Raw genomic sequence first — 144,179 nt, forward strand, 5'->3', positions numbered from 1 at the left:
AAGTAGGTCCCGCCCCGCCAATTTGTGAGAAGAATTAAAAGGAGCTCCCTATATTTTCTTCTTTTAGTTTGTCCTTATAAATAACATATGAAAAAAATCTTCCTCAAAGAACAATTTTCTATAAAACCAATATTTTTCTTCATCTTGCCAATAATCTTCACTTAAATAGTTGACAAATAAGCTCAGATAAGCTAATCCTTTAAGTGCACGTTCACACGGCTTTCAATGCCAATGTTTAGATATTACCAAATAGTTTTTCTAAATTACTTTTGCGTTTTCTGTTGTTGTACACTAAACCGGCAAGTAAGAGTCGTTGAAGACGGTGACTTCTGTGCAAAGCTGGCGAAGCACTATCGAAAATGGTGGAAAGAAAATAAACGTAAGTGAATGGAAAGTTGCACAAAGCAAGGACCTTAGCGTGCTTAGAAGTCACGGTTTTCAGTTCAACCAGCAAAGCAACTGCGTGCGCAGCCAATAAGTGAGCAAATAAATACCTCAATTTCATTTTCCGAACTTATCGCTTCACTGATATCTAACGACGTTACGTGCTATAGAATCAATTTCAGTATAAAAACAGCTTGCAAACCAAGCCAACCAAGGAAATAAGGGGAAACGAATGAAAACCATAAAGAGTGCCAAAAACGTAAAAATATTGGAAAAACAACTAAAGAGCTTTAAATTTTGGTTGGAAACGGATATTGTATACCTTGTTGTAAACCACAGAGCTTTTAATGAAAATTACCCAATATGGTCTTTTTTTACTAAAGCAATGAAAATAAATACCCAATTAGACTTGAAATCAATTTATTTTGCTTTGCCTTGGTGAAGAAGGTTGGGATTAAATTCCACACCTAAGCTTTTTTCCATCAATAGAGAACCTTCAATGTCAAATGTTTTGTACTTCCGATTTTTCCACTCTAATAAAAAATTGCCTTTTAAAGCCATCGATTAGAGATCTAATATAATCCAATTTTCATTCGTGCATTATTTGGCGCTTAGCCGCCTGAGCGAATTTGGCCGTTTCGTAGCAAGTGAAGCCAGTTATCCTTACTTCGCGATAACTGACGCCAATTGGAAGCACCGAGGGAGGTCAAGTATTCCTCTATCTTCCTCTCCCAACTCAGTGAAGGTCTCTCCCTTCCTATGGTTCCAAACTGTTGTATCAACTGAAGTACTTTCTTGGCCGGAGAGTCTTCATTTATGCGCATAACATGACATAGCCAGCGAAGACTTTGGGTTTTTATTCGCTGCACTATCTTCATATTTGCATAAAGCTCATAATTATATCTCCTTCGATAATCGCCGTCAGCATCACGGATAGGACTATAAATCTCATAGAGAACTTTTTTCTCGAACACTCTAAGAGTTATCCCATCTACTCCGTTCAAAGTAGCAGTAGTTGATGAGAGTCCGTTTCCGTTAGATAATTTAATTATGGTTATGGTTTCCGAACAGACAAATTCCTTCACAGGATTCGAATTCACATCCGTCGACAGTGACGTGGCTGCAACGGCGCGAATACGGAAATTCTTTCTTGTATGACAGCAAGTAATTTTTCTTCTCCTTTATTTATCTAGTCCAGAGAAGGAAGAACTCCCAACCCATTTCTAAAGGCCTATTATATCAATGTCATCAGCATACGCTACGGTAACTGTTCCAGTATTACAGTTAGTTAGTCTTTTAGGCACGGCGCAGGCAGAACGCATTTTATAGAAAACCAGATTTCTGGAAAATGGGATATACAAACGCTTTAATGGATGAATGTCTGCGTATTGAACCCATAGTTCGACGTACTGCCGGTAAGTTACGTGAAAGAGAGATGTATGCAGAATTGAATGAATATCGTTCAGTTGATATGATCTCAATTTTGATCAAAACTTTTCCATTGAAGCATGTACAGCTTTTGGCAACCTGATTTGGAGCACAGAAGGCTATATATGTTATGCGTGGACATTTAAGAGACTACTGGCGCTCTTTCCCATTTGAAAAATGCTAAAGTAAACAGAAAGAAAATAGAAAATGGGCACGAAGAAAAGTAAACACGGCAAATTCGTAGCAATAAAATAAATAAAATGCAACACGTTGAGCGAATCAGATAAGAGCGAAGCGACAAAGACACAGAAAAAGTACAACACATTATGCTGCTAGGCAACAAAAGCAACTACAAATAAAGGCGACAAGTCAGTGCAGATGTTACAACTTGAAGTCATGGGTCACATTGGCTGGGACACCTACACTTTGCAAATAAACAAACAAAAATCTTGCGGCAACTTCGTTTGGCGGCCACAAACCGACAACTCTGAGCAATGCTGCCAGTACTTGGTCCGCGTTTTTGTTTTTGTTTGCCAAGTGAATGGCAAGAAGACAGTAACGATGGGGATAGCGAAGCACTTCAATTGTGAAACAAATACAAGACTCAAGACTCTGTTCGGGTAGCCAGCATTTTAGTGTTTACTGCTTTGGCTGACTTTGGCTTTACGCCAGAGGGGCGCGCTATAACAGCTGAGGTCGACTAGCAAAGTTCCTATGGAATTTATTACGTGTGTAAATAGCGGCACGTTCTGCATCGAAGATAAATGTGCAGCTGTCAAGCGAACAATAATGCCAACATAACGGTAGTAGTAGTGAAAACAATCGGGTGGTACACAATAATATAAAACAATATTATGTATATTTTATATATTTAACACTAACAATACAGAGGAATTTAACTAAAAGACAAGGAACAAAACAAAAAAGTCATGAAAGGATACTACTCGTAAAACACGAAAGGTGGCAGCACTAAAACTGGCGCACAGATAGTCAATAAAAGAAAAAATTCAGTCGCGTAGGTATTTCCTTACTCTTTGAATATTCCAACGCGACATCTGCTCATTTGTTTAATGTAAAAAGTGCACTCGACTATCTTATATATAACATGTAACATACCCACTTCATTGCTTCTACGATTACTTTACCATGGTTATACCGTTATTGTTTCCGAAAATAACTATCGCATTGTTTACATTTGTCGGTATTGTCGTTTTAATCCCTTTTGTTGTGATTGTTATTTTAAATGGTAGAGCATTGGAGAAGTTAGAGAGAAAATATTCAATGTATGAACTGCAGCTTCAGCCGGTGCTAATAGAACTTCCTTGCAACTTCCGATTTTTTCAGAACTTCCACAGAGTTCATTTGCAGGCATCTGCTTGTGAAACTTTAGTGTCGAGCGCTTGCGGCAGGTGATTTTAAATGGAGATATACATTCAGTTATCGTATTATGTAAAAGACTGAAGCTTAAGAGTGGCGGCACATTCGTTCAACCAGACTACTTCACACTAGTCCTCAACGAACCGTTTACTTTCTCTGATGAACTTAAGTAGGAGCGAAAGATTCGCGCTCCGAATCATGCACCTATCAATAAAACTCGTCTTACTTTAAGACCTGGTCATCAGCGGAAATAATGATGAATCTAATCTTCTTCCTTCTCATGCCCAAAACTTCTGCAGAGGGAGCTTGTTGGTATCCGGAGCGTCGGCACAAAAGCGCAATAATCTATGATAACACCCATAAGTACTCTAAGAGCATATATTGTACGCTTGAGAAGGAAGCTAGTTCCTCTCTTTTCCAAAAATTGTTATAAAAACCTTGATACGAATAAATCGTTTCGATTAGACTCAGTTGCTTTAATCACATATTCCTCGATTTTTCGACTCACTTGTGTCCACTTCAGGACGAAGAAGAGATATTCAGATGTATTATGGACACCAGCGAGGCTCGACACAAAATTCGTATGCCTTTAAGGCGGAATTGCTGTCGACGAAAATCTTCACATTGGTGTCTGAGACCGTACTGTCCTGGAGCAGTCTAGCTAACTCTCTTGGCATAGACCTCATCCTGGAATACACTGCATATGTCAGGAATTCAGATCGACTCTTTTACCTGCAGATACTTTGGAAGACTCCACCTCCAGTTTTTTGACATTTTCAAGCCGTCTGCGTATATCTTATTGTCCCTACTACGGTGGAAGCCGTCATCTTACTCCTCCCTCGAATAATATCTTATGTTCTGCATCCGGGACCCAACAACAGTCGTGATGTGGTCGAGTTTTGAGGTTAAATCAGTAAAGATCCCCTTGCAATGTCATCTTAGAATATCGCATGCCCTTATTTTCTTGATGCCACTCTGGCGCATTGGCATCCGCGCTAGTGCAGATGGCGTACAGGACCTCTGAGAACCATGATAACTCTCACCTTTAGAACTGCAAAGCAGGGCAAGTTGGGAAGTCTTAATATCGCAAAATGATGAAACTCAAAAGCTGCAATACAGAAACACATTTGCAAAGCAATCCCTGACTATAGTAATAAATTTGCAGCAATTCCAATTAGAAAATGCCTACCGAAAGATGGATATGCATAGAAAGGAAGCTGATTGGTAGCGTGATTACAATGATCCAAAATATACCATATAAACCGCTATCGGCTTTTGAAACAGTGGGATGGTACGATTTAGTGAAATTGATGAACGAATCACGCTTAAGAAAGAGTTGCTCCAGACCATCAAGGGAAAGAATTCGCGCGACTCAAGTTGTTGGATTGAGCGCAGACCTTCATTACCAAAGGAGATGGTTTGTACACAACGGGTGGCGACGCCGAAGGAAGCAAACGAACCGCTGCACTAAACTTAATAGCAAGAAAATTTCCCAGCTGATACAAAAAGGTGCCTGAAAACAGAAAAATGTTAATTCAATTATGGCGCATCAAATGAAATCGAAATTACCACACCAACACGACGCCAAGCTTTCACTCTATTGAAAAAATTCATGCGCTCCAGCAAAGATGAAAGCATATTTCGCAATTTAATAATTAAATTCTCATACTCCAATGATGTACATCCACATGCATAACATAAGTACAAACATGAATGGGGGAGGGAATCAGAAAATGACTTATGTACAAGTGCAATGTATTAGACGTGAAACCACGTTACCAGAAGCAAAGGTGAAGGAACGAACAAATGCAAAATTATAACGAAAGAACACACGTTGGATTCTAAACAGACTTACGTAGATTCAAAAGATCAACTGGTTTGCGGACGTAAAATAATATATATGAATGCGACAGGTGCTAGCTAAACCATACAAAACTCGCTGTGCAACAACAACCAACTGAATGGCATGCTGCACTTCGCAGAATTTAGTCGATGCTGACAGGTCTCGTGCGTGTCTTGCAAAGTAAGGGAGCAAGAGGAAGTGCATGAATAGTTTGGGACTTCGTACATAAATGGTTTCCAAAAGTGAATATTCATGCATAAAATTATTAACCCTTGCGGCACTTAAGGGATTTACGTACTTAAAAATTGATATCGACATATTTAAAGCGTACAACGAAATATTCACGCTAAGATGAGGTATGCAAGCCGAAAAGCGCGAAGTGACTCTTTTTTCTTCTAAAATCTAACATCGGAATACAGTAGCTATCAAGATCTAATTTGCTAAGGATGAGTATTACTATTATTATTATTAGGCCTGGAAGCACTGCAATCTTTGTTTGGCCTGGGCAGTGAATCCAGTGACGTCTGAATTGTTTTGTTTCCCAGTTGCTTATGGTTTCCATGGTGTGTGCTTTTCTGAGTCCACAAAAGGGCTCTGGACCATAGAATGCTGCTGTAGCACCCTGCTTTGCTGGGTAATCTGCATGTTCATTACGTTCATGTCTCTGATGTCCGGGAACCCATTCTAAGAAAACCTTGTTTTTGGCTCCAAGGTCATTCAGGATTTCAATACAGTCATCCACTTGCTTAGCTGTAACTGTGTAGGATTGCAAGGCACGAAGGGCTGATAAGGAGCCAAGTTTTTTGTAAAATCCATGTTGTTGTTGTTGTTGTTGTAGCGATAAGGTTGTTCCGGGAAGGTTTTGGCGAGTGTTATCGATGTGATGGTCCTTTTCCGGTTACAGATCCGGTACGCTAAGGTAACACAGCCCGACCATCTCGGGAACGATTTATATGGCCACATTAAACATTCAGGCCATCCCTCCCTCCCCACCCCCAAGTTCCATGAGGAGCTTACTAGGAGGAATAAGGTCCCAAATTGCTCTAAGCTTAAGCGAAGTACGACCCTTCAGGAGAAACTTTGTTCCAAATATCTAAGAATGGTTCTAGATACTTAGTTGTCGTGGAAGCTCAACGCAGAAGAGAGAGTGAAGAAGTCTGGGGTACTAATAAACGTACCTCAAAAAATTTGAGTGGATATGGAGGCAATCAATGCTAAGCATAACGTGAGCCCTTAACATAGCACTAACGGCTGCAACGAGACTAAATGCCTCCGAGCAGCTTGAGCGTAGACCATACGGTCAAAGTAGTATAACATTATCAAATATTGGACGGGTAGATTACTTTGTTCCCTACCTACCTATAATCTGTCATAGCGCAACATAAAAAAGTGTGTTAAAGTGTAGCCAAGCCTTGGAAAGAAGCGGGATAGGGAGAAATATACATGTATATTGGGTCCCTCGGCAGATTGGGTGAGACTTGAAGAAGGAGAGAGAGACGTGATGGACCAAGCAGGAAAGACGTGAAGCCAAGCGGGTGGCCCCAAAGTATCGAAGATCATTTGCAGATCTTACAACCTTAGACTAACAAAGTGACCATAATAACTAAAAAGAGGAGACTGTAGGCTCATGATATGACCTCACATGCTTTTAAATTAGGCCTTGGCAGTGAAAGCAGATGTAGAAAGTGCGGGTTGAAGGAGAAAATGATGGAGGACATTTCATGCTCGTGCCTGAGCTCGCAAGACTAAGACTCCAGTTGTTAGTGATGGCACAGCTGTCAGATCAAGAAGCATTAAGGCCCTAAAAAGCTTCTAGTAATTGCCAGGTTATTTTATAATCTAGTTGCTGGTTTCTGAAACGGTTTTTCCAGCTTGGTCGTTGAGCAAACTTCTGTTCTATGTGAGATCGTTATGGAACGGCCAGTTCAAACTGTCATAGTAAAGACCAATTTCAATTTAACAAAACAAGTTTTGATGTTCAATATTGCGAAAGAAATATATCCATGTAATACAAATATAAAAAACTGTTCGGTGGTACTTACCCTTTTAACAGCATTGTTTTAATGATGAAATCTTCTGATGATGCGACCCAAGTAAAACTGGTAGCGTTTTTGGGCGGCGATGTATGGCAATAGCAGTGATATAAAACAATGCCTATATGCACAACGAAGTGCATGTACAGCAGGGTTCCAGCAAACCTGAAGGAAATCTAAAAATAAAAAAAAATTGATTTGTGAAAAGTTTTGTAACAGATATGTGATAGCTTAGTTGGTAGTGGAAGCTACTGCAAATCAGGTGCATGTTGGGTCGAAACCAGGCTAACGCCGACTGGATTTTTTTTCTTACATCTAGTTTCAGATTTAGGCTCAAACTTTTAACTGTGTGTATTTATACCAAGCTGTACTTGTACACAAGGTATTATAACTTTGATTGGATAAGTGGTTGGTTGTACAGGTATAAAGGAATCGAGATAGATATTAGACTGGGTCGATTTATTAACCTATATCGCGCCATCGACGGACGGACATGGCTCAATAAAATTTTTTTCTCTACTGATGATTTTAATATGTGAAAGTCTATATCTATTAACCTGGGTCGATTTGTATGGACGAAATTTAACCTATATCGCGCCATCGATTTTTCGATAGGATTTGGGCTCAGGAAAAAAAGTTCCACTACAGATACCCATAAAATAATTTTTGAGCCTGCAAAATTTCAACGATTTTTTCTATTTTTTATGCATTTTTTCATTTTCAAGGCTCCAAATCATTTTTTATGTATTTTTTTTTTCGTTTCAATTGGAATATGCAAAATTGGTAAATGCAGTTTTTTGAAAAAAAAAAAAAATTTCGTTTATGGAGATTTAGAAGAATTTTGGTCGAAAAATCGATTTTTTTTGCAGGCTCAAAAAAAAATTTTTTTGGCTATGCGTAGTGGAACTTTTTTTCCTGAGCCCAAATCCTATCGAAAAATCGATGGCGCGATATAGGTTAACTTTCGTCCATACAAATCGACCCAGGTTAATAGATATAGACTTCCATATATCAAAATCATCAGTAGCGAAAAAAATTTTTTTGAGCCATGTCCGTCCGTCTGTCCACGATAATTTAACAAATACTGAAATATAAATATTGAGATATCGTCACCGAATTTGGTACACGAGCTTATCTGGACCCAGAATAGATTGGTAATGAAAATGAGCCAAATCGGATGATAAGCGCGCCCATTTTTTATTTATATAAAATTTTGGAAAACACCAAAACCAGATTATTTAGTAAATAATACACTTAGAATGTTGAAATTTGACGTGTGGACTGACATTGAGACTCTTGATAAAAATTTTAAATTTTTTTTAAATGGGCGTAGCACTGCCCGCTTGTGATAAAATCAATTTTACAAATATTATTAATCATAAATAAAAAATCGTTAAACCTATCGTAAGAAACTTCGGCAGAGAGGTTGCCTTTACTATAAGGGTTGCTTTGAAGAAAAATTACCGAAATCAGGACCATTAAGGACCTCGCCCACTTTTATAAAAAATATTTTTAAAAGGGTATTGGACGAATAAAATAACCTATATCTTTGCAAAAAAAATTGCTTTATATAAATGGTATTTCATTTCCCAAGTGGATTTATAACAATAAATAGGAAAAAATTCAAATTAAAAAAAATGGTCGTGGCACCGGCCCATTTATGACTAAGAAATTTTTTATGTTTCGGTAGCCATAACTCGAAGAAAAGTTAGTTCAGAATAGAACCATATGTATATGTATTATTGCGCAGCCTTGTAACACTATGAAGCACACAAAACAAACAACAACAGCATTTCACGTGTACAACTGGGTATGTAATGTTCGGTTTCACCCGAACTTAGACTTCCTTACTTGTTTATTATATACATGGTTGCAGTGCAATCCTTAGTAAATTATCTTTTTATTTCAAGCTGCACTAGCACCGCCCTATGAAAATTGTTAATGGAGTTCAGAATGGTGGTAGTGAAATGCACTTTATGGAAGTCATGCTGATGGCTGGATAACCGAAGAAACTCCATATAATTGAGGGAATCATAACGGCTTCAAAAATTTTCGTTACTGATTAAACAGGTAATATGGGTAGATGCTGGCTGTGTTTCCGGTCATTGGTAGTGGGTTTATCCTTGCCATTCTCCCTTATTCTGGAATGGCAAAGACTTTTAACGACAAGTAGAAAACATGTGCTAGGCTGCTGATACCGTCATAGCCAAGGTGTTCCGTCCAAAATATCTTAGTTTTAATTTTAATCCAGACATTTGAAGAATATAATTTAAAATGTTAAACCAAAATGTTCCTATTCAAAATAAGATATATAACTTCGTTTCGTTTTAGATTAACCAGGTCGGCATTTAAAAACAAAAAAAAAAAATGTTGTCATATACATAGTATGTAAATATGTGTACCAAAAAGTTTAAGATTTAAACCAAAATCTTCAATCGTATATAAACTAGATTACAATCTCTTAGCTTTCATTTTCCTAACAAATATGTTCGCTATATATTCTATAATTTTCTTACATACTTAGGCCTGCCTAGCATCAAAATCGAATTCGCAGCATTATCGTTAGCCTCAAAGTGAAGTAGCATACATGAATTTGTACGACACAATTAAAACGAAACGACCAAGCATTGAAATTAGTATCAGACTGCTCAAAATGACGACAACCGCAAGTTAAACCACATTTGTCACTCGCCAGGTGGCGTCTACATCAATCGCATTAACAAAAAAGTCAACCAAATCAAAAGCAAACCGAGAAAACCCACCAGCGACACAACCACCAACAACAACACAAGCAACGCCGACATTAACAGAAACACCGGAAAGACCACAAGACCAATGCTCAAGGAGGACCGCATTAACATCAGCAAATACAACAACAAAATCTTCTGTACATATCAACCCAACCCCATCCATAGCAATAAACAAGACTGGACGCCGCATGTGGCAACTATTAAATGCACATTTGGTAATTACAGCGACAGGATTACAACAATGCGCCGCAGTGCGATGGCAAATGTTGGTGATATTTCTTATATGTACTGTATTGGTGAGTAGGTTTATAACAATCCTCATATATATGTGTGCATTACTATATGTATTTGGTCATGTATGTGGTTTCGAGTACGATTGTAAGTGTGTACGTGATTTGCTTTTGAAAAGTTTTGCAGGACGAAAGTCGTTTAAGTCCAATTAAAGAAAAACCATTTACGTTGTATACAAAAACTTATGTCTTAAAACCAATTCAGAAGCTTTACTAAATAATCAAACTTCTTGTAAATTAGTTCCACTAAAAATTTAAGTTTGAAGTTGAGTATGGCCATTCAGACTAGTTGAGTTTAAAGCATAGCAAGTTCACCGACTGTAACATCGAATCCAAATTCGAAGTTTTTGGAGCATAGTTTGTCGTTTCAAGAACAATTACCTGGCAATATATGTTAACACTCTACTTATAGCAATGATTCACTGTAGTTTTTACACTCTGGGGGAGTCCAGCTGTCTGGCAATAACCAACAGTCTAGTTTCATAGTAGCTCGACGAAGACGTTATGTGTAACAACGCTTTTTTCGAGGGTATCCTCCAATGTTTGGCGAATAGTGAACATCTGGTCGATGGACGAGATCTGAAGCCGCACTTGTAAAGAAGGCTGATTCCGCGATAGCTTGATCAGTTTCTAGGATCCCCTTACTTCTAGTATGTACAAATAAAATTTAGATTCCAAACGTTAGCATGCACCAAACATATTTTGCGCAAAAGCTGATGAATGCGACCTACCAACTCCTTACCGCCGTATTTGAATAGTTTGGCAGGCAATCTATCCGCACCCGCGGACTTCTTGTTTTTTAATCTGATTATTACCATCTGAATTCGTCATACTCGTGTGGGGGAACATCAATTCCATTATCATAGATTACGCGCTTAGGTACATCATCAATTCTGGGCTTTTAATCGCTTTCTCTATGCAATATCACAGAGAAGTGTACCCTCCATAATCTTAGCACTATCTGGAAATCGGTTGTCGGGTCGCCGTTTTCGTTTTTTTTTTTTTTAATTTTTTAGTAAAACTTGGGGGCGTTATTCCTGGTGGCTAGCAGCTCTAGCGCCTCGCATCTAAGTCTTTCTGCCTTTGCTTTTCTCTTTCTGTTAACACGACTAGCTTCCCATTTTAAGTCGCGGTAGCGCTCGCACACTCTTCTTGTTGCGGTCATTTTCAACGTGACAGTGTCGTTTGTTTCAGCTGCAACGCGGCATTCTTCATCGTACCAGCTGTTTTTTCGTGGTTCCCGAAACACAAATTTTTTTCTCGGCGGCGGTATGAAGTGCAAGGCATGCTTCCACTGCTCTTACATTTCATCCGATTGACTACCATACAGCAGGTGTTGGAGTGGAGTTGTGGAATCATCAACAGTCTGCAACTTTCCGACGTATATCTTTCTTTTTGTTTTTTGCTTCTTATGATTCAAGTCGATGTCAGTTCCTCGAATCATTCGTACACACACATAAGTCATGCTGTTCATTTGTTATCAACTTGGTCGATTCTTTTTAATGTCTTCGATCGGTTTGCAGTTATGAAACTTAGCGAATATTTTTATGTATATACCTAGTGCTGGATATGACCATGTTTCGAGCACCAGCGAAGTCGATTACTTACTTACTTACTTAATTGGCGCTTAACCGTCTAAACGGTTATGGCCGTCCAACAAGGCGTGCCAGTCGCTCCTTCGCTCCGTCATCCGGCGCCAATTGGTAACACCAAGGTAGTTTAAATCGTTTTCCACCTGGTCCTTCCAACGGAGTGGGGGCCGCCCTCTACCTCTGCTTCCATAGGCGGGTTCCGATAGAAACACTTTTTTGGCCGGAGCATCATCTTTCATTCGCATAACATGGCCTAGCCAGCGCAGCCGCTGCGTTTTAATTCGCTGAACTATGTTGACGTCTGCGTATAGCTCGTACAGTTCATCATTAAATCTTCTTCGGTACTCGCCATCGCCAACGCGTAAAGGTCCACAAATCTTTCGAAATCTTTCAAATCTTTCCCAAAGCCGCTTCATCTGCTGTTGTCATGGTCCATGCTTCTGCCCCATATAGCAGGACGGGTACGATAAGTGACTTGTAGAGTATGATTTTCGTTCGCCGAGAGAGGACTTTAGTGCTGTTGTTGTTGCTAGTGTTGATGCTGGTTCCCAAATAAACGAAGTCTTTTACTATTTCGAAATTATTCGGGTTCTTCATCTCTGCGTGGTGAATTGCTGCCTCCATTTAGGAGAGCAGAGAAGTATTCCCTCCATAATCTAAGCACTCTCTGGACATCAGTTACAAGGTCGCCGTTTTCATTCCTACAGGAGTTTGCCCCGGTCTTAAAACCTTCCGTCTGTCGCCGTATTTTTTGGTAGAATTTTCGGGCGTTATTCCTGGTGGCTAGCAGCTCAAGCTCCTCGCACTCACGCCTTTCTGCTTCTGCTTTTTTCTTCCTGAAAAGGCGTCTCGCTTCCCTTTTCAACCCACGATAGCGTTCACACACTCCTCTTGTCGCGCTCGCTTTTAACGTATTTTGGCTGCAACGAGATAATGGTCCGAGTCGATGTTAGGTCCTCGGATCGTGCGCACATCTAAAACACTGGAGGCATGCCGTCCGACTATCACATCGTGTTCGATCTGATTGCGAGTATTTCGATCTGGAGACAGCCATGTAGCTCGATGTATCTTCTTATGCATGAACCGCGTGCTGGATATGATCATGTTTCGAGCACCGGCAAAGTCAATCAGCCTCAGTCCGTTAGGAGAAGTTTCATTGTGTAGGCTGAACTTTCCGACTATAGGGCCAAAAACACTTTCTTTGCCCACCCTGGCGTTAAAGTCGCCAAGCACGACTCTTATGTTGCTTCATTTGATTTGCAACAATTTGTTAAATTGTATATGTATTATATAATCTTAATTATGTATAAACGATTCTGTAAAATATTTAAATAAAAAATTATTAATTATTTTGTAAAATTTTTTTTTATTTCTTTTCTACGCGATTTTTTCTATGCTGCTTAATTGAGTTGCCACATCATTTTGGTTCACAAAACGAATGTCAATATTTATGAAAATAATTGAATATTTTTAATAAAATCAAATAATTTTTTTATTAAATGAATATTAATACTTTCATTTATTTCAACATTTAGTTTAATTACAATTTCTATAATTCACCCACAATTCTACTAATATTTTTGAAGGTTTTAAGTTAAAAAAACTAATAGCCTTCAAAGCTATAAATATTAGTAGAACCTTTTAAGCCTTAGTAATTTAATTACACTTTTAGATTTGCAATCTAATGTCATTATTGACTACAAAACTTTAATTAAAAAGAAATATTTTTCTATTACTAAAATAAAAATAAATTAGTATTATAAAATCACAAAAATGCACTCTCATCATTTCATCCATTTAAAACATTTCCTGCTCAATCCATCATTGCATCTATTATGCACATACAAAAATAAAATACAAAAAAAAATTGTAATAATAATATGGATTTATGATTTAAAATCGAAATTAACTGCAACAAACAAAAACAATTGAAATGCGGATATTTCCATTTCCAACCAAATCTCGACAGTGGGCGCCTTCGAGCCGGGTTTCGTATTTCCATTGGAGAATGTCACCGTGAATGTCACAAGGACGCGACGCGACTTTTACGTGCGTCGTCAATAATCTTGGCGGTCACAGGGTGAGTGGTGACTCCACAACGGCTAGGGTATGTATCGGTTTTGAAGTGGCGTAAGAATTAAAATTTTTGTCTTCTTCACTTCTTTTATTTTCACTTTTAATTTTTTTGTTTTTATTTCCGTTTCTATTCAATTTCGTTTGTAATGCACCATTTGCGTTTTAAATTTTTTTCTGTTATTTTTTCAACAGCATTTATGAATTAATTGAAATTGCACACACAGATTTGCACTGCACCAGCGCACAATTTTCTTGTTAGTGGAAATAAAAAACTAAATAAAAACACAAATCACTTTGACTTTATAAAATTTAGGAAAAGACAAATAATTAGAAAATAGCACGAACAATTTTAATAAAAACCATTTTATTTACATTTATGCAAATAAAATTACAACAAATGCACAAATGCACTTAATTACGTTTAATAACGCACAAATACTAAGTAAAGTGTTTGTTTATAACTTTTTAGATTTGTTATCTATCAAAAGTCAAAAATTCGCATCAATGCACAAAAAATGTTAATATAGGTCAAACAACCACTCATACAGCTGCGAGTACGAAAATAGCACCCTCAAGTTTTATTAAAATTCATCAATTAAGGACTGTTAACAAATTTTTCAAATTAGGAATTCGGCATAAGTAGTAGGCTTTAAGTTATTTATTTCTATATTGTTGTTTCAAAGTATTTTTAAAAATATATTAGCTTCTGAACTTGAGCCTTTAGTAACGAGGAAAATAAGTAAGAAGGGAGAGCTACGCACAAAAATTTTGTACATCAAATAGTCTTAAAGTTAGTTACAAAAACTTGAACCTATGACACGGCCAAAAGAACGGTTTTGCACTTCAAGGAAGACTAGTGAAGGACAAGCCAAGAAGTGACCGCCCAAAACGACAAGCAGATTCATATGTGGAGAATGATGCTATAGCCAGAATTAGGGAAAACCGATGTCATTATTGTTAAAGGTAAAGAAGGAGTAAGGTTTTTGGTAGTGTAATCAATGGTCCTTTGCAGGATACATACTAGACAGTTGCACAAAACTAGATGTCGTGTCTCTCCACAAAAGTTCGGTCATATGGACAGCAACAAATAAAATGATAGAATTTCTTGAGTTGTCATTGATATACATAGATATACATATATTTCCATGCCGCTAAACAAAAATGAACCTTTCTCGTTGTATCACTCCTTATATTCTTCCTTTTGTTGTTTTAAATAATTAAAGAGCCAAATCTTATTAATTGTGTAACAGAAGCTACGCAAACCAATCTCAAAAAGATTCTCGAAAAAATTCGAGAAGTCTACATGAGAATTTTCATTTTTATCTAAAGTTTCCGGAATCTTTTTGAGAACTAATTTCATATCCCCATTCATTTTAGTATTACAAAATAAAAGTTGTAAGTCCCTCAAAATTCACATTGATTTTTAACAGCGTTTTCCCAAAGGTTGGTATTAGATTTTCTTTCCCACGAACGGCCCATAGTTTTTTTTAATATGAAATAAAACCTAAAACAACCTTAAAAAAATTTCAAACATTTTATTAGCATTGAGAGACGTATAATTGTACGTTATTGCTTGGCAACAAAATTGCACGCTTTAAGAAATTTTGAATATTTTAAATAAAAAACTCGAAATTTGAATGCAGACTTCGAATTTCCTAACACTTTTAAATTTGGTTTGCAGAGTTTCAGTAACACAGTTCATTAAATTTGTTTCTTGAACTAAAATTTGTCCTAACTTGCCACTGCTATTTTCGTGGTCGCAACTGTGTAAAAAAAATATGTAAATTAATGTGCACATTTTTGTTATTAACGCACTATTTATATCTTTACTAGCAGACCCGCAGACGTTGTTCTGCCCTAAATTTGGTATATCTGCATACATTTTAATAAGCTTTTTCCGTCTAAATCTGCCCTCGCCCCTCTACGCTTTTTCCTAATCTTTGTATTCACTTCTCCCTCCATATTTTTCGCTTCATCTATCTCCATCTTCGTCTCATTCTATCTCTTTCTCAGTCTTCTTCTCTCTTTTCTCTTCTCTCAAGTTTTTCTCATTCTTCTTCATATCTTATTGCCAGCCCCAGAGGGTGGTATGTATTTTGTTCCAGTATCAGTCCCAGTCCCACTCCGAGTCTCAGTCTCAGTCCCAGTCCTAATCCCAGTCCCAGTCCGTCTCTGGTGTACTTCCCGGAAAAAAAGCATCGTAAATATTAATATAGGCAAATTTATATACCAAATTTCAGGCAAATCGAATAGGACGTATGTAAATAGGTATGTGGGTATTATTAATTCATGACTTTATTTCGGATTCGCATGCATATTTATCAGTTTTGCCAGGTTGATGCGACTAAATCGAATATCACAATGATAATTACTTAAAAGCTCTCAGCAACAGCTTTCTTTTGATATCCAAAATACACACACATTCTAGGGATATCCGTGTCCATGTTTTGGCCTATATCTCGAGACCCTAGTCACCCGGAATCAAAGTACTCATTATATAAACCTTCCCCGTGGAAAAATACATATATATAACAATTTTCATAATAATCGGTCCAGTAGTTTTTGAGTTAATCGATGACATACATACAAACATTCATTTTTATATATATAGATATATGGCTAAACCGATTTGGGATTTCAAAACGAACTAACCATCATCTCTCCTTCCTGTATCTTTCCTAAAAATTTCATGGCAATCTTTCTATCCGTTCTCGAGTTATGGAGTGACAATCAAAATGTACACTTCTTTTTATACTCAGTGGAGCAGAGCTCACAGAGTATATTAAGTTTGATTGGATAACGGTTGGTTGTACATATATAAAGGAATCGAGATAGATATAGACTTCCATATATCAAAATAATCAGGATCGGAAAAAAATTTGATTGAGCCATGTCCGTCCGTCCGTCCGTCCGTTAACACGATAACTTGAGTAAATTTTGAGGTATCTTGATGAAATTTGGTATGTAGGTTCCTGAGCACTCATCTCAGATCGCTATTTAAAATGAACGATATCGGACTATAACCACGCCCACTTTTTCGATATCGAAAATTTCGAAAAACCGAAAAAGTGCGATAATTCATTACAAAAGACCGATTAAGCGACGAAACTTGGTAGATGAGTTGAACTTATGACGCAAAATAGAATACTAGTAAAATTTTGGACAATGGACGTGGCACCGCCCACTTTTAAAAGAAGGTAATTTAAAAATTTGCAAGCTGTAATTTGGCAGTCGTTGAAGATATCATGATGAAATTTGGCAGGAACGTTACTCTTATTAATATATGTACGCTTAATAAAAATTAGCAAAATCGGAGAAGGACCACGCCCACTTTTAAAACAAAATTTTTTTTAAAGTAAAATTTTAACAAAAAATTTAATATCTTTACAGTATATAAGTAAATTATGTCAAGATCCAACTCCAGTAATGATATGGTGCAAGAAAATACAAAAATAAAAGAAAATTTAAAAATGGGCGTGGCTCCGCCCTTTTTCATTTAATTTGTCTAGGATACTTTTAACGCCATAAGTCGAACAAAAATTAACCAATCCTTTTGATTTTGGTAGGGGCATAGATTTTATGGCGATAACTGTTTTCTGTGAAAATGGGCGAAATCGGTTGATGTCACGCCCAGTTTTTATACAAAGTCGCCCGTCTGTCCTTCCGCATGGCCGTTAACACGATAACTTGAGCAAAAATCGATATATCTTTACTAAACTCAGTTCACGTACTTATCTGAACTCACTTTATCTTGGTATGAAAAACGAACGAAATCCGACTAAGACCACGCCCACTTTTTCGATATCGAAAATTACGAAAAATGAAAAAAAATGCCATAATTCTATACCAAATACGAAAAAAAGGATGAAACATGGTAAGGTAATTGGATTGTTTTATTTACGCGAAATATAACTTTAGAAAAAACTTTATAAAATGGTTGTAACACCTACCATATTAAGTAGAAGAAAATGAAAAAGTTCTGCAGGGCGAAATAAAAAACTCTTAAAATCTTGACAGATATTACATATATAAATAAATTAGCAGTATGCAACAGATGATGTTCTGGGTCACCCTGGTCCACATTTTGGTCGATATCTGGAAAACGCCTTCACATATACAACTACCACCACTCCCTTTTAAAACTCTCATTAATACCTTTAATTTGACACCCATATCGTACAAACGAATTCTAGAGTCACACCTGGTCCATCTTTATGGCGATATCTCGAAAAGGCGTCCACCTATAGAACTAAGGCCCACTCCCTCTTAAAATACTCATTAACTCCTTTCGTTTGATACCCATATTGCACAAACGAATTCTAGAGTCACCCCTGGTCCACCTTTATGGCGATATCTCGAAAAGGGGTCCACCTATAGAACTAAGCCCCAAGCCCTTTTAAAATAATCATTAACACCTTTCATTTGATACCCATATCATACAAACAAATTCTAAAGTCATCCCTGGTCCACCTTTATGGCGCTATCTCGAAAAGGCGAACACCTATAAAACGAAGGCCCACTCCCTTTTAAAAACACTCATTAACACCTTTCATTTGATACCCATATCGTACAAACAAAGTCTAGAGTCACCTGGTCCACCTTTATTGCGATACCTCGAAAATGCGTCCACCTATAGAACTAAGGCCCACTCCCTCTTAAAATACTCATTAACTCCTTTCGTTTGATACCCATATTGCACAAACGAATTCTAGAGTCACCCCTGGCCCACCTTTATGGCGATATCTCGAAACGGCGTCCACCTATAGAACTAAGGCCCACTCCCTTTTAAAATACTCATTAACACCTTTCGTTTGATGCCCATATTGTGCAAACAAATTCTAGGGTCACCCCTGGTCCACCTTTATGGCGATATCTCGAAACGGCGTCCACCTATGGAACTAAGGATTACTCCCTTTTAAAATGCTCATTAACACCTTTCATTTGATACCCATACCGTACAAACGCATTCTAGAGTCAACCCTGATCCACCTTTATGGCTATATCCCTAAATGGCGTCCACCTATAGAACTATGGCCCACTCCCTCATAAAATACTCTTTAATGCCTTTCATTTGATACACATGTCATACAAACACATTCCAGGGTTTCCCTCGGTTCATTTTCCTACATGGTTATTTTCCCTTATTTTGTCTCCATAGCTCTCAACTGAGTATGTAATGTTCGGTTACACCCGAACTTAACCTTCCTTACTTGTTATATACATAGATTTTTTTATTTTAAATTTTATACATTTCATATTTCATTCATTTTCGCATTACACAAATAACAAAAAACTCACAATTTACATGAAGCATTTTGAAGGCACGGTGGGTGTGGTGGGTGAAATTAATTACACAACACAAAAAAAAAATTAGGGGCGCGTGGTGTACATCATCACTTCACCTAAGGCTATAAGCAGATGCAAGAGGTCGCTTCGCAAATATACTCCTCATATGGGTTCCTGATCAAAAATGAGAAGGCAGAGGAACCTGCAAGGGCAGGGGCACTTTTGAAGGCTGCGAAGTCGGTCTAGATGCATATTTCACTTACATGAATCAAAAGTAGCATACATAGCAAATTTGAGGAGTTAGCAATCTCTAACTGGTACTCCTCGGACATCTACAAGATAACCAAGCAAACAAAATTACGACAGTAAGAGAACAGAAGACCAACTAGATAGTACAAGTAAACAAATTTTTAGGATCACTGCCACAATCACCGGCCACTGGCCGCTTGGCCTGCATGCTGGGATCTCTTTTAATAGCATTTTGCAGTGGCGAGGAGGGCCGCAAGGAAACAGTCACGCACTATCTGTGTGCAGGCCCAGCTCAAGCACACACTGGGTTTATAACTATGGGTGGTTATATACTGCCAGAACTCAAGGATGTAGCTCAATACTCTGTAAAATTGGTTCGAAGTACCTACCAGCCATAGGATATCAACAGCATTTGGTTTCAGAAGGAATATGCATAAAAACTGCGTCCCATGTGAAACTTGGACTCGGATCTTGATATCCGCGTGGCAAAGCAACCAACCAACCACGCCACAGTTTTTATGATACTTTTCAAATCTCATAGCACTGGATCTGCTATACCCTCATATATGCCAATTCCAACCATCCTGTGAACTTACACTGCACTTATAGGAATCGCGTCGATTCCAGCAACATCTAAAATACTTCCAATATTGGCGTCTCGAATTATTTAATCAAACCCAACTTAAACTAACCAGCGACTTATTAAGTCTTTTAAAATTTGCTTTGAAGATAGGCGATTTCGCAACCGTTCAAGTTGCACAAAGGCATCGACTATATTGAAAGTATTTCTTTTTCTTTGTACAATACTTGAGCTTTTTTACTAAATTCGATTCTTATTTAACCTGAATTTGAAGCAACACAATTTAAGAGCTACTTCAATTGCTTTTTACATCACATACAATTTCATGTATGTAGAACCAGTAGCTCAGACACCACAAAAAAAAAATCGGTTGACGAGCACGCATATAACTTACGCCCTCTTGCTTAGTTAAATATAGTAGTTGAAAGCTTGCACGGAATGTGGTTAGTTTTATGTGGCATCTAGTCACGTACAACACATTTGTTACACTTTTCATTTACGGTCGCTATATTTTCAGCCAACACCTGTAGTCTACGTTGAATGTATTTATGCAGCGATGTGCATTAGCAGCATATTTGTAAGCGCAGCCGTATAAAGACACATACATGTATGGGCATTTCACATACATTTTTCATGTTATCAACTTGCTATGTATGTTATTTTATACATACATATATCTTTACACCTTTGGCTGGGTATGGGAGAGTGACAGAAACGTCAATGTCATTGAACTCTGATAAAAATGCAACATTTTAGATTGAACTATTTTTGGTAACATATGCAAATTACTTATACACATACATTGCAGCTATGCAGCTTTGTATGATATCTGCGTAGACGGTATTAAAAAATTTGCTGTTCCAATAGCTGCCCCCTATGGGTTATGGGAGCTTAGAATATAGCCGCAGCAGGTATGACTGTCGTAAAGGAGACTTTAATCCAAGTCCCGTTTCTGGGCTGTGCGCTAGACATGGGACCTGCCACGTTAAAACGCTTTCCAATGAAACTATATAACAAGCCTCGGATGAAACCTTTGTTTCTGAACCATTTGTTTCAGATCGACGGAAACGGCTCTCCATTCGATTGTAAAGCAAATAGAGGGGTCCCTAGAACACAAAGAGTATGCTCTGGGTGCCTTTCTAGACATCGAGGGAGCTTTTAACAATGTCTTACCGGGGTCAATCGAAAGAGCTCTGGTGGGTTTAGGAGTCGAGGCGGCTCTGGTTGAATTTATTAGCAAACTTCTATGCGGCAGAATTGTCGCAGCGCAGTGGGGAGGGGCCATAATTAAGAGGAAGGTGTGCAGGGGCACGCCACAGGGGGGTGTCCTATCTCCTCTCCTCTGGGTTGTGGTAGTCAACGAGCTTCTTGTGGAGCTGGAAGCCAATGGTTGTCGGGTGGTTGCCTATGCAGATGACCTCGCTATCCTAGTCAGAGGCAAATTTCTGGGCGCCCTGCGCGATGTTCTTCAGGGCTACCTGGATACTGTGGATAGGTGGGCTGATTCATGTGGGTTGGCGGTCAACCCGGGAAAAACGGAATTGGTCCTTTTCACAAGAAGATATAAGGTGCCCGATTTCAGAACTCCCTCGATTGGAGGGGTACCGTTGGTACTTTCTGATAGGGTTAAATATTTGGGGATTGTTTTGGACAAGAAACTGTCCTGGAGACCCAATGTGGAAGATCGGGCCAGGAAGGCCGCCATTGCCTTGTACTGCTGCAGAGGAGCTATCGGAAAGAGATGGGGACTCTCGCCAAGAATAGTACACTGGCTTTATGAGATGGTGGTCAAACCGATTCTGCTATATGGGGTGCTGGTCTGGTGGAAAGCACTGGACACGGCGAGCACCTCCAAAATGTTAGTGTCAGTGCAACGGACGGCGCTGATCGGTATCAGTGGCGCTCTCAGAACAACGCCTACCTTGGCACTGAACGTCATGCTGAACATATACCCAGTAGATATTGCGGGAAAGGCGGCCGCGGCAAGGTCGTTGGTCAGGCTTCGTGATATGGGATATAGACTTTCTGACCGCGGACACTCTAGCCTTCTTACCAGTTTCGACTTCATCCCGTACAGAACGGACTACTGTATGCCGATAACAGCTCCCTATACAACCTTCACCCCAGTTATTCCAGAGAGAGAGGATTGGGGAAGAGGAATTATCTGGGGCATGGGACCGGCTAACTTGTTCACGGATGGGTCAAAGCTGGATGGAAAGGTTGGTGGGGGGGTCTTTTGTCAAGAGCTAAATTTAAGCCGCAAGTTTAAGTTGGCTGATCACTGCAGTGTATTCCAAGTGGAAATTGCTGCGATTAAGGATGCGGTGGATGGAATGCTATCCAGTGCTACCACGGTTAGGGAATTTAACATCTACTCTGATAGCCAATCGGCTATCAACGCCTTGAGCTCAACTACAGTGCGATCGATGGTGGTCTGGGAGTGCCTGACCTCGCTTGCGATTGCATCGAATTATTTTACAATTAAGATTATCTGGGTCCCGGGCCATAGTGATATCCCGGGTAACTGTCAAGCGGATCTCTTAGCCCGCATCGGTACAACTGAACCGGATGAAGATGGCTGTAGGGACTTCGGGATCCCGCTGGCCACCTGTGGATTGCTCCTCCATAGCTGGGCCTCGAATTAGCTCAGCAAACGTTGGGCGGATACCACGTCTTGCAGGGTAGCAAGATCTTTCTGGCCGAAAGTGGATGGCATGAGGTCTGCTGAAATAATTGGGTTCACTAAGGCTCACCTATCAATGGTCATTGGGGTTTTGACAGGGCACTGTCCCATGGGTATCCATGCGGTACGTCTCAATATACTGGAAACTCCATCCTGCTGCAGCTGTATGGAGGATGATGAGGTGGAATCACCAAATCACTTTATGCTTGATTGTCCAGCTTTTGCCAGAATTAGGCGAAAGTACTTCGGTCGCGACTCACTTGGATCTCCCGAGGATATATCCAAAGTTGAGATCGGTATCATTCGGAGCTTTATCGTTGCTACCCAACGATTCTCTAAGTAGCTGGATCTAGGGCACCGTTATTTTTGGTGTATGTGGTATCACAACGGACCTTCGTGTTGTCCAAGTGAGCTATCCTTATCAGGGCAGCTACCACCTAACCTATCCTATCCTATTACGACCACGTGAAACGTTCAATGGACTACGATTTTGAAGAACATGATTTGAGGGCATGTAATTGGATAGTCCGAACTCTTTTAGGAGAATGTACCAATGCCTGGTTGTTTCGGTTGGTTGATGTCCTTGTCAAGGCAAACGCGAACATCACTCCTATACAGTAAGTTCGATGGACGGGAAAAGCCATACGAGCAATATAATCTTGGGACGTGTACTATAGTGGACACATGAACAAACGTGAAGCTCAGCGCCAAGGTGTTGGGTTTGTTTGGGAAAGAAACTTCGCCGCCAAGTACTTTTGTTTAGGGATGTGTACCAGCACCTAGCCGCAATCTATATTGAGGCGAAGTTTTTATTATTTATTTTCTATGTGCTTACGCATTTATAGACGATGCGGATGAAAAGGACTCCTAGAAAAGACATACGAAGACTGCTCTCGCCATCATATTAAAATTATGTTTGGCGACTTTAACTACAGGGTGCGTAAGGAAGGGGTATTTGGTGCTACAGTCAGAAGACTTAGCCTTTACTATGTAACATCTCACAAAGTGTTGCGGCGGATCGCCTTCGCCGCGGCGCGATTTACGGTCATTTGCATTACCAGACTGCAGCATAAAAATATACACCAAGCTATTTGATCGTAATGATCGACGGCTGACATAGTTCCAATGTCCTGGATGTGCGTACTCTACGAGGTCCACATTTTGACTCGAGCCACTACAATAGGGCAGCGAAAGTGAGAGACGAGGCCCAGCAGGTTAGGGGGCTTAGGATATACCCGTGCTAGGTATGGCTGTGGCGGCCGCCGTGGTGTGTGGTAGCGTGCTTCGCCAGCCACACCGAAGATCCTGGGTTCACGCCCCGGGTAAAGCAACATCAGAATTTTATAAACAAGTTTTTTCAATTAGAAGAAAATTTGTCTAAGCGGGGTCGCCGCTGGGCAGTGTTTGGCAAGCACTCCGAGCGTACTTCTTTCATGAAAAGCTCTCAGGGAAAACTCATCTGCCTAGCAGATGCCGTTCGGACTAGGTATAAAACATGTAGGTCCTGTCCGGCCAAATTGTAGGAAAAATCAAGAGGAGCACGACACAAGTTGGAGGAGAAGCTCGGCCTAAGATCTCTGCGGAGGTTATCGCGCCTTACATTTATTTTTTTTAGGTATTCCTGTCGTAAGAGGCGACTAAAATAACAAATTGATTCAAGGGGTTGCCAGCGCAATATATAGCTTCTCCAACCCATTTTTCAACATCACTAACCCGTGGCGAATCCTGTTTCATTAACAGCCGGGACTCGGGCGACCCTGAACTCCTGATGGATCTAGGGGGTGGGTATGTGGGATGGCCTAGAAGGTTTCATGTGGTCATACCAAATCGTTCCCGAGATGGTCGCGCTAGTACCTTTAGGATGCTTGTTACCGGCACGTACCGGATCTGCATCCGGCAAAGGACTATCAAGATCGATAACACTCCCCAAGGCCTTCGGGGATTGTCCTTATTGCTACAACACCAACAACAGCAGACGAACTCGATACCCCGATCTCCGATTAAGGAAAACATGCTTCGGCACCCTACTACGATGAAGTGAGAATATCGCAGCTAAAAATCACAAGGTGCCAGGTAATGACGGAATACCCACCGAGTTGTTCGAACACGGGGGCGAAGTGTTGGTAAAGAGCATGCATCAGCTTCTATGTAAAAAAGATCGGTTGAGCGCATGACTCCAAATTGGAACTAGGGTATACTCTGGACAATCCACAAGTAAGACCACTCCGCAAACCGCGCCATTTACCGCGGATTCAGCTTGCTTACTATGGCGTATAAGGTTCTACCTAGCGTACTTTCCAAAAAACTGAAGCCTATAGTCACGAAAATGAGTGGACCTTATCAGTGCGACTTGAGACATAGTAAATCTACTATCGACCAGATTTTTACGATGCGCCAAATCCTGGAGAAGACTTACGATAAGAAGATCGACATACACCATATCTTTGCCGACTTCAATGCAGGCTTTGGAGAGAGAAAAGTTCTCTGGAAGATCTATGATCATCATGAAGAGCTGTATAAGGTTTACACAGAAACAACAATAGTGCAGCGAATAAAAACTCAAAGGCTTCGCTTGCAAGGTCATGTAATGCGTATATTTCAGTCGACACCGCAGTTTGGAAATACAAGAAGAAGATCTCCACTGAGTACGAAAAGGACAGATGGGGAAAGACTTGTCCTCGCTCCATGATTCCAATTTGGATCAGTTATCGCGAAACATGGATAGCTGGCGTGACTTGCTACCAAACGGCCAAAATCACAAAGGCGGTTAAGCGTAATTTATAATAGTGTTGTTCCTATGATAAAATCAAGTATTTCGCTAACCAGCATTAGGTATTTGCTTTAGTTTATCAGTCTTTCACAAGCTGATTTTATTTCAGAACCCATTTTGAAAACATTACGTAAATTTTAAAAAAGTCCTTTGTAGCGACTTAATAAATTTAAGTTCTTTTGTTATACTCAGCTGAGCAGAGCTCACAGAGTATATTAATTTTTTCGCATAACGGTAATCCGTAACGGCATAAACTAATCGAGATAGATATAGACTTCTATATATCAAAATGATCTGGGCGTAAAAAGAAATTCATTTAGCCATGCCCGCCCGTCCGTCCGTCCGTCTGTCCGCCCGCCCGTAAACACGATAGCTTGAGTAAACTTTGAGGTATCTTAATGAAATTTGGTATGTAAGTTCCTGGGCACTCATCTCAGATCGCTATTTAAAACGAACGAAATCGGACGATAACCACGCCTACTTTTTCGATATCGAAAATTTCGAAAAACCGAAAAAGTGCGATAATACACTACCCAAGACGGTTAAAGCGATGAAACTTGGTAGTTACTTGGAACGTTACTCCTACTACTGTATCTGCGCTAAATAAGAATTAGCAAAATCGGATGACGAACACGCCCACTTAAAAAAAAATGTTTTAAGTCAAATTTTAACAAAAAATTTAATATCTTTACAGTATATATGTAAATTATGTCAACATTCAACTTCAGTAATGATATGGTGCAACAAAATACAAAAATAAAAGAAAATTTCGTCCTCCCGCTCGGCCGTTAACACGATAACTTGAGCAAAAATCGATATATCTTTACTAAACTTAGTTCACGTACTTATATGAGCTCACATTACCTTGGTATTAAAAATGGGCGAAATCCGACTATGATTAGGCCCACTTTTTCGATATCGAAAATTTCGAAAAATGAAAAAAATGCCATAATTCTACACCAAATACGAAACAAGGGTTGAAACATGGTGATAGGATTGGTTTTTTGAAGCAAGATATAACTTTAGAATAAAACTTTGTAAAATGGGTGGGACACCTACACTATTAAAAAGAAGAAAATGAAAAAGCTCTGCAGGGCGAAATCAAAAGCCATTGGAATCTTTGCAGGAATACTGTTCATGGTATTACATATATAAAAAAATTAGTGGTACCCGACAGATGGTGTTCTGGGTCACCCTGGCCCACGTTTTGGTCAATATCTCGAAAATGCCTTCACATATACAACAAAGGCCCACTCCCTTTTGAAAACCTTCACTAATGACTTTAATTTGATACCCATATCGTACACACATTCTAGAGTCACTCCTGGGCCACCTTTATGGCGATATCTCGAAAAGGCGTCCACCTATATAACTATGGCCCACTCCCTTCTAAAATACTCTTTAATACCTTCCATTTGATACCCATGTCATACAAACACATTCCAGGGTTACCCTAGGTTCATTTTCCTACATGGTTGTTTTCCATTATTTTGTCTCCAAAGCTCTCAGCTGAGTATGTAATATTCGGTTACACCCGAACTTAGCCTTCCCTACTTGGTTTTATTGTTCTTATGATTTTGGATTTTGTAATACGGTCCAATATCTACCACTACAACGGTATAGCATTATATGTATATGGAATATATTTTTGGATACAGATGAAAATATTCATGTAACCAATTATAAAGGCTGGGGGTCAAGCGCTCAATATTGTATTTTCAATATTCATTGCAATAAAATGACCCAGAAAGCAAACTAATACAACAATCTTGATTACAAAAAACTATGTTTTTACTAGATTCCAGTAACTAGAATAACATTAAATGTATCGTTGGGTACGTAGGTAGAAATCCTGAAATAAATGGTGAACTGAAGCAAATATAGCTCTTGGCATCTCCATGTCAATTGTTAGCACTTTTTCAATGCAAATGTAAATAAATCAAATGAAGGGATCATTCGAGCATATTAAATTTCAGTACAATAAAGTCTTAATTATGGTAAATCCTGGCTTTTGTAACTTTGGATCATTTTTCTCCAAAACAAACATTTATAATTATGACCTTTAGATTCACGATAATTTTGAGAAATCCTGAAAAGATCCAATCTATGTACACCGTTTACCGTTGTAAATGAGAGAGCGTCAAATGAAAATACGAAATCATTATTTGTATTTGAGAATAGTCTCTTATAAATGAGAAAACGCCAGATGTAATTGGAAGAGGCGCGCACATTGATTTATTCGGCGAGATATGAGTGTCTTAAGTGTCGACGACGTTTAGCATGAGTGCAAAACTGTCTCAGTTATTTCAGCTTGTCAACGATCGGAGGAATAGGCGACCGATTTAAACGAATAAGTTTTGGTAGGCCATGCCATCCGAGAATCGAAGCAGCATTAGCTTGTACTTAAATCGCCAAGTGCTGAATTTAGCACTGCAATCGCTAATACTGATCCTCATCGAGACTCTTTAGGGAAAAGTAAAAAACACAGTTGCAGGAAATACAGGGAAGTTGGATAAGTAAAGGAAATAAGATGAAGAGGGAGAGTAAAAGAACAAGGGTAATGGTTTGAGAAAAAGGATGAATATGAGATTAAGAGGGAGAAGTAAGAAAACATTCAGACAAGAAAAAAAGTAATAGTGATATTTAGACTTAGACAAGAGCAAGAGAAGGAAGAGGGTGACGAAAAGAGGAAAGATTTACTTAAGGATGAAAGGATAGGGAAATCGAATGATCGATTAACGTAAACAGAAAGAACGCAGAGTAGTCGCACTGTAGGGCCAATATAAATTTCACATAGACAGAATGTGCCTATAGTGTGAGCGCAGAGGGGAGAAGAAAGAGGATAGGAAGAAGAGATTGTGATTAAAGAGAGGTAGGTGAATAGATAGAGAAAGTCAGAACAATCTCTGTTGGGTTTGGTCAAATTAAAATCTGACAGGAAACAGACTTCTTTTTTGCCAACATGTAATCTATAAGCTTTGATTTCTTGAAACATTCTTGCTGCGAAAACCTCTTTCGTTATACATTTTAACACCTCTTTCTGCTCAATGAGCTTATCTCTTAACGCTTGGTTTACATAAGTAAAGTTTGGGTCTTGGGACAGTATATCCTCAATCACGAGTTTTTGCATTACGAGCCTAATATACACTCATTCTCAACTTCATGATATTTCAGATCTTCAGTCATCTCAATGAAGTCAATGGTGTGTTTACACATTGCTTAGTTGTGAACAATGTGATAATCGGAAGATCCAGCCATTTCGTTTCGTCGACCAACACGTTGTTGCATACTTTTTTAAGAAACCAAAAGTTCATAATTATGAGCTTCAAAATCACGATAATTCATTGACGCTTCGTCATAGTTGTATGGCGGGAAGTTTACTCCATCGTTAGGGAGTCGGTTATCAGATTTGTCATCCCCATCGCTTCCTAGAAACCAGCAGAAGCGATCCCTTCACAGCTTACGCTCAGGTCGGCTTAATCGCCGGGTAACATTTAAATACTTCTAAAAAAACATTTAAATTTTATTAGAAGTCCTTTGAAAAAAACAAACCAAAATACAAATAATTAGTAAATGCACTTCCATTTATTAAACAATTAAAGCATTAATTTCCATCAGTTTAATTGCTTTGGAAATCTGTCGATATTAAATACATTGCAAAATTCCTTTGCATATCAATTTCACTATAATTAGTTTAACCTTTAGCAAATTTAACATTTCAACGCTCACTGCGGCCGGTCATAAAACAAATGTAAATAAATGTATACAGATGTCAAATGTACGTACAACAAAAATAACTCTTACTTGCTGGCATTATATTGCGGAAATAATTCATTGTAAAAAATATATATGTATGTAGTGATTGACAAATATAAAATGAGTTTATTTAAAAGTTATTAAAAGTTAATTGCTAGATACATTAAATGAATTTAAGGACCACGGCACAAACTTCTCGGCACAATGTCAAATGTTCAACTGCCGTTCTTGGTGTATTTCAAAGTCAGCGTTTCGTTAAAAATGTTTTACTATGCAGGGTTGTATTTAATTAGTTGTAGCATTTAGGATTGTGTTGGGTTGGTTCTATGATGGTTTAGTACGTTTGACCACTTCTGGTATATAACGCTAATCCCACAATCGGCCGTCTTGACGACCGTTCGTCCCCGAACGACGGGTTCCATTTTTTCATATACTCCGCTACCGTTATTGTCCGGTTTGGTCCCTCATGCTCACCTATCTTTTCGACTTCATATCTTCCATAATTTTGTATGCGGATAACCTTATACGCGCCAAGATATTTTCCCTTTAATTTAAGCATGGGGCCATATTGAGTTCGCTTTATGGCTATCATGTCGTTTTCTTTATAAAGCTGCTCAGCTTTTCTTTTCGCGTTGAAACTTTTCCGATTTTCTTCCTGAATTTGTCTGATACTATCACTAGCCGTTAGCCTAACTGTCTCACGCTCTTTGTTCGGCTCTTGCAATGCTTCATCCTCAGTTAAATCTATCATTGAGTCTAGTCGCATATTTAATCATGTTAAAATTTTGAAAGGAGATGCCTTTGTGCTTCTACTGGATGAATTATTTAAAAATTGTTGAACTTCTGCTACATGTAGGAACCATTTATCAGAATTGTGTAGAGTTAACTTTGTCAGCATAGGCACTACTACCCTATGGATGCGCTCCACTTGACCATTACCTCTGGGAACTCCTGTTGCTATTAAAAGATGTTGAATACCGTGATTACTACAACAATCGCTGAATGCTTGTGAGGTAAAAGCACTACCTCTGTCTGTTATTACACTCTTCGTATGTCCAAAAATGGCGGCTTGTTTCTCTAACCTATCGATTACAGTAGCAGCGCTTGTATCCTATGTCGGATACAGCCAAACAAATTTGGAAAATGCATCCGCTACTGCTAAAATATGATTGTATTGCTTTGACGTAGCCGTCAATGGCCCTAAGTGATCGATATGGTACGTAGTGAGTGGTTGATCGTCTTTTGGGATAGGATTAAGGAAACACTCTTTTTTCCCTGCTTTGGCATTTGCAATTATGCACGGAACGCAGCTATTCACTACTTTTGCAACCTTCTGACTAACTTGCGGTATAAAATACGCTTTCTCTACACATTCTTGAGTTTTACGTGCTGCAAAATGACCCTGCTGATGTACATGTCTAATTATATCTTCTTCTATTTGCATAGGAACAACCACAAGTTCCTTAGCAGGATCCTTACATAGGACTCCATGAACTATGTAAAAGTCTTCATATGGTTCCTTTTCTACAATCGTTCTAACTGCTTTCGTCCATCCGTCTTCTAATTGTGCCGTCATTAACTTATGTCGTATCGAATCATCCATCTGCAGGCAGTACATTCTGCTTAGTGCATCCACATGACGCATTTGAGTTCCTGATCTGTTATGAATTTGATAGTCAAATTCTTGCAACAAAAGGGCCCATCTAGCTAGTCTAGGTGGCACATCGTCTTTTTTTATAGTTAACGCAAACGCGTTACAATCTGTAATTATACTAAATTTTATACCCTTCAAATATATTCGCCATTTTTTTTTAATGCTGCTATAATAGCGAGTACTTCAAGCTCATACGAAATGTACTTTTCTTCTGCCTTGGTTGTTTTCCTACTAAGAAATTGAACCGGATGGAATTTTTATCCTCACCCCACTTTTGCATAAAGATAGCACCGTATCCAAACTTGGATGCATCTGTATGGATTTCTGTTTCAGCATTGACGTTGTATAATCGTAAAACTGGTGCAGTTACAAGCGCTGTTTTCAGCTGCTTAAAAGCATTTAGCTGTTCTTTACCTATTTTGAATTCACTATCCTTTTTCAAGAGATCCAACAAGGGTTTCGCTATCAACGCATAATTATTTATAAAACGCCTAAAATACGACGTTAAACCCAAAAATCGCTCTAGCCATTTCTTATCTCTTGGTAATGGATAATTCTGAATTGCGTCGATCTTTTCAGTCGATGGCCTAATTGTTCCATTTTCTATTTCGTAGCCTAGAAAATAAATATTCGTTTCTAAGAATCGGCACTTTTTCCACTTAATCCGTAGCCCATAGCTCGATCCTACCTCTAAAACTCGTTTCAGCTTGCTTATGTTTTCATCCTCGTTTAATGCTGGTATAATTATATCGTCCATGTATATGTCGATTGTTCCATCTTTAATAAGGTCTCTGAATATGAAATTAACAAAGCGACAAAACACAGCTGGTGAGTCGCATATACCAAAAAAACGTACGTAAACTCGTACTACCCATCTGGCTTTACGAATGAGGTATACTTCCTAGACTCAACTTATACAGACACATGGAAAAAACCGTCTGCCAAATCATTTACTTAATAATTATGTAGAATTAAATTTAAGTAAGAATATTTTGAATATTTAATTGTTTTAGGCCTAATTGTTTTATTGGAAATATCTAATAAAACATAAAAACATAATCCAATAGGGGTTTCTCTCTGTCTAGAATCCATAGGAAACGTAGCAAGTTTTTCATTTTACCGTCAAAAGTTGCCCATACTTAACAACAAAGAACATTTGCGTAAATTTTTCTACGGTTTCTACATTTTCTATATTCATACCCGCGTAAATGGTGGAATCACCAGTTGAAGTAAATAGAAAAAGACAGCCTTGAAAAAATAGGAGAAAGTCATTACAGACACTATTTTTTTTAAGCAACCCTGATGCCAATGAAAAAGGATATTCTAAGGACCAATGCGAGTTTACATTACTGTTAGCATTGAATCGAAATTAAAAAAATTAATTTGGCCAATAAAACTGTGATGAGCATTAAAACTCAAAGCATGAAATGTAAAGAAAGCTCAACTTCAGCCGCAGTTGAAACTTTCACAGATAAACCGGATATGATAGCAAGATGTGTTCCCCATATATCTAGTACCTATGTACGTCAGTTATTTTGCTGAATTTTACTGCCTTTTGCGGCACTTTCATGGGTTTCGTGTACGACTACTGGCCCCGTTATGATTAATTCCATTATTTACAGATCACTTGATCGTAATAGTCTAAATTGAGTTTCCATCCCTAAAACAAACCTAACAAATTTTCATCTGATTTGTCGTTGGAAGCCGGAAGTAAAACATGTATCCTTCAAATATGTTATACAACCTTGATTAGAAGATCACACAGAAACCTTTTACAATTTATGTTAATGTTATTATTTACCAAAATATATCAGAGGATAGAAGTTCCCGCGGCAGTCGGCCTAGTCCCAGTAGATGCTGATACGAAACGTTTCGGTTTCATATATATTTCAAAAGACAACACATAACTGTAACATTTCTCAAATCTTAGGGAGCTGACTTTTAGGGCTTTCTTTTTAAAGGAATGACAAAAACACACCTCGGAAGTCTTGGATAGCGCTGGCCAAGGGAGAAACCTTTGTTGGATATGCCATGAAAACAAATAATTTCAGGTCTCTGTAAATTTCAAATTTAAAATTTTTAGGGAAAAAATTAAACATATAGAACGTAAACGACAACAATATGAACGTAATTAATTATTTAATTCAAGAGTTGAAAACTAGCAACTGAAGACACCACGCGAGTGTTGAAACATTTGTCTTGTTAAAATAAAAACAAAAAACCTAAACGACTAAAAGGTGTTGTTTCACTTTCTTTACAATATGAACGTAATATTTTAGCTCGCCTTTACTTGTTGACACCGAAACACGAATAATGAATCTCTGTATTTAAATCCAGTAAGGGTCCATCGATATTTACCTAATACGTTTATGTGAAAAAAATACTAACAGTAGCATATTTTACTCCTAAAAAATTAAAAAAAAAACAACACTTTTTCGGGGACAACATTCAGATAGGCGAATAACAGAAGAAAGAAGAATTAAGAGCAAGACAACTGACATCTTAATTCACCTGGTTATTTCGCCATGATCCAAGTATATTTGAATAGAAAATTTATAAATGTGAAAACATAGTTGGGGTAGTGCTTTTAATTTTTTAGTCCAAAATAAATTATTAAATCCGAAATTTTATTTTATAAGTTCGAAAGTAAAAGTTAAATTCAAAATTTTATTTTCCAAGGACAGCGTAAAAGTTCAGTCCTATCCAAATAAAACAGTATCCTCTGGGTTCAACAGAAAGCGATGTATCAAATTTCAAGGCAAAATCTCATTTGGATCAAACTTTATGGCAAAAAAAAACAGGCACAAGTTTACTATGGAAAATAATAAGTATAGAACTGTTAGAGTTTTCGTTTTTCTATGACAAATTTCTGGTGTTACTAAAGAAAACTTATAAGTGGTCATAGAGACACTTAAAAGAACCTATTGGTAAACAATTTGTTGCACTCGGGTGAGCCGTTCGATAGTAATAGGGCCGAAATTTTATTTTGTCCTTAAAGAAGTTAGAAAAATAAAAAAGATGCACGATTCGCTAATGAAATGCTATAGGTTTCTTCGGGATCCCATAAACTTTTGAATAGGATAATTTTTTCAGCCGGACTTTTTCGACTCAAGAAAAGAAAATAACTATTAAAGTCGGTCCCTGGTTTCCTCACTTCAATACAAGACAACTTCCATGTGCAATCACTCATAAAGAGGGTGACGTTCTGCTCCGTCACTCTGAAAAAAATGGCTGGGTGGTAATGTTATTTAAAATTTAGAATTTAAAAATTGCTTTAAAAAATTCTTTCATATATTAAAAACAATAAGAGTACTCACCGCTTAACTACCACTGCATATTTTTGGGTACTTATTTGTACTTTTATAAATAACGCAATGCAAAACCTGTTCATGAAATGAACCTGCCAATAACAAGCGTAGCTTTGATACAAACAAACATATAAAGCATATCTATACCCAAAGAATAAATCTATACAATGAAGATAATAGGAAGAATTTGTACAAGAACAAAAGCATGACTTTGGCTGTATGTGCTTGCCAAATCTTCAATCATCGTAGGAGTGCAGATTCGAGTCAAATTAACGGGAGAATACGCTTTGAAGAGATTAAGAAGGTATACAGCTGTCCCCTTAACCATTCTGAAGGCGCGTGGTTTAAATGTTTCCCAAATTATGAAATAAACTAAAATTAAATAAATTGAAAATATAAAATTGTTTAAAAAATTTTTTCATACATTGGAAGCACTCCACGCTTAACAACGTACAAAACTTGTTATCTCGAAAGAATAAAAAATGCATAAAACATTTAGCAAATACGGTGTTAAGGCTTGATTTTCTCCAAAAGCGGTGCCGCTATCTTACGATAGCTAAAAAGCGGCCGGTATACTCACCGTTTTCAGCGACACCGCTTGTTGGAAACTGCGAACAGTTATGGCAGACGATTCGCAAAACTCCACTTTGCATTTACGTGTTTTTAGGTACTTTATTAGTTTTTAAATAAACGTGCAAAAAAAATTGTTTATTCAAAAATATTGTTTATTTTATAAATATTTTCAATCATTTGACAAAATGTTTACCGCTTTGACAATAACGGTGGGAAAAACGGTGATGAACGAGTTCTATATTACGTTACGGTCACTATATTACGTTACGGTGAACTTCACCGTCTTCTTAGTTTCCACATAATTACTTTCACATTGCAATATTTTTGACAACGTAAGTACTTCGCTATATAGCGGCCGCCGTATATCGGTGCCGCTTTCGAGGAAACCAAGCCTTTAGATTTCGGTGGTGTAAAGAACAAAAGCGCGCAGGACAAAACATCTCGAAATATCTTTCCTTCAAAAAGTCAACGAAAATCCGAACAGTCCTCGAATTTGAAAAAAAAAAATCTATATCTACCACTGGTTGCATGCCATTTTTAGCTAATGTTTTTTATAAGTATTAAAATAAAGCGCCTCATATTTTAAAAAGTTAATCATTTTTGTAAAAATATTCCTAAAAATATAATATACGAATGTATCAAAAAAGTTACTTATTATCCGCATGTTAAAAAAAATATATTAGTAATAATAATCTATTTCATGCACCAACTGCACCATATGAGTTTTCTTTAAATTATTTTCTTTTTTCTTCAATTTTATATAACTATTGTGTAATCTAAAAACATTTTTTGCAAAGAATATAACTAAATTTAAGTGTAATTTTTATTTTTTCTCAAACCCACGTTGGCAACGCTGGAAAAAATCGACGATGGAATTAAAAATGTTTAACTAAGAAATACTTTTGGTTTTTTTTTGTTTTTTTTTTTTTTTTTTGAATATTTTTCACATCAAAAATGCGATATTTTTCAAAAATCATTCAACTCAAATATTATTAAAAATTTCGTATTGCACTAATTGATAATCTGTCTAAAGCAAAAACATAATGCACCAAAAACTTAAATCAACAACAAAACTACAAAACCAATTATCGCTTCGACTTCATAAACTGAAAATAAAAATACTAAATAAACGAAAATAACTACGATAACACCGTGCGGCCACCGTGGTGTGATGGTAGCGTGCTCCGCCTATCACACCATATGCCCTGGGTTCAACTCCCGGGCAAAGCAACATCGAAATTTTTGAAATACGGTTTTTCAATTAGAAGAAAATTGTTCTAAGCGGGTCGCCCCTCGGCAGTGACTGGCAAGCGCTCCGAGTGTATTTCTGTCAAGAAAAGCTCTCAGTGAAAACTCATCTGCCTTGCAGATGCCGTTCGGAGTCGGCATAAAACATGTAGGTCCCGTCCGGCCAATTTGTAGGTAAAATCAGGAGGAGCACGACGCAAATTGGAAGAGAAGCTTGGCCTTAGATCTTTTCGGAGGTTATCTCGCCTTACATTTATTTTTTTTTAACTATGATAACAATACATCGATGTGCACTAATTGCGTACAAAATATCTGCTTTCACTTCACACAAAAACTTGTTGAAATACTAATCTGAAACAAAAATGGTTACCCCCCAACAAAATTATAAAACAAAACTTGATAAAATCTAAATCGGTAACGACATCAAATTCCACTGGCATCTGCCAACTTTGGCATGACAATGTCATCACCACCAACAACAATGATAACAAACTAAACAATATGAAAAACAAATTTAACAAAAAAATAAAATAAATAAAAAAAAATCCCAAATGATAACTGACTGACTATGGGCAACTGCGTCATACTGCGTGACTCACTGACTCGCTAAATGACATCATTGTAATGGCTTGACTTTTACTTAATGGCTTTTCGAAACCGCAAAAAATTTACTTTTGATCTGCATTACCTATATATATTTTTTATGCTGGAAAATCGCAACGCCTTTATTAATTAAATAATATTAAATTTAATTAAAATAAATTAAACTATTATTAAATCAAATTGAACTAAATAAAATGAAATTAATTTAAACTAAATTAAATTAAATTAAATTGAACTAAATTAAATTAAATTAAGTTAAATTAAATCAAATGAAACTAATTAAATTAAATTAAATAAAAACAAATTGAATTAAATTGAATTGAACTAAATTAAATGAAATTGAATTAAATAAAATGAAATTAGTTTAAATTAAATGAAATTAATTTAAATTAAATTAAATTAAATTAAACTAAATTAAATTAAATTTAATTAAACTTAATTAAATTACAATGGTCTAATTAAATTAAATAAAAACAAATTAAATTAAATTGAATTAAATTAAATTAAATTAAATTAAAATAAACTAAATTAAATTAAATTAAATTGAACTAAATTAAATTATATAAAATTGCATATTACACAATTTTATAATCATAATTCAAACTTAATCTCCTGAAATCTGCACAAAAACTCATTGTGTTAATTCCAAAAAAATATCTACACATACTTTAAAATACTGAACTACAACGAAAATCACTTCGTTCGAAAATAATTACTAAATAAACGCAATTCCCTTAATGTCTGTGCCACACATAAATGAAAATCAAATTGTACAAAATTCACGCATAAAAACTTAATATTAAAATTCCGGAAATTGTTGAATAAACGTTAGTGATGATGATGGCGATGGACAATGATGTTGCACAATAATAAAAACAACAAACGCCACAAAAAATCTAATAACGTCTGCTGCTACTGCCTTCTAGCCACTAACTTTTTACACTCAATCGATACAATCTGCTCCGCGGGCGCTGGTTGACTTTGTGTATGTTGTGCTCGTGCGACTAAATTCGTTGGTATGTAAATGTATACATATTTTTTACTGTACCACCAAATGAAAAAAAAAAAAATATTGTGACTAAACTCGCGAAACTAATGAAACACATCAAATAACGACCGGTATTGATAACCAAATCTAAAAATCAAAATAAAACTAAACTAATTTGAATCGAATATACGAAAATAAAATCGAACGAAAAACCATTCACACACACATTTACGCATATCAAAATGCAATTTTCAACGCAACGGTTGTGCTTTGAACGCGAACACAAAAAATGAAATACCGTTTAACCCCACAACATAACCGCATTGTACACTCAAACGCATGTATGCACACACGCACACAACTAAATAAACTACCAATTACCAAAACATAATTAAACCACACGCACACTCAACAAAACGATCTACGGTCTACTTCAATGCTCTCGTGGCACTTGTCATCTATTCAACTAATGGCTCTCACTCATCTCCTTGATATCCAAATACTTCATTCCCATCGGTTGGCCACCAAATACCTTCGAACTCTTCATATTCTTTATAACTGCATGAATATAGAAACGCGCTGAAAAAATGAATCACAACAACAACTTAACTACTAAAACTATAAAAAAAACAATAGGTCGCTTGGATTAAAGCCGATGCAAAAGCGATTTTGGCCATACACGAACATGTGATAACAAACAATGATCGATTGTCAGTCACACATAATGACTTCAATACATGGACGTTAGTAATACGAAATGTGAAAATGGAGGATTGCGGCAAGTACATGTGCCAAGTGAATACGGATCCAATGAAAATGCAAGTAAGTACCATTTAACAATTGTTAGAAAATGGAAAATAAACCTAAGTCACATATGTTCACTAAAAGAGGCTTTGTTATTTTTCCACTCAAGTGTACTATGAGCGCATTTAACATTTCTACGACATTTGTGTACGTAATTCTTGTTGACCTCAACCCAAGAGCTGTGCTATGATTAATTGCTTATAAGTGTCAACAGGCAAATGGTAGTAAAGGCAATGAAATCCTTTTGCTTCGAAAAAAAAGTAATCCAAAGTTATTCTCATACACTAAAAGCATATGCAAGATTTATGTGTGTGGATTTGGACTAACCTGAATTTATAATTTGACTCTTACGACTACTCGTCCCAGCAGGTGAGAGAACTTAGAATATAAATGCGGCTGGTATACCTGTCGTAAGATACGACTAAAATAAGCAAATGATTAAAGGGTTGTGTACTGCAATCATTTCAAGGGGCTGCCAACAGAACTGATAACCACCAGTGGAGCATCCTGTTCCTTTAACAGATGAGGCCCTGGCGATCTCAAGTTTCTGATGGAGTTCTGGGATGGGTGGCGGGATGGCCTAGAATGACCAATGTGTTATCGGAACGTGCGGGATTTGTATCGGGCAAAAGACCATCAACATCGATAACAATCCCCAAAACCTTCGAGGAGTGACTGGCAGTATCGCCAGAAATTATTCATACGAATGTGGCTATGTAGACGTTAGTTAAACATTACAATTAACAGATGATTGATGTGATTGCGAATAACGAACGGCTTGTCCCGCCACAGTGTCCAGTTCGAAGTGGAGGCAGAGTAACGCGCGACTACCTGAGTAGTCTGATGTTCTCTTCTGTGTGTTTTTAAGATTAAATCACTGTCATTTGTAATTCTGCATATCAGCGGAGTGCTAACGAATATATCCTCCTTCTCGTGACGTGTAGCTCATCGGATCGTTGGCTGATCAGTTGCTTTATAAGTCGTTTGAAAATTTTGGTAGTGATTATTTTTTAGATTTTAAGTTGAGACTACGGTCGAACTACGCGTTTAATATTTTTAAGTATCTGGATGTCGGTAGCGTTATTCTACCGACATTTATATACTATCGTTCCGTCATCTACTCGTACCGCGACGTGGGTTGGTCGAATAGCGGGCTCTAGTGATTTGTAAACTTTGGCTTTCCGATGGCTCCTTCAACCAATGCGCCCCAAATAGATTACGGTTTCACACTGCTTTCAGTTCATTGATGATTCCGGTTTCCTTACTCGTTCTAGACTCGGATTAGAATCGAGTTTCATTTAGATTCTGATTTTAGTTTGTCTTAGGTTTCGGTTCTGATTTCGGTACCCGACTCAGATCAAGATAGGGTTTCAATTTTGGTTGTGGTTTCGTTTTCTGTTCCGATCTCGGTTCAAGATTCGGATCCGGATAGGCTTTCAGTTTTGGTTCTGGTTTCGGCCTGAGTGTTTTCGATTTTGGTTTCAGCTCCAGACTTTGTTTTTGGTGTGATTTCGGTTTCAGTTAAGCCTTGGATTGATTTTGGTTATGAATCCGGTGTAGCTCTGTTTTTCGTCAGAGTTCGCCAATTTTTCTGTTTGTATTAAGTTTCAGTATATTTTCGGCTCTTGTTTTGGTAATGACTTCAGTCAAATTTTGGATCCAGTTTCGCGTATAGCCTACACAATGTGTTTATCTGCTCATCGTCCCGGCCATTTTAAGTAAAATATCAAACTCAAATATCCTGATCACCCGAAAAAGAGTTTCACTTTGCAGCCTAGTTTTTTAAATATTTACTCAAAAATTCAGTAAATGAAAAAAGTCACTGACCAACCCAACCGCTACGACACGGTATTCTTTTATTTTACAACCTTGTTTACTTTGAGTAATGAACTTAAAATCTAAGAGATGCTTTATGAAAAAAAATTTTGGTAAATAACGGGCACTCTAATGTAGATATATGTGTATACGAATGTGCTGCTATTGTCAAATTAAAACCGTTTATCTATCTTGCACAATCTTAATTGAGTGTCTCACCTTGTACCCATACAAAAATAAATAAAAGAAAACAAGAAAGAGGTATTTACCATACATATAAAGACACTAAGCCAATTTGTTCACTTTGAAGGCACTTGAACACGCATGGCGTATACGTGACATTCGAATATTAAGTGAGCAACTGATACGTAATTTGTAGACGTTGTGAAGTGATCATTCACGACGAAATTTGTAATCTGATTAAATATACTGGTATTGAAGGTATATGTATGTATGTACATATGTATGACTTTCTCGTTTCTTTGAAAATTTCCATACGGGTGAAAGAGAAAAATAATATATAGCGTCCGATAAGTGCATACATCTTTTATACTTAGTGATAGGTAAAAAGACGTAGCGCTGACATGTAAGGGACATGAAGAAGAGGAGTCTAAGGGAAGGAATAAAGGAGTAGGAGCGTGTTTTAAAAGGCAGAGGATAAAGTAATGAGAAAGAAACCAAATGAAAGAGAAAAATGAGAAAGGAAATGAGCGGTACTGGAAGTCGAAATTTGAGAGGAAGGATATGGGGACAATAAAGTGAAGAACGAAATGGAGGGATGGAAACGGATAGGCAAAATTTATCAGAAGCAAGATAGATTTAACGTAAAGAAAATGAGAAATAACAATAAAAGGGAAGAGGAAAAATTAAATAATTTTATAGAAATCCACAAAATCACGAGGGGGAAGAAGTGATCGAGTGATGGGAAAAAACATAAGAAATGGCAGAAACATAGTAAGAGCAGGAGCAATGGTAAAAGTGCAATGAAAAAGGAAAAGTCAGATTGAGAGGGATTGGAAACAGGAAATACAAGTAGCAAATAGTTTCCCTTACTATTAAATTATTTTTAGACAAAACTGACCGGCAGGGAAGTTGGCAATGCTGTTTAAGTATACAAACGGTATGTATACATACATATGCGCTTATATACTTATTGACTTCATAGCAATGTTTACAAAAGCATTGATACTCCTTTCGTGATTTTGCATTAATTGTACAAAAATAAATTCCTACTTACTGGCCAATGATATCAAGTTATTTTATTAATGTTAGTTTTTTAATAAGCTGATGCGGTCTGATGTGCGCTAGTGCAAGAAAAAAAGATACACTTTTTCTCCACTTAACTCCCTACGTTTCGCCAATCTTCTTGGCATCCTCAGGGGCAGGATCTTTATTTTATAAGACACAAACAAAGATAATACATAAGAGACAATATCATAAAAAACATGTATAAGTGTCACTTACGGCTTACCGAAAACTCATAAGCCGGATCTACCTCTACGTCCAATGGCATCCTCGGTCAATGTTCCCTGCTATGGTTTGTCCAAGTTCGTTGGAAAATTGCTGAGCGACTTAATTTCGGACGAGTACAATATAAAAAACTCTTTTAGACTCAAAGATAGGTTGGAGAAGGTTGAAATATGCGAAGACGACTTATTGGTATCCTTCGATGTGGTGTCATTATTCACTAACATACCCGCATATCTTGCTATCAAAATCATAATGAGTAAGTTTCATCAGATCCAAACAAACATACCGAGAAATAAGTTTCTGGAAATACTGAACTTCTGTCTGAAGGACAATAACTATTTCATGTACGATAACAAAATTTATACGCAAAGCTTTGGAATGCCCATGGGCAACGCCCTATCTCCGACAATATCGTACGTAATCATGGACGACTTACTCGATGCCACCATTTTACAATTAAAGTGAAGTTTCTTTAATACAAAGTTTATAGTAAAATATGTAGACGACATTTTTGCTATTGTAAAACAAAGCGACGTTGAGGTTATTCTGAACACTCTCAACCAGTATCATAACAAATTACAGTTTACTATGGAAAAAGAATAAAACCAAAAGATCCCGTTTTTAAATGTCCTTATACACAGAAACAACAATGCAATTTTTCTCAACTGGTACTCGAAACCTATAGAGTCAGGCAGAATAATCAATTTTTTCTCAGCCCAGCCAAAAAAATACAAAATCAATACAGCTAAAAATATGATAAATAAAGTTTTAACTCTTAGCCATGAACAATTTACGGAATCTAACAAGGAAAAAATTTGCAAAGTGCTTATAAATAACAACTACCCGCGTCATTTAGTAAATACCCTCATTGAACAAAAACCCAAAGAAATTAATAATAAGTCCAAACAATTAACCCTTTCACAAACAACAAATGAGACAAAACGATACCACAGCATCACATACATTCCAAAATTCTCAGAAGAGCTAAACAAAAACTTAAAAGAACACAACCAAGACATATCTCTGGCGTACAAATCAAATTGCACACTCTCAACTGTATACACCAAAACCAAAAGCAAAATAGAATCACAACATAGAAACAATGTCACATACGAAATTAAATGCAACGGAGGAGAGAACAACGACTGCAACAAAATATACATTGGAACGGCAAAAAGACCACTAGGAGTGCGATTACAAGAACACGAATCGGATATAAGAAGAAACAAAAGCGGTACAGATCTTGCGCAACATATACTGACACATGCGCATACAGCTGATATACAAAACGCCAGAATTTTAGAAACAGAGAAAAGAGAGAGAACAAGATATACACTGGAGAGCCTACATATTTTGAAAAACGGAGAAAAAACTATAAACAAAAAGGAAGATAGCGACGAAATCGGGGCAGAATATTTGTTATGTTTATGATAACAAATCAGTCTGACAAATGTACCTGACATTTATGGCACAGATAAATTATATTATGTGACTCAAATTTAAAAAAATTTGTTGTTATTGTTTAGTGTTTTTATACTCAGTTGAGCAGAGCTCACAGAGTATATTAAGTTTGATTGGATAACGGTTGGTTGTACATATATAAGGGAATCGAGATAGATATAGACTTCCATATATCAAAATAATCAGGATCGAAAAAAAATTTGATTGAGCCATGTCCGTCCGTCCGTCCGTCCGTTAACACGATAAGTTGAGTAAATTTTGAGGTATCTTGATGAAATTTGGTACGTAGGTTCCTGAGCACTCATCTCAGATCGCTATTTAAAATGAACGATATCGGACAATAACCACGCCCACTTTTTCGATATCGAAAATTTCGAAAAACCGAAAAAGTGCGATAATTCATTACAAAAGGCAGATAAAGCGACGAAAATTGGTAGATGAGTTGAACTTATGACGCAGAATAGAAAATTAGTAAAATTTGGGACAATGGGCGTGGCACCGCCCACTTTTAAAAGAAGGTAATTTAAAACTTTTGCAAGCTGTAATTTGGCAGTCGTTGAAGATATCATGATGAAATTTGGCAGGAACGTTACCCCTATTACTATAAGTAGGCTTAATAAAAATTAGCAAAATCGCAGAAGGACCACGCCCACTTTAAAAAAAAAAATTTTTTTAAGTAAAATTTTAACAAAAAATTTAACATCTTTACAGTATATAAGTAAATTATGTCAACATTCAACTCCAGTAATGATGTGGTGCAACAAAATACAAAAATAAAAGAAAATTTCAAAATGGGAGTGGCTCCGCCCTTTTTCATTTAATTTGTCTAGGATAGGATTAACCAATCCTTTTGAAATTTGGTACGTGCATAGATTTTGTGACGTTAACTGTTTTCTGTGAAAATGGGAGGAATCGGTTGATGCCACGCCCATTTTTTATACACAGTCGTCCGTCTGTCCTTCCGCATGGCCGTTAACACGATAACTTGAGCAAAAATCGACATATCTTTAATGAACTTAGTTACGTGCTTACTTGAACTCACTTTATCTTGGTATGAAAAATGAACGAAATCCGACTATGACCACGCCCACTTTTTCGATATCGAAAATTACGATAAATGAAAAAATGCGATAATTCTATACCAAATACGAAAAAAGGGATGAAACATGGTAAGGTAATTGGATTGTTTTATTGACGCGAAATATAACTTTAGAAAAAACTTTATAAAATGGTTGTGACACCTACCATATTATGTAGAAGAAAATGAAAAAGTTCCGCAGGGCGAAATAAAAAAACCCTTAAAATCTTGGCAGGTATTACATATATAAATAAATTAGCGGTATCCAACAGATAATGTTCTGGGTCACCCTGGTCCACATTTTGTTCGATATCTGGAAAACGCCTTCACATATACAACTACCACCACTCCCTTTTAAAACTCTCATTAATGCCTTTAATTTGATACCCATATCGTACAAACTCATTCTAGAGTCACCCCTGGTCCACCTTTATGGCGATATCTCGAAAAGGCGTCCACCTATACAACTGAGCCCCACGCCCTTTTAAAATACTCATTAACACCTTTCATTTGATACCCATATCGTACAAACATATTCTAAAGTCACCCCTGGTCCCCCTTTATGGCGATATCTCGAAAAGGCGAACACCTATAGAACGAAGGCCCACTCCCTATTAAAAATACTCATTAACACCTTTCATTTCATACCCATATCGCACAAACAAAGTCTAGAGTCACCCCTGGTCCACCTTTATTGCGATACCTCGAAAAGGCGTCCACCTATAGAACTAAGGCCCACTCCCTTTTAATATACTCATTAACTCCTTTCGTTTGATACCCATATTGCACAAACGAATTCTAGAGTCACCCCTGGCCCACCTTTATGGCGATATCTCAAAACGGCGTCCACCTATGGAACTAAGGATTACTCCCTTTTAAAATACTCATTAACACCTTTCTTTTGATACCCATATTGTACAAACAAATTCTAGGGTCACCCCTGGTCCACCTTTATGGCGATATCTCGAAAATGCGACCACCTATACAACAACCACCACTCCCTTTTAAAACCCTCATTAATACCTTTAATTTGATACCCATATCGTACAAACACATTCTAGAGTCACCCCTGGTCCACCTTTGTGGCGATATTTCGAAACGGCGTCCACCTATAGAACTAAGGCCCACTCCCTTTTCAAATACTCGTTAACATCTTTCGTTTGATGCCCATATTGTACAAACATATTCTAGGGTCACCCCTGGTCCACCTTTATGGCGATATCTCCAAACGGCGTCCACATATGGAACTAAGGATTACTCCCTTTTAAAATACTCATTAACACCTTTCTTTTGATACCCATATTGTACAAACAAATTCTAGGGTCACCCCTGGTCCACCTTTATGGCGATATCTCGAAACGGCGTCCACCTATGGAACTAAGGATTACTCCCTTTTAAAATACTCATTAACACCTTTCATTTGATACCCATATCGTACAAACGCATTCTAGAGTCACCACTGGTCCACCTTTACGGCGATATCTCGAAAAGGCGACCACCTATACAAAACCACCACTCGCTTTTAAAACCCTCATTAATACCTTTAATTTGATGCCCATATTGTACAAACACATTCTAGAGTCACCCCTGGTCCACCTTTATGGCGATATCTCGAAACGGCAATCACCTATAGAACTAAGGCCCACTCCCTTTTAAAATACTCATTAACACCTTTCTTTTGATACCCATATTGTACAAACAAATTCTAGGGTCACCCCTGGTCCACCTTTATGGCGATATCTCGAAACGGCGTCCACCTATGGAACTAAGGATTACTCCCTTTTAAAATACTCATTAACACCTTTCATTTGATACCCATATCGTACAAACGCATTCTAGAGTCACCCCTGGTCCACCTTTATGGCGATATCTCGAAAAGGCGACCACCTATACAAAACCACCACTCGCTTTTAAAACCCTCATTAATACCTTTAATTTGATACCCATATCGTACAAACACATTCTAGAGTCACCCCTGGTCCACTTTTATGGCGATATTTCGAAACGGCATCCACCTATAGAACTAAGGCCCACTCCCTTTTAAAATACTCATTAACACCTTTCTTTTGATACCCATATTGTACAAACAAATTCTAGGGTCACCCCTGGTCCACCTTTATGGCGATATCTCGAAACGGCGTCCACCTATGGAACTAAGGATTACTCCCTTTTAAAATACTCATTAACGCCTTTCATTTGATACCCATATCGTACAAACGCATTCTAGAGTCACCCCTGGTCCACCTTTATGGCGATATCTCGAAAAGGCGACCACCTATACAAAACCACCACTCGCTTTTAAAACCCTCATTAATACATTTAATTTGATACCCATATCGTACAAACACATTCTAGAGTCACCCCTGGTCCACTTTTATGGCGATATTTCGAAACGGCATACACCTATAGAACTAAGGCCCACTCCCTTTTAAAATACTCATTAACACCTTTCTTTTGATACCCATATTGTACAAACAAATTCTAGGGTCACCCCTGGTCCACCTTTATGGCGATATCTCGAAACGGCGTCCACCTATGGAACTAATGATTACTCCCTTTTAAAATAATCATTAACACCTTTCATTTGATACCCATATCGTACAAACGCATTCTAGAGTCACCCCTGGTCCACCTTTATGGCGATATCTCGAAAAGGCGACCACCTATACAAAACCACCACTCGCTTTTAAAACCCTCATTAATACTTTTAATTTGATGCCCATATTGTACAAACACATTCTAGAGTCACCCCTGGTCCACCTTTATGGCGATATCTCGAAAAGGCGACCACCTATACAACAACCACCACTCGCTTTTAAAACCCTCATTAATACCTTTAATTTGATACCCATATCGTACAAACGCATTCTAGAGTCACCCCTGGTCCACCTTTATGGCGATATCTCGAAACGGCGTCCACCTATGGAACTAAGGATTACTCCCTTTTAAAATACTCATTAACACCTTTCTTTTGATACCCATATTGTACAAACAAATTCTAGGGTCACCCCTGGTCCACCTTTATGGCGATATCTCGAAACGGCGTCCACCTACGGAACTAAGGCCCACTCCCTTTTAAAATACTCATTAACACCTTTCTTTTGGTACCCATATTGTACAAACAAATTCTAGGGTCACCCCTGGTCCACCTTTATGGCGATATCTCGAAAAGGCGACCACCTATACAAAACCACCACTCGCTTTTAAAACCCTTATTAATACCTTTAATTTGATACCCATATCGTACAAACACATTCTAGAGTCACCCCTGGTCCACCTTTATGGCGATATCTCGAAAAGGCGACCACTTATACAAAACCACCGCTCGCTTTTAAAACCCTCATTAACACCTTTCATTTGATACCCATATCGTACAAACGCATTCTAGAGTCACCCCTGGTCCACCTTTATGGCGATATCTCGAAAAGGCGACCACCTATACAAAACCACCACTCGCTTTTAAAACCCTCATTAATACCTTTAATTTGATACCCATATCGTACAAACACATTCTAGAGTCACCCCTGGTCCACCTTTATGGCGATATCTCGAAAAGGCGACCACCTATACAAAACCACCACTCGCTTTTAAAACCCTTATTAATACCTTTAATTTGATACCCATATCGTACAAACACATTCTAGAGTCACCCCTGGTCCACCTTTATGGCGATATCTCGAAAAGGCGACCACTTATACAAAACCACCGCTCGCTTTTAAAACCCTCATTAACACCTTTCATTTGATACCCATATCGTACAAACGCATTCTAGAGTCACCCCTGGTCCACCTTTATGGCGATATCTCGAAAAGGCGACCACCTATACAAAACCACCACTCGCTTTTAAAACCCTCATTAATACCTTTAATTTGATACCCATATCGTACAAACACATTCTAGAGTCACCCCTGGTCCACCTTTGTGGCGATATTTCGAAACGGCGTCCACCTATAGAACTAAGGCCCACTCCTTTTTCAAATACTCGTTAACATCTTTCGTTTGATGCCCATATTGTACAAACATATTCTAGGGTCACCCCTGGTCCACCTTTATGGCGATATCTCCAAACGGCGTCCACATATGGAACTAAGGATTACTCCCTTTTAAAATACTCATTAACACCTTTCTTTTGATACCCATATTGTACAAACAAATTCTAGGGTCACCCCTGGTCCACCTTTATGGCGATATCTCGAAACGGCGTCCACCTATGGAACTAAGGATTACTCCCTTTTAAAATACTCATTAACACCTTTCATTTGATACCCATATCGTACAAACGCATTCTAGAGTCACCCCTGGTCCACCTTTATGGCGATATCTCGAAAAGGCGACCACCTATACAAAACCACCACTCGCTTTTAAAACCCTCATTAATACATTTAATTTGATACCCATATCGTACAAACACATTCTAGAGTCACCCCTGGTCCACTTTTATGGCGATATCTCGAAACGGCGTCCACCTATGGAACTAAGGATTACTCCCTTTTAAAATACTCATTAACACCTTTCATTTGATACCCATATCGTACAAACGCATTCTAGAGTCACCCCTGGTCCACCTTTATGGCGATATCTCGAAAAGGCGACCACCTATACAAAACCACCACTCGCTTTTAAAACCCTCATTAATACATTTAATTTGATACCCATATCGTACAAACACATTCTAGAGTCAACCCTGGTCCACTTTTATGGCGATATCTCGAAACGGCGTCCACCTATGGAACTAAGGATTACTCCCTTTTAAAATACTCATTAACACCTTTCATTTGATACCCATATCGTACAAACGCATTCTAGAGTCACCCCTGGTCCACCTTTACGGCGATATCTCGAAAAGGCGACCACCTATACAAAACCACCACTCGCTTTTAAAACCCTCATTAATACCTTTAATTTGATGCCCATATTGTACAAACACATTCTAGAGTCACCCCTGGTCCACCTTTATGGCGATATCTCGAAACGGCGTCCACCTATGGAACTAAGGATTACTCCCTTTTAAAATACTCATTAACACCTTTCATTTGATACCCATATCGTACAAACGCATTCTAGAGTCACCCCTGGTCCACCTTTATGGCGATATCTCGAAAAGGCGACCACCTATACAAAACCACCACTCGCTTTTAAAACCCTCATTAATACATTTAATTTGATACCCATATCGTACAAACACATTCTAGAGTCACCCCTGGTCCACTTTTATGGCGATATTTCGAAACGGCATACACCTATAGAACTAAGGCCCACTCCCTTTTAAAATACTCATTAACACCTTTCTTTTGATACCCATATTGTACAAACAAATCCTAGGGTCACCCCTGGTCCACCTTTATGGCGATATCTCGAAACGGCGTCCACCTATGGAACTAAGGATTACTCCCTTTTAAAATAATCATTAACACCTTTCATTTGATACCCATATCGTACAAACGCATTCTAGAGTCACCCCTGGTCCACCTTTATGGCGATATCTCGAAAAGGCGACCACCTATACAAAACCACCACTCGCTTTTAAAACCCTCATTAATACCTTTAATTTGATGCCCATATTGTACAAACACATTCTAGAGTCACCCCTGGTCCACCTTTATGGCGATATCTCGAAAAGGCGACCACCTATACAACAACCACCACTCGCTTTTAAAACCCTCATTAATACCTTTAATTTGATACCCATATCGTACAAACGCATTCTAGAGTCACCCCTGGTCCACCTTTATGGCGATATCTCGAAACGGCGTCCACCTATGGAACTAAGGATTACTCCCTTTTAAAATACTCATTAACACCTTTCTTTTGATACCCATATTGTACAAACAAATTCTAGGGTCACCCCTGGTCCACCTTTATGGCGATATCTCGAAACGGCGTCCACCTACGGAACTAAGGCCCACTCCCTTTCAAAATACTCATTAACACCTTTCTTTTGGTACCCATATTGTACAAACAAATTCTAGGGTCACCCCTGGTCCACCTTTATGGCGATATCTCGAAAAGGCGACCACATATACAAAACCACCACTCGCTTTTAAAACACTCATTAATACCTTTAATTTGATACCCATATCGTACAAACACATTCTAGAGTCACCCCTGGTCCACCTTTATGGCGATATCTCGAAAAGGCGACCACCTATACAAAACCACCACTCGCTTTTAAAACCCTCATTAATACCTTTAATTTGATACCCATATCGTACAAACACATTCTAGAGTCACCCCTGGTCCACCTTTATGGCGATATCTCGAAAAGGCGACCACCTATACAAAACCACCACTCGCTTTTAAAACCCTCATTAACACCTTTCATTTGATACCCATATCGTACAAACGCATTCTAGAGTCACCCCTGGTCCACCTTTATGGCGATATCTCGAAAAGGCGACCACCTATACAAAACCACCACTCGCTTTTAAAACCCTCATTAATACCTTTAATTTGATACCCATATCGTACAAACACATTCTAGAGTCACCCCTGGTCCACCTTTGTGGCGATATTTCGAAACGGCGTCCACCTATAGAACTAAGGCCCACTCCCTTTTCAAATACTCGTTAACATCTTTCGTTTGATGCCCATATTGTACAAACATATTCTAGGGTCACCCCTGGTCCACCTTTATGGCGATATCTCCAAACGGCGTCCACATATGGAACTAAGGATTACTCCCTTTTAAAATACTCATTAACACCTTTCTTTTGATACCCATATTGTACAAACAAATTCTAGGGTCACCCCTGGTCCACCTTTATGGCGATATCTCGAAACGGCGTCCACCTATGGAACTAAGGATTACTCCCTTTTAAAATACTCATTAACACCTTTCTTTTGATACCCATATTGTACAAACAAATTCTAGGGTCACCCCTGGTCCACCTTTATGGCGATATCTCGAAACGGCTCCACCTATGGAACTAAGGATTACTCCCTTTTAAAATACTCATTAACACCTTTCATTTGATACCCATATCGTACAAACACATTCTAGAGTTACCCCTGGTCCACCTTTATGGCGATATCTCGAAACGGCATCCACCTATAGAACTAAGGCCCACTCCCTTTTAAAATACTCATTAACACCTTTCTTTTGATACCCATATTGTACAAACAAATTCTAGGGTCACCCCTGGTCCACCTTTATGGCGATATCTCGAAACGGCGTCCACCTATGGAACTAAGGATTACTCCCTTTTAAAATACTCATTAACACCTTTCATTTGATACCCATATCGTACAAACGCATTCTAGAGTCACCCCTGGTCCACCTTTATGGCGATATCTCGAAAAGGCGACCACCTATACAAAACCACCACTCGCTTTTAAAACCCTCATTAATACATTTAATTTGATACCCATATCGTACAAACACATTCTAGAGTCACCCCTGGTCCACTTTTATGGCGATATTTCGAAACGGCATACACCTATAGAACTAAGGCCCACTCCCTTTTAAAATACTCATTAACACCTTTCTTTTGATACCCATATTGTACAAACAAATTCTAGGGTCACCCCTGGTCCACCTTTATGGCGATATCTCGAAACGGCGTCCACCTATGGAACTAAGGATTACTCCCTTTTAAAATAATCATTAACACCTTTCATTTGATACCCATATCGTACAAACGCATTCTAGAGTCACCCCTGGTCCACCTTTATGGCGATATCTCGAAAAGGCGCCCACCTATACAAAACCACCACTCGCTTTTAAAACCCTCATTAATACCTTTAATTTGATGCCCATATTGTACAAACACATTCTAGAGTCACCCCTGGTCCACCTTTATGGCGATATCTCGAAAAGGCGACCACCTATACAACAACCACCACTCGCTTTTAAAACCCTCATTAATACCTTTAATTTGATACCCATATCGTACAAACGCATTCTAGAGTCACCCCTGGTCCACCTTTATGGCGATATCTCGAAACGGCGTCCACCTATGGAACTAAGGATTACTCCCTTTTAAAATACTCATTAACACCTTTCTTTTGATACCCATATTGTACAAACAAATTCTAGGGTCACCCCTGGTCCACCTTTATGGCGATATCTCGAAACGGCGTCCACCTACGGAACTAGGCCCACTCCCTTTTAAAATACTCATTAACACCTTTCTTTTGGTACCCATATTGTACAAACAAATTCTAGGGTCACCCCTGGTCCACCTTTATGGCGATATCTCGAAACGGCGTCCACCTATGGAACTAAGGATTACTCCCTTTTAAAATACTCATTAACACCTTTCATTTGATACCCATATCGTACAAACGCATTCTAGAGTCAACCCTGATCCACCTTTATGGCTATATCCCTTAATGGCGTCCACCTATAGAACTATGGCCCACTCCCTCATAAAATACTCTTTAATGCCTTTCATTTGATACACATGTCATACAAACAAATTCCAGGGTTTCCCTCGGTTCATTTTCCTACATGGTTATTTTCCCTTATGTTGTCACCATAGCTCTCAACTGAGTATGTAATGTTTGGTTACACCCGAACTTAACCTTCCTTACTTGTTATATTATATATATTTTCCAACTTTTCAATGTAAGTGACACTTGTCATGTATTTTAGGATATTGTCTCTTATGTATTATCTTTGTTTGTGTCTTATAAAATAAAGATCCTGCCCTTGAAGATGCCAAGGAGATTGGCGAAACGTAGGGAGTTAAGTGGAGAAGAAGCGTATCTTTTTTTCTTGCACTAGCGCACATCAGACCGCATCAGCTTATTAAAAAACTAACATTAATAAAAAAATCCATGAAGCGGTCAGCAAATAAATATCATAATAGATATCAAATTATTTTGTAAACACAAAACGAAAAGACGAAAAACATTTTATGTAGTTTGTCCATTTGTATGTAGGTGCATATGTATGTATATATTAAGGGATGTTGTCACATACGTATTTCATATGCACTTTCAACCATTTTACAATTGCATAAAATTGAGAGGCATAGGAAGCGGAAAAAATATGCATAAACCAAGAAAAATAGTAGTAGCAACGAATTTTCGGAAAGCAAATTTTGACAAAAATCCTTAAAAGTAGAAAAAATACAATTCTATGGATACATTTTTCTTGTATGTACATTCTATTGTTGAGTCTGCTCAAAACCTTTGAGAGGCTGATAGATGTATACATAAAGTCCAAAATGGATTAAAAACCGTTCTCTAAAATACACCATGAGTACAACAAAGGCAATTCGCTAGAAAAAGCATAGCACAGGGTGGTTATAAAAATAGAGCAAGGCCTGGAATATAAGGAGTAATACAAGGAGCCTTAGGAGCCTTCTTAGACATTGCCGAAGCCTGCAACAAATTCTGTCTTCCAGTGAGTTTTGCAGCTCCGGCTCACGCTCATTTCCCACGGGAATGCTCTGGATTATTGAGAGACTTGAAAAGCAGATGTCGGGAAATTTTCGCACACGTGAAATGTGATAGGCAGATGTCGCCGCTGTTTTTCATTTAACTCATACGGCGAAAGGCTAAGCAGCGACAACTATTTTTGAAAAAGTAGGTTTATTAAAGGCCGCGTTGCCAACCTGAAAAAAAGTAATTAACAAATTATCTGGCTCACAAATTGAACCAGACTTCTATCTGGATTTATCTGGCTCAAATCATTGTTGTTGCATTTACATGCAAAATTATTTATCTGGCTCAGGATTTTGCCACCGGATGACGGCAATAGTCTATAAACGGGCGATCATGGAAGGTCTTAACTTTATTGAGGGAAATCCTGTCATAAGCAGACGGATCGGCTGCATGTTAAATTAATTAACATCAATGGATAGGGTCATGCCACAGAACGGATTTTCCCCTCTGCCGTGGACGCTAGTCATCAGCAGGCTATCCTGGAGGTTCGAGAAGGGAGCCATCAAACTTACGGCGTACGCTGATGACGTTGAAAATGTCATAAGTTGAAGGCGCCTTCCAACAATACACTCTTTGATGGATTAGGCGCTGCGTGGTATACATACCTGGGTATCTAATGTCGGGTTGCCCGCCAAAGCGGAGAAGACGCATATGGCCTCTTTTACTAAGAGGAACAAGGTCCATAATTGGACCAGGCCTAAGCTAAGGGTAGAAACCTTGCACAAAATATCTAGGAAACTTTCTAGAGAGTAAGTTGTCGTGGAAGATCTACGTGGAAGAGAGATTGCAGAAGACCTCGATGGCACTTTATCGTGTTCTCTCTTATTGGGTATTTACAGAGATTGTAAAGCTTATCCTGTACTATGGCGTCCTTGTTTGGTAGACATTCAAACAAAAAAGATCCTACCTCAAAAACTTCGAAGGGGTATGCAGGCTTTCAATGCTTAGCATTACGGGAGCCCTGAAAACAACCTCGATGGCTGCCCTGTATGCCATTCTGCACATTCCACTTATAGACGAGGCTAAGTGCCTCGAGACAGCGCCATCAATTACTGGACGAAGATGCTACCTAATTTCGTACCTGTGCTTTCATGAGTCTCATAGAGCTACACCAAAGGTGGACATTTGGTGCAAGGGCGCTCAAATGGGAGACGAGGCGCTACACCTGTATATCGATGGTCCTAAAGTAATGGAAGAAGTATGGTCTGCTGTATAATATGCTGATCCGGAAATAAAGAAGTGTAGTGTTTTTTCAATTGTAGTGTTTTTCAATTTGGTAGATGTTTTACAATTTTGATAGGTGCTTAACGTAAGTACCTGTCAGTGGAAGACTCAATCCCACGGTGTCAGACATGGATCTAATTGCCTGATCAATGGCTAAATTATCGGCTCCATGTGTTGCCTTCCCTCAACACTTCTAAGCGGAGTTCTTGGTACCAATTAGCTTGTAATCGGGCGTTTCAAATACAATTTCTTACCTTGGTCTGATAGGGGAGGACAATGGCATCCGATTGCAAGGCAACTCCACCTTGAATTCCACTATGATTGTAATTCCATGTGCGAGTATTTCGCAGTAATACATACAAGTGTCACAATGAAAAGTATGATGACAGTTCGTTGCTGGCCCTCAGGTCGCTTGCACCCAGTCTGCTTTTGGTAAGCACCCGGCACAAGAGACAGACAGTAAATTTATCATACCACTTTGATTCCCGTTAAAACAGGAAAGTGCTGACATATGAGCGCACTTCAACTTTTATTTACTTGTTTTCTTTTTTTTCATATTTTGGTTAAGTTGTGCATGTGACATGGCCAATATTATTGAGGCAGTAGAGAGTGCAAGTGTATATAATATTTGCCAGTATATGTAAATATATACACATATATCACTGTAGGATGAGTTGATGAGTATGCAGACTCCTACACCACCTCCCTCTTTACGCTAGCAATGAAATCATGTACTGTTGCCAATCAAAATATTTATAATATAATCCATGCGCAGCAGCCTGGCAATTGAGGAAGAGGTTTCGATGAATACAGAGTAACCATATATAAATATAAGCTTGTACTCATGTTTAAATAATAATTCAATCAGATATTGTACCAGTTCTGATCACTTTAATAGTATTGCATTATATATTGAAAAGCTTTTTAGTTAAGGAAAAAAGTTGCTGTAGTCGGTGTAGTCTGTCGAAAAATGTACCAAATACAAGTTATCTTATAGGTAGGGCGAAAAGTTCCTTCACGTCTGAAAAGATTACACATGGTTTTATGCTAAACGCGGCATACTTTAGTGGGTAGAAATCTTCTATTCAGTCATCTTCCTAGCAGGCACAACATTGAAAACGGTGGCGTCTAGCAACAGAGCTTGCATTGCAACCAGAGTATCTGGGCTTTCAGACGGCTCTCATTTTGGAATGCACACCTTTTCACTAACTAAATCCGCTATAGAAGGTTCGTTCTTTTTAGCACCCCAATAGCCCAACCTTCTTTACAGCACGGGAATATTCGGTGTTTGAAGACTCCACGGATACTCTTCATAGCGAGTTTGACTAAGTGCGGCAAAACAAACCTCATGGAAGTATACAAGTTTATTGCCTTCATATAAGGAAATATTGTAACGAATTTACTTGCAATCCTTTTATTTGCAACCCTCTGCTAAGTTCGAATCACTAAACTGTTGAATAAATAACTCCAATATGTAATAATGCAAAATGGCCTTTATTAAAGTACTTCACAATAACACTCAAACTGTGCAACGAATAGCTTGCTTAATAACCAAACTGATTGATAGCACAAATGAAACTCTACTATTCAAAATAATACTGCTCTTGCTCGCTAGATAGCGTCTTAGTCGAAACTGCTTGACAACACAAATCAAACTGAATTCCAGCGCCTCTACAATTGCCGTCTTTTATACTCTTTGATTTCAACCTTCGCATCTTCTAGGCGCTTCCAGAATCTACTAGTCCAGCAGCTCTCAAACTTCTCAGCTGTAACTACAATTGCACAATTTTATAGTGTTTATCAGTGCATACTTATAGGAGTATCACAGATATATGCATGTGTTTGTGCATCGACTCTCCGCTGCTCGTATACGTACATGGTACATATGTGTAGACGCAATTATTGTTTCGTTTATGTAGTAGATACATGATGATTGATATATGGTTGTGCATGATATCACTGTTTAGCATCGGCTTAGAGTTGGCAGCACCCCTTAGTTTTGCAAATATTCGTAACAATATGATATTCAGCTATTCTCTGAGATAAACAGTGATCTTTCTTGGAATATTTTTACTTAAAGCCCCTCAGAGGAAATAGTGGGTTGGAATTCCATCAAATCAACCAGGGCTCCAGACATATCGACCAATATATTATTTACATGTATGTGTCTATAACAATTTTGTTGTTGTATGTGTATGTGTATGTATGTATCTATATTGATGAACATTATCGGTGTGGATCTTGGCCGAGAGATAACCATTGCTCTCACTTTGTGCTATTGACACACGTCTTCAACTCAGCAGGAGTGGAGTTAAAATAGTGCCTCAATGCGATCAAAGAACAGATATCTCGACATGGATATAAAAATAAGAGAGAGAGGGGAAGAAGGAAACGGGAACACCGCTAAAAAATTTAGTCCTGGATTTTAGTAAGTCGTAAAATAATAGCATTTTAGTAAATAAGCGTACTCGGGAGATGGGCCTTAGAACGTTTTAAGGAAATAACACGTCAAGAAATTAACGTCCGTTTCCTCCTAACTCTAAGTCCGAACGTGAATCAAATTCGAAAGCAAGTTGCTACCGCTCCGGTTAGTCTGTCTTCAGCTTCTGCTGTTACTGCCTAACTCTAGATAGCTGTTTCTCAACATATGTCGATAAATAGTCGCTCCGAATCTACCTCTCCGTACTCCACTTCATCTGTTATATAAAAATAAATAAATGTAAGGCGCGATAACCTCCGAAGAGATCTAAGGCCGAGCTTCTCTTCCAATTTGCGTCGTGCTCCTCTTGATTCTTCCCTACAAATTGGCCGGACGGGACCTACATGTTTTATGCCGACTCCGAACGGCATCTGCAAGGCAGATGAGTTTTCACTGAGAGCTTTTCATTTTCATGGCAGAAATATAATCGGAGCGCTTGCCAGACACTGCCGAAGGGCGACCCCGCTTAGAAAAATTTTCTTCTAATTGAAAAATCTTATTTCTAAAATTTTGATGTTGCATTGCCCGGGAGTTGAACCCAGGGCATACGGTGTGATAGGCGGAGCACGCTACCATCACACCACGGTGGCCGCTGTTATATAACTGATGCATTTATGGCTGACGACGGCCGTAGAGGAATTCATAGGTACGAGCCGTTTACTTTTAAGTCTGGCTTTCTCTCATGTTCCCTTGCCACCATTTGGGGCCACCATTTTGGGGAAACTGTTGCTCTCCCTATACCTATGGTTTACGTCTCCATGTGTATTTATTTTTAGCGCATAAGTTCTACTCATTCAGTGATCGAGTCCTACCTAACCCTGAAGAATAAATCACTCTGCAATTGTCTTATTCCAACGTCTTTCAAAACTAAGGGATAAAAATTGAGGATTTCTTAAATATTTGAGCACGCATCAAGCTTTTTAGCGATCAAACCGCTGAGCTTTCAACAAGCGATCGTTATTAATAACATTTATTGGTGATGAGCTATGCTTATTACTTTATAGCTTCCCTCCATGAGTATAGACAATGTCCTTGACATCTTACCTTGCCATCAACACCCATCGGTGCCAAAAGGTAAAGAATAAGTCTCTACTGCGTGAGAAATATGCGATTGATATGACCTAACCTAACCTTCTACTTGATGTGTGTTATGGTAGCGAAAGAATGACTCGCCTAAAAGTGTAAAGCTGAAAAGGTCTCAGCTATAAAAAGCTCAATTCTCCCTTTAGTACTAATTAGCATTCGATATTATATATTCATTTCCACAGACAGAAACATTGGAAGTAGTGATACCAATATCATATCAATGAGGAAATATCTGGCGATATGATGGTGCCCGAAGGAGGCTCGGCAAAGTTGGTATGCAGAGCGCGAGCACATCCGAAGCCAAAAATAACATGGCGACGAGAGGATGGACGCGAGATTATTGCGCGTAATGGTGCCCACCAAAAGACTATAGGCATTTAGAGAAGAAATTGACATATTCATACATATACATACACGTTTTAGATATTATAAAGAATGTAAAATTCTTTGCTTTTTCTTCTCTTGCATTTTGCAGCTCTATCAGTTGAGGGCGAAATGCTTACATTGACCAAAGTAACACGCAGCGAAATGGGCGCCTACATGTGCATCGCCTCTAATGGTGTGCCGCCGTCAGTCAGCAAACGAATGAAATTACAAGTGCATTGTGAGTATGAAAAATTTTGAGCTTACACATAAGGGTGGTCCTTATTTTTGAACTTTAAAAAAATGGTCGGGGCACCCTGTCATATGATTCTCCTCAGAAAAAAAATTAATACGTATTTTTTTATTTTAGTTTTAGAAGCATTTTAGAGGTCGCTACCATGCATCAAAGTTTTGCAAAACGACTTTTGAATCCGTAATATTATCTAATGGCATGCTTTTATTAGTATATGTATTAGAGTGATTCAAAAAAATTGCCATCCCTTAGGGTTAAGTTAGAGCACTAAATTTTTCCAAGGCTAATATTTTCCAAGGCCTAAAGTTTCAGGGGGTAAGACCGAAAAAACACATTTTTTTTAATTTGAATCACCCTAATGTATATATTCAGTTGATATTGAAATCAAAAAGTAAGAACTCATGTTATTATTGAAAACATCGAATCTGAACTTCTTAATAGTAGCTTGCTTTGATTTGTTTATAAGTGAAAATAAGTTTTTAAATTCAAAAACTAGGTGGCGTTGCATGGCCGTGAACTACATTTTTTTTTTTTAATTGTAACCCGAGTTGGCTTTGCACACACCTTTCTATACATTGGTTTGTGTTTTATAAGTGAAGTCAGCTGTTGAAACATTTTTCAAATTGAGAATCCAGTAGGTGCTGCATGGCCGTAAGCTAAAATTTTTTTTAAATAGTAATACGAGTTGGCCTTGAATCTTTGCATTTATTTGTAACTTTTCTGTATTTTAAAGTGTACGGGTTGCCTGTTATAAGTTATCATGGCGTCTACAAGTAAAAAAGCTAGTCTATCAACTAGAAACAAAACCAATATTTGGCTTCTCGGACAATCAATACCAAATCTCAATCAGTCAAAGTTGCCTTCTTTTGGCGAAGTGTTACATTTATTCTTTTGTTACAAAAATGAAGAAAAAAAAATGTTCGGGATTCTGCGAATCTTGCCGCATGTGAAGTCATAAAGTTATGGGAAAAGGCCAGTATACCAACAAGATTGAAAAAGCATGTGATCAATAAAATAGAAAAACTCTTCAATGAATGGCGTAATCTAAAAAAAAATAAAGAAAAAAAAAAAAACGTTCGAAGAAGTTACAACAAAAGGAACAATCCTGGCATCGTAACTTAGAAGATCTGTTTGATATCGCGCATTCTGAAGCTTTAATTATTATGACAATAGAAGAGGATAAACAGTTCTTACTAGCATAGCGACAGCTGTTTAGGCAGGATGCCTAACTTTTTCCGAATCTGTCTGCGATCCCCCCAATGCAACCTGCGAATCGATACTCGATACTCGAATTAATTTGTAACCACCCACACCATCACCGCCACATGCATGTGCATGCATGTACATGTACGTGTATGTGTGTTTTTTGTCAGCACTCATGCATATGCATGTCGGGGTTGATGTGTGGGTGCCCTTCCCCTCCAAAACGGAGGATTTTGCGGGTCAACGGTTGTAGCTTGCTATACAACCGGCCTCTTGGATTCTAACAGCCAACCTGTTCACATCTGCCGCCAGCGATCTCTGCCGTAATTGTTTGCGTTTATTCAGGTAATATTTTAACCTTTGCTATTTTCACATTTACCCAATAAATCATATCTATTATAACGAGAAATCTCGTATTCTCTTATTTTACTCCAACCCGCTTATTCCCACTGAGATCGACCCCGGTGCGCCCACCTACCTCCAGGAGCACACGCACGCCGGCCGAACATTTGGTCCTTCTTCACCAGGAATTTGGAATACAGTACCTATATACAGTCCACATCACAAGATACCATAGCTGACCGCACACACTTCAGAATTCCTAACATAAAAAGTTATACGGAAAAATATTTGCCCATCAACAGCTATACCACAAAATTTGGAAAGTCTATTATTTAATACCAGCGTGCAAAACACTGAGCAAGCGACAGCCAGATTAAGCCATCAGCAACACCACAAGTCATCTTGCCACATCATCACCAGAACATACAAATCACCAAAAAGTTCACAGTAAGTGCAATATTTCTTGCCACATTTTTTTTGGTTAAAATAATAAATAAAAGTGCGAAAAATCGATCTAAAGTGCCATACGTGATTGTAGTTAACCGCGAAAAGTGTGAAAAAACTGTGTAGTGCCAAACAGGAAAATAAGTGCAAACGCGTTGCATTAACGTTGTTAAGATTCCTTGTGACTATCTGGCCTGTCCCCCCACCAGCGGTAAGGCTCTCCGGACACAGCACAAGGAAGAGGTGCACATAACCTCACTTTCACATAAAATTTCACACCATTCGATATAAATTTTCTTTTTGCATCACATTATTTTCACTAATTTCTCTAATTAATCTTGTTACACAGTTTTGATCCTTGTTGCATAAGATTTATTTCACGGTTTCACACTTTTCGTGGAGTTTATATCAACTCGCACTTATTTCATAATAAAATTGAAGGTTGAAGTGGCGAGTGGCCCCTCCTTTACTTTACACAGTACACATCGGTGTTGCTACCCCCTGCGCTCTGTTTTAAGGCACAAATAATCTGCAAAGTCAGACAAAAATAAACAAATTAAAAGTAGTAACTAAAATTTTGCGTAATTTTAATAGTTGTTGGTTGGGTGATTCGCTCTCCACTTTTCAACCATGAACATGGACTCCTACATTAGATTGGCCGATCGAATAATCGAATTCGAGGCAGATTTTAATGACATAAATGCGGCTCTGCACACTATACACACTCTTGCAATACAGCAAAAAGAGTTGCAAGCTAAGTGGGAAAAAGCCGAGAACGCCCTCGAGGAATTGCTTGACTCTGACACGCTCGACGCTAAGAAAATTGCAGCGGTCAAGATCAAGCATAAAGCGGCATATGCCGTATTCCTGAGATGCATGTCGAACATGGCTGAACTTCAAGCCAAATTGAAGGAGGAACAAGATAGAGCAGTCAAACCTGGGGGAGAACGCGCGCGCGAACACAGTATCCGCCTGCCAGCTTTTGATACTGAGGTGTTCAAGGGCGACTAACTATCTTGGCCAACGTTTCGTGACCTGTTCACGGCCATCTATAAAAATAACAGTCGCTTAAGCCCGGTAGAAAAGTTGTTCCACCTTAACCAAAAAACTCAAGGTGAGGCAAAGGACATTGTCAAGAAATGTCCTTTGACAAATGAAGGCTTCGAAACAGCCTGGAAAAACCTATGTGAGAGATACGAGAATAAGCGGATTCTCGTAAACTCACAACTACAAATTTTGTTTAATCTAAAAAAGATAGATAGCGAGTGCGGCAGCTCTATCAAAACCTTACAGCGCGACATAAATAATTGCTTGGCATCTTTAAAAACACATCAGATCGATGTTTCAAATTGGGATGCGATTATTACCTATTTATGTTCGACAAAATTACCTGAAAATACGTTGGCTCTATGGGAGCAGAGCATTGACCACAAGACGGACATATCCAAGTGGGAGGATATGGACAAATTCTTGTCAAATCGTTTCCAGACACTTGAAACCGTGTCTGGTTTTACAGGGAATGCCACTTCTAAAGTGCAAAAATCAAACACGTCGCGCCAGTCGACGGAAAACCCTACAAAAAGACTTGGTGCTTTTCAAACCAAAGTAACCAAGCAAACAACAAAATCAATGTGTAAAATGTGCAAATCTACGGAGCACAGATTACGCAACTGTTCACGTTTTTGCGATTTAAACCCGGTAGAAAGGATTAAATTCGTCAAATCCACAAATGGCTGCCTGAATTGTTTATCCCCAGGACACACAGTGACGAGGTGCACCAGTTCATACAACTGTTCCAAATGCCACTCTCGTCACCACACGCTCCTGCATGCGGACACACTTCAGCAACCGGCGGTACGAAATCCCTTCAAAGATGCGGATAATGCCCCGTCAACTTCGGCACAGGCAAGGAAAAGACAGGAATCGGGACAACCACCTTCCTCTGCGAATCAGAATGTCAAATCCTGCCATGCCAATTCCAGCACAGGCGTGCTATTAGGAACTGCTCGCGTACACATTCACCATAATGGTACCGACTTCTCCGCGCGGGCATTAATTGATTCTGGGTCTGAATGTTCCTTTATAACTGAAAGACTGAAACGCAGAATCAATTTGCCAGCGAGGAAAATGCATGCCCATGCTTCAGGCATCACAAATGCGGTGTCAGCTCAGGTGAAAGAAGCATCCAACATCGAACTACGTTCACCAGTGGATCCCTGCTTCAGCCTGAATACACCCGTACTAGTTCTAGCGAAACTCACTGGGAATCTTCCATCCTGCCATATCAACGCAATGACTATGCAGGCATTCCCAGACTTGGTTTTGGCAGACAAGAGGTTCTACGTCAACGAAGACGTAGACCTCATACTTGGCGGAGACATATATCCCCAAATTATAATGAACGGTATAAAAAAGAATGTGCTAAACACACTCTTAGCCCAAGAGACAGTGTTCGGTTGGATACTGACCGGCCGTATCGAATCACCGAATCCAACGAAGAGCATTATGTCTTTCTACAACGAGGTTGCGATAGACAACCAACTCAAAGCTTTCTGGGAGGTAGAAAATGTACCCAAAAATAAAATATTAAATGAAGATGAAAGGTACTGCGAACAACTATTTAAAGAAACAACGCAGCGAAGTGAGAATGGAAGATACACCGTGTCACTACCAGTCCGGCAGGATTACCCTAACAATATTAACTTAGGACCATCCCTGAAGCGTGCATGCTCTCAATTCTTCCGGAATGAGGGGCGGCTAATAAAAAACCCAGATTTAGGTAAGGAATATGTTCGAGTGTTGTCAGAATATGAAACGCTCGGACATGTGAGAAAATTGAAAGGAAATATCCCATCCGACGATTCGGATCATTACTTCCTGCCCCACCACGCCGTTATTAAAGCGGAAAGTACCACCACAAAGGTACGCGTAGTATTCAATGCCTCGAGGCCTACGGCCAACGGTAATAGCCTAAACGATATTCTCCTCCCAGGCCCAGTTCTACAAGCCGATCTACCCATCCTTATTTTACGATGGAGACTATACCGTTTCGTCTTCAATAGCGACATCGAAAAGATGTATTGACAAATTTGGGTGAACGAAAATCACACCAAATTTCAACGTATTGTGCATCGCACTTCCCCGAATGACCCTATTAGTCTTTACAAATTAAAGACGGTTACCTTCGGAGTGAATTGCGCTCCATATCTCGCGATAAGAACGCTCCTACAACTGGCTGACGACGTCGCAAATTCAAACCCTACAGCGACTAGCATACTAAGAGAGAGTATGTACGTAGATGATGTTTTATCTGGAGGACACACAATAGCGTCAACCATCAAAGCAAGAAACGAGATTCACGAAACCTTACACTCAGCTGGCTTTCCATTACGCAAGTGGATTTCAAACTGTAAGGAAATTCTAAAGGACATCCCCAAAACGGATTTGCTCAGCGAGGATTTCTTAGCGTTCGAAGAGCCTAGTTCTGTAAAAGCCCTGGGAATACGATGGAACGCTCACTCAGACGTCTTTTATTTCAAGGCAGGAACCCTGGAAAATGGCGAAAACATCACCAAACGAGCAGTCCTATCCGCTATAGCCAAACTTTTCGACCCTTTAGGCTGGCTTGCGCCAATGGTCATTGTGGCCAAAATACTCATGCAGAGTATTTGGTTAGAAGGCACCGCTTGGGACGACCCAGTATCGAGCAGTACGCTAGAACGATGGAAAACCTTCACCGACCAATACCATGAAATCGATAAAATCAGGATACCTAGATGGGTCAACTCTTCTCCAGGAACCGACATCGAGATCCATGGATTTTGTGACGCATCCGAGAAGGCTTATGCAGCAGTCATTTACATGCGTGTCAAAACGGATGATAATGTCTGCACAAACCTACTTCTAGCCAAAACCCGAGTAGCCCCAGTGAAAACTCTTTCTCTTCCACGATTGGAACTGTGCGGAGCCGTGCTGTTAGCGGAAATCACCGAATCCATTTTCAGAAACCTTAAATTGGGACCAGTGAGAGTTCACCTTTGGACGGATTCAACGATCGTTCTCGCATGGATAAGGAAACCGCCTTGTTCCTGGTCAACTTTCGTCGCACATCGGATCACCAAGATCATCGACATGGTCGGAAATAAGGACTGGTTGCATGTAAACTCAGAATCTAACCCAGCAGATTTAGGTAGCAGAGGATTACCTGCGTCTGAATTGGTCAACAATTCATTGTGGTGGCAGGGACCTTCTTGGCTGCAAGAAGACACTTCCCAATGGCCAGCACAAGAAAGTGACTACATCACCTCCGTAGAAGAAAAGAGGGCGAAGACCTGCGCAACAACAACAGTGAATACTACCGATGTTCTCCAACGCTTTTCAGACCTACCTAAGGCTTTACGGGTGCTCTCATACGTTATGAGGTTCTACCGAAGAACTCACCCCAAAACAAAAAAAATCCTTTCAAGTCGGGTCACCCTTAATCTCTCCGGATGAGATCAAATCAGTAACCAAATTCTTAATTAAAATCTATCAGAAACAACATTATAGTTCCGAATATAATGATCTAAAGGCCGGAAAACCAATTGGAGGGAAAAGTGCAATACTCTCACTTACTCACTCACTCACTCTCACTTAGACCAAGATGGCATCATTCGGGTAGGAGGGCGACTCGGGGCGTCAAAGGACTTAGCTTTTAATGAACGCCACCCAATCCTCCTCCCATACAACTGCAGGTTATCCCGTCTTATAGTCCTAATGTTTCATCAACAAAGTCTGCATGGAGAAAACCAACTCATGTTACGTCTGATACGCACCCAATATTGGATACCTAACATCAAAACCATGATTAGGGCAACAACTCACAATTGCAAAGTTTGCACGATACACCGAAAGCGTGCTCAGACCCAACTTATGGGTATTCTCCCTCGTGAACGCACGACATTCAGCCGTGCATTCACGAATACTGGAGTCGACTTCGCCGGACCCTTCGACATCAAAAGTTACGGCGGTAGAGGGTGTCGACTATCCAAAGGCAATGTCTGCCTTTTCGTGTGTTTTTCCACACGAGCAATTCATCTGAAGGCCACTACTGACCTCAGCACACCATCATTTCTAGCGGCATTTGCCCGTTTCATATCTAGGCGCGGATGGCCAAAAAATATGTACTCCGACAATGGTACGAACTTTGTCGGAGCGTCACGATCCTTACGATCAGAATTCAAGACCTTTATCTCACAAGCGCAAGAGAACGCTGTCTCAAAGTACAGCCACCAGTCACTCACGTGGCATTTCATCCCTGCGGGCGCTCCTCATATGGGAGGGCTGTGGGAGGCTGGAGTGAAAAGCTTCAAAAGCTACTTCAAAAAGATAGCCTCACCACACAAGTTCACATTCGAGGAATTCCATACACTCTTGTGCCGCATCGAGGCATGCCTAAACTCGCGGCCGCTCAGCCCGGCATCCAATGACCCAACGGATCTTGAGCCGCTTACCCCAGGTCATTTCCTCACTGGCAGTCATCTACTGGCTCCGCCAGAGCCGGATGCTAGTGAGAGCCCTGCCTCGATGATCAATCGGTGGCAGAAACTCAGAGCCCTCCATCACACTTTCTGCAAGCGATGGAAAACCGAATATCTCACCGAGATCCAGAAACGATACAAGTGGAAACATCCACAACCTAATCTGAAACCCGGAGACCTAGTTGTTATCAAAGAGGACAACCTCCAACCCAACGAATGGAGAATGGGGAGAATCGTCAACACACACCCAGGCTCTGATAACCGTGTACGTGTTGTTGACGTTCATACAACCAGGGGACAGACCACTAGACCAATTACGAAATTGGTACTCCTTCCGTCCCACGACAAGGAGGATTAAATGTAAGGGGCCAAAGCCCGCATTACAAAACCCAAAAACCAAAACTCTATTTCCACCAGCTACCTAAAATCAGAGGCCCACGGTTGGTGGTAGCATAGAAGGCAAATTAAGGAACCCGCGTCTTCGTGTCTCTCTATCCCTAAGCCTGTGGTTCTCCCGAGCCATATATTATAATCAACCCCCCGGTCTCGTGAGGGTGCGAGTCTACCGGAGGGGAAACCTAAGGCGTACTACGCGATGGCAATGGGGAAAGGGAGCGCGGGACATAAAGACGCGTTCAACCACGCGCCTTGATGCCCCGCTATCCCTAAGCTTGTGTCTCTCCCGAGGCCCGAATTATAATCAACCCCCCGGTCTCGTGATGGTGCGAGTCTACCGGAGGGCGATCCTACATCTTCTCTTTTTTTTTGTTCTCTACCCCCGGTCTCGTGTCGAGTCTACCGGAGGGAATCCTACACCTGACTACTGGTGGGCAATGGGAAAAGGGAGCGAGACGCACGAAGACACGGGAGAGCTTACCAAAAGCTCGCAAACAAAAAAAAAAAACATTTTTTCTAGGTGCTTTAACAATACTAACCGAGGGCCCCCCGAACAGAAAACCCCACCAGTCCCGCGCACACCCAGAGCGAGGACACGAGAAAATCTCCGAATTCACTCGCTCGCCCCGAGCGAGGACACCAGAAACCATCCCATTCACTCGTTATCCCATAACGAGGACATCATAAAAATCTACAGCAGAAGGGCGAACCGATCTGCCACGGAACCTAAAGGCGTTCAGCCCATTATCTTTCTTAATGCCCAGCTCTCGTTCACCCCGAACGAGGCCAACAACCCGCTTAACCCAGCTCTCGTTCACCCCGAGCGAGGCCAACAACCCGTATAACCCTGCTCTCGTTCCCCCGAACGAGGCCAACATAACCTAACGCAGATTCGTTATCTGCCACAGTATCTGCAATTAAGTTTGCATTTTACGCCCCCAAAGAAATTTATTCATATCGTCACCAGAATATCCAGCGATTCCAAAAATATTCAAATAGAAATAAAGTCGAAAATTGAGATACTGAAGATGTGCCATAACATCTCTTATTGGATTTCTAATAAATAATTTAAAATGGCTCCAAACTTAATTTGGAAATAGTTGGACAATATATACTGCAATGCATATACACAAAATAGGCGTCCTCAACGTTGGTGATATTTCGTAAGCCGATTCAAAAGTTTGCTAAAAGTTGTATTTGTGACTACGTCAATTAAAGTATCATAGTGAAATCCATTAAAATCACAAGAAGTTTGCTCGGCTGACAAAGTTCTCAAGTCAAATAGCATTGAACTTATGCTCACATAGGGAGTTTTTGAAAAAAAAAATAATAAGTTTTTTTGAAATACATAGTATGTCTCTGAATAAAATTCTGACGTACGGCATTCTTCAAACATATTCTTAAGGGTTAAAAATCCAACATAACCCGTTCTCAATTCACGAAATATTAAGTAAAAAAAATGAGTTATATTCATCCTCAAGTTCATGACACACAACTTCTTTATTATTCTACATTTAAATTTGTAACAATTGCGTATCCTTGAAATCAAAAATGAAGTAATAGAAGAATCCCTGTTTGCAATACGTGAAGTTGCCAGAAAAGGGGGTTGGCTTGCACCTTCTTGCAGGGATACCAGGTACCTTAACAAATAAATCAGTTCCCAGGTTACCCCCTTGCGATCGATAGGCGACATTTTATTACACATATCCTACTTGTAAACCTGTACTATGTGCGCGACTATTAGTAACTATGCAACTTGCCAATTATGTAAACACCATTCTTATCTAAATTTGGTTTGTGCACAGAAAGAACTTCAACGACATTAGCAACGAAAAACATATTACGTAGGCCTCCATCGCACAACACAGCATAGCAAGGCAGCGACGCAATGCTGGCGCAGCGACTGGTGCCACCGAGGCACACAACAAACAATGCCACGTTAGTTGAAAGAAGAGGCTCAATAGAAGGTTGTAGTAACTTGAGCGCCTACACGCGCACCTTAGTTGGCAAATCTTTAGTAAGCTACAATTGCATTGCACAACTAACCAAGCATACCGTCTCTATAGAATCGTGCCAAGTGATTTTGAATCGTTCAAATAATGTTTTCATTGAAACTAAATGGGCATGTACAGTATTGGCATATTCGGCTACAATTGAAAATGAAGTCCCTGTCTGACTTAAATTTAGGCAACGTCATTACTGTTCTATAATTTCAGTATTAGTTCCTTCAGCGCCTATACAAGCTTGCCACACGATTATAGTAAACATACCGGCCCCCTTGCCTATATTGTAGCTATATTCTGCAATTCAGACCGTTGTATATGACTGGCTTCTACTCCATGGACTGCTTTGTAAAAGGAATCTTCGAATTGCATATCATACACATGCTTAACCCTACGTAGTCCGCAATGTTTCAAATCAAGCCAGTGCGTTACGATAACGCGCTGAGCAGCTGCCCGGAATGAGTGTACTTTCAGGGATTCATAATCACCTTCAACAAGCCGATCGGCATACATTTCTATGACATGACATGAAATTTCACGGGCCTCATAACTCAAATGTGCAAGCTTCGGAAATTGCAGTAAGTGGCTGCTAAATGGATATCTCTGTAATACAACGTTGTATTGCGTTTCAATTGCACTTTAATTTTTTCCTGTTTCATTACTAAACGTCAGGTCAAGTGTATTTTCGTTTCAATAGGTGCATGTCAAAAATGCAAAAAAGGCGCAGTATTCTGCAAATCAGTCGGTGCCTATTCTACTTAACGATCTATTTTGACAAAATAAAATTTTTTCTTACATACTTGACTATGGCGGATAAGAGAAGCTTTAATTTTTGTGTTAGAACAAACACTTACAGGTTTTTTTTTTGCTGTTGTTGTATTAACGATACACACCCCCGAAGGCTTCAGTAACAAGCACCATTGAGGTTCTAGACCAACGATTTCGGGAACGTTTTATATGACCACATTGAACATTCTAGGCCATACCGCCCCACTCCCTAGTTGCATGAGGAACTTGGGGTCGCCACAGTTCCGCCTGGTTAATATGTGTACGATACATGCTTATTTGTAACAAGACTCGCCTCGCGTATGTGAAGTTGACAATTGAGTTGCGGAAGCTATAAATTGCGCTTGTATGTTATACAAGACAACGCTTTAACTTAAATGTTGAAGTTTTTTTCTTACAAATTTGTGGAAAATTTGTGATATCTAGAAGAATAGGCGCTTGATTTTTATCATTTTCCTTGAAACGACCCTATATGTCGTATATGAAATATAACCAAGGCTAAGGGTGCAAGCCAATGATACCAAATTGAAAGTTACAAGCGGTCCTATTAAAAGTTTTGGCAATAATGCTATCAGGCCTTTATGGTTTGCTCACCTCGCGCAACATAGCACCGACAAAATCCACGGCTTGTTCCACGAGTCCTGTTCCTTTATTTACATGCCCGCCCACTGAGACACAACCTGTACCACTCACCTCCATAAGGGATGTATGAAAATCTAGACGACGGACCCCGTGCAAGTCCAACAAAGGTAACATGGGCCGCAACGACGGCAGCAGTACTCCATTTTCCAGCTAAAATAAAATAGCATATTGTTATATTTATGTAAAAGATTTTCTATTATATCCACATACTTGAAAACTTTCTATCGCCTTCAAAGGATCGGTACATGACGTAAGCGCTTCTCTGAGATATGCCTGTCCTGGGAGCATCTCCCAGTGTTGTCGGTATAAAAATCCTATGTTCCTGAAAATAAAGAAAATGCATTACAAATCTGAAATAACATAAAAAATATTTATTGAAATAAAATTATTGCAAAAATATTTTACTACTTACCCTTTTGTCCAGCAACGCGTAAATTCCACATGAATTGAAGCAAAAACGGTAAAATAAATCTTTCGATTCATTTTTTTTGCTTCATTCTCTACTGGAATGTTCAACCAACGTAGGTTGATACATACAAGAAAACGAGAAACGGCAGAGTTGCCATGTCAACGAACTCGACCACCCAATGGTGCGTTTTTGTTTGCGTCAGCATAAGAGTATAGAAAGACAACACAAGGTTAAATCAAACCAACAACCCCCCTCTACCACCCAATGTAACTAATCAGACCGAAATAATAGGAAGGATAAAACAATTATTTTTTTTATTTCACCAAACGTTCAATTAAATGACTACAAAACGTACTTAACAGAGTGGCACAGAAACCCACTTCAGTGGCGAAGACGGCGATGCGCGGAAAGCGCTGCGGACGACGCATATCGCTTGGGGCAACTCCAACACCTATACGGAAAAAATTGCATATGCCTATTTAGATGGGCAATCGAGCCTCTAAACGACCGAAGATGCCGCTGGCACACACGGCATCGATACCCCCCCTGAGGCGTGCTGGCTGCTGCTCCCACAACACGTTCTCGTACGCCTTATGGAACTTGGCATACCAGGCAGTGGTGCTCCCGCGTAGCTTAACCACCAGCGGCGTCTGCAGGGCCCGGAGCACACAGGGCTTCACTCGCCGCAACCCCTCCTCCACCGACTGCTGCACCAACTCGTCCGGCGCGTGGCAAATATAGGATCCCCTCCGCCGCTCCGGGTAGTGGACATCCGCCACCACCTGGATGGGCTCCTCATCCCCAGTCTCCTAACACACTAGGAGCAATTGCATCGGTTCCATCTGAAACGAAAAAAAAAAAAAAAAAAAATCCATTATAGAAAAAATTATTAAAAAAAACAAGTAAGGAAGGTTAAGTTCGGGTGTAACCGAACATTACATACTCAGTTGAGAGCTATGGTGACAACATAAGGGAAAATAACCATGTAGGAAAATGAACCGAGGGAAACCCTGGAATGTGTTTGTATGACATGTGTATCAAATGAAAGGCATTAAAGAGTATTTTATGAGGGAGTGGGCCATAGTTCTATAGGAGGACGCCATTTAGGGATATAGCCATAAAGGTGGATCAGGGTTGACTCTAGAATGCGTTTGTACGATATGGGTATCAAATGAAAGGTATTAATGAGTATTTTAAAAGGGCGTGGACCTAAGTACTACAGATGGACGCCTTTTCGAGATATCGCCGTAAAGATGGACTAGGGGTGACTCTAGAATGCGTTTGTACGATATGGGTATCAAATGAAAGGTGTTAATGAGCATTTTAAAAGGGAGTAATCCTTAGTTCCATAGGTGGACGCCGTTTCGAGATATCGCCATAAAGGTGGACCAGGGGTGACCCTAGAATTTGTTTGCACAATATGGGCATCAAACGAAAGGTGTTAATGAGTATTTTAAAAGGGAGTGGGCCTTAGTTCTATAGGTGGACGCCGTTTCGAGATATCGCCATAAAGGTGGGCCAGGGGTGACTCTAGAATTCGTTTGTGCAATATGCGTATCAAACGAAAGGAGTTAATGAGTATTTTAAGAGGGAGTGGGCCTTAGTTCTATAGGTGGACGCATTTTCGAGGTATCGCAATAAAGGTGGACCAGGGGTGACTCTAGACTTTGTTTGTACGATATGGGTATCAAATGAAAGGTGTTAATGAGTATTTTAAAAGGGCGTGGGGCTTAGTTCTATAGGTGGACCCGTTTTCGAGATATCGCCATAAAGGTGGACCAGGGGTGACTCTAGAATTCGTTTGTGCAATATGGGTATCAAACGAAAGGAGTTAATGAGTATTTTAAGAGGGAGTGGGCCTTAGTTCTATAGGTGGACGCCTTTTCGAGATATCGCCATAAAGATGGACCAGGTGTGACTCTAGAATGCGTTTGTACGATATGGGTATCAAATGAAAGGTATTAATGAGTATTTTAAAAGGGAGTAATCCTTAGTTCCATAGGTGGACGCCGTTTCGAGATATCGCCATAAAGGTGGACCAGGGGTGACCCTAGAATTCGTTTGTGCAATATGGGTATCAAACGAAAGGAGTTAGTGAGTATTTTAAGAGGGAGTGGGCCTTTCTGGACCAGGGGTGACTCTAGACTTTGTTTGTACGATATGGGTATCAAATGAAAGGTGTTAATGAGTATTTTTAAAAGGGAGTGGGCCTTCGTTCTATAGGTTTTCGCCTTTTCGAAATATCGCCATAAAGGTGGACCAGGGGTGACTCTAGAATGAGTTTGTACGATATGGGTATCAAATTAAAGGTATTAATGAGAGTTTTAAAAGGGAGTGGTGGTAGTTGTATATGTGAAGGCGTTTTCCAGATATCGACCAAAATGTGGACCAGGGTGACCCAGAACATCATCTGTTGGATACCGCTAATTTATTTATATATGTAATACCTGCCAAGATTTTAAGGGTTTTTTATTTCGCCCTGCAGAACTTTTTCATTTTCTTCTACTTAATATGGTAGGTGTCACAATCATTTTATAAAGTTTTTTCTAAAGTTATATTTCGCGTCAATAAAACAATCCAATTACCTTACCATATTTCATCCCTTTTTTCGTATTTGGTATAGAATTATGGCATTTTTTTCATTTTTCGTAATTTTCGATATGGAAAAAGTGGGCGTGGTCATAGTCGGATTTCGTTCATTTTTCATACCAAGATAAAGTGAGTTCAGATAAGTACGTGAACTGAGTTTAGTAAAGATATATCGATTTTTGCTCCAGTTATCGTGTTAACGGCTATGCGGAAGGACAGACGGACGACTGTGTATAAAAACTGGGCGTGGCATCAACCGATTTCGCCCATTTTCACAGAAAACAGTTAACGCCATAAAATCTATGCCCCTACCAAATTTCAAAAGGATTGGTTAATTTTTGTTCGACTTATGGCGTTAAAAGTATCCTCGACAAATTAAATGAAAAAGGGCGGAGCAACGCCCATTTTTAAATTTTCTTTTATTTTTGTATTTTGTTGCACCATATCATTACTGGAGTTGAATCTTGACATAATTTACTTATATACTGTAAAGATATTAATTTTTTTGGTAAAATTTTACTTTTAAAAAATTTTTTTTTTAAAAGTGGGCGTGGTCCTTCTCCGATTTTGCTAATTTTTATTATGCGTACATATAGTAATAAGAGTAACGTGCCTGCCAAATTTCATCACGATATCTTCAATGACTGCCAAATTACAGATTGCAAAAGTTTTAAATTACCTTCTTTTAAAAGTGGGCGGTGCCACGCCCATTGTCCACAATTTTACTAATTTTCTATTTTGCGTCATAAGTTCAACTCATCTACCAAGTTTCGTCGCTTTATCGGTCTTTTGTAATGAATTATCGCACTTTTTCGGTTTTTCGAAATTTTCGATATCGAAAAAGTGGGCGTGGTTATAGTCCGATATCGTTCATTTTAAATAGCGATCTGAGATGAGTGCTCAGGAACCTACATACCAAATTTCATCAAGATACCTCAAAATTTACTCAAGTTATCGTGTTTACGGACGGACGGACGGACGGACGGACATGGCTCAATCAAATTTTTTTTCGATCCTGATTATTTTGATATATGGAAGTCTATATCTATCTCGATTCCTTTATATATGTACAACCAACCGTTATCCAATCAAACTTAATATACTCTGTGAGCTCTGCTCAACTGAGTATAAAAAAAAGAAAATCCTACATTAATGTATCCTGGAAAATTCCTGTTACGGGAAAACAACTGTATGGCAACCCGCAACATAACAACGGCAGCCTCATTAGTGCTGTCAAACTAAGGGCGAATACCGAAGACTCGATAGACAAAATCAGTACCGAAAACCGCAAAACATCGCAATCGGGACTGACGTGTTTTTTCTATTTTTCACTCATATGGGCATCTCATGCAGTACCAACCAGGCATACACAACAAAGGAATTCAAAAAAAGGAAAACAAAACAAAAACAAACCTCTCCTTGCACAAAAAATTTAACATTTTTTTTACAAAGAAATTTTTTTTGTTGTTTTCTTTTACCCTTTCCGTTTTTTGGGCACTGTTTTCTGGCTGGGGGGCAGGACTTGTTGTTTTTCAACAACAAACATCACAAACAGTCATTATAAGGGCTCGGTACAAAAACAATCCGAGTCCCGAAATTCAAGAATCCCGACAAGACCAAGTCCCGAAATTAGAAAAAGTCAACTGTTTCTACCGGCCTAGTGTGCTACTGCCCCAGTGACCTAGTTTTTTTTCAAGGGCAAGCAAATACATATATGTATATATATACTCGCACACCACAAATTCACCATACCAGCTGTCAGCTAACCAAGAAATACACGACAGAGTTGCATGGTACATTTAGCATAATGGTACGGGCAGATAGAACGCGTCGTTGACAACGCATCGCCAATCTGCATGCAAGCACCGGCAGTTGGTACACTTTCCAATTTAATTACGATTTGCGCTGTTCGTCATGAGCTTTCGCACAAAATTAAATACATGCGTTCGTCAGCCTCCACGCTTCGTTTTAAACTCGGTTTATTCATATATTTTAACGTACGTTTGTTAATAAAACACCACGCGTATCACGAAAACAAGTAATTTTGCGCGGGTGGCTTGGAATCACGTCCGTTCCAACCTCCCACACACCGCAATCTTGCTGGTTTTTGTTGAAATGCATAAGCTGCTCGAAATCACAGCACTAACTACTTTGCAAAAATGCTCTCGTCATTGCACGTCATTTGACTAGTCATTTTACGGTGATAGGTTATATTCGTAGTCACATTTGCATGGGCATTTTGGACATTTGTGACCAGGCGTTTTGTAGGGTAATAATATAATACACAACTGACGAAATACATGCGCTGCAGTGAAAACGCGCATCACCCAACCAACCTCACGGCCACTCCCCCTGGCACATCCATAAAATGCCACAGTCGATCTGAGAGCGACACGACACGTTATACGCTGGAACGGTGACCTCGGCCTCTTCGTTCAGCCCAGAAAAACCTCAAAAGCCTCAAGTCTGGAACGGAGACCTCTGCCTCTTCGTCCAACCAATAAAAAAAAACCGCAAATCTGGAATGGAGACCTCGGCCTCTCCATCCGGAACGACAAAAAACCAAAGAATAACAAAAAATGGTGCCACTCTGGAACGGAGACCTCGGCCTCTTCGTCCAGCCTTACTGGCCATCGACTATACACATATTACATTCTGAATTTCTATATTTATGTATAATTCAATGGCAAGAAATATTCACTGTTAACTGTTCATAACCGCTAATTTTTTCATCTTAGCTCAGGGGGCATGCTAAGCAAGTCGGAAAGGATTCCCGGCCGTTTTGCGTCGTCAGACGAACTCCTCATTTAGATTAAGTTTAGTGTGTAAGTCTTATATTCATTTTTCTCGTTTCAGCGGAGGTCATTGGTGGAAAACGATGTTGCGTATCGCAAGGGGGACCGGCATGTTTAGGCAGGATGCCTAACTTTTTCCGCATCTGTCTGCGATCCCCCCAATGGAACCCTGCGAATCGATACTCGAATTAATTTGTAACCACCCACACCATCACCGCCACATGCATGTGCATGCATGTACATGTACGTGTGTGTTTTTTGTCAGCACTCATGCATATGCATGTCGGGGTTGATGTGTGGGTGCCTTTCCCCTCCAAAACGGAGGATTTTGCGGGTCAACGGTTGTAACTTGCTATACAACCGGCCTCTTGGATTCTAACAGCCAACCTGTTCACATCTGCCGCCAGCGATCTCTGCCGTAATTGTTTGCGTTTATTCAGGTAATATTGAAACCTTTGCTATTTTCACATTTACCCAATAAATCATATCTATTATAACGAGAAATCTGGTATTCTCTTATTTTACTCCAACCCGCTTATTCCCACTGAGATCGACCCCGGTGCGCCCACCTACCTCCAGGAGCACACGCACGCCGGCCGAACAACAGCAAAACCGACCGGGTTTAATTGGCTCTGTAGATAAAAAAAATAAGGAAATGTGATCAGATAAAAAAGAAAGCCGAACACATGCAACAATTGCGTGAAAATGAAAATAAAAGCATCTCGGCTATGACAGAAAAGGTCCTACTTTCTTTATCGACCACAAGCGAAGAATCGTCTGGATATTATTTCGAAATTGAAGTCAAGACGTTGAAGACGTTGAAGTCAAAACCCCCCAAAAAACGAGCTCGTCAAAATTTAATAAGTAGAGACCTATCTGCTAGCCTCGATGTTGCTAAATTAAGTGATAGAAAAGCCACTATGGTCGTGTCATCTACCTTAAAGAGTGTTGGTGTCAATCTTTCAGAGTTTAATGTGAATAGGTCTTCAATACGTCGAAATCGTATAAAAAATCAGAAAACACTGGTGGAATCCCTTAAAAGAGAATTTAAACCTGACGTACCACTTACAATTCATTGGGATGGCAAAATTATTGAGGATATAAGTGGACATGAAACTGTAGATCGGTTACCAATTTTGGTATCTGGGGTTGGTATTGATCAGCTTCTGGGGGTTCCAAAACTTGAACATGGAACAGGCGCAGCATATGCCACAGCTGTGCACGAAACAATAAAGTCATGGAGTTTAACAGATAAAATTAAATGTGTTTGTTTTGACACTACATCTGTTAATACGGGCCTAAAAAATGGTGCTTGTATTCTTTTGGAGCAAAAAATGGAGAAAAATATGCTTTGGCTGGCTTGTCGTCATCACATAATGGAGATTTTATTGGAAGCGGTAGTGGTGCAATCCTTGGGCCCCTCTAGCGGACCTGATATTCAGTTATTTAAAAGATTTAAGAAGAACTGGCATAGAATCGACCAAAACGAATATACCACAGTAATTAATGACGCAAATTCATCACACATCATTAATAATTTTGCGGCAGACATGCTTTCTTTTGCCCAAAAACATCTGCTAGCATATCAACCCCGAGATGATTATAAAGAGTTGCTGAACCTTACTATAATTTATTTGGGAGGAGTCCCTGAAAAAGGGGTTTCTTTTAGAAGACCTGCTGGGCTACACCGTGCTAGATGGATGGCAAAATCTATCTATTGTATAAAGATTTTTCTATTTAAAGGCCAGTTTAAGCTAACGAAACAGGAAGAAACAGCAGTGAAAGATATATGCCTTTTTACACTTATTATTTATATTAAATACTGGTATGAGGCTCCTGAAGGATCCTCCGCACCAAGAAACGATCTACAATTATTAAAAGACCTTGCATCGTATGAAGTTGTAAATGAAGCAGTAGCCAAAGTAGCCATGAAAAAAATACTTGGGCAGTTGTGGTATTTGTCGGAAGAGTTAGTGTCTTTTGCTTTTTTTGACGATCAAATTTCAACACAAGAAAAGAAAAAAATGGTGGAGGCGTTGGGAGTCGTAGGCTTAGAGGACTGTCCAAAAAGAAAACAAATCAACATCAAATACATCTCTGACATGGGTATAGCAGATTTTGTAACCAGCAACTCTTTACGATTTTTCAACATAATGGGCGTATCGTGTCAGTTTTTGAGAAAAGATGTGCAAACTTGGGAGGATGATCCAGAATTTGAAGCTGCGAAGAAAATCGTTCATTCCATGCGGGTAATAAATGATATAGCTGAACGTGGTGTCGCTTTAATGGAAGAATATAATAAGTTATTTACAAATGATGAAGAGCAAAAGCAATATCTACTTTTGTTGGTGAAAGATTACAGAAAGAAATATCCAGATACAAAAAAATCAACTCTTCTTAATAATAGGTTATCTGTTTAATTATTAAAAGTATTTTTATTTTGAAATTGTTACTTTTGCGATTCCTTTATAATACTAAATAAAAGTTTATACTTAACATTTTTATAAAAGTTCAAACGCTGGTAGCGACCCTAAATATTTTAGAATTTTTTTTTGTTTTACCTAAAAATTAGTTTCTCGGGATAGAGAATCGAATGAAAGGGTGCCCCGAAAGAAATAAAAAAAAAAATTTTTTTTTACCCATATAAGGACCACATAAAACAATTCGCTCAAGTCAAGATGAGCATATCCCCACTCTGTACATATTCACTGAACATATCCAATGTCAACGTGCCAATTTATTGGGCATAAATGCAACAGGTGTAATACACTTTCTCCTGAAATCGATATTCTCTTTAACATAAGAGACGTCGCGTATACACACCACTCAAAACGCATCTTGGTTTGCTAATAAGCTTTCTCTACATCGCCGGTAATTATGATACCTTCCAGCAAAATGTTTCTCAACCCTAGTGCGACAAGGTGAATTATCCTAAGGACGAGAGATGAATTGCACCACTAGAAAGTCACCAACTTTCAATAAACAGAATTAGCTTCCTCAATCTCTTATTTAATAAGCCTGACGTTCTACAAAGCAGAGACCCCAGTGAAATTAAGTCGCCTACAAGGAATCCCTCCCCCTCCGTGCTTGTTTATACTTTATGTCACATTAGCTGGTTTTCATTCTGAAACGATCGGTACTAAGTTTCCGTGAATTGAAACAAAACGTGACTTCAAACAAATATTTAAGCTTTTTCAAACTATCTGACTTTTTATATCCAACGTGTACTTGTACACAATGGTATCGTAACTCAGATGGCTTAGGGTAGTACGTAATGGCTCGAGATAGACATTGACTTCCTTAAATCAAAATTATCAGCATCGAAAAAAATCTGTCCGTCTGTCCTTTATCAAATGTGCGAAGTCGAACGATAACCATTCTACTTTTGCATGCCCATAGTGATGAAACTTCATACAGGGGTTGTCCTCATGACCTAAGATAGATGTATATGGGGTATTCCATCCCATTTCGACCAATTTTGAACCCGACCCCTTTAGAACTGGCTGAAAGTGTTTCTTCTTTTTCTAGCTTACGAAAGACGTTTTTCAGAAGTTTTTTAAATTTTTTCATCCAACTCAAAAAAAGTTATGATTTAAAAAAAAAAAACACCGTTTTTGTTTTCAAAATGCTATAACTTTTTCAAAAATTTACCGTTTGGGATCTTTTTTTTAATTTTTTTTAAATGTACTTTTCGGAAAAAATTCAAAAAAATTTTTAAAGTTTTTTTTTGTAATTTTTCAGTTTTTCGAGATTTTTCGAATTTCGCCCTTTTTTTTCTCATAAAAAACTTCAATCTATTGTGCAATCATCCACACCAATCCCGGAGCGGGTCGAGAATCTTTTTTTTTTTTTTGTTTAATTGAAAAAAAAACTTTAAAATTTTTTTTGTTTTTTTTTTCCGAAAAGTACATTTAAAAACATATTTAAAAAAAAAAAAAAAAGATCCCAAATGGTCAATTTTTGAAAAAGTCCGAAAAGTTAATTTAAAAACAAATTTAAAAAAAAAAGATCCCAAACGGTCAATTTTTGAAAAAGTTATAGCATTTTGAAAACAAAAACGGTTTTTTTTTTAAATTTCATAACTTTTTTTGAGTTGGATGAAAAAATTTGAAAAACTACTGAAAAACGTCTTTCGTAAGCTAGAAAAAGAAGAAAAACTTTCGGCCAATTCTAAAGGGGCCGGGTTCAAAATTGGTCGAAATGTGATGGAATACCCCATATATATAAGAAGAAAGCTTAAACGATTTTCAGTAAGTAAATTCGGTGAAGATATTATGTTGAAATTTCGCATGTACGAGTATGTTATCGGTATTATACATATATACTAAGCTGGGTCGATTTATTAACCTATATCGCGCCATCGATTTTTCGATAGGTTTTGGGCTCAGGAAAAAAAGTTCCAGTAAGCATACCCAAAAAAAACTATTTTCTAGCCTGCAAAATTTGAGTTTTTTTACTTTTTTTCTTTGATTTTTAAGGTTTTTTTCATGACCTACTTAAAAAATTTGTATTTGATTTTAAAATTTTCATGTAAACCATGTGCGACTCAAAATTCTCCGCTAAAAACTTTGGCGATAACAGTTTTTGAAATAAAATTAATTTTGGGTTTTGAGGAGTGTTTTGGTGAAAAAATTTATTTTTTTCGCCATTTTTTTTAAGGGTTTCTTCAGAAACATGCAAAAGTGTTGCCGATAAAAACGAATTTGTCTCATAGTTCCTATCCCACTTACAATTATGCTATAAAAACGTTGACATTAACAGTTTTACAAAAAAAAACATTTTTTTTTTTTTTTGTTTTTGGGACTTGTTTTGATCGAAATCGATTTTTTCATTTTCAAGGCTCCAAATCATTTTTTATGTATATCTTTCCATTAGACCCACCAATAAGTATACCAAAATGATCAGGGGATGAGCTGAGTTGATTTAGCCATGTCCGTCTGTCCGCCCGTCCGTCCGCCTGTTCGTCCGTCTGTCCGTTGTTTAAACGCAAACTAGTCCCTCAATTTTTGATATATCTTGATGAAATTTGGTAAGCAGGCATATTTTGATGGGGATTTGACATTTGTCGGAATCGACCGGATCGGACCACTATAGCACATACCTCCCATAGAACCGATTTATTCAATAAAAGGGTTTTCGCCATTTCTGCCCCATTTCTGCCTAATTTTAACAGTTAGAAACATCAAATTTTACCACAAGCTTACGTATTGGGCATAGATAGTTGTCTGAAAAAATCGTCAAGATCAGACCAAACAATTTTTTTTTAAGCTGCACTTACCAAGCGGACAAACTTTCTTTGGACCCTTTCCATTCTCGCTGAGTGACAGCTATATAAATGATTCCAAATGATAGAGGCATACTCTAATTTTGAACGCACTAAAGAGATATATAGAGATTTTCTGGTATAAGGATCCACAAAGTCTTTTGCATACCTACGAAGGAAAGCAAGATAGCTATAAGCCCTGGAAGCACATAACAGATTTGGTGCGTAAAAGAGAAGTTGGAGTCGAAAACAACCCCTAAATAAAGATACTCATTAACTGAGACCAAATGGCCGCCTAAAATATCGTAGGAGGATGAAGGAGAGCTAGGGGACTTAGAAACAATTATAAAGCAGCATTGTTTAACATTTAAAAATTGGTTATTGGCCTGACACCAGTCGGCAAGATTACTAAAGTCGTTCTGCAGAAGTGCGGAATCAGATGGGGCATTAATTTTGCGAAACAGCTTAAGGTCATGGGAGTATGTATGGGGTTTTATAAAGTATCTGGTTCTAAAAAAGTGCCGGTGCATAAAAACTACCAACTTCTAAGAAAAAGTTTCCGGCTTTAAAAAGTACCCGGCTTTACTGAAGTAGTTGGCTCCACATATACCCGGTTCGAAAAAGTACCCAATTCTAAAAAAACAAGGTTCTGGAAAAGTACAGTGATCTTAAAGGCTTCTCGGTTAAGAAAAGGTAACTGGTTCCAAAGAAGTACACGATTCTAAAAGGCATTAATTCCTAAAATGTCCCCGGCCCAAAATGTCATACGATTTTACAAAAGTAAAATAATAAATAAACACAAAGCGCGATAGCCTCAGAAGAGATTTTAGGCCGAGCTTCTCTTCTATTTTGTGTCGTGCTCCTCTAATTTTTCCTACAAATTGACGTGATGACTCAGAACATCTTAAAGGGAGATGAGTTTTAACTAAGAAGCTTTTCATGGCAGAAATACAGTCGGAGTGTTTGCTAAATCTCTGGATTTTCGGTGTGATAGGCGTAACACGCTACCACGACACCACGGCCTAAGTATCCAGTTTGTAAAAAGTACCCAGTACATAAAAGTACCCAGTACAGAAAAGAAACCGGTTCAAAAAATTTGCCAACTCTACTGACTTGTTCCAAAAAGGTACGCGTTTCTTAAAAAGTACACGGTTCTAAAAAAGTTGACCCACCCTAATATAGATAGAATATAGGGTGTCTTTATTCAATTTTTGTATACAAAGTTTTAGTGTTTAATTATAAATTATTTTAAATAATTAAAATTAAAATGCAGTACAATTGCCTACTTTTGAAGCTTGTCTGTATCTAAAAGAAGATGAGGTCGCTTTTTATAACCAGATAACAGTTGTTTTAACTTATTTATTGCTAAACCAGGTGTGTGACAACGATAAATCCTAAATGGATCTCGAATTTGATTCAAACATTCTTCAGTATTGTTATCACGCGAATCTATAACCCAACGATAAACTTGCATTAGGACAGCTGGGCCTAAATATCTATCGTCATTCCACCAATACGATGGGCAAGTTGATGTGCAACAAGCACAAATAATACATTCATATAAGCCATCCAATATCAAACGATCATCAACATGTTGCAAATACTGTGCTGTTTCCTTAGACTTCTTATTCGGATTTTTGCGATGCAACCACGGCTTGATGAACTTGTATTGTGCATAGAAGTGACCCAAATCTGATACCAGATCACATACAACATACATATGCAGAAGTGGATATATTTTAAGCTTTCTTGAAAGATTTGTATATATTTTACATATGCAAGCCAAAGTATTAACACCGTCAATATTCATAGCACACGAACCACAGATTCCCTCTCGGCAAGAGCGTCGAAAAGTCAGTGTTTGATCCAATTCATTTTTGATTTTAATCAAGGCATCCAACACCATAACACCGCAGTGATTTAGGTATATTTGGTAATTCTGCACTCACGGTGTTTCTCCGGGCTGCCAACAATAAACCTGCACTGTCTTGATAAGTGGGGCTTTTTTAGCTCGCGGTGCTGCTGCTACTGCTATTTCTTTAGTCGTAGGTTGTTTGGTTGCTTTACATTTTGTTTCCTTTTCTACTGCTGGTTGTTTACATGTACTCTTTGCTTTGGATTCAGTTTTTCTCGGCTCCTGTTTTTATTACTCTGCTTTCGTAACGTGCACAAATGCTCTTTGTCATGGTGGAATAACCAGGTGAATTAAGCCAACAATTGTCTCGCTCTAAATTCTTCTTTGTTCTGTCATTCGGCTATCTGAACATTTTTCACCAAAGTGTTGTTCTTTTTTGCATTTTTCAGGAGTAAAATATGGTAGTTTTAGTACTTTCTTCATCTAAACCAGTAGGTGAATATCGATGGACCTTTACCGGATTTAATTCCAGAGATTCATATTTGGGTATATTTGGTGTGGGCTTCCATAAGTAAGGTCGTGCATAACTATCGCGTTCATACTATTGATGTTTCCATTATATAAGTATGTTTAATTTGTTCAAAAAAAAATTGAAACAGGTCTTTGTTAAAACTAACTATTTGAATTCGCGTCATATCCAACAAGGATTTTCGCCTGTGCAGCGCTACTGAAGACTTTCGAGAAATGTGCAAGAACACCAAAACTGTCGTATTACACCTTATTTATATAAACACTTGGCTAAAACAATGGATTTCTAAATACAGTTGCAAAAAATTATTTTTATTTATTTATTTATAAAAGCTTATACAATGTTATTTAACATATGTACAACCTAAAATACATGCAGCGCTAGCATCAGAGGCTATCAGCTGGCAAAAAATTATTACTCACTATTGTTGTTTTGGCCTAAAAATTAGACCACTAAGATAAGAGGAATGTTACAGTTATGGATTGTAATTTAGAATATATGAATCCAGCTCGATCGGATTAGCACCTTCTGGTTCTAGGCCGACTCCTATTATATCCCCTGACATATTTTAGTAAATAATAACTTGGGAGCATTAGTAATACATCATGAATTAACTGTCAAGAGCTTATGGGAGATCTTCTGGTCAAGTTTGTATGATATATTAGAAGGTCATATGTTTTACTTCAGACTCTCAATGTCAAATCAACGGATCAGATGGAAAGAACAATGGATTTTTAGAGACCGAAACACATTTAAAAGTATTACGATCACTTCTGAGTGTGACTGTAAAACTTTTCGCCATACCCGAAGCCCATTTAAGTGCGCAAAATTCCTACAGTTCAACTATATAATGGATAACACCTCTCCCACTTATATCCGGTTTTTCGATAAAAGCTTCAACTGCAGTTGAAGTTGAGGTCAGTTTACTTTAGACGCATTATTGAATTTTACTACTCATCGCAGTTTAAGTTTTTAATTTTGTTCGATGCCTAAAGTAATATAAGTTCGCACTGATATGCTGAAGAAAACAGTCTGTAATGGCTTTCGTAGCAAGGTATTTGTTCATAGTGTACCTATATAAGTGTGTCAACTAAGCGATAAACGTCAAAACTACAAACAGCCTCGCTCACCTGATGCAAATCTCAGGTTTAGAGTTGCATTTTTGGTACGTAAGAGTATTTCAAGCTGGGTGGCATTTTATAGTTTAATAAACTTTGTAGTATTAACAGATGAAATAGTTTCATATATTTCCGCGGAAATAAGAATGCTAGAAGATTTGTAGCCTGCAACAATGCGGAAACATACGGAAAGCAAAATTTATTTAAATTAGAATCAAAATATAAAGCGCCACACGTGTAACATGGAAAAATTTCCCTTCTAAGGCTGTTTACACAAATGCATAAGGGCAAAATTATATAAACGCTTTGGTCGCTTCTTATATTTTCTCTTATATTTTTGTCGAGGGAGCCAATAAGGTTAGAGTACTGGTGTTAGTGTGTGAACTATATTTAAAAAAACTAACGAAATACAAGAAAAATACAACGTAGTTCATTAAAAACTAAAATGCCAGTTTGTATTTCGATAAGGTTTTTTGATAATATGCCGATTTTTCTTTATTTTTTCTGACATATGAAAATTTTGTTTTTAGTTTCAAAATTTTGTGCATAAAAACACAACTTAATTCAAAGTGTAAATTGTGTGTGCAAATGAGTTTTCAATAAGTGTACATTCTTCAGTTTTTCATAGTTAAGGAATTGACCTCCAGTTTCTTGTGTTACACAAATATAGTGAACTTGGGTACAGAAATTCAAATTAAAAAGTTTTTCACAATAATTTGAAAAACTCTACGTTTTCTCTGCCTTTTACACTTAAAGGAGTAACCATCCGTAATAAATTAAACTTTTACTGAAAATCAATAACTCTGAACTGAACACTTTTCGCCATTATATAAAATTAAAATGCTGTGGAACAGGAGTAACACTTTTGTGACTACATAAACCCCGTTTCAATATTTTACGTCTCTGCACAGAACCCTAATTGACCGCTTTCAACCGAAACAACAATGGCAACCCAGATTTTCCCGTTATGCTCACTTAAGCGAGTGCCTGTCACAAAGAAGTCAACACACTTGTACTTGACACTATGCATTTGTTTTTCCACTCCTACTTTCTCAAAGCGGGTAAACATTTTACCCTCTTCTGACCGTTGAAAATACATCCGTACCGTTTCAGATAGCGTACATCTTCTATCTCTTTTTATTTACTTCACCTGGTGATTCCACCATGGCTCTTTGTAAGCTTAAGTTGATTTGAAGCATTTCGCTGAGGAAGGCAGCAATTTTTTTTACAATATTTATGTTTTACAAAACATAAAATATCAGTAGGAAATAGAAGACAGCATTTTCAGTGCCCACTCAATCAACACAAATTTTTTATTTTGTTAAAATCTTTCAAGAGTATTTCTTATAATAGATTTTTCTCACAATGACTCTGAGTCAAGAGTACCTAAGTTTCAAAGTGTTTGTAAAAATGGTTGAGTATAAGTTACAAAGACATGATTCTGGCCGACTCGTGAAAATCGAAAGGAGTTTTATTTCAACGGTGAGTCAAGACGTACATACATGTAGACCCCATAATGAGCCATGAGTCATAAGTCTTTTGAACTGAATGCATATAAGGTTATATCGTTACAGGAGGAAGTATATTTAAGTAATCGAGCCCACAAAATACGCTTGATGTGATATAAGCGTGCTCCCTCCCACCACACCGAGGTTTCTGAGTTCAACTCCCGGGTAAAGTTCATCAAAAATTTTTAAAAAAGTGTTTTTTATAAGAAAAAAGTTTTTCTAATTGGGGTCGCTACTCCTGCCAATTTGTAGGGAAAAATTATAAGGAGCGCGACGCAAATTGGAAGAGAAGCTGGGACTTAATCTCCTTAGAATTAAGTCGCGCCAAGTATTTATATGTTATTTTATAAAATCGGCTTACTCAAGGAGAACAAAGTGACTTTAAGAAATAAAAAGCAAATTTTAACTAAGTATTTAATCGCCAACCAAACTGAAGGTCGTAGGTTAAGGGCCGGGAAAAAGCAACATTAAAGTTTTTAGAAAAAAGTTTTTTTTTTTCAACAAGAAAGCCCCAAAATATATCCAGCTTCAACAGAGCCAAATATTTATAATGTTTCTAACCGCAACTTCGACGACCACGGCAAAGAGCGGACAATATCCATAACATTCTCCCTAGCCTTTGGGGATTGTTTTCGGAGCATATATTTTATATTAAGGATTGAAGATAAAGATATTCTAGTCAAATCCATCCTCTGAACTCCACGTAGAAACAGAGACTCAAAGAAGGAAAAATCATGCCAAGAAGTGCGAATTTGTACAAAGTAGATAACAGAGAAGTGAAGTTCTATATATGTATATTAAACTCTTTTTTAATTGGATGGTCCCTACAGTATTCAGACGAAAAGTTCACGTGAAGATGAATAGTGCTTTGAGTGATGACAACGTGTGTCGAGGGTAACTAAAACCTTTTTGAAAGGTGTTGAGCTCAGCTTTATTGCTCTAATAGATTAACAGCCCAATTCTAAACGAAAATTCCGTGCGAGTTTTTTCCCTTCTCCCATTCCTCGTATTCTAAATAAAAATTCCTTGTGACTTTTTTCACTTCTTCCTTTCCTCCTATTCTGAACAATGTTCGAAAAAGCGGAAACAGGTTATGGGAGAAAAGTAGAAAAGAGATTTCTCTGCCATTTGATAGGAGTTTTTTCACTAGTTAAATTAAAGGGAATGCATCAAAATCGTTAAAGGAAATTGGTTATTTTAAGAAAGAAAACATATTTGTACAAATTTGTGCTAAAATATGTATTTACATTCTACCACAATATTCTCACTGTTAATACAACAACAACCACAATATTCTTTATTTTAAGTCGAAAAATATATCATAAGCAATGGAAGAGCTCTTCGCATATTTGGTGCAGCCATCCAGAAATTGCGCAAGGATTTTTTAAGAAGGCTTAAATAGATTTTGGCATATGGGGAAAGGCGAACTCAACTCGACTTGGCCGCCAGAAAATTGCTTTGCAGAATGAATGCAGGCAACTCCGTCGGATTCGTGTTATCCCGCCGGTCTTCTTCTTATGCTCCTCTGTTGTTGTTGCTGTGGCACCAATTCATTACTCATTTCAGTGAATACCACATGAAATGCAATAATGTGCATTGTTTATACCTTATTTCTTAATTTCAAGCAAATTGGCAACAATAATTAAACTTCACAATTTTTTAAACAAAATAAGAAATGGGCAACGAAATTTCAATTGACAAAACAGCTGACTTCGAAAATTCGCAATTCCTATTCCCCAATTATTCTTCTCCCTAGGAGAAAAGAATTGGAGGAATTTTTCCGCGGGAATAAAAAAATACGCGAGAACAAAATTCCGCGAGAATATTTAGAATTGGTCTGATAAGATACAGTGAGTCTGTTTTAGCTTACTTAGACACTTGCGACAGTTGCAAAAGAAATATTGCGAGTAACTTTCTTGATACTTAGCTTTTGGTATTTCAAAATTTTTGTCGCAGCTTAGCTTATTGGGTTTTAAATAAGCTAATTTCCAAATATAAATCGTAAATATGCTGAGTTGGTGCTTAACGATGGGTAATACAACGTGATATTTAAGTCTTCGTTTTTACCACAACGAGTTTTGATGTTTCCGTATCTTCATCAGGGAGTCTATGTAGTTTTTATTCAAAATGAAAGCAATAAATCTTCAAACTTCGATCATCACCAGAAGCAGATGTTCCTTTTTTTTTTTTTTTGAAACTTCAAAATTTAAAGGTTAGAGAATTCATTGCTTGCAAATCTTCCAACCTTTTGTTACGTGGTATGAACCCCTATTTTGCTCATGTGGCTGCGGGTGAGGTCGGTGGTGCAACACCCCGCCCAAGACAACGAGCTAGCCTGGGCCCGCAAGCATACCTGCTTGCCGCCGCTCCTCACCACCCAAACAGTCAGCCACGTAACACTTTCTTAGAGGAAGACTAAAGTAGCTGCAAAAAAAATAACAAATGGTAAAAAATGCTTTATACCAGTTGACTATTTTAGGAAATACTACAAAAAGTTAGGAACTAATTATTTCATTATGGAGGTTTTCGGCCAATTTTTTGAAATAAAACAGTCGCTTATTTTATCTTCTACGCGTTTCGACGAATATTCGCGTTTTCCTCAGGAAGGCTTTAATAAATATACGAAAAACAAGACATTTTGTTGGAAAGTAATGCAACGTTGCCTTCGTTATGCCATGCTATGCTATGAGTTTTTTTCAAAATTACGAAAAATGTAAGAAAATACATTTTTTTTCACCTTCGCCTAGATATGTTTTCATGATTCCCGAATAAAAACCATCTGTTGCTGGCTTTTAGTTGGATATGATCGGATCGGGAATGTATGTTAGCATAACAGTTCCATACAACAGTTTGTAATAGTCTTACTTATAGTTCGACAAAAAATAGTTAACACGCTCTGTAGAAATGACTACCTTTGAATATTTTTGCGGATGTTGCGATACAAAAGCAGTTAGCGTTTTTCAAATAAAATAAACAGTCAATAATGTAGATTGGTTTATGGAAAACCCACTTCTAGTTAGCTCTTAGCTAACTTCTTTTCCTGCTCAGATATTTCTCGATGGAGTATACTATGTTTCAAGGAAAAGTATAAAGTAATGAAGTAACCGATTAACACCTCGGTTGTTATATCTAGTAATTACATTTCACAGTGCGAGGGTGATACTGGCAATTGGTTAAAGTTTTCACTCCCAATTATCAGTGGAGTATTTAAATATATTTCACAACAATTTGTCGAAAATTTACAATTCAAACTTTTAAATTCGTATATTTTTGCACATTTTCTTTAACGTGTAGAAATAATCAACTTTAATGAAACTTAACTACCATTGTGGCTAAATACACATAAATCAAATTGGTATAAAGGAAGTAATAAAACTAAGAGCGATGCAAGTACATATGTCTTTGGAGATAAAACCATTATTTGCTTCAACTTCTTTGAACAATTTCTCGCTTTTTTTCTTTTTGTTTCTTTTTTTTTACGTCGCCCAAAAAAAGAAAAAGCAACAACTCGCAACACTCAACATATGGCCAATCAGGCCGATCAAGTGTTCAAATACGATTACATTTGTACGCACACACAAACAGCCACATAAACACATATGTATGTTGTGTAAACAAAATCAAACAACGAGATAGCCACTTATAAGGACAAAGAAAATTTGTTGAATTTTTCACATAGCACGTGCTATAAGCAGATAGGCCAATATAGTCGATCATAGAGAAAACTTCACAAGATATTAGCATGTAATTCACAACTGGAGTTTTATTATATGGTTTTTGTTTTTAAACCTGCCGTTTAGTGAATTACAGCGTAGGATGTCAATCACGATATTATCATAAAGATTTTGGAAGTTCAAAAAAGTGTCGTATTCATTCTAGAATTTTAAGTTGTGCATTTTTTCCATGGTTTACAATGTAAAATTTAACAGAAACATAGCGCATGCCGCATATGAGAGACCATGTGAATTCCACAAATAATACGTACTTTACACCTTGAGACTAATTATCTAGCCACCTTTTTATGTGACGTGTCATAGTGTCAATGGAACTAGCATCAATTGACACTAATTCGCTTTTTAAAGAGAATTAATTTGAATGACATTAATACCAAAACTAAAAGAGAATTTGTGTTAGAATATGTTGGAATCAACATCGTTGATAATAGTTCTCTTTACAAAAGCGAATTAATGTCAGGTATACCTTTTCACGTCATTGACATTAATACCCTTTCCATAGCCGAATTAATGATAAAACTACTGTGTCCACACACCACCAAACATTGGTATGAAAAGTCGCATAAGTCTTAATGCCAAATATTATTTCGAAATCCTAATAGCATGCAATTTACAATTTAAAAAAATCTCTGCAGGGTTCTGTTGTTGTTGTTGTTTATAGCGATAAGAACACTCGCCGAAGGCCTAGGGGAGTGTTAACTATGTTCATGGTCCTTAGCCAGATGCAGATGCGGTACGTTCTGACAACAAGTAACATTAAGGTAATAGCCTGACCATCTCGGGAACGATTTGTTATGACCACATAAAACCTTTTAGGCCATACCGCCCTCCGAACCCCTAAATCCATGAGGAACTTGGGATCGCCAGAGCCTCGGCTTTTAATGAAACAGGATTCGCCACGCGTAGGTGGGGTTGACAATTGGGTTGTAGAAGCAATACATTGCGCTAGAAACCCCTTGAAAGGGTTGCGCTACACAACCCCTTGAATCAATTTGGTATTTTAGTCGCCTCTTACGACAGGCATACCTGTCGCTGGTATATTCTAAGCCCCCTTATCCGCTGTTCGTATTGCGAAACGATATTAAGATATTTTTTCACTCAAATCCTTCCTTTCCCAAAATATGTTCCTTTAATAATCGCTTGCTCTTTACCATTTCCTTCACTCTTCATTTTCCATTCCCATTTCTGTATTCCTTTCTCCTTTGTTTCCCTTCCTTTTTCAATTCCCCTGCGCTTTCGTTATCACTTTCACTTTCTTTTTCTCCCCATTCCGTACCTCTCCTCCTTTCTGTTTAACGTCTTTCCCTTTCCTCTCCTCTAATGCGTTCTCCCATATGTTCCCCCACGACCTCTCTCATTTCTTCCTCTATGGTATTTCTCTCTTCAGCTCCTCCTTTACTAACCTTTATAACCCTTTTTGTCTAACTTCGTATCCCTCCCTTCGTATTCTTCCGGGTCTCCGTTTTTCTCTCCATGTTTCTATATGGATTCTTTCCGGCCTTTCCATAACTACCATGAGTTCGGAAAACTCACGTTGTCTGAGATGAGCTGCTTGCTGCGTAACTGTACAAGTATTTGAAGGGTAATCGCGAAAAACATTGTAAGCGCCAATCATTATTTTTAAGGAGGACAAAAAGAAAATGTGTATGAATTGTACTAGCTCTAAAGCTACGTTATTTTTGGAATTTGTCATGGCCGTAACAGAAATCATAACCGATATTCTAACTCTCATGATCTATGAACTATGGTCATCAGCATCATCATCAATATTTCTCAGCGAGCATCATCGTCGGCCATCCTGAAAGAGACCACGTAACAAAGCTGTGGCTGGAGTCTCGAATACCCTGAGCAATGACGTTTGCACCTCTAACATCTCTTAACGCCCTGCAAAAAATGCGATCAGTCCACGATCAATCAGGGATGAGTTGCAAAGGAGCATACGACCGGAGTTAGTTTTGACATCTTTATTTGGGTTGAATAGTTCATTTTCGTTTGGGCATGTTCTATGGAAAGACTAATTGTACCCCCATCTTTACTGTAGGACACGTCCCCTTTCTACAGCAAAATATGTTCGGACATGTCCTCTTTTTTCACCTACGGGAATACTCTATTATTTTAAAGACTGAGTCAGCACGACTTTACCCATAAGGGTCTAGCGATCAATTAAATCCCATTATATATGAAAAGAATCAATAGCCCCACACTCTATTAAACTTAAGTCGAGCAATTTTTTGTAGAGTACTTGCAACGGCAATATGGCCGTAGGCCCCCAATAATTTTTAAATGTTTCACAGCCGTGGTATATCTAATACTCTAACCATTTATTGAAGTGGTTTTCTGATTAACCAATTAAAATATAGAACGGTTCTTTTCGAAGTTCGGTTTAAGGGACGATATAGAAGTGGTATGGTTTAACAACGGTTTGTAGCCATGTAATCAATTTTTTTATTTGTTTTGTATTAAACTAACAAAAAAATTTAGTCCATCAAAAATGTATTAAAATATTAAAAGCGTAACAGTCTCATTTTTACTCGCAGTGACTGTACTAGATAATCTACGAACTTGGCTTTCCCTGCAAAAATCGCGAGTACTGCGTGCATGCATGTATGGAGTACTCGCTATGGACCAAGCGAGTGCTCCAAAATTAACCACAATTCATACAAAAAATATGGTCCAATTAACATTGCGATGTCCTAGGACCGGACCATATACTCCAGCTCCGCATTACATCAGAGTAATCCATGGAGTACCCACAGTCCAATAAATATCGTGTAGTGATTACAATCGTTAAAAACGAGCAGTGATCGGCTTACAACATGTTCGTGTAGAAACATGAGTTGGTCCATCGCTGCATTACAGTGGAGTAGAATGGTAAGTACTCCAGTGGACCACATGGTCGAACGATTTTTGCAGGGTTGTACTTTACTGTCTGCATATGTGTATGGGTTTATATACGGCTGATACTGCTGCTGCTACTGAGGTCTACTTTGGTCAACCATAGCACTGATCATTGTTGGCTTTTATTCTTGTTGCTTTTACCACTCTCTTGTGTTGTTAGTATTGTTGGCATTTTGACTTATTGACTTTTCGGTCAGTTGGCTTCTGGGATGATTTTCTATGCACACATGCAAACATATGGGTATGTGTATGTATGTACACTCATAAGTGAACATATTTGTTTGTATCTTAGTACCAAAATATTGGCAGAGTTTGCTGTTGACCAAAAGTAGTTGGTTATTTGGTTAACATGTGTTGGTATCACATGTATGTATGTGTGCACATATGTTAAATATAATATGTACATATGTACTATGTATTAGGATTAATGATTTTGTTTGTCAATATGTTCTTCATGTTTTTTTTAATGATCTCACATTTTGTTGTTTTAAGTTTCTTTGCTTGCGTGTGTGCTTTGTTTAAGTTTGCTTTTCTGGTGATTTTGTGTAAAGATAATGGTAACATCTGTTGATTATTTATGATTGACAAAAATGCACACACATGGACATACACATATAAATGAATATTTGAGTGGTCGATAGCCTTTTAGTAGCTTTAATATTACTACTAGGTTGACAACTGTAGTGGATTTGTTAAAGTTTATGTCGTCGTTCAAAGCTAACTTGGCCTATATTCCATATTTTGAATGCATATTGATTGGCACTCCATCATGCCACACCCCTTACTATAATTTCAAGTACTTGAGCCCTAGTCGGAAATGAACAAGAGTTGTCTACATATGTGCTAAAATTTTCACAAAACGTTGATTTTTTTTAAATAAGTAGAGCCAGTTCTTGCGTTTCCTGATCCAAAAATCACTAGACGTTGTTGTTGATGTATTAACGATAAGGGCACTCCCTGAAAGTTTTGGGGAGTTTTCCCGGATATAGATCCGGTACGTATTGGTAGCAAGCACCATTAATGTACTAGCCTGACCATCACGAGAATGATCAATATGACCACATTAAGCCTTCTAGGCCATAAAGAAACCCCACCCCCTAGATCCATTGGGAACTTGGGTTCGTCCGAGCCTCGCCTGCTTAAAATGTGTATAATGCATTCATATTTGTAACAGGCTCGCGTAGGTGACGTTGAATTGAGTTACGGGAGCTATGAAGTTATACAGCTTTGTATTGCGCTCATCAACCCCTTGAATCCCTAACTAGATATTGTTGTTGTTGTAGCGATAAGGACACTCCCCAAAGGCCTTGGGGAGTGTTATCGATGTTGATAGTCCTTTGCCTGATGCAGACCCGGTACGTTTCGGTAACAAGCACCATTATGGTACCAGCCCGACCATCTCGGGAACGATTTAGTATGCCCTCAAGAAACCTTGAAGTCATTACCGCCCTCATCACCCCCTACATCCATAAAGAACTTGGGGTCGCCAGAGCCTCGGCTATGAAACGCGATTCGCCACGGGTAGGAGTGGTTGACAATTATGTTGGAGAAGCTCTATATTGCGCTGCCAACCCCTTGAAAGAGTTGCATTACACAATCCCTTGAATCAATTTGGTATTTTAGCCGCCTCTTACGACAGGCATACCTGCCGCGGGTATTTTCTTATCCCCCTAACCCGCTGGTAGATGTTCGCATTCGTTAGTGCCTTGTAATTGTTCTCAAATTTTAGGCCTCTACGTTGTAAAGGCTTCGTTGGAAAATAGCTGTTGTCCCTATTGACTGCGAATATCTTGAGAGAGAAAAAAGCTGAGTCAACGCGAAGCTTCGAGAGGTCACACAAAACGTTCACGCGGAAGAAAGGCTAGTACCGGATTTGTATCCTAGAAACTTCTGATCTTTTCCTTAACACTCCCTCAAATATTATCGAGACTTAAAAACAACAACAATAACAAATTTTTGGCATTACCCTACTCATAGTGACACTATGTATTAAACTCTAGAGCTCTCTGCATACTTGGCAGCCTAGTTTATTTTTGTGAAAGGAATAATCATCACCAAACGGCGCCTAACTGCCGGGACTCCATTAGTTACGCCGTAAAAAGACTTCACCTATTATCTCTTCACAGGGGTAGCTGAGTATCGTGGCTGTTTGGTTTTGTCAATTCGTTGGCGCCCCTCTAACTCCAATTCGAATGAGTTAAACATTTTGATAGCACGCCTTGTAAATTAACCAACGAAAATTGCTTAAGAAAACTAACGAATGTTTGCAGCTCCTCTGGCCTAATACTCTTAAGCTCAGGGAGGAGAAGAAAAAGAAACTTAATTATGGAAGGTCGCACAGGAAGATTGCAACTGTGACGTAAGGTATTGTTATCCAATCCCATCAGTGCCACATAAATATTAGCTGTCAAGTGTACGTTGACTACCGTAACTTATTTGAATATATTCTTGTAGCAAGATCACCAACTTGCATATTTTTCCTTGTACGAAAGAGGTTCCTATAGTTTATATCGAAGACTATCGTGAAATATATGCAGTCAATTCAAGTTGTGAAACAGGGGTAACTAACATTGGGACCACTACAAGTGACCCTAGTCTCGAAGTATTAGGTCAATCAGGAGAGCCCCTGTTCTGTCTTTGAATGGTTAGTGCTCTGTCTTGTCTTAGCCCTGGTTATCTCTTTAACCAAGGCAATATGCCATCTCTCTCCACGAATATTCCACGATCTTGCTTAGCGTTCATCATTTTAGACAGCAGAAGCGCTCCTTGATGTGACCAAACTTTTAAAAGTAAATGTCGGATATCGTATGGCTTCCTAAGGCTTTCAATGACTGATATATTTTCACTATAGCATACCATGTTCCAATTAGAAGAATATCATCCGGTGCTCCTTAAGATAGCTCTAAAAAAAATTACGGATATCCTATGATTTTGAAGTCCTTAGGCTTTCCAAGACTGATACGTTTGAACCTATATCGCCTATATCGATATTCTTTGTCAGTATCAGGCATGACCGTCGCTCTTTTGTGTGCATTTATTAACAGTTGCGTTTGTATTTTTATACATATGAGCGCAAATTAGCTGCAGTTATTCTCTCTTGGTGGTTTTATTACAACTGAACTTAAATAAGTGTAAAACACTTACATCCAGACGCGTCATACTGCACCCAGATCTGCTCTTTTTAGTATAAATATATATGAACATCTCCCAGCAGGTTGAAGCTGATTGACTTCGCCACGGATCGAAATATGGTCATCAGCAGTACCAGAATCCATCATAAAAAGACGCCTTTCGAACACGCAACTAAATCGATCATTTAGTGATCGACAGCACACCTAGATCCAGCGTCCTAGCTGTGCGCACTCTACGAGGTCCAAATATACCCTCGGACCACTACCTTGTGGTAGCCGAGATACGTACATGCCCCTGTGCAGCACAGAAAGTGCAAGCAGTGAGACAACGAAAGTTTGCCATCGAAAAGCTCCTCGCGAAACAGACAGCTGATGACTACTCCACTCGGTTCTCACGCCTGCACACCGAGAACGATATTCAGCCCGACGATGTGGCAGAGCAGGGGGAGCATATTTCTCTCCCATTACGTACCGCCGCAGCTAACACCATAGGTTTCCAGCAGCAACGCTTATTTAGAAGGAAAAATATGTGGTGCAGAAGCGCATAAATACAAAAAGCTTCAGATGCAGGCTGATAGGAACAATGGAAGGAAATTCTACCTAAAAATCCGGCGAAAGACGGAATGGTTCAAGATCGTGCGCATTCTGCAGTAACGATAATGGCGATCTGGTTAGCTTAGGTTGTATTGGCCGGTCAATAAAGGCCTCACATAGACTGAATGTGTCCATAGTATTACCAGAAGGAAGAACCCCAATCAGGTGCCAGGACATACGTTATAGAATAACTCCGTCCTCTTGGCAAATACTAGCAGTTTTCAAGGACCCAGCTTAATTGCTGCCTCCAGATCTGGCAACTCTTCCGCCCCTAATAGCTGGAGCCTTGACCTGGCGAGCGCAGGACACTAACACAGAACGTGATATGGTAACTCACGTACAGAATGTGCTTAAGTTCTCTTAAGTTCTCCTTATTGCTAGCCAGCGGGGGAGAAGACGAACCCGATACCTCAATCGCCAATGAAAATACATTCCGACACCCGGCTATGACGGAGTGAGAAAAGCAATATTCCGGCTAAAAAATCACAAGGCGCCAAGTTATGATGGAATATCCGACGAGTAGTTCGAACACGGAGGCGAAGAGTTGGTAAAGAGCATGCATAACCTCCTATTCGAAATATGGTCGGATGAGCGCATGCCTCTAAATTAGAACTTAAGTATATTCTGCTTAATCCACAAGAAAGACGATCCCGCAAACCGTGCTAATTACCGCGGAATCATCCCACTTAATATCGCTTATAACATTCTATCTAGCGTGCCGTGCTGAAGCCCATAGTCAGCTATCTTATTGGACCTTATCAGTGCGGCTTCAGACCTGGTAAATCTATCATCCATCAGATCTTCATTATGCGTCAGATCCTGGAGAAGACTCACAATAAGGAAATCGACACGCATCATCTTTTCGTCGACTTCAATGCAGTCTTTGACAGCGCGAAAATAAGCTGCTTGCATGCTGCTATGTTTGAATTTAAGTTCCCTACAAAGCTAATGAGGCTCTGCTCATGACGCTGAGGAACACCATTAGCCCCGTAAGTATTGGGAAGGACCTCTTCGAGCCATTCGAAACAAAACGAGGTTTCACACAAGGCAACTCCCTTATGTTTAGTTTCTTTAACATAATGCTGGAATAGAACTAAACCTTAATGGTACAATGTATTTTAAAAACGTAGAATTACTAGCGTATGTTGATGATATTGACGGGCTTAATAAACGTTCTATTAGATCTGCCTTCTCTGGCTTAGATAAAGAAGCAAAAAGGTGAATCGTGCGGTAAGCGGGTACAAGGCGCACTACTTGCTGTCATCCAAAAAAGAATCGAGACTGTGAAGTCCTTTCTATACGAACAAAAATCACGCACCACAAGTCGTCCATCGTACCTGTCCTTATGTATGGCTCGGAATCATTTACAGTGTCGAGAGAAGATGATATGGCTTTTGGAGTGCACGAGAGAAAAGTTCTCCGGAAGATTTATGGTCCTGTCCGCGATGCCGATAATGATGAGCTGCAGCAAATAAAAACCCAAAGGTTACCCCGACTAGGTCATGTTATGCGAATGGACGAAGACGCAACGGCCAAGAAATTATTTCAGTCAACACCGCAGTTTAGGAGCATAAAAAGGGGAAGTTCTTCGCTGAGTTGGGAGAGGCTGGTGGAGGAAGGATCGACCTCCCTTGGTACTCTCAATTGGCGTCAGTTATCGTGAAACAGGCATAGCTGTCGTGACTTGGTATGAAACAGTCAAAATGGATAAGGCAGTTAAGCGCCAACTAATGATGATGATGATGATGATGATGATGATGATGATGATGGAAATTGTAAAACGTCTAAATTCTGCACAAACCCTGAAGACCTTTAAAATAATTTATTTCCCAAATATGAATACCTCTGTTCCCTGAGCCATTTACTTCCCCAACATTAAGGCAGCAAACAGTTAATCGCTTCGAAAGTTAAAAGGCTAAAGCCAACCCCATCCATACTTGTATCTTATTAAAAATAAACCTTTAACTCAATTAAACCAAAAAAAAATATTTGACAATTTCCATCTTACTTTTACAGTTCACCCATTGGTACAAGTTCCGAATCAATTAGTCGGTGCGCCCGTTGTAACCGATGTCACATTGGTTTGTAATGTAGAGCATCACCGAAAGCAATCATCTATTGGCAAAGGGAAAATGGTAAGCATACAATAGAAATATAAAAAAGTTAAAACAAATTAAATTTTAAATCTGAATTACAAAGTAATAGGAACAAAAGCAGAAGAATGAACTAAATCACAATCACAAAATTGTAAGCTAGAAGATTGTGAGGAAAAAAGGACAACTTGCAATCTGTCAACTTGACGCCAAAAAAACAATTTACAGCTTATTGACTTCGTGCCATGGAATAAATGAAGTTGCAACCTGCAATTTTTGGTATTCCAATACTTCAGCTCTTGAGTGAATGACTACTTTCATGAACTAACTGACTCTTCCACTTAACACGTTGATCCCTGGTGCCGAGTGTCATGTTATTTTCTACGTGACAGTTCATCGTCAGTTCTGAATGAGCTACAAAATAAACGAACAAACAAAAAACTTACTCACTGAAGTGACCAACGACAATTGCAAATTGCTATTGTACTCTTTTTCTATGCTTCTGGTGCTTTGTGTATTTCACTGCTTCGTTGTTTATATTATCTTTTATTTATTTTTTTGCAGAAACTAACTATTCGATTTTTTATGCAATCATTTTCACTTTTATTTAAATTTATTTTTTATTATTATTTTTTTTTTTTCATTTTCAGGTGAAACGATTATTGCTGGCGATCGTTATGTACTCACCGAAAAAAAGTTAATATGTATGCTACGGAAATTGTTTTGCACATAAGACGTTTACAAACAAGTGACTTTGGTGCCTACAAATGCATATCGAAAAATAGTATTGGCGATACTGAAGGAACGATACGTTTATATGGTGAGTATATACTTGTACAATGCTCATATGCACACATCTATATATATAAAATTCAAATTATGTATGTATATAACTATATATCGGGTTACGTCCTAAACCGATCGACAGATCACAACCAAGTTCGAAACATCCACTAGCGACCTTCCAATGATGGTCATAGGCTAAATATTGTGTCGATATATAAGAGGGGAGTGGTACTCCCCATGCAAATGGATCTTTGATACTATATAACTCTGGAAGTATTCATGCTAGGACATTGAAATTCAGTAGAGTTATATGACATTAAGTCTGAACTAGACAGGTCTATTGAACATCCCACTTTTTTTTCTATTGTGCTGTTTATCAATTCACACTTGTCGGTCTTACATGGAGTTGGTGGCCAAAAATATTTCCAGTAGAGATATCAACGTGAAACTTTGATCACGGCTTTACAAATATTTGAGAATTATTTTTACATAAAATTGGTGCGGGCGATACCTTCATACCGACCCAAAACCACCCACTTTCACCGCATGCATATACATGCGCGATAGTTCGCATTGGTAAGATGTGTCAATCGCAAATACAATATTTAATAGGATTAAATAAAGAAATTAAGGTTATTAAAAGATCTTGCATACATAACAATAACAGAACAACAAACACACACAAAAGTTTACATTTCCATATCGTCGTCTGGATAAAATAATATCGTATGTTACATGTGAGCGCATATAACATACGACAATAGTTTATCAGTGTGATGCTATCAGAAAACTGTCGCAAAGCATAGTTAGTGGCAGAAAGTGGCAGCTGACTTTGAACTCTTTATAATCTTAAAATTTTGGCTAATAATAAGATATAAGTCCGAACGTGAGGATCGGTGAGGAACCTAGCTAAAACTTTAGCTGAAATTGAAATATTTGTGCAAATAAACACTAATATAGGCACTGGTGAAATTTTAAATAACAAAAAAGAACACAACAAGCTAAAGACACGAAACTTATTTCATAATGAAGTAAATATCTTTGAGTTCAATATTCATTTTTACTTATTTCATCACAATGTTATTTTATGTATTTTTAAATAGCTTAAAATTGCACTTTATTTTTAACTTGCTCACCTCATTTTTGAAGCTAGTCGTAAAGAGTACAGTTCGAATACAACAAAAAAAATATATATACCTTTTAAAAGGCTATTGTAATAAGAGATCTAACGATACATTTGGTGACAAACTTTTCACTTTGATTTTTTTATTTTTGGCCTATGGAACCGACCACTCTGCAATGCTCAGAAATCGTCGAAGTGCCGCTACAGGAAAAAAATGTTCGTCGGTTTTTTTTTTCACCGTGAGTATTATTGTTGGATCAATCTACGCGCAAACTTCGTCTTAGTTCTATTCTGTTATGATCTTAAAGTATTTGATTCTCATTTATGAAAGTACGGATTTTCTAACAGTGTGTGTTTTTCAATTGTATGGAATATTTACAGGCGCGCTTCAAGAGCTTAGTAACATTAGATTTTTAGCCGTGCATCATAAGCTATGCTTTCGCTGTTTACTGTTACATCAATATCCCTTGAGTCAAAAGCCAAACTAGTCAGCAAAACATCCCAGTTCATTGACTAGAATTTTTCGATGTTTTTCATACTAGTCAGTTTTCGAATAGTTGAATATTGACTATGTAGAATTTTCCGGCGTTATTGATACTTGGAAGTATTTGATTTGGAATTTGTCTGTCGAACTCGATAAAATGTGCTCAATGAGCTGGGTTGATTTGCATGGACGAAAGTTAACCCATATCGCGCCATCGATTTTTAGACAGGTTTTGGGCTCAAGAAAAAAAGTTCCACTAAGCATACCCAAAAAAATAATTTTCGAGCGTGCAAAATTTGAGTTTTTTGACTTTTTTTCTTTGATTTTTAAGGTTTTTTTCATGATTTTTATCTGATTTTAAAATTTTCATGTATAAGCTGCCCTCAAAATTGTCCGCTTAAAACTTTGGCGATAATAGTTTATTGAAAAAAAAAAATTTTTTTTGGGTTTTGAGGAGTGTTCTGGGAAAAAAATTATTTTTTCGCCATTTTTTTTTAAGGGTTTCTTCAGAAACGTGCAAAAGTGTTGCCGATGAAATCGAATTTGTCTCATAGTTCCTATCCCAATTAAAATTAGTCGATAAAATGTTGGCATTAACAGTTTAAAAAAAAATTTTTTTTTTTGATTTTTGGGACTTGTTTTGGTCGAAATCGATTTTTATCATTTTCAAGGCTCCAAATCATTTTTTAAATATGTCCGATCTTGACGATTTTTTCAGACAACCATCTACGCCCAATACTTAAGCACGTGGTAAAATTTGATGTTGCTAGCGGTTAAAAAGAGGCAGAAATGGGGCAGAAATGGCGAAAACCCTCTTATTGAACAATCGATTGTATGGGAGGTATATGCTATAGTAGTCCGATCCGGTCGATTCCGACATATGTCAAATCCCCCATCAAAATATGCCTGCTTACCAAATTTCATCAAGATATCTCAAAAATTGAGGGACAAGTTTGCGTTCAAACAAACGGACAGACGGACGGACGGAGGGGCGGAGGGACGGACAGACGGACATGGCTAAATCAACTTAGCTCGTACCCTGATCATTTTGGTATACTTATTGTTGTGTCTAACGGAAACATATACATAAAAAATTATTTGGAGCCTTGAAAATGAAAAAAAAACCGATTTCGATCAAAACAAGTCCCAAAAACCAAAAAAAAAAAAAACTGTTAATGCCAACGTTTTTATCGCATAATTTTAAGTGGGATAACAACTATAAGACAAATTCGTTTTCATAGGCAACACTTTTGCACGTTTCTGAAGAAACCCTAAAAAAAATGGCGAAAAAATAAATTTTTTCACCATAACACCCCAAAAAAACCCAAAAAATATATATTTTTTTTTTTTTTTTAAAACTGTTATAGCCAAAGTTTTTAGCGGACAATTTTGAGGACAGCGTATACATGAACATTTTAAAATCATATGAAAATTGTTTAAGTAGGTCATGAAAAAAACCTTAAAAATCAAAGAAAAAAGTCAAAAAACTCAAATTTTGCACGCTCGAAAATTATTTTTTTGAGTATGCTTAGTGGAACTTTTTTTTCTGAGCCCAAAACCTATCGAAAAATCGATGGCGCGATATAGGTTAATAAATCGACCCAGCTTAGTGCTCATGCTTTCTGCCGTCAATTTGCAATAAAGTTAACAAGGTTAAATTTCATACAAATCAGTGGGCACATAATCACAAACACTCGCACATACCATTAAAAGGGATAAGCCTTTTAAATAGATAAACCTAGACGGAATAGGATCAGCTACCTTACGCATGTTTTGTATTTGTCATTTAAGCACTTGTCATTTCAGAATAATAAAAAATGGCAAGAATAATATAAATACCAAAGCACGGAAATTCAGCTAACGATGGTGAGTCGTATCTACCGATGTCATTCATTTAGAGACAAATATTCTGTTAGCCAAACGTAAAATGCATATCACTACCACCGCACAAACGCCATTAACACCCATATATATTTCGGACTAAACCAACCAAAACTCCATCATGGACTTTGCTCGGGGCACTTAAATTGCCAAAAGATTTTGGCATATTCAACCACACGAACCACAGCCGGTTGATCCAGATTAACATAAGGAGGTCCTAATCCTAATCCACACTAAGTCGGAAAATATCATCGCGAGGGCGCGCCCAGAGAAAACCAATTGTGTAAAGCTATATGAGTCTATCTTGCTAATTAATTACACGTTTAAAATAATATTGATTAAATAATCGGTCTCTTATTATTTTGTTATACGTAGATTAGGCTGGGCCGATTTATTAACCGATATCGCTCCATTGATTTTTCGATAGGATTTGGACTCAGAAAAAAAGTTCCACTACGCATACCCAAAAAAATAATTTTCGAGCCTGCGAAAAAATGGCGAAAGGGTCAATTTTTCGACCAAAACACTCCCCAAAACCCAAAAAATATTATTTTTTTTCAATAACTGTTATCGCCAACGTTTATACAACAGTTTTTAGAAAAAAAAAATTTTTTTTTATTTTGGGGAGCGTTTTGGTCGAAAAATTGACCATTTCGCCATTTTTTTCGCATCCTAACATGAAAAAATATTTATGATTAGTTTATATTTTACTTACTATTTTTGTAGATATGGAGAGGCCTGGAAAGAAAAACCAAAGAGAAGATGACAATGAGGTCACGGTGAGCATGTGTGTGATGAATGTAAACAAAGTATATACATATACATGTAAATACATGTAACATATACTCGTATGGCTGATTCCACGAAAGTTCAGACACCATCATCACAGACTTCTATGTTATCATATTTTCCAAGGTTTTTTGGGTTTTTTTTTTTCAAAAAATAGTTCACACGTATTTTGTTTTATTTTGGCAAAACAAAATTGTTACCGCTTTCTTCGATTTTTTGAAATTGCGAGTCACGTACTGAGATACATGACCACTAGTTTCAAGCGCAAATATCTAAAAAAAAAACGGTTTATACCTGAAAAATTTTTGCAGATCCTAAAACCTTCCATTTTTCAACAAAACAAAAAGCTTTAACAATTTTTGAGATTATTGTGGTAAAAAGTGGAGTAAAAATTATTCAGGGATCAACTATTTTTTTAGTTATTTTGCTCTTGAAACTGGCGTTGTCATGTAATTGAGTACGAGATCCTTAACTTTAAAAATTCGAAGAAAGTGGGAAACATTTTTTTCCATAAAATTATAAATACATACGTGTCAACTACTTTTTTACAAGTTACTTGGAAAAAATTATAACTATGAAATTTGGGATTATGGTGGATGATCTTTAGTGAAATCAGCCTAACATAAATAGTATAGGCAAAAAAAAATATTTGTTTTCTGTTGGTATGGCGAAGTTATTGCTTAAGGCATTTAAAAAGATAGTTTATAAAAATTTTAGCTTTCTATTTTAATGCTTAGAGGCGCCTCATCGCAACTTAAGTTTTTCCATAAAAATCGTGTGGGGAATCACATACAATTTTAAATTGAACTTTTAAACTCGAATAACTACTAAACGCGTCAACTTAGCAAGAAATCTTGTGTACCCTCTTTGTAGACTAGTAAATTTAATTTAATAATAAATACGGTTACTGATTTGGGTGCTCAAACTTGGAGTCGCGTTACACTTTTTATAAAAACTTGAAAATTACCCAAGCGATTTGCATGGAAAAAACTATAATCACGATGAAATCAAATTATTCTTTCCAAAAGCAACGTATTTCATAATTCGCTTCAAAAACGTGCTATCCTGGATTTCGTTGCAGAGCGCTCTATTTCAGCGCTTGTTGCAAAAATGACCTATTTTAATACGTTTTAACCTTAGATAGAGCGTTTATGAAAAAAAAAATTATGTTGGGCGTTCTTTACCGAAATTCTGAGATAAGTTGTTTTTAAAAAAGGGTTCTGAAGTACGGCATTTTTGGAAAATATTCAACGATAGAGTGTTTTCGAACTGGCAACATATCGAGAGATATTCCACACAACAGTTGATATGTGATATCTTTTATTAACCTATATCCATTTGCTATCCAAAAGCGATTAACATCTATCAACTATTTTGTTCTATCCTGCAATCTAGATTCCAGAAAAACGAAGCCTTGTACAAAGAGAGCCGATACGAAGATGGCTCATGAAATCAAAATGGTTGGCTCTACAAAGAGCGGGGCAGTGATACGGAGCCAGGAAGTGGATGTCAGTCGATTAACATTTATCATAATACAATATTACTGCTATTTATAACGCTACTCGTAACGTTTGCGACCTAAGCGCGAAGAGCAACAATTATTGCTACAACAACAACAACAACGGTAAGAAGACATAGCCCAAGTAATTTATAGCTGGAGCATTCGTTAGTGTTCAAACAAAGCAAGAAAATCATATAATTAGGAAATACAAAATATAAGCAAATAAAAACAGCTATTGATTCAGTAAACAATTTAAATAAACGTAAACGAATTGGAGCATAACGGCATTAGCAAAAATAAAAAAAATAAAAATAAAAGCAAACAAAAAAATTGAAATATGAAAGAATTAAATAATTAACTGAGCTAAATGTTACCTCTCTAGCGAAATGTGTTTCTATTAAAATGGCTGTAATTTTAAGCAGCTGACATAGTTAAGAGTTGCTTGGCGGCCTCTAAAGTTAATCAACCCAGCTAACTTTAAAGTTTAAATATATTTAGATACTTCTGTAAATATATACTAAAGTATAACAATATAAATATGATAACAATAAGAAATTAAAAAAATAATAATAATAATGAAATGATTTGCAAAAGTATAGGGTGATCCAAAAGGTGGCACATTTTCAGAAATTTAGCCATTGTTTTGATTTATTCCAATGAATATACATTGCGATTACGAAGGGAACGTAATGGAGAGGGACGTTCACAAATACTTACGTATGAAATTTTCTCAGCTGGTTAGGAAATAGTAGGATACGCGGTTGAACCAGTCTTCCTGTTAATGAGGATACATTTTTTCCGTTTTAAATGTCAACAACGAGAGTCGCTTTAAAAAACTATTTTCGGAAAAGTTTTTATCCTACACTTGAGTCAGTTTTTTGATTTCTTATTTGTTTAGTTTTGAGATTTTCGGCCGATAAATATAAGGGGAAAATATTAAATCTTTCCTCTATCGCCCTAAGCGTTTCGATGTTATCGCGCTTTCTTCAGGGAGATCTGTTCTATTAAGTTTAAAAATATTGATTTTTTGCCGGCTAAAGGTCTAAAAACTCAATTGAAAAACAAATTTTTTCGGTTTTTTTATGCCAATATATTTCGGCTACACTGCGGTAACCTTCCTCAGGACCACTGAAGACAACATAAAAACATAGAAAACAAACAATTAATATCACATATTTCAATAATAAAAATTACAAATTAACAAAATGTTTACAAACAAAAGTTTTAACAAAAATTCACAATTACATCATTTGACATTAACATATTTTGCTTCGTGTTTACGTCTGCACCGTCTAATCAGGTGTTTGCTACTGTCTTATTGTTGTTTAGTAGATGACGATACGCGTAAGCACATCCATCACAGTCCGTTTTATAGTTCCTTCGTATTTTTGTGGGCGTGATAATTATGTGTAGCATTTCCAATGTCTATCGTTTGTTGTAGTTTTGTTCCTGTGCGAGAATCTCTGTTGCATCGAAGTTTGGTGAGTGTCCACTGGCCGTACAGTGTGTCATGAGTGCAGTTTTTTGAAAATTAACTTGATGACATTGTTTGTAATCTGATTTGTGCTGGGACAGTCTCGTTTTTAGTTTTGCTTTTGTTGTGCCTACGTATATACTTTCACAAGCTTAGTTCGAGTTTCCATTACAAGGTATTTTATATACTAAATTACTTTTTTCGGTTGTTGGTATTTTTGTTTTTGTTCTGTTGAATATTGTTTTTAATGTGTTAGTCGGTTTGTGTGCTATCTTTACTTTTTCTGTATTATAGCAATCCGACTTCGCTAAACGTTCCGATAGTTGAGGTACATATTATACCGTCTTAAACATTGTTTTTTGTGTGTTTTCTGAATTTGGTATCTGGTGTTGAATTAAAGGCCGTTTTAGTAAATTTTTGATAGTAGAATCCGGAAAATCGTTGTTTTTTAATAATAATGTAATTTCGTTTTTAATTTCTTGGTGGTACATTTCGTCAGAAATTTGCAGCATTCGTCGTATACAGCCCATCCAAAATCGATGATAATGTCAAATGACGTAATTGTGAATTTTTGTTAAAATTCTTGTTTGTAAACATTTTGTTAATTTGTAATTTTTATTAGTGAAATATGTGATATTAATTGTTTCTTTTCTATGTTTTTATGTTGTCTTCAGTGGCCCTGAGGAAGGTTACCGCAGTGTAGCTGAAATATATTGGCATAAAAAAAACGAAAAAAATTGTTTTTCAATTGGGTTTTTAGACCTTGAGCCGGCAAAAAATCAATATTTGATCAAAACAGGTCGCTAAAATCATCAATGTAAGTTTAAAAATATTAAATCAATAAAACTTTCCGTTTGTAATATTTCTTGTATCTCAGTAGTCAACAATAGTTTGCAAGTATATATAAGATATTTCCCGAAAAAGTATTGTGAGGTGGCATTTGTCGATATCTGGCGTATGTGAGTCGAGGAATCTCTTAATTTACTACTAGCAATTTTAAATACACTGATTTACAGCCAAAATGCACCAAAGACGCCATTATGAAATTCCTATGTAAAATAACCCTCTGATTCCGAAAATCCAGGTTATTTTTAATTCTATAGTAACGTTTATGAGATATTTACGAATCACCGTTTTTTTCAAAAAAAAAAAAATTGGGTCCACTTAATCATATATATCTCAAGAACGAATTGAGCAATTCCAAGACGGTTGGAAACCTTTAAAAGGCAATACAATTTGCTACAAACTGTGTATATAACACTTTTTGCTAGGCCCTGCAGGTTCAAAGATAACGAACAATCATTACGGATTTTTTTCAACTTTTTTTGTAAAAATATAAAAAAATTTGTTCTTTTCGAGGAAGGATCTCGAAAACTTTTTATTTTTTTGCGGATTTTTTTCTCTCTAAGCTCTGTTTTATTACAAAAAAATAAGCTTTCATTCAACAAAATCGATGAACTAATACAAAAGTTATAAACATTCAAGTAAATATATCCATTTAATACTTAAGTACCCTACTGGTACATATGGGTTAGTATTCGCTAACTAACTCTAAAACAATTAAAGCTCAATTTTACAATGATATCAAGTATGAATAAAAAGCTTTTCGAAATAGGAATCATAAATGATTACACAAGAATAATCACATTTAACGTACATTCTTCTCCGACGATACATTAATTTTCGAACAGAAAATGCCTTTAAATTTGCACGTTTTTAATCATCTTGGGGTGTGATATTTAAATATTTTTTGATCAAAATTTTCAAAAAATGCTAGCTGGGATGTGCTTAATTAAAAATAAAAATCAGAGAAATCCTATTATTTGAAATTTAATACTGAACTCGTATCCACAAATACCAAAATCACAGACCCTTTCCTATATCAACCCCTACTCTTAAATCGAAACTTTATGCAAAGTAGGGAATTTATTGACCTAAAACAAACGTCTGTTAGAATAAGTAAGGAAGGCTAAGTTCAGGTGTAACCGAACATTACATACTCAGCTGAGAGCTTTGGAGACAAAATAAGGGAAAATCACCATTTAGGGAAATGAACCTACGGTAACTCTGCAATGTGTTTGTATGACATGGGTATCAAATGGAAGATAATAAAGAGCATTTTAAAAGGGAGTGGGCCGTAGTTCTATAGGAGGACGCCATTTCGGGATATCGCCATAACGGTGGACCAGGGGTGACTCTAGAATGTGTTTGTACTATATGGGTATCAAATGAAAGGTGTTAATGAGTATTTTAAAAGGGAATGGGCCTTAGTTCTATAGGTTGACGCCGTTTCGAGATATCGCCATAAAGGTGGACCAGGGGTGACTCAATACTGTGTTTGTACGATATGGGTATCAAATTAAAGGTATTAATGAGGGTTCTAAAAGGGAGTGGCCCTTAGTTGTATATGTGAAGGCGTTTTCGAGATATCGACCAAATTGTGGACCAGGGTGACCCAGAACATCATCTGTTGGGTACCGCTAATTTATTTATATATGTAATACAACGAACAGTTTTCCTGCCAAGATTTCTAAGGCTTTTGATTTCGCCCTGCATAACTTTTTCATTTTATTCTACTTAATATGGTAGATGTCACACCCATTTTACAAAGTTTTTTCTAAAGTTATGTTTTGCGTCAGTAAACCAATCCAATTACCATGTTTCATCCCTTTTTTTTCATATTTGATATAGAGTTATGGCATTTTTTTTAATTTTTCGTAATTTTCGATATCGAAAAAGTGGGCGTGGTTATAGTCCGATTTCGGCCATTTTTAATACCAAGATAAAGTGAGTTCATACAAGTCGTGAACTAAGTTTAGTAAAGATATATCGATGTTTGTTCAAGTTATAATGTTAACGGTCAAGCGGAAGGACAGGCAGTCGACTGTGTATAAAAACTGGGCGTGGCTTCAACCGATTTCGCGCATTTTCACACAAAACAGTTATCGTCAATCTATGCCTCTACCAAATTTCACAAGGATTGGTAAATTTTTGTTCGACTTATGGCACTAAAAGTGTTCTAGACGAATTAAATGAAATAGGGCGGAGCCACGCCCATTTTGAAATTTTCTTTTATTTTTGTATTTTGCTGCACCATATCATTACTGGAGTTGAATGTTGGCATAATTTACTTATATACTGTAAAGATATCAAATTTAAATTTAAAAAAAATTTTTTTCTAGAAGTGGGCGTGTTCGCCAACCGGTTTTGCTAGTTTGTATTTAGCGTACAAATAGTAATATGCGTAACGTTTCTGCCAAATTTCATCATGATATCTTCAACGACTGCCAAATTACAGCTTGCAAAACTTTTAAATTACCTTATTTAAAAGTAGGCGGCGCCACGCCCATTGTCCAAAATTTTACTAATTTTCTATTCTACGTGATAAGGTCAACTCACCTACCAAGTTTCATTGCCTTATGCGTCTTTGGTAATGAATTATCGAACTTTTTTTGTTTTTCGAAATTTTCGATATCGAAAAAGTGGGCTTGCAACCACGATTTCATTTTAAATAGCCATCTGAGATGAGCGCCCAGGAACCCACTTACCAAATTTCATCAAGATACCTCAAAATTTACTCAATTTATCGTGTTTACGAACGGAAGGAGGGACGGACGGACGGACATGGCTAAATGAATTTATTTTTTCGCCCAGATCATTTTGATATATAGAAGTCTGTATCTATCTCCATTACTTTATGCCGTTACGGATTGCCGTTATGCGAACAAAATTAATATACTCTGTGAGCTCTGCTCAACTGAGTATAAAAACAAATATGTAATCAAAATTGAAGCAAAAAATATAAAAATAAAAATAGATAAATAGAAATGTGAATATTAATAAAATAATATTGATTATGCATGTTTACGATACGCGGCATATTATAAAGAGCATAAATAATATGGAAAAATGATTAAAGCCATATAAGTATGTGTCTGTGATAAAGATATTACAAACACACAAAACAAAAAATAAACGAAAATAAAAAGCTCAAAATATTATTACAACAGAAAAAATATTTGCATAAAATATTCATGGAAATTTCATTGCTAGCTAAAAGCCAACGAAAGTGAAATGCATTTCATGTTCATGCAAAAAGCAAAAAAATAAAAATTAATATATCAAATTTGACATGAAAAATCATTCATGCAGTGCATAAAACCATATATGTATATATGTAGTAACATGTTGCAATCCAGCAGTGAAAATAAAGATACTCAAAGCAAATGATAATTGGAGCGCTGAAGGAATAAAAGTTCAAGTATGCATATACTGCCAAAATTCAAAACTCAAGAAATATTTAGCTCGAGTAAATTATTTTGAATAAGTTTCTTAAACTCAACTAAATGCAGCTTCTCCGAGATCGGCATATATATATACATACTAGCAGACACGACAGACGTTGTTCTGCCCTAAATTTCGTCTATCTGCATACATTTTAATAAGCTTTTTCAGTCTAACTCTGCCCTACCCCTCTATACTTTTTCCTAATCTTTTTATTCACTGCTCCCTCCGTCTTTTTCGATTCATCTATCTCCATCTTCGTCTCATTCTATCTCTTTCTCAGTCTCCTTCTCTCTTTTCTCTTCTCTCAATTTTCTCTCATTCTTCTTCATCTCTTATTGCCAGTCCCAGGGGGTGGTATGTATTTTGTTCCAGTCCCATTCCGAGTCTCAGTCCCAGTCCCACTCCGAGTCTCAGTCTCAGTCCCAGTCGTCCTAATCCCAGTCCGTCTCTGGTATACTTCCCGGAAAAAAGCATCGTAAATACTAATATAGGCAAATTTATATACGAAATTTCAGGCAAATCGAATAGGACGTATGTAAATAGGTATGTGGGTATTATTAATTCTTGTCTTTATTTCGGCTTTGCATGCTTATTTATCAGTTTTGTCAGGTTGATGCGACTAAATCGAATATCACAATGAACTTTAAAACTCTCTGCAACAGCTTTCATTTGATATCCATAATACACACACATTCTATGGGTCCACGTTTTGGCCTATATCTCGAGACGCTAGTCACTCAGCGGTGTAAAACTTACTCTGTATTATTGCACACATCAACAACTTCAATTTGACACCCATAATCTAAAAACACATCCTAGTGTTACCCTGATCCACGTTTTGGCCTATATCTAGACCCTAGTCACCAATAGGTATGAAAACTACCCTGTACTAAAGTACTCATCAACAGCTTCAATTTGATACCCAAACTGTAAAAACATTGTCTAGGCGTTCACGTGCCCACGTTTGGCCTACATCTCCAGACCCTAGTCACCCAGGGGTATGAAAATTATCCTCTACTAAAGCACTCATCAACAGCTTTCATTTGTTATCCATATTCTATAAACTCATTCTAGGGGTACCCGGGTCCACGATTTGGGCTATATCTCGAGGCCCGAGCCTCCCAGTTGTATAAAAATTATCCTGTACTATAGCACTCATCAACAGCTTTTTATTTTGATATCCATATTCTATAAACACACTCTAGGGGTACCCGGGTCCACGTTTTGATCTCAAGACCCTAGACACGTAGCGAAAAAAAGGTAGACGTTGGCCGATTCTCAGACCTACCCAATATGCCTACAAAATTTCATGAGAATCGGTTCAGCCGTTTCGGAGGAGTTCAGCCTCTAAAACCGTGACAGAAGAATTTTATATATTAGATATTACAATGCATGGTTCAAACATCGTTACAACAAATAAGCATACAAGGACGCCTAAGCTACAGACATACATACATAAAATATTGTGCATAAAAAGTAAAAATGTGTACATGTAAATAAATCATACGAATATACATATTATTTAATCTATAATGTAAAAATAAGTCGGGTTTTCCTTCCTGACGCTACAACTCCAGAGCGCACGAACCGATTTCCACGGTTTTACATTCGTTGGAAAGGTCTCGGGCTCCGTGAGGTTTATAGCAAATAAAATTCAGGATCGACGCCCATGGTCTCGAGATATAGCCCAAATCGTGGGCCCGGGTACCCCTAGAATGAGTTTATAGAATATGGATAACAAATGAGAGCTGTTGATGAGTGCTTTAGTAGAGGGCAATTTGCATACCCCTGGGTGACTAGGGTCTCGAGGCATAGGCCAAAACGTGGACCCGGGTACACATGGAATGTGTTTATAGAATATGGATAACAAATGAAAGCTGTTGATGAGTGCTTTAGTAGAGGGTAATTTTCATACCCTTGGGTGACTAGGGTCTCGAGCTATAGGTCAAAACGTGGACCCGGGTTCCCCTATAATGTGTTTATAGAATATGGATAACAAATGAAAGCAGTTGATGAGTGCTTTAGTAGAGGGTAGTTTTCATACCTATTGGTGACTAGGGTCTCGAGATATAGGCAAAAACGTGGATCAAGATAACACTGCTGCGTAAATGGGGTCTAGAGATATAGGCCAAAGCGTGAACCCGTATACACCTAGAATGTGTTTTTACATTATGGGTATCAAATTGAAGCTGTTGCTGTATTCTTTAGTATAGAGTAAGTTTTACACCGCTGGTTGACTAGGGTCTCGAGATATAGGCCAAAACATGGACCCGGATGCCCCAAGAATGTGTGTGTATTATGGATATCAGATGAGAGCTCTTGCTGAGAGCTGTAAAGTAAGTAGTGATATTCGATTTAGCCGCATCAACCTGGCAAAACTGATAAATATGCATGCGAAGCCTAAATAAAGACATGAATTAATAATACCCACATACTTATTTATATACGTCCTATTCGATTTTCCTGAAATTTGGTATATAAGTTTGCCTATATTAGTATTTACGATGCTTTTTTCCGGGAAGTAGGACTGGGACTGAGACTAAGACTGAGACTCGGAGTGGGACTGGGACTGAGACTCGGAATGGGACTGGAACAAAATACATACCACCCTCTGGGACTGGCAATAAGATATGAAGAAGATTGAGAAAAACTTGAGAGAAGAGTAAAGAGAGAAGGAGAAGGAGGAGAAAGAGATAGTATGAGACGAAGGTGGTGATAGATGAAGCGAAAAATACGCAGGGAGGAGTGAATACAAAGATTAGGAAAAAGTGTAGAGGGGCGAGGGCAGAGTTAGACGGAAAAAGCTAATTAAAATGTATGCAGATAGACCAAATTTAGGGCAGAACAACGTCTGCCGGGTCTGCCAATTATTATATAAATACGTACAAATACATGTGTATCATACATATATAAACACATAAACGTATCATTTAATTATTAGATATATATGGGCACATGTATATATAAAAATTTATTAAACTTTTTTTCTTATTTTGAAGCCACGTATGGAAATGAAATATGCAAATACAAACATAATTGCTAATAGATACGCATGTGGCTATGTGTGTGTGTGCAAGTAAATATATATACATATATAGCCAACATTTATGCAAAGTTTTAGTTATTGTAAATAATGTTGATATTTATAAAGAAAGGGAAAATTATTATTAATATTAAATGAAAAATTGTAGAGATAAATAAATTTATAAAAAAATATATATAACACAATAAATTAACATACAGTATACATAAACAAATGTGCGATATGGAATAAAATAATATGAATAAAATACTAAAAAAAAAAAAACAAATATTATAAAATAATGCATGTTTAATTAGTTTCCCATTAGTAACAAGGTAAGTATTTCAGGAAGGACAGCTAAGAAATATTTTGTAAATTTTTAGTCGAAAATGTGAGAATACGGATCTTGTCTCTTTATTAACGTAACATGATAAGACTTTTTTCAAGTCAAATAAACCTTTTTTAAAATCAAGTGGAACAACTTTCAAATGAAATTAAGCTTTTTCAAGTCAAATGAAACTTTTTTCAAGTCACATGAATTTTATTTTATTTTTATTTTTAAACGGTTTTATTTAGCTTGACATGACAGGCCGGCTGCATGGCCGTTGTGAAAGAATTTTGTAATTAAAATTTAAGTAACTTCCCGATAAGCTACATGCTTGAAAATTGGAATATAGTTCAGAACCGATGACAATGCAATAAAAAAAAAATCGCCGCTCGGTGGCGCAAGGATCGAGATATTCACAAAAATGTTTGTGATCCGATTTGGCTCATATTTGGAACACATAATACATACAAGAATAGAAAGCGGTCTGTGAAAAAAATCGCCGCTAGGTGGCGCAAGGGTCGAGATATTCACAAAAATCGTATTTGTGGTCCGATGTGGCTCATATGTGGACACATAATACATACAAGAATAGAAACCGATCTATGAAAAAAATCGGCGCTAGGTGGCGCAAAGATCGAGATATTCAAAAGAATCGTATTTGTGGTTCGATTTGGTCCATATTTGGAACACATAATACATACATGAATAGAAAGCGACCTATGATGTCCGATTTGGCTCACATTTGGAACAAATATTACATACAGTCCAGTAGAATCGACATCAAAATATATTGGAGTTAGAGGTGTGACAAGCATACGTGGCGCAGAGTCGAGTAAAGTCTTTGCCAGGATTATGTATTGAGAACTTAGATTGAAACAACTCGTCAGGAAAGGGTCCCTGCAATAATGACTCACTAAATGAACTAAATAGAATGAGAAATAATAGGCATTAAATAACGGCTAAAAACTTGAAAATAAAATAATTAAAAAAAAATTTTTTAGTTAAACGGTTTTATTGAAAACAATACTTACATGAAGTAATAATACTAAAAGTTAGAAAATAATTAGGTAGGTCAAATTTCTATTGATAATCATATATAAGACCAACTGAACCTTAATCAGGTTATGCTACGCCTCACATTTTTAGAAATTTCACGCGCCCAACGCTTTTATTTAATTGTCTGATCAACGCCCTAGATTGATGATTAGTGTGATGACTAGTACCTAGGACCTACCGAATTATTTTCTAGCTTTTAGTATTATTACTTCATGTAAGTATTGTTTTCAATAACTAACAATTTTTTTTTTTTGCATTTCAAGTCAAACTATTTTCAAATCAAATGGACCGTTCCTTAAAACAAATGAAACCTTTTCAAGTCAAAAAAACAAATTTTCAAGTCAAATGAACCCGTTTTATGTCAAATGAAACTTTTTCAAGTCAAACAAAAAATTATCCAAGTCAAATCAGCCCGTTTTGATGTCAAATGAAACTTTTTTCTAGTCAGATGAAACTGTTTTTAAATCAAATGAAAATTTTTCAAGTCAAATGCAACTTCTTTCAGTTCAAATTAAAACTAAAAACTTTTTTTCGAATCAAATAAAACTTTTTTCATGTCGAATGAAACTTTTTTTACGTCAAATGGAACTTTTTCATGTTAAATAAAACTTTTTTGAATCAAATGAAACTTTTTAAGGACAAATGAAACTTTTTTTAAATCAAATTAAACTTTTTTCAATTGAAACTTTTTTCTTATCAAATGGAACTTATTCAATGTAAATAAAACTTGTTTCGAATCAAATTCAACTTTTTAAGGAAAACTTTTTCAAAAAAATTAAATCTTTTTCAAGTCAAATGAAACTTTTTAACTTTCAATAAAACTTTTTTCCAATCAAATTAAATTTCATGACAAATGCAATTTTTTTCGAATAAAATGAAACCTTCTTAAAACTATTTAATATAAAACTTTTTTCAAGGCAAATGAGTTTTTTATTGAAATCAAGTGAAACTTTTTCTAAATCAAATAATTTATTTTTTTTTTTTTTCAAATCAACTAAATTCGATTTTTTATTTTTAATAATTTGAAAAAAATAATTTTGTAAATATTGTAACTGAAACAATGCAAATCACTCTCAAAACTACTTTCACAATTTTCGACCATGTTTTAGATTTTTCTGAATTTTTTTTAGTGTGTAGCTTTGTAGTGCAATGAGTTTACGCCTAACAAGTCTCGGCAAATATGCATTTATTTTTGAATTTCTTTTTTCTTCCACGGGGGTTTCAGATTTTCTTCCTTTGTACTAAATAAAACTACGCGTTTTGAAACTTTCATATCGTAAAAGTTTAATTTTGTAAGTTCCTAATAAAAAGTTAAAAATGTTGATATTAAATTTTTTAATTCGATGAATTGATGTTTATTTTGTTTTAAGTACTCAGCAAGGCGTATCCTGAGAATATAGTCTATAGTAATTATACTAATCAGGAGTGGAACTATATATCCGATTCCGCGCTAACAATTGAGCAGATCATCGACAAGTTCTCATCTGCAGGCAGGTTAACTGTCGACGGCACTTACTTTGCAAAGCTCCTGATGCTTGTATCTAAACATCTCTGGACGTCATAATCGTTCTCACATTGCTTTAAGCGGGTTGTGGATTATAGTTTTCCTCGTCATCGAATGAGGATTGCCATAAGGCCAATTGACTTTATGACCTTTTTAAGTGTGACTTAATGGCCACTAAAGAAATTTTGGTTTGACTTTTTAAACATATCAAGAAAAATACCATAAACACAGCACTAAAATAAAATTGCCAGGCTAAGACTCCAGCTATTAGCAGTGATACAGCTGTCAGATCTAGAAACAGCAAGTGGCTTAAGTCCTAGGAAGCTTCTAGTATTTGCCAAGAGGACGGAGTTATTTTATAACATAGGTCCTGGTTTTTAAAAGGGTTTTTTCAGTTTGGTTGTTAAAACAAACTTCTGGTAACACTGCGGACTCATTCAGTCTATATGAGGTCCCCATGAACCGGCCAGTTCAACCTAACCTAAGCTGCCTTATTAAGTCTATTAAGTTTTTGAATACCCACCTCTGGTCTCATATGGAAATCAACTAGCCCATCATCTATACTTTCTCTTGATAGGGTCCGGGTATTCTGTGAACCTGTTCCCATATCTTTGTCTTTAAGAAAAGCTTTGCTCTATTTTTAATTGGAAGCAGATTCCAATTGATCTGAGTACTAGCAGACCTGGCAGACATTGTACTGCCCTAGCTTTGTCTTTCTGCATAACCTTTAAGAAGTTTTTACATCTTACTCTCCCTCCCTCCCCCTTTTACTAATACTTTTATTCCCTGCCTTCTCTTTTTAAGTGTCTCTTTCTCCCTCACCATCTTTTCCCTCCCTTTTTTCTGCTCTGTCTATTCCTATCTTATCCGATGGGTGGTTGAGTTTTTCGTTGGAGTTTGGGTTGATGTGGCGGGTCCCAAGCCCAGCGCACAACTCGCTCAGCGGGAATAAAAATATTATTTGCACGTTTATATTGCAAGCTGCTTAATCCAAGACAGACACCTGCTTTCAGCCGCGCCTTGTGGCATAAGGTCAACTGCATAATGTATAAGGTATTCGTCTGTCGTATATTGCATGTGCGTCTCCTCGCCGTAAATTTTTTTTAAGCTCCTATAAAAACGAAGCGTCCCGATACAAAAGACCACTAACTTGAAAAAAAAAATAAAAATGCGTAGGAGCAACAACAACTGAGAATGATAGTTGGTAGCGATTGCAAAGCATTCCTTATAATTTTTATTTTATAAAAAGTTTGAGGAAAAATTTAAAGAACTCGACATCAAGACGGACAAGGCGCCAGTTGTTTCGATTATACTTTGTAAATCTCTTCAAAGATTTTTTTTCGGGCTGTGGGATTAGAACCCATACTACTTTGATTATCAGACTGTTGACAAACGCATCCGACCAAAGACGTGGTCAGATGCATGAACCGAAGACGTGGCGAAGAAACGTGATGATCAGGGTCTAGATTAGTACATCGATGATTTTACGAATCCATCATGTTGGATCTATGTACGTCTGGCATCAATCCCGACGTTTTTAGGTTGTTGTGTACAACCTTTTTCAATTTATTTCCATCTTTTAAAATGTCGCTTTAATAAGAAAATTAATTGGTAATAAAAGACGGTGACAATTTAAATTTCTATAAGGAAGTGGAGCTTCTGAGTACATTTAAAGTGTCTTCAAATATTTCAAAATTTTTAATTAGGGTATATATGTATACTATATATATTCATCTTTTACAGATGTATATTTCGTTTTCGTCAAAGAACCCTAGTTTAAAACAAGGAAGTGAATGACTGCATTAAATCATTAACAGAGCATAAAGCATTTGTTCTGCCAGTACAATTTGTAAGTACGACAGCGACATGCAAAACATTTAAGTAGCTTCCTGCCAGCTTGAGAATCAACAGACTGGCAACAAACTTATTCTGCTCTTCTGGTTGCATGTATCCCAGTGCTTGTCGTGGCTTTTTTTCCCAGTAGACTATCCGCCTATTTGTAAACCACATCGCAATTGCTATGAACATGAAGGTGGACTAGACAGGCACTGTTTATGTTTGATCCTGCTGAGAAAAGATTCTGTGTTATGTGAGCTTATGTAGAAAAGAAAAGCGTGATTATGAAAAATTGTATGCTCAACTATCCACGTACCACGTTTGCTTCCTAAGATAATGTTTAAAATATATTGCAAAATGTTTCTGATGTTGCACTATCTTTGCTCACTATTTGAGGGAGTCCAGAATGTAAGCGTAAGGTAAGTGTAAGTATACGCGCAGTTTGATTACCTTTTATTTTCGGTTTGTTATCAGCTTATTGTCGACGAGATATAGACTAGTTATTGATTTGTTATAAATTTCGTATCGATAACAAACGTGCTCTCCACGTACATCTGTATGTTTACATATCGAGCTTTCCGCGTCCTTGAAACTCACGCCTTTATTTTTGTGTATTTTTGAAAAAAAATTTTATGTTTGAGATACCCTTCAAATCTTGACTTCAGCTTAATAATACAGCTTTATTTTATACTAAAGAGAGTGAGAACTTTAGTATTTTTTATACGGACGCGTATTATGCTATGTACACAGGAAAGACACCATTCTTACTGGAATCGATTACTTCTCAAAAAACCCAACACCATCAAAGAAACATATAAACCTGAAGAGATAAAATTGAAGCACTAATTAAGATTAGTAAGAAAATTATAATAAAACTAGAGGATCCGGCAGAAGTTGTTCTACCCTAACTTCGGTCTAGATCCCTCTTCATCTCTTTCCATTTCCTTTATTCTTTATGCACTCCTCTCTCTGCGGATTTTTCTTATTCTACGTTTTTCCTTCCCTTTTTTTCTATCTAGCTACCTGTATTTGGCCCTCCACCGCGCCATCAATCCCTATCTTTATATCTTCGTCTAACTCTATCTCTTTCTAAGTTTCTTTCTTCTTCCCTCGTTTTTCTCCTTTCTAGTTCATTTTATTCTTTTCCATCCCTTATACCTATAGGGTTTTATATATTTTGGAATGTAAAAACAAACCACTTTTTCAAAAAGAAAAAACAGAAAAGACATACTCAAGTATGCTCCCAGAATTTCTTGAGAATCAGTCTAGCCCTTTCTACGGAGTTCAACTACAAAAACTGACACACGAACTTTATATATAAGAACACTTTTACAGCCCATTGAACTGGCGACACTGATTTTTGATCATTAAGGGAATGGCTACGTTGCAATGATAAACTTCCGGATTAGGCAAACATCGTGCTTTGAAATTTTCTGCACAATTTCTCTTAAATACATTCCTATCAAGATACTTACATCTTTTTGCAAAAGCTAGGTAGGCATGCATCAAGTGATTGGATGACTCTATCTCGTCATCCTTAGTACTGAGCCGCACCGCATGTATTCCCATAAGGCAGTTCCCTGGCAGAGCTACAAAGGCTTTAAGCACTCGCCGAAATCACTAAATTGCACAAATTTGGAGCTCAGTAATTCACGAACTGAGTAGTGAGTTATTTCGAGCTTCAATTCGGCGTAGTGTGGAGAGGGTTTAAAATGCTCCAGGGAGTGTGAGCGTTAATATTCTTCTTCTTTATAAATGCGTCTACAGGATTCTTTTGTTGTTGTTGTCTAGATTGCATGATTGAATAGCGCTTAGAGAGCACATCATGATTTTGCGAGTCGCGCGTACATCCTCGATTACAGTTACGGGCTCGAAAAAACTAAGCAAACCACTTGAGGCACTTATTGTCCTATCGAAGGGAGGCATTGACACTGCAATCGATAATCTAATGCCTTGTACCTCGTGACTGTTGGAGTCAGCTTTTTTCCAAGCTAGGTTACATTTTAAACTCTAAAGCATCCACTGCCTAAAAGAATAACCCTCCTAGCTTTTCGACAAACTCGACTATAACTTGTTTCACAGTTTTCATAGAGAGTAAAACATTAAACTTCCATCACTCAAGGAGTTGATAAGCGCAATTCACAGCCTGCACAAACCCAATTGTCAACCGCATCTAAGCAAAGTGACTACTGCTGCAAATATGAATGGACCATACACAAATTTAGCACGCGAGGCCTCAGGCGGCCTAAATTTCCTTCCGGAATAGGGGGAGGGAGGAGGTATAGCCAGAAGGTTAAATGTGGTCAAATTAAATCGGTCTGGAGACGTTCGGGCTAGTTCCTTATTTGTGATTGCTACCGGAGCGTACCAGACCTATATCCGGCAAAGGATCATCAACATCGATAACACTCTATAAAACATTCGGTAGTGTCTTTATGGCTACAACAACAACAACTTCCATGACAAATCGATAACATACTGCCTGAATCTGGTTCCGCTTTCGGTTTCTCCTTTTTCATTTCGCCTACTCTTACCCTTGACTTACACTCTATATTCGCCTATATAGCATACCATTCAAACATATTACGCCTGAACATTTTGCCTTACGCTTACATTCTGGACTCGCCCCACACCGAGGAATAAGCTGGTAATACATCAAAAATACACACGTTTCGAATAAAACGGTGAAGTATTAACTGCGAAATTTTCCTGCTCAACACTCTTTTGAAAAGAACGATGAAGTTGTTTAGCAAATTCTCAATGAAGAGCCTCGCCGAAGAATTCTAAGCTGGTAAGGAATGAGATTATCTCCTCGGCTCTCAAATTCTTGCACTTATTTCTTCAATATATTTCTTTAAATAAATCAAGAAGTTCGATGTCCAACCGTCCAACCTACTAGCACTGCACCCTGGTCGGTCTTATATGGAGTTGGTGGCCAAAAATACTTCCACTAATTCCAAAAATTGGTGCGGGTGATACCTTCATACCGACCCACAACCACCCACTTTCACCGCAAGCATACAAAAAGTAAGTATATGTGGGGAAAAAGTGGTAAGATCTATCTATCGCAAATACAATGTTTAATAGGATTAAATAAAGAAATAAAATTTATTAAAAGATCTTGCATACATAACAATAACAAAACAACAAACACACACAAAAGTTTACATTTGCATATCGTCGTCTGGATAAAATAATGTCGTATATTACATGTGAGCGCATATAACATACGACAATAATTTATCAGGGTGACGCTATCAGAAAGCTGTCGCAAAACATAGTTAGTGGCAGAAAGTGGCAGCTGATATTGGCACTTTAGAATCTTAAAACTTTGACTTTTAATAACATATAAGTTCCACGTGAAGATCGGTGAGGAACACAACTAAAATTTTAGCTGAAATTGAAATATTTGTGCAAATAAACACTAATAAAGGCAACTGGTCAAATTTTAAATAGCAAAAAAAAAAAAACAACCAACAAGCTAAAGACACTAACACTTTTTCAGAATGAAGTAAATACCCTTGACTGTAATACTAATATTTATTTATTTCAATACAATGATATTTTATGTATTTTTAAATAGCTTAGACTTGCACTTTATTTTTAACTTGTTCACACTGCAAAAACCAACTAATACAATAACCTCACTTTTGAAGCTATTCTTAAAGAGTACAGTTCGAATACAACAAAAACAAATATACCTTTTAAAAGGCTGTTCTAATACGAGATACCAACGACACATTTGGTAACAAACTTTTCATTTAAAATTTTTAATTTTCGGCCTATGGAACCGACCACTGTGCACTGGTAGCTTCTTTAAAACGTGGAGCTTCATTAAAATAAATCAGCAATAAATAAACACTTAAATTGCAGTCCGATCGTGTTATTTGCTTATCGGTGGGTTGTATAAATTTGAATTTAAGAGACTTTTTTACATCTCTTCACACACAAAAATGCCTTTTTTGTTGTTTAGCTGCTGATGCGCTTTTTGCGTGCATGTTAGAGTCTAGCAACTTGTTATGCATCATTTGTCCTACGTATGTATCTCCATAAATACATTTACATGTATAACATCAACATATCTGTTCCACCACAGCCATTAATCTTAAAGCGCTTTCATGCCAATTTGTACCAAGAATAAAGGAAAAAAAAATATGGAAAAAATACAACAAGCAGGTCTTTAACCTATGCACAAAAAACAAGTATTGCAGATTAACTTGCATTTGGAACTCTCTTAAGGTTTTGTTGCTCCAGAAGGTACATATGTATATTAGGGTGGGGCAGTTCAAATAAATTTCCAGTGGGCCTGTGCTTATCTATACATATAAAGAAGGATGAGAGATTGTATGCATCTTATGGACGCCGACACCACCCTGCCGATTTTATTCAAATACAGGATACAGGATAGCTTCGCAGCAACCCGGTGAGTGCTCCTGTGAAGTTTCTTTCCAGGAAGTGGACCACGGACCGATTTATTCAAACAAATTCTATTCATGACTCGATTTGCCTTATATTTGGTATATATGCAAGTAGCCCTTGGCTAGATTAGTATTTACGGCACTTTTTCCGGGAAATGGACCAGGGACCGACTGGGATTGGGACTGGGACTGGGAATGGGAAAAAGAGATAAAAACTGAGATAGAGATAGAGTAAGACGACGACGGAGAGATTGGGATAGATACTTGCTTACTTACTGGCGCCAATTGGTAACACCACGTGGAGCCGTGTGTAGAAATCCACGCAAGTGGTGAAAGCTTCTGACCACCATTCATCTGGGAATAGCCAGAGCGATTCTTTTGCATGTGGTTCAAGTAGCTCACTACTTCCGGCCGCTTGCGGCCAAGTATCCTCTTGGTAGCCACTGAATATCCGTTTTGTGGTGAGAATGTGAGAAGTTGACAACCTGACTAGACCACTTTGACATACTCGGTTTAAAAGAAAGTTTGTGGTGAGAATGTGAGAAGCTAACAACCTGACTAGACCACTCTGACATACTCGGTTTAAAGGAAAGCTGGTGGGTTTCCATCGGTAACGTCTGTCTGCCAAAAGGCGCGGCTGAAAGCGGGTGTCTGTCTTGGATTAAGCAGATTGCAATATAAACGTGCAAACAATATTTTTATTCCCGCTGAGCGAATTGTGCGCTGGGCTTGGGACCCGCCACATCAAACCAAACTTCAATGCAAAACTCAACCAACCATCGGATAGGATAGGAATAGATAGAGCAGAAAAAAGGGAGGGAAAAGATGGAGAGGGAGAAAGAGACACTTCAAAAGAGAAGGCAGGGAATAAAAGTATTAGTAAAAGGGGGAGGGAGGGAGAGTAAGATGTAAAAACTTCTTAAAGGTTATGCAGAAAAACAAAGGTAGGGCAGTACAACGTCTGTCATGTCTGCTAGTACTCAGATCAATTGGAATCTGCTTCCAATTGAAAATAGAGCAAAGCTATTCTTAAAGACAAAGATATGGGGCCCGGTTCACAGAATACCCGGACCCTATCAAGAGAAAGTATAGATGATGGGCTAGTTCATTTCCCTATGAGACCAGAGGTGGGTATTCAAAGACTTAATAGACTTAATAAGGCAGCTTAGGTAAGTTGAACTGGCCGGTCCATGAGGACCTCACATAGACTGAATGAGTCCGTAGTATTACCGGAAGTTTGTTTTAACGACCAAACTGAAAAACCCTATTAAAAACCAGGACCTATGTTACAAAATAACTCCATCCTCTTGGCAAACACTAGAAGCTTCCTAGGACTTAAGGTACTTGACGTTTCTAGATCTGACAGCTGTATCACTCCTAATAGCTGGAGTCTTAGCCTGGCAAGCGCAGGGCACGAGCACAGAACGTGCTCGATCGTTTACTCCCCCAACCCGCACTTCCTACATCTGCTACCACTGACCAAACCTAAGTTAAACGCATGTGATGCCATAAGGCAGTGTGTAGCCAGAATACCCATCATGGGTCTACAGTCCTCTCTTTTTAATGATAGAAGCAACTTGGTCTAAGGTTGAAAGACCTACAATCTTCGACACTTTACAGCCCCGTGGTTGAACCCACGCCTTTCCCGCATGGTCGATCATGCGCACCTCTCGCCTTCGCTTAATCTCGCCCAGTCTAATTGGGACGTCTACGGAGCAAGCTTCAAGGGTGCGCTCTTTTTAGCTAGTTCATCTGCTTTTTCATTCCCATCTATTCCCATATGCCCTTGGACACAATATAGATGTAGGCTTCTCTTTGCCCGATTCTTATTATGTTAGTACCATTCGAAATCTGTCGCAGTGACTGGGAAGAAGCAAGAAAAAAATCAGGACTATATCAAGGACTCGTTTGGGTTTATGATGTAAATTCGACTTCGCATACAAGCACTGTATGAAGGAGATGCTTCTAAGCATACAATTTTCTGGGTTCAACCTTTAAAAGTTCTCAAAATTACGAAGCTATAGCGCTGTTTCTTAATCAAAAAACACGACATAAAATAGATCGCATCGTAAACATTAGAAAGCATTGGACCAGTGTCATGGATACATGCACTCTACGTAGTATATATATCGAAAAAGTGTTCGCGGCTGTTCATTACTCCTTCGGCTCCCACACGTGCTTACTGTGTGCAAACTTCGACCTCACATTTTTCCCTTAGTATGTACAATAGGGTGGTTTCAAGGTATATGTTGAACTTAAATTTTTGTTCTATCTTTTAGGGCACCCTCTTTTAATACAAATAAAATTGCCTATCGAATGATATACGAGTGAAGATCCTGGCATAAATGGTTTCCCTTTTACTGACGAAACACTAAAATCTTTTTTTTTTTTTTGAAAAATCGCTGTTTTTCCTAACTTTGTCCTCAATGAGGCACGTGTTAATATTATCGAATTGGCCTGAAACTTTGCAATAATCATTTTCTGATCTATTGCCATATTTTAGGAGGATGCCCCGAAAGATAGAACACAAATTAAGATTCAACATATACCTTGTAACCACCCTAATGTTCAGCCCTGCTTAGAAAAATAAGGACTCTGCCTACAGTCTACGAAAAAGAAATGAAACTTACTATGATGCCTTATAATAGGAGGGTATGTTACACGTACAGCTTGTGAAGAAATCTGTGGGCACGGGTAGTATTTATATATATGTGCCTAAAGCAGGAGTAGTAAGAACAATAGTCTCGATGCGCTAAAAACAGAGGAAAAGCACATCGAGAACCTGAGAGTTGCAGCAAATGGCGAAGGTGTAGGCGGAGAATCGGAGGTGTTGGACGTGGCTCAATGATGCCGTGAGTTTTATGAATAAACAAAAGCGCTACGGGTAGGGGAGATAGAAATTGACCTTCAGAAGTTAAAATCAGCGCAAAGGACTATAGCGTCAGCGCGGTATTAGAACAACTGGAGAGAAAAACACTAAAAGCGCTGGCGCAATGGCGCTGCGAGTCCTGCGGATAAACCTGCAGCACAGTAATATGGAATCAAACGCGCTCCCACCGACTCTTGAGGAGGGTTCGCTTGATGTGGTGCTAAAGTCGGAATCATAGCTCTCATATGAAGGATAGGTTTATAACGCAAAGATGGAATTATTTTCCAGCTCAACCATTTCAGCTTAATCTTAACCAATTGAATGGCTATTTTTAAAGGTGGATATCCAAAAACCTTGTGCAATTTTGGGTGATTAGTGTGAATTTGGCGTTATGGGAGTTAATAAACGTTTGTAGTTTTATAGTTTAATGTAGTACCCACATTTTTTTGTAAACGCAATAAAAATATAAAGACCCTAATGTAATATATATATTAAGCATAAGTATCTCAAGTCGTAACATGAAAAGGTAGTTCTTATATTTGTAGCAATACAAGGTGCATCTGTAAACATAAACGAGCAATAATGCCACTCGAACACATTTAGTAGTGTTGCACTTTTCGTTGCTACTCAACGCCTTTGAGTAATGTGCACAAATTACTTACTATTTCGACTTCCGTTACAGCTAGTTACATACATATATACATACATACATTTCCAACTAAATAGCTAACTAACTAGTCTAACTTGAAATGGCGTGTGGCGAAATAATACAACATTTGGTATTTCCGTTTTCACTTTGTACTTGTGAATTACTTGTTCAAACATACATGCATACACACATATATGTACACACATGCTTTTTATTTAGTGGGAAGTAAATTTATTCTAAGTATTGTGGGTAGTCTACTATCGAACAAGAAATGTATTTTGGTAATCGCAAATCAGTCAGAAACTAAACATTTTTGTTGCTTACTAAGTGGCAAACAAAAAGTGAACTCGCTTACCTTTGTGTAAATCAAAACTGATTCAAGCTTTTAAAGTGGCTACAGTGCGTATACGTAACATTTTCCACGTGAAGCTAAATGTAGATGTGCATTCCCTGCAATCAAAAGCCAAAGTCGCCAGCAAATATTCTAGTTCATTGACTAGAATTTGGTGGGGTTATTTATACTAGTTAGTACTTTAATAATTTATTCGACTAGAATTTCGTCTGTCGGACTCGAGGAAATGCGCAAATGCTTTCTGTAGCCAATTTGCAATGCATACTTCAGTTGATAATGCTAGATATCGTCCAAATCAATGGGCACATAAACACAAGCATGACGAGTCGACGCGTTACCTCAACCGAGGTTTAAAAAGCCATTGAAAATGCCAAGCCTTCCATGTCCACATGTTTCCAAAGGTGTTATAGAAAAAAAAAACGTGAAGGTGTTATGGCTGTTACAGCAGAAAGTCGTGAAAAACAACCAAGAATGAAGAGCAAGAAAGATTTAAAAAAATTATAATATAACATTACTTTTATTTTGAAAAATTAATTAAAATGGTCAATTCTGAGTTAAAAAATAATTTTTTAAATAAATTACATTAGATTATAAAAATTGTGTTTTTTGCTTATTACTTGAAAATATAGCTTTTTTTGAAATTTTTTTACTAAAACGAATTCGAAAAAAGAAAAACTGTCTGAAAGTTGTTGGAAATGTTCTGAACTTATTTTAGCTGTAAAGAAAAAAAATTGTCCATAAGAAATTTGTTAAAAATGATAATATAGTAGTTAAAAGGTCATTTTGGGCTAATTTCTCATAATTTAAACCTGATAGCTCTACTAAAATTTACAATCACTATAGATATCAATACAGACTCTGAAATTTACGTAAAATGCCTTAGAAGTAAGCCCATTACGATATTTTTCCTATAATTCTGTCAGAAGCTATGAAGATTTTTTGGCCAAACTCTACATTCATATAGCAAAATATCTATTTTGCAAAAATCGGGACTTCGAAATCGGACTTAGCGCTATGGTGTCTTCAGCAATTTTTCTTGGAATTATCTGTAGATTACGTTTTTTCTATACTCCTGATGGAATAAAAAATTTACCAGCTCTAATATACATATTTTTAGTATATGTGACCCGGTCTATGAAAAGGTGGCTTATGACTCAAAATAGAAATTGCGAGAAACAGCTGTTAGAGATAAACAATGCATTTCTTCAGGAAGTTTGTGCTCTTCTTATTTTTTTGAGTCATAAGCCACCGTTTCATAGACCGGATCACATATATGTATGAAATAAAATTAATAAAATGAATTTGAGCTAATTATTTTCAATTTTCAAGTAATGGCGATTTAGTCCGCACATTCGGGGAACTAAATTCCTAATGCAAGGCTACTCTCCAAAAACTCTGTGTACAGAGATCTTAACTAGTATTACAACGATGCATATACTGAGTAGTATGCCAACTGATATGTTGATGTGGAATATACTAACTAGTATGGCAATTAGTATGATATTGTTGTATATAACAACTAGTATGCTATCTGGTATAATGCTAGCGCAAAGACTGTCTTAATTGGCATAACCCTGATGGATATCTGGTATGAAGTTGGTGTATATAATAACTAGTTTGTCAATTGGTATGTTGCTGATGCAGAGACTGGCAATTGATATTTCGTAGGACATCGGCGTGTTAAAAATACCAGTTTCTAATATGGAAAAATTACAGAACTTACACTAGTTGGCATTTCTGGCAAACTAGTGTTCTTCTATTATACAACTAGTTGGTTTGACCGCAGGGTTGCTATAATTTTAAGTGGTAAAATATTGATAGTCAATTAAGGTCTTAAGTCTCGTTTATATAAAATCACTCGTTATATAAAAAAAACAAAAATTCAGAACTCTATTATTATACCCATCTGTGGAACACAAATTCAAAAAAAAAAAAAAAACTAGAGCAGTGGAATTAAAAAATTTAATTTTTTTCTTCATTTAACCTTATAGCACAACTGCTGCGTGTATGTAATCCGATGATACAATGTAAACAAATACATTTCTTTTTATTAGAATATTTACTTTCTGTTTGGCTTTTGAATAATTCAATTCTAATTAAATATTTATCGCTAGTTATTACTAATTGTGTGCGAATTGAAAAGGGCAAAAAAACTAGCAAGCACAAAAAGCCTAATATTATTTTACTACACGGATTTTTTTTCGTGAATTTGAAAATAGCTAATTATTAGGTTTTTAAACTAAATTGTTGCAAATGAATACAATTAAAATATAAGTTTATGTGTAAACAAAAGTTTCAATTATTTATGTATGTACACATGCCAAAAGCATATGTCTGAAAATTTATGTGAAGTTAATGTATACAAGTATTTCATTTGTTTACTGGGACAATTTTCATTAATATTTGGTTTAAAATAAACTGTTCAACCCTATTTCATTACTCAACTTAGCTTGATTATTTCTCTGAATAATTTCTATATAAAAAGTGTAAGGCGGTTTTTTTATAGGCAAAGGCGTGAGTACCAAGTACTCGTGAAGTTTGATGTGCAAACATACAGACGTAAGTCTGGTAGGCAATTTTTTTAAGCTAATTAGAGCCCACGTAGGAGTTGAAGTTAAACCGCAACAGAGGTAACTTTACCAGAAACAAATAGTTTCGGGCTTTTTGGCAGGAGCTTCATCTGCTTCTTGTCGGGAACAAACGAAAAATACAAGATTCTAGATTTCGACAGCTTTCTGCCGATTTTTTATTAGCGTGCCATCGTCTTCTTATTGGTTTCTTAACGTATCGATTTTTGTTATGTGTGTAATCGATTTTATATTGAGGTTTTGAAGGTATGCGTTTCACAATTAACCGATGTGTCGACGTTAAGAATACATGCTGAAAACAACTGGGCAACACTCCGATAAGAAGTCGATAGCCTTTCAATATCAAACCGATCATCGAACAAACTGCTAGCGCTCCGATAACCCATCTATAAGTTTCCGAAAACATATTGAAATCAGTTCGATAAAAACGGAATACTCGTCGATTAATGATTGATTTAATTAAAACAATTTAATTGAATTTAATTTAATTTGAGTACATTTAGTTTAATTTAATTTATTTTAATTTAATTTATTTTATTTTATTTTATTTTAATATATTTTATTTATTTTATTCTATTGTTTTTGTTTTTTTCGGCTTTTTATAAATGATTCAAGGTTCGATTCGAGCTCAAGACCAGAACAATACTTTTTTTCTAATGATAATTATTGTTATTTTTTAATTTTTCTAAATTTGAAAAATTGTATTTTGTTTTTGGAATAGTAAGTAGAAAATTTTTCAGACAACCTGCCATAGCTGCGCAGATAGATCCATTTCGAAGGGTGCTAAGCCTTCATCATCAGTATGCTTTAGGCATGCTGCGCTAACCATTTAGCTATACAGCGGTGGTTTGTTTGACTGGCAAATTTGCTACTTATATTCCTTTTACCAACTATATTTATTCAGTGTTGCGCCGTCTGGTGCAAATCACTGATAATGCTGGATTTGTGACAGGTTGGCAGGTTGTCTGAAAAATTTTCTACTTACTATTCCAAAAACAAAATACAATTTTTCAAATTTAGAAAAATTAAAAAATAACAATAATTATCATTAGAAAAAAATTATTGTTCTGGCCTTGGGCTCGAATCGAACCTTGAATTATTTTATTCTATTTTATTTTATGCTATTTATCTTAATTTAATTAAATTTTATTTTATTATATTTTTTTTTAATTGTTCATTTTATTTTCATCTCATTATTTTTTATTTATTTCTTTTTTTATTTCTTTTATTGCACTTTATTGTATTTTTTTTTTTTTTACTTTATTAATTTAATTATTTCTTATATTTTGTGTCACCTCTCTTAACTTAATATTATTTTATTTGAGTTTATTTTGCTTTCTTTATTTTATCTTGTTTTATTATATTGTTTTAGTAAAATTAATTATTTATTTTATTATTAATTATTAATTGGTTTATTTTATTTTATTTGACTTAATTTTTTTTTATTATTGTGTAATTAAAATTTTTTTATTTCTTGATATTTTTATTCTATGTTATTTTACTTTATTTGATTTCTTAATTTATTTATTTTTTAATTATTTCTCTTTTTCGTGCAATTTTTATTTCATACAAAAATAAAAAAATACAAGGCACGATAACCTCCTTTAGGCCGAGCTTCTCTACCAATTTGCGTCGTACTCATTATAATTTTTCCCACACAATGGCGGGACAGAGCCTACATTTTTAATGCCGACTCCCCACGGCATCTGCATGGTGGATGAGTTTTCGTTGAGAAGTCTTTCATGACAGAAATACTCTCGGAGTGCTTGACATATGACTGCCAAGGGGCGACCCTGCTTGAAAAAACGTGTTTCTATTATTTTGATGTTGCTTCGTTCCGGGCGTGAGCTCAGGATATTTGATTTGGTAGACGGAACACGCTACCATCACATGGCCGCATTTCATATAAGTACAATCAATTAATATACAAATACATCATCTGATTGTATAATTTTCATGTATACCAACGTTTTTAGCGGACGTTTTTGGGTCGGAGAGGGTATACATATGAAAATTTTTTTAGTAGGTCGTGAAAAAACCTTAAAAATTTAAGTCGAAAAAAGTAAAAAAAAAATGAAATTTCGCAGGCTCGAAAATTATTTTTTTGGGTAGGAGTAGTGGAATTTTTTTCCTGAGCCCAAATGCTATCGAAAATTCGAAGGCGCGATATGGGTTAATAAATCCACTAATCTAATGTCTAATGTATATATTCTAAGTATTACATTTAAATACAATATAAAATGAAAAATAATGGAATATTTGTTTTTGATTTCAAAGGCCCAAACGAGAGAAGTGCAATGTGAATGCGCCACAGAGTAGAAAAGATCACTTTTTACCGTTATGTTTTTCAGCATAGTTAAAAAAGATCTCTCCACAGTCCACATGCTCTACTATATAGTTGGTAAAAGTAATGTTTCTCTCAATACCTTGCTAGCGTTCTATGTTGTTTGGTAAGACGTTGGTCAAAGAGAAAAGCATAATACAGATGATTCAACCGATGTGTTAGTTGGTGTCAGACAGTGAATAGGAAATACGGTCACAACATGCTCTTTGGTTCCTTCTCTTTGTTCTCTACGTTGCTTTATTCCTACGTTATTAACGAAGTATATGTAGAAGAAGAATGTGCTTTATATATAAGAGGAGTAGATACAAGTAAAAAATATAGGTACTTATTTTCAGTGGGTGGTTAAGCTGTAGTATATAAGTTACCTAGCGTATAACCCTGCTACTTTATCTATTAAAAAATTGAAACGATCAAAAGGCAAGGTTAAACTAAGCCGACCTTAACTGCAGCTTAAATTCACAAAGAAAATTTAAGCAAAAATTTTGCCTTGAATGTGGCTAATTAGAAATAGTTGTCTTAAAGAAAAATTTGATAAATAGCGTTATAAAGTACGATATAAATATATCTTGACAATTACCTTAGTAGTATGGTTTCATTTGACTTGAAAAAAGTTTCATTTGAAATGAAAATGGTTTCATTTAAAATGAAAAAAGTTTCATTTAAAATGAAAAAAGGTTCATTTGACTTGAAAAAAGTTTCATTTGAAATGAAAAAGTTTCATTTGACTTGAAAAAAGTTTCATTTGACCTGAAAATGCTATATATACGGATTTCTTAAAAGCGTTTGATAAGGCTAGTCACTCAATATTGATCTCTAAGGTGGTCTGTCTGGGTTATCACTCAATATTCTTATCTTGGTTAAGATCATACCTTAGATAAAGGAGCTGTGTGGTTGCAATTGACAACACTTACTCAAATTCTTTTATGGCCACCTCTGGCGTGCCACAAGGTAGTATCCTGGGGCCATTGCTGTCGTAATTTTTATAAACGACATTTCGACCTGCTTCGAGTACTCTAACGTTCTCCTATACGCTGACGACTTAAACATTTTCAATTCCATATAAAATTCTTCTGATGTGGAATTGATTCAGTAAGACTTGTGTAGAATAATCTACCGCTGAATGTCAAGTCATTCTTTCATGTAACCTTCACTAAATCGCGTAGCCACATTCCCACTTCGTATTCCATTGATGGTGCTCGTCTCTCAACTCTTAGAGAGATGAAGGATTTTGGGGGTAGTTTTCGATTCAAAATTCTCATTTACGACTCAATTAACTACTACTATTGCTAAATCATATTCAGTCTTGGCTTTCATTCGGCGTTGTAGTTCAGATTTCACTGATCCTTATACTCTTAAATTACTGTTGACGTCGCTCGTTCGTTCTAACTGGAAAATGCTTGTTTAATTTGGAATGGATGCAAAGAACTTTCCTTCGCTTTGTGTTGCGGTCGCTAAAATTTTCTGAACCGATTCCCTCATATGAAGCTAGATGTGCACTCATAAACCTTCAGTTACTTCAATGCAGAAGAACGATAATTTCTCTTACTTTTGTTTTTGAAATTATTAGTGGTGCGATTGATGCTCCATATCTACTTGAGAGCATCCGCTTCCATGTCCCTTACGGAACTATTCGCAGTAGAGATATCTTTTATAGGGATTTTATGAGGACCCTCTTTGCCTCTAATGCACCTATGTTTAGGGCAATGACAGAATTTAATAGTATCTAAGTTTTTCAGCCATTGATTTCTCCTTGCAAAACCGATGTTCAAAACACTTCCAACCGATATAGTTTCATAGTGAGTTAAGTTTTTGGTATACTTGTTATCTATGTAGTCTGTAAATTTATTGTTACTAGAACGTTAATGTTTTAATCAATTCATAAGTTAACCAAATCATTATAAGTCTACAATTGTTATCTAGTCTGTAAGGTTTGTAATAACATAGACTGAACAAAATAAATAATACTGTTTATATCAGTAATCAAAATGACGCATTTGCCCATGTTTGCTTTAGCTCTTTTTTCTAATAAAACAGCAGTGTATAATCTCTTGCACTTGCATGCTGAATTGCGTATATACTCAAACGCTTAAATATATATGTATTAGGTATACCAACAAGCTCTCATTACAGAACCTGCCTTGATGAGGTAGAAGAGGAGTCGATGCATCTTTTTATTTCCAATTGTCCAGGATTGCAGACAAGATGATTCAGATTTCTGATATTACTGAATCTTTCACACTTTATTGAGTGTATATGGAAGAGCAGACAGTTTAGTGAAAAACTAATAGGACAGCATCTGGTCAGCGAGGATATTCACAAAAAAATAAAAATTTATTTTCATGCCACTGAGCATAAACGGAAGAGGGTTCTTATATTGTACGATCCTTTGAATATTCGCAAATATAGTGACAGCATTTATTATAGTTGCGGTGCCCAAAGCCCGCAGTCTTGAAAACAGAACTTTCACCCTTATATCGCGCCACCTTTCTTTATACGAAAGTATATGATTTTCCTTAAATTAAAACATGGAGATAATGTGATTTTCAAATAATTTTTTTTTTTTGGTATTATACAGGCTGAACGCTGAAGTCAGTCTACATCAAAATGGCTTGTTATTCTGTGTAAGAAACTTATAAATAATTAAATAAAATCACGTCATAAAAAAACTCAAGTAGCTGTAGATGCCCATAATCAAAGAAGGTGAAAGTGGGTTGTAGAAATTGAAAATAACAAGTAAAACTTAAGCATATAATGGAGTTAAAAAAAAAAGTATGCCAACTTACTTCCTCCCAACACAGGAAAGAACAACAGATACAAATGGAACTTTTAATAATACATAAAGAAGATGAAAAATACAAATAGCAATGAAAATGAAAATGGAAGCAAGAACTTGCACACCGAAAAAAATAAAAAGATTAAAAAGGTAAACTTGAACAATACCAAATTGGCTAATGGGGATGGTAAGAAAAAATTAAAAACAAAAAACGAGCAACAAACCAAACACCGGTTGACTGCAACAGGACGCGGAGGACTTGCGACAGCCCTAAAGGAAGAGAAGCGGTTAGACAGTCAGCCAAAAGAGCAATAAAAACTTTAGTATGTAAAAAACAAACAACAAATAGAACAAGCACAATAATAATCACAAGTCGGCAAATTACACGGGAATGTAACGTAAATTAAATCAAACACTTAAGAGGAAAAGCTTGTGCAAGTTAAGAGCGAAAACGAGTAGAGAACAAGTAAGGAAGGTTAATTTCGGGTGTAACCGAACATTACATACTCAGTTGAGAGCTATGGTGACAACATAAGGGAAAATAACCATGTACGAAAATGAACCGAGGGAAACCCTGGAATGTGTTTGTATGACATGTGTATCAAATGAAAGGCATTAAAGAGTATTTTATGAGGGAGTGGGCCATAGTTCTATAGGTGGACGCCATTTAGGGATATCGTCATAAAGGTGGATCAGGGTTGACTCTAGAATTTGTTTGTACGATACGGGTATCAAATGAAAGGTGTTAATGAGTATTTTAAAAGGGAGTAATCCTTAGTTCCATAGGTGGACGCCGTTTCGAGATATCTCCATAAAGGTGGATCAGGGGTGACCCTAGAATTTGTTTGTACGATATGGGTATCAAATTAAAGGTATTAATGAGGGTTTTAAAAGGGAGTGGTGGTAGTTGTAGAGGTGGTCACCTTTTCGAGATATCGCCATAAAGGTGGACCAGGGGTGACTCTAGAATGCGTTTGTACAATATGGGTATCAAACGAAAGGTGTTAGTGAGTATTTTAAAAGGGAGTGGGCCTTAGTTCTATAGGTGGACGCCGTTTCGAAATATCGCCATAAAGGTGGACCAGGGGTGACTCTAGAATGTGTTTGTACGATATTGGTATCAAAATAAAGGTATTAATGAGGGTTTTAAATGGGAGTGGTGGTAGTTGTATAGGTGGTCGCCTTTTCGAGATATCGCCATAAAGGTAGACCAGGGGTGACTCTAGAATGCGTTTGTAAAATATGGGTATTAAACGAAAGGTGTTAGTGAGTATTTTAAAAGGGAGTGGGCCTTAGTTCTATAGGTGGACGTCGTTTCGAAATATCGCCACAAAGGTGGACCAGGCGTGACTCTAGAATGTGTTTGTACGATATTGGTATCAAATTAAAGGTATTAATGAGGGTTTTAAATGGGAGTGGTGGTAGTTGTATAGGTGGTCGCCTATTCGAGATATTGCCATAAAGGTGGACCAGGGGTGACTCTAGAATTTGTTTTTACTATATTGGTATCAAATTAAAGGTATTAATGAGAGTTATAAAAGGAAGTGGTGGTAGTTGTATATGTGAAGGCGTTTTCCAGATATCGACCAAAATGTGGACGATGGTGACCCAGAACATCATCTGTTGGATACCGCTAATTTATTTATATATGTAATACCTGCCAAGATTTCAAGGGTTTTTTATTTTCATCCTTGTTTTCGTATTTGGTATAGAATTATGGCATTTTTCCATTTTTCTTATTTTCGATATCGAAAAAGTGAGCGTGGTCATAGTCGGATGTCGTTCATTTTTTATACCAAGATAACGTGAGTTCAGATACGTACGTGAACTAAGTTCAGTAAAGATATGTCGATTTTTGCTCAAGTTATCGTGTTAAGGCCATGTGGAAGGACAGACGGACGACTGTGTATAAAAACTGGGCGTGGCTTCAACCGATTTTGCCCATTTTCACAGAAAACAGTTAACGTCAGAAAAGCTATGCCCCTACCTAATTAATTTAATTTAAAAGGATTGGTAAATTTTTGTTCGACTTATGGCATTAAAAGTATCCTAGACAAATTAAATGAAAAAGGGCGGAGCCACGCCCATTTTGAAATTTTCTTTTATTTTTGTATTTTGTTGCACCATATCATTACTGGAATTGAATGTTGACATAATTTACTTATTTACTTTAAAGATACTTATTAAATTTTTTGTTAAAATTTTACTTTAAAAAAAACTTTTTTTTAAAGTGGGCGTGGGCTTTCTCCGATTTTGCTAATTTTTATTAAGCGTACATATAGTAATAGGAGTAACGTTCCTGCCAAATTTCATTATGATATTTTCAACGACAGCCAAATTACAGCTTGTAAAACTTTTAAATTACCTTCTTTTAAAAGTGGGCGGGGCCACGCCCATTGTCCAAAAGTTTACTAATTTTCTATTCTGTGTCATAATTTCAACTCACCTACCAAGTTTCATCGCTTTATTCGTCTTTGGTAATGAATTATCGCACTTTTTCGGTTTTTCGAAATTTTCGATATCGAAAAAGTGGGCGTGGTTATAGTCCGATATTATTCATTTTAAACAGCGATCTGAGATGAGTGCTCAGGAACCGACATGCCAAATTTTATCAAGATACCTCAAAATTTACTCAAGTTATCGTGTTAACGGACGGACGGACATGGCTCAATCAAATTTTTTTTCGATCCTGATGATTTTGATATATGGAAGTTTATATCTATCTCGACTCCTTTATACCTGTACAACCAACCGTTATCCAATCAAAGTTAATATACTCTGTGAGCTCTGCTCAACTGAGTATAAAAATGCGATGGCGGAAGGAAATGAAAGCATATAATGTAACAAACAATAAGCATTAAAGTGCAATGAAATGACACCATAACTAGCTAAAGAATGGAGTGCGGAAAGTTATAATATGAACTTATTTATGTGGATGCAGAGTAATAAATATAAATTTATTGGTATGGGTGTACAGTTCAAACAAAGTCACAATAAACGATTTTTAAAGTTGCAGCCAACAAGATGCGGATGAGTTTCGCCCCATGTTTGCATTGCGACCGATGTTTATGTTGATAACAAAAAAAAAAAAAAAATATACGCTTCCTTTGGCAAATACCATCATATACATATTCATTTACATATGTATACAAACTTGCCACCACATTAAAAACTTATAAAGCAGTACTCATCCGCAGAGCAGAACTTTTTTCTTATTTTTAGTAAGCCAATTTGAAATGTGAAGCGAAAATCCAATTTCGCTGCAAGTAAAATATTTGCCATTTAAATTTACTGTAAATTTGTTAAGTATATGCCAAGTGCAAGCAAATACTTCAGAAGATTTCTTATTATATGCATACTGATATAATGTAATAATATAAGTGTATGGGTGAAGCTTTGATTATTAGCTGGTTGCTCGAATAAGATCATGGGAACTAGTATGGGGAATCGATTCGCAGAGGACTATTGTGGGTATGAAACAGATTTTAGTGTCATTTATCATATGAAATTATGAGTATTTGGAACTTTGAATAAGAAGAAAGGGGCATAATTACCAAATGTTGTGAAATTGTAAAAATACATGTTTATTTCTCAAAATATAATAAAGTAAAATTATTAAAATTGTGGTAAAATTAAAACTAAGCAGTTAGGTTGCACTTAACTTATGGCGTTTCCCTTAGGTAAGGATATGTTTAATTCGGCGGTTTATGAGGACCCCACATGGACTGAATGAGTCCGTAGTATTACCAGAAGTTTACTTAACGACCTAACTAAAAACCCTATCAAAACAAAGCATATGTAATAAAAGAACTCCGTCCTCTTGGCAAATACTAGAAGCTTTCCCAGAACCTATGCCGCTTGCAGCTTCTAGATCTGGCAGCTGTATCACTCCTGATAGCCTGGCAAGCTCAGAGCATGAACACAAAATGTGCTCGATCATTTCCTCTTCCATCCCGCACTTCCTACATCTGATATTACTGGCCAAGCCTTATGTAAAGGCATGTGACGCCAGAAGGCAATGTTTAGTCAGAATTCCCGTCATGAGTCTACAGTACTCTCTTTTTAATGATAGAAGCTACTTTCTTAGTCTTCGGTTGTAAGACAAACGCATGATCTTTGCTACTTTAGAACCCCGCGATTGGATCCACACATTCTCCGCATGGTCGATCATGTAAAATTTTCGCCTTCTCTTCATTTCACCCAAGCTAGTTGGGACAATCTTAAAGGAACGCGGCCTTTTTAGTTAGTTCTTCCGCTTTTTCATTTTCATCTAATCCCGTATGCCCTGGGACCCATATAGATGTATGCTTCTAGTCCCTACTCTCCTTCCAGGAATTGCTAATACTCTAGCATACTTTAAGATTATTGCCTTAATTGCTGCTTGGTTGTCAATATAAAAGTTAACACGGCTTCTGTTTAAGCTATTCGCTTCCAGTGTTTCTGCTACGTTGTTTACGGCTAATACTTCCGCTTGGAAAACCCTACAGTGATCTGGCAGCTTGTAGGATTTCCGGATCAGCACAGTATACCGCAGACAGATAATTAATTAAAATTATAAATGTGGAGCTAAAATTTAAGCTAAGCAGTTTCCCTCACTTTCGCGTTTGTGCTCCTGTTCCTATATATTGCTGGGGAAAATATTTAAACATCAAATAATATATGCTTGTAAAAAGCAAAAAAAAAAAAAACCCTGCAAAAATAAAACAAAAAAATTCAGGACAATTAAACACAATATCATATACATACATTTTATTATGACTATCAATAAACCTAATTTTATGAGAACAATAATGAAATTGTCGTGAGTTCGTCTCGAAAAAATCCTTAAAGGACTCCGAATAAGGGCCAACGATTCGAATCGTCGACGATCAAAAACATATCTCAAAATGGTGCCAAAATATTTCCAGAACTATCCAAAAATGCTTTTGAAATATTCCCGAATATAATTTCGAAATAGTTTGGAAATGATCCAAAAAAATATAAGGGGTTCATGCCAAGGTGATCACCATTAGTGATCAGCATTAGTAAATTATCCCGAAATAAATGGTCCGAAAATTTTCTCGAAAATATTCAAAATACGATCCTGAAATTGTCAAAAAAATTGTGTTTAAATGATACCAAAAGAATTCTAAAATAGCCCTGGAATGATTCCGGAAATAAAACTGAAATTATACTGTAATTTCCCGCAATTTGTCATGAAACGGAACACAGCATGGCATCAAAATAGTTTCGCAATGAGCCGGAAAACTACCTTAAGACGGCTTGGAAACTGTTCTGATATGATTCCAAAATATTCCGAAAACTAAGTCGAAATTAACCTTAAATTATGCCGAGATGATCCCAAAAGAGTCGTGAAGTCCAAAACAAAAACACAAAACGAACCCGAAATAGAGCTGAAAGAACCCTCAAAATAGCCATGAAACGGTTATTTTGTAGTCCTGAAATAAATTTTCATCTTAGATGTTAGATTTCCATAAGTTGATGTACTTTAAGAGACAATAGTCTCACATGTGCAAAATCAATGAAATAAACTTGAAAATGGTTGCGAAACCAATCACAGTATACCCCCTACATTATTCGGGAATGGTCACGAAAATCATCACGTAAACGCCAAAAAAAGGTCAATTTTGAATTGTTTCTGAAATGATCGCGAATTAGCTTTGAAATAATCCCAGCCAGGACTCAACGTGATCCGTGATTAGTTCCGGAACGAAGACGCTATTATCCCGAAAACGATACAGAATTGATCCAGAATATGTAACATAATGGTCTTTGTTAGGCATCAGTAAGCTTGTGGTATTTTTATGTGAGCAAATTTTCTAGTCGACTTTTTGACGTTCAATCACGAATATTAATTTTGGTTAAGCTTTTGATGTTCGTAGGTTTACGGAAGAATGCGATTCCTACGTTTCTGTAGTTTTCATAAATTTTTCTTTATTTAGTCATACTAGTAGATCCTGGTTGCTATTGTTCTAGCTGTACCGATAAGGATACTCCGCGAAGGTTTTGGGGAGTATTATCGAAGAGGATAGTAATTTGCCGGATGCGAATCAGGCAAATTCGGGTACCAACTACTATTAAGGTGCTAGCCGAACCATCTCGGGATTGATTTAATATGACCACATGAAACCCTCTAGGCTAACCCGCCCTCCAACCCCTTAGATTCATGATGAAATCGGGGTCGCCAAAGCATCGGCTGCTAAAGAAACAGGCTTCGCCACGCATACATAAGTGAGGTTGGGTTGGATCCTGGTTTATTAAATTATCTTATTAATATTATGTATGCGAAAGTTTGGATGTTTGGACGCTTGAGACTCAATCACTCAAGAACGGCTTGACGGATTCAGATGAAATTTGGATACCTGTGCCAATAGTTTGGAAGTAGGTCTATATTTTTGAAAAAGGGACAGCCCACGCCCCCTAGGAATACTTATAATTTAATTATATTTCTTCGTATTTGTGACTGAATCGCGTAGGACGGCTACACGGATTTTGGGACACAGATAGACAATAGTCTACTGGCTAAAAACGATCAGTGGTGCTCTCCTTCTCCTCCCGCCATCCTCCCTCCTTCAATTGTTTCTTTTAGCACGCTTTTATTAGCTTTACCTGTATGTTTGTTTGTTTGTAACTCTTCATTCGGTTCAACGCGCCTGCTGCCTTATTAAAATGCTTTTATAATTAGCTTCACCTTATTTGTAATCCCTTCGGGGTTTTTTCGGGATCGTTCTGGATGATTTTTGGGATTCGTCCGGGATCCCGTCAGTGTCATTTCGGGACTTTTAAGGAATCCCATCAGAGTCGTTTTGGAATTTTTCGGGACTATTTCGGGATCATTTGGGGCCTTTCCGGTATCATTTCTGGATGATTTTCAGGGGTCAGGGTCATTTTGGGCTTTTTCTGAACTATATCGGGTTCATTCGATATATTTGTCATTATTTATCATTGTCGATATTTTGACTCAATTCTGAAGTCATCTCATTTGCACTGGGTCTAACAGGTCCCTTCTATAGTTCCTCAAATCTATATATATAAAAAGAAGTGTACATTTTGATTGTCACTCCATAACTTGAGAACGACTCGGCAGATTGCCATGAAATTTTTAGGAAAGATACAGGAAATAGAGATGGTGGTTAATTTATTTTGAAATCCCAAATCGGTTTATAAAAATCAAATTCTGTGTGTGTGTGTGTTCGCTATGGAAACGTATTTCCCACACATCAATCATCACCAAAGTTTGGTTATGGGTTCCTTCGATCAACGGGAAGGCTTTAGGCTAAAAATAATTTCGATATATATAAGGGGCGTGGCACCTCCCATACAAATGGAATCTTTGGTACTGCATACCTTTGAAGGTATACATGCCAGAACATTGAAATTCAATGAGGAGTTATATGAGGCAATCGCTAACACCACCAAGAAAATGTGGAATTTGGAGAAAGGGGGCGTGGCACCTCCCATACAAATGGAATATTTGGTACTGCATACCTTTGAAGGTATACATGCCAGAACATTGAAATTCAGTAAGGAGTCATATGAGGTCAATCCCTAACACCACCAAGAAAAGGCGGAATTGGGAAAAAGCGGGCGTGGAACCTCCCATTCAAATGGAATTTTTGGTACTGCATAACTTTGAAGGTATACATGCCAGAATATTGAAATTCAGTAAGGAGTTATTTGAGGTCAATCCTTAACACCAGCAAGAAAATATGGAATTGGGAAAAAGGGGCGTGGCACCTCACATACAAATGGAATATATTATACTGCATAAATCTGGATGTCGTAATTGTAGGATAATTAAAATTGGTATGGAGCTATGTGACGTTAAGTCCTAAAACCTTCAGTAAAATGTAGAATGGGGAAAAACTATGGCTGCCGTACAAACTTAAGTTATTTTAACACCTAAAGTTTGACTGCATTGTTGAGTTTAGCTGTTATGCCTTTTGGACGTTTAGTAATCTGCCGCTGTTAAAAAAATTGTTTAGCTTCAGTCTATCTACATCTTCTATAAAAATCGAATTCTGTGTGTGTGTTCCCTATGAAAACGTGTTTGCTATACTTCGATCATCACCAAATTTTGGCTCGAGGTTCCTTCGATCAAGACGAAAGTTTTACATATTTCAGAATTAAGAATTTTAAATTTAAATGTTTTTGTTTTTTGGCTATGCGAAAGAACTATCGTAGCTCCCAAAAATGATCATGTTAACAAAATCAATGATCGCTTTCAAAATCAATTTCCTGGTGAAGTGACGAAATATAAAACAATCGACATAGTTACAGATGAAGATAAAATTGTGAATTATCCAAATGAATTTTTATACTCCTTAGAACCAAAAGGAATGCCTGCGCATATATCAACTTTGAAAATTGGCTCACCAGTCATGCTTCTTCGGAATGTAATCAAAGCAACAATCGTCAGCGGTAAAAGCACTACAATAATATAAAATAAGATACAATAAGATACATGAATAAAATGTTTTAACAGAAAATTTCACCAAATATGCGTACAAAATTCAATTCAATTTACAGAACAATAAATTTAATTATCAAAAAACAAAACAGAAAAAATAACGCAACATCCATTCGATCTCGGGCGTTACAACGTGCGCCTGGTAAAGCTAGTTTTTGATAAAAATGAATGGCATTGAAAGTTTTTTTTAAAACATATGCTGAATCCAGCCACTGAGGCATGTCAGACGATGTAGTTCTTGCATAAAATATCCTTAAAATTTCACAATTGCTTACTATTCAAAATCTTTCAGCCGTAAGCGCTTATTAAAAAATTCAAAGCCCATCAAAATACCAATAAATCACAGCTAATAAAATTTTCGCTGGTAAACAACATGCTTTGAAACTCAAATATATTTGTAAGTAAAGATATCCCTCTCTACTATATACATAACTTAATCCACTGGATATCTACTACTTGCAATACATATTTGCATCCCACTTGCGTTGCCATGCCGAAATAGCTTATGCATATGGTTGTATGTGTGTATATAAAAACACATGAAATAAACACAATCAAAATGGCTCATAATAATATGTATGCACTCATATGTGCAATAATGATCTGGCATACAAACACATCATAAGCACTTCAACATATCAAAATATACATTTAATATAATTCTTTCTTGAATGTTGATAGTCTGTTGCAGTCTGTGTCGTGCTGTACGTGTTTGCTGCACAGTTTACAAAAATTGATTGAGCAGCGGTGGCAAAAAGAAAACAAAATAGAAGTTACCAAAACTGTACAAAAATTGCGTACATACGTACTAAAGCTGGGTAATGACGCGGTTTCTTGAGTGTTTATATAGTTTTTGATAAAAAAAAAATCTTCATCACTTGCTTTTGATCTACAACTGAC

General features: G+C 37.4%; 2 pseudogenes; one reads left to right on the plus strand and one right to left on the minus strand.

Moving 5' to 3' along the window:
- Positions 1 to 1,732: 1,732 nt before the first annotated feature.
- Positions 1,733 to 106,555, plus strand: LOC137236018 (neurotrimin-like; annotated as a pseudogene).
- LOC137236017 (succinate dehydrogenase [ubiquinone] iron-sulfur subunit, mitochondrial-like) lies at positions 82,568 to 97,564 on the minus strand (annotated as a pseudogene).
- Positions 106,556 to 144,179: the final 37,624 nt, after the last annotated feature.

This window comes from Eurosta solidaginis, unplaced genomic scaffold, assembly GCF_040869045.1.
Source record: "Eurosta solidaginis isolate ZX-2024a unplaced genomic scaffold, ASM4086904v1 ctg00001227.1, whole genome shotgun sequence".
NCBI classification, from domain to species: Eukaryota; Metazoa; Arthropoda; class Insecta; order Diptera; family Tephritidae; genus Eurosta; species Eurosta solidaginis.